Source organism: Aptenodytes patagonicus, chromosome 3 (assembly GCF_965638725.1).
Source record: "Aptenodytes patagonicus chromosome 3, bAptPat1.pri.cur, whole genome shotgun sequence".
In the NCBI taxonomy this organism is placed as follows: domain Eukaryota; kingdom Metazoa; phylum Chordata; class Aves; order Sphenisciformes; family Spheniscidae; genus Aptenodytes; species Aptenodytes patagonicus.
The window spans coordinates 105,663,853-105,785,748 of record NC_134951.1 but is presented as its reverse complement, the minus strand read 5'-3'; the positions used below and the strand labels follow the sequence as shown (position 1 = coordinate 105,785,748).

Sequence of the window (121,896 nt, the reverse complement as noted above, 5' to 3'; positions counted from 1 at the left end):
CGATAGTAAAAAGCTGATTTTTCTTTTTGTCAGTGCTGAACCAGTGACCCAGTAGAGCAGTCAAGGAGATACTGCAGCTCTTCTATTGTGTAGAAATAAAACTTAGGCCATAGCCACATCACAGTCTTAAAAATCATCTTTTTTTAATGCATAGGGAGTCTTACATTCACATTCCCTCAGATTTGAGTTTGGGGTTTTCGAGAGTCTTTTAAAACTGATTAATAACAGCAATTGTCTGGAGATTTTTATGGGTATCAGTGGTGACTACAAAGCTCTAAAGAAGATAAAATAAAGACTTGTGTGGGTTGGCTGATTTAAAATACCTTTGCTCAACAGTTTAAGTATGTGACTTGCTGGCAGTCCGTCATATAGATCCCTTCCCTGCTTACTAGAAGTACTAAATTTAGGAATGCAGTTAATTTGAAATTAATAGCTGTCCATGCTTTTAACACACACCTTCTAACTACAGGGCAAAAACAATGAGTAGCAGTTGAATTAGAAGAGACTGTGGTAAATATAAATTGAATGGTACGTGGATGGGTGGACTCTGCCAAAGATGATGGGTAGTTTCATGCTTCACTTAACACAGTCTAGGTGTGTGGAGTTGTTGAAAGGGGCTTTCTGCTGCTTATTGCTGCCTCCTTCTTTGCTCTTTGCATTAGATCATGAGTTTATCCAGTTAAAACAGTTTCATTCTGCTAGGGTGTTTTTTCAGCTGAATCAGCAGGTTTGTCTTGGCTGACTGTGCAGCAACTTGATCAACAGAGCCAGTACAAGGAAGGTGCTGGGGGAGACGTATGGTGTATCCTAGAAGTAATAATCAACTGTTGACTGACCGACCGTGCATCTGTGGTATATTTCTGTATTTAACACAAGTCTGGAGGGAACAGTCTGTTCACATACATCTGAACTGTGGCATTTCTGCATGGCCAGTTTGAGAGGGCAGAGATGACTGCAGTAGCTACCAACCAGCTGTCTGGCCTTCCCATCTGCTGTGAGTCAGCACCCACAAGCGAGGCAGCGGAAGGGAAGAAATGCCCTTGTGGAGCAGTGGATGAGGCCAAGCCTGCAGCGCGTCGTCAGTCTTTGCTCTGGAGCGGGTGAGGTGTACTTGAATATGTCCTGATCTGCCAGCAATGCATATGGGTAGTAGCTAACAGTTGTGGGCAATGACAACTGTCTGACTTGCCTTGTTTAACAAAATCCTAAAGTGTGCGGATGTCAAGGTTCTGATTTCACATTATTTTTTAGTTATACTGGTGTTATTCCTACATGAACACTTTGAAATTTTGGCTAAAGCCAGGCTTTTATCACTTAATCATAAATCCACTGGCACTAGTTTCATGAGTACGTATTTGCAGGAATTGGTCTGTGCAAATGACAACGTTCGAACTAATCATTGTCCACTGAGTAAAGTGGAAAAGCAACATGGATGGAGACCTCTCGGAGCTAGTCACCCACCTCAGACAGATAGGAAATTCCAGGAGTTGTAATAATTAACAAAAAATGTTGTCTGACCTCTTCAGAAGGTCTGTTTCCCTCACTTAATGAGGAACAAAAGCTATTGTAATTAATTATGCTAATTGTAACTCATTTAGTGAAGCTGTCACTCTGACTCGTTTTTTCCTAAGCAGTGCGAATTGATGCTGTCTGCAATGTACAAACACTGATAGTTTGTTTCCTTTGTGTCTCTCTATGTCACCAGTAAAGAATTGATGTGCATTTTCATCCTTGCAGAGGAAAAGATTTACCTGACAGTCTTTGCGTCCTGTGAGAGAGGCAGAACCTTTCCTTGTTTCGCCTGTTGTAAGCATTTGTGTGTTAGTGTGGACAAACTCTTTGTGAGTTGGGTAGTAATTTCTGAGTGCACTTAATTCTGAGTGCATCTGGGTAGTACAGCCCACACGATGGATCCCCTAGATTTGTATTTCTGTTAGCATGTATATGCTAGGTTAAGAACAAAAATATACTTTTTATTATTATTATTTTTTGGGGGAGTGGGGCAATACAGGTGAAACACAAAGATAGCTTGAAGGCTGTAGGTTTAGTTGTCTTCCTGATATTTCGGCCTGACCCTAAGAAAAGCACCTAGTTATTGTGCGTTGGCTTTCCCATTTAAACAAAAAACAAAACCCTAATTCCTTATGCTTTGCTGTTCAGAGTTTTAGAAATTCATTAGTGCTATGGAAGTACAAAATACTGTGCTGTTGTTTTGTGAAGGGATATCTTTTCTTTTTGTACAGGAAAGAGGAGGTCCCAACCCTTGACTATTAAGTGTGTTGCAATACTTATAGTAGTTCAACTTGGCAAGATAACAAAACCAGTGCAGAACTTGCATGGCAACAATGCTTTTGAGAAAAACTATTTTAAAATGCCATGCTGATGAATCAATCTTTCTCCCTCTTTTTTTTTAATGAAAACTTTTCTCAACAAAAAACAGTGGTGCAGACCAGGTACTCATGTCCAGGTCTGTCCTTTAATGATATGAGCGTACTAAATGGCAGATAGGAATGTTGATGGTTCACTGCATATATTTATGTATATATGTAAACACTACCTCACCAGCAAACAGCTTAGCAAGAGGGATATGGTAACTTAAAATTTGTTTCAGTGAAGGCCATTCTGTAGTATAAACATACTGAGCTCTTGCTGTCACAAGACAGATGGGAGAGCCCTCTGCGACACCTGCCTAATCACCTGAAATGTGCCTTTCTGCTTCTCTTGGGCTTTGCTTTCTGGGCGCTGTCCTTATCATGGCTAATAACAGCATTTACAGGCTAATAATCTACTGCCAAGTCATCCACTGATTACCTGTGGTGTAATGTAGTTTTTCTGATTCATGATTTCTTACCTATGTCTGACCACTTATCTTCTGCTGGCAGAGATGTGAATATTCTTTGATATGAAAAGCTGCTGGGAGCTTGACACCCTCTTCCTGCTGTAAATCTTAGACTGCTTCCAGCGGCTCCAAGGCAGCCCAGGGAGAAGTTGGCATTGGCCACCTCAAATATTCTGCTATGCAATCTGAATAAATTTTAAAAAACACCACTTTTAATCGCTTGAGCTTTTACTTTCAGCTGCATCTCCACAATCACGATAGCCATAAATCATGTTTTGCATAATCTCATTCCTCATTTTTATTTTTAGTACTTGATTCTAGGAAGTGTGGCTTTAAAAAAAAAAAAACCAAACCCAAGAACTAAATGTTCAGTAAAATCTGTCCTTCTGACAATATTGTTAGACAATTCAATTATCTTTGATTTGGCCTTCAAATGCCCAGTCTTACTCGGCTGTGCCTGACACATTTGGCCATTCAAGGAGTAAAGGAAGAGCAGAACAGGAAATTAACAGAAGTTTTACAAGCCAAGTGTCTTCCACTTGAACCTGTAGAAAAGGAAGTGCAGGTGGGAGGTGGGGAGCACTTGTGTGAGCGAGACTTGCAAGTTGATGAAAGTTGATTGCAAGTTAGCAATTTAAAAATGTGTCACTGTAATTATCACCTGTTTTATTTCCTCATCTCTACTTTTTGGAGGAGAAAAAACTCAACACCCTCTGATTGCGCTCATAGAAATTATAACAACTAATAAAGTTACATATTCAGTAAACTAGAGTTTTGAAATATTGAGATCACTGGGTATAAAAACATAACTCACTTTGTTGTTTACCTTCAAGGAAAGACTGACCAATTTTCTAAAGAAGCTATGGAGCCTGGGTTAGTCATAGCAGTTTAGCTGTTTGAGCACTGATTCATTTGTACCTGTTCTTAATACTAGTTGTGGTGCTGGTAATGAAAAATTGATGGCTAAAATTACAGGACAGAGATGGAAAGGGCTTTGTCCAGCAAGAGAGCAGCAATCTACAGTTGTGCTGCCTGAGACATAACTTGCTTGCCAGTGATTTGGTTACTCAACAGTCTAGATGGACTCACAAGCCATTCACAGGAATCAAATTTCTAAATAGAATGTAGACAGAAGTTTCCTTCAACGTAGGACAAATCCTGTTAACACTGTAGAAGGGTTGACACGTGGCACAGGATCCTCTGCTACAGTTCTATATTGGACTTCTGTTAAAACGAGGTACATAATTCATGCTCAGCAGAGGCAGTCGAGACCATGACTCATTTGTGCCACTCTAAAATATTAAAACTTTCAGGCCACTTCAATTACAAGCCTGGCAGGACATACAACCTGATAGAGTGAAATATTTACCTGTGTTATCAAGGCAATGGCAAAGAATCCAGTTATGGCAAAGAATGCGACTTGTGATTAATTATGTCATTAATTAAATTGTTTCTTTAATTATTTTGACTGCCTAGGAGTAGAAGGAGCTACAGTTGAGTGGGCATTCCACTTACTAAAGTATGTTGGAGATGCATGAAAGCTTTGTACCTTTTCTTCAAGAATTTAAGTCTTTAAAGTATTTGTGCATGTGTAAGCAACTGCTACTCTGAAGGGAGGTGGAAGATAAGAGAAACTGGACAAACTTACACTTCTGTAATAGCAAAGATTAAAGATGAATTAAGAGAGAATTTTAAAAGGATCTTGAGGTATTTGAGTTTTGGGGGGGAGATGTTAACAGTGCATTTAATAAATACATTCAAATAGCATATGTTAAGTAATGCAACTCTACTGATTAAAGACTAAGCATACTTGATCAAGTCTAATATAACTACTTCTGAATTGCTAAAACTAGACTCTTGTTCATAAGCATCCTTCTTAATCTAGCTGGTAGCAATAGCTGGAATTTACATGCTCCTGTGCTTGTTTGTGTGTTGTGTTTTTTTTTTTTTAATGGCCAATCCAATAGCATTATCACAAACTCAAAATTTGATTTTTTGCATTTATGTAGGCAGCTCTGTTGAACTCTGTTTGCAGACAACAGATGTACTTGAGAGTGGACTTGGCCTGGAACTGAATGGCTCTATATGTGAAACTGTAGATTGGACTGAAAAATCTGAGTATTCTCCTCATGTTTCCCGGCATAATGAAGTCACTGACTAGTACGATCAGATTACATAAAAGTTGTCTTTGGTGTATATATAATATCTAGGTTCGCATGAACTGTTTTTAATCCGTAATTCATATTGTTTATCTTGCATGATGAAAGGATATAAATGAACGTACATTTGTGTACATTGTGATGACCTTTGTAGAAACCCTGCAGGATTTTTATAACAGTTCAACTGAAATTCAGTGTGAACCACATCAGCTGTTACAGGCTTGATAGGATCCCAGCAACATAGCTCACAGGATGAAGAGCTCTGTGAACAAGGGCACAGAGACGTAGAAAGAAATGGTTAATTAAGTAGAGATTCTACTGAAAAGCAGTGGTAATATTTGAAAAGTACAGGCTTTCAACTAAAACAACAAATATATAGGTTTTTCTGTGGCGCTCAACACTTTCCTATTGGAACAGACTTATTAATCCATTGTATTTTGTAAGGATATTTCATTTGTCATCTGTTTTTAAAGATAGTGACCAGAGACAGTGTGAGGTTTTGGCAGCTGCTGATCTCCGGACTACAGGATTGCAAGACTCAAGTTGCAAGTCAATGTTTTTATCTTTTTGTTTTGATCATGGAGTCATGTAGTGGTGTTTTCTAAGGCCTCTGGTAAATACTGGTGAAGAATGACTGCTTCTGGGTGTGTTGGTTAAGGTAGTGATTTGCAAATCTTCCTGACTTCCTACAATGGTTTAGGCTTTTCCAGAGTGTATTATGTAGTATATTTGAGCAATTTTATGTGAACACTTGATTAACTTTTTTCCCTACAATCTATTGCCTTCATTCTTCAAATTCACAAGTGGATTTCTACTCAATTGTGTCTTTATCCAGCTGCTACCTTGCACCTTTTCATCCATCTCCTCAAGACATAATCCATAGCTTCTAACAGGTCATCCTGTACAGCAGTGTTTGCACCCAGTCCTTCCAAATATACCTAGTGATTCTTTTTGTCATTCCCTTAAGTTATCTTTGCAAAAGTTGTGATACTCGGGAATTTATGTCAGAGAAGGAAGAGCAGAGGGAGCTAGGAAATAATGTGCATGTGTGTGGTGGGGTCACCCTTGCTGCTTTACAGTGAGCAACAGCCTCTGCCTGACCAGGCTGTGTTAGGGCTGCTCTCTTCCATGTTCACACTTCATTAGGAAAAGTTAACGGCTAGGAGCAAGTGTTAAGGTGGTTGGCAGTATAACAAATAGCAGAGATGCAAGTGCATTTCCTCACCTGGAATGTGAGCCTTTCTGCTATTGATTGGAACACGAATATCTTATGCTTGCTGGCAGTCCTAGCTTCTGCCTCTGCCATCTATCGGAGTGGAGCCCAGGGAATGTTTTTGTGGCCTCATCTAATGACTGGTGGTGTTTTGGGTTTTTGGGGTTGTTTTTTGTTTTTGTTTTTTTAATGTCTACCCCATCCTTAGGGGAGAGATGATCAATATCTAAGGAATGTAAACTCCTATACTACCTCCACTCGGAGACAGAAGTTACCACAATAAGAGTGTGTGTTGTAGTGAATGGAATGTGCAATACAATTCGCAATACTCCAAATTACCGGCCTCCACCCCAGCTTGAGACAGCAGTAGCTGATGTGGCACTAGAAGGTGTCAAGCCTCTGCTTCCACTCCTCCCTGCCTTCAGGAAAAGAAACAGCTGGGCATGGTAGATTCTCATGCAGATTCCCCTGTCCAAGACATTGCTCTAGCTAGGGTTGCTCCCTAGTAGGCTGTCAGCTGGTGATCTCAGGCACCAAGATAGCCTGGAATTAAAGTACCACCCCATAGTATGTCCTGTTTCTTCACCACTCAAGCTTGAGAATCCTTACTAACAAGCTGTGATAAATCCCAATACAATTTGTTCTTCAACTGCTGGATTTTATTTCTGTGTTTATCTTTACCAGCTTTGCTTTAATAAGGGTCTAACTCCAGTTATCACTGAGTATTAACAATGGAAAAAAGGATGCTAGGCTGGTTTCGGGAGGCAAGAATTCCCTGGAACGCACAAGTACAGAGAGAAGAACATTGAACAGTAGGTTAAATACCTAAGCCTACACTTTTGCTCTATCTAGCTATTTCTCCAGCATATTACTGGTTTGATCCTTACTTACAGTTTGCCAATCAAGACCCATTTTATGACAAGATAACTTTTTTACTTTTTTCATATTTTTGCTCTGACTGGAACTTTCAGCTTCTCTGTAAATTTTTGGCCTAAAAGGTTTGAATTAATGTCTTCTCTTTAGACAGATGCTGCCATTTAGAAATGTTATCTAAAACACATGCAATTAAATCTTGACCTCAATTAAGTCAGTACAAAGTTCTCACAGCTTAGTGTGATAAGCAGTTATGGTTCTATGATACTGAATTTGCTGTGATGTATCATTTTACCACTCAGCATTAACACAAGTCGCATCTTGTTTGATAATTTTTCAGAAACTCAGCACATCAGCCTGTTTCCTCTTCTCCTCCCCCCCAAAATCTAATTATAGTGGCTTTCACTACTGTCTGTCAGTCTTGACAATTATTAGTGGAAGCAAGCAGAAAGGCCTGAGTTATACCAATAACCAGACTTCATTTATCAATCTCAACTTAATTTAACTACCATTTTTTAACTCTCAAAGCCGGGGATGCATCCCCATCTGAACAATGTGGTGAGTGTCCAGGTGTAAGTATGCTGCAGGTATTATGTCCTATGCAATATGCCATCAGACAGGCCGTGTTCTGCTTCCTCCTGCTCTGGGCTCTTTTGGCCCCAGCTTCCATTCAAACCCTTGGGGCTATAGAGCGCTAAGAGGTGAAAGCTGGGACCTTAGTGAAAGTGTTGCATTTGAGGTAGTGTGAGGCACTAGGCATAATACACTGGTAGGTTGGATCAGCCACAGCCTGGGCCAAGTGGGATTGACAAGGGTGTATGTGTGTCCAAAGGAGCTCAGTGAAACTGGGACTATTGAGGGCAGAGTATTCGTATACGGGGGAAAAGGGATAATAGTTTAGCAGAAGTTTGAAAAGGTTTTTTCTTTTCCCCTTGCATCGCTTCTGTGTAGTAAAGGGAGTTCCTGTTGTGTTTTTATGTTCTTTAATCATTTTTTCCTAAAGACATGGTAGATTAATAAATCTAAGCAAAAGTAGTATTACAGTTATGTCTTGATCATTTTGAAACCTTAGTTTTGTTTCCTTCTGCCTTTTTGTTATGAGACTTAGGCTGAGCAAATCAAGCCATGTAATCCCTCGTGGTCTGGCTGGATTCATCCATGCCATTAGGATTGCTTTTCTTAGCCACAGTTAACAATGGTGTAATGGCTTTTATAACATTTTATTAAGTTGAAATGCATCAATAGCACTAATGATAAACAATTGTGGTATTTTAGGAAGAACAATGTCCAGCACTTACTGCACATGCCAACCTTCGGAGCTTTTGGGCAGCACTTGACTCTGTGGCATGAAAACATGGAGTGTGAGTCCCTTACAAACATGTTTGTGCTGTGGCACAGACTTAAGGAAACTGGTCTTGGATGTCTGTGGTAAGAAGCATATAAAAGCATTACTTTCATCTCTCTAGATTAAAATTCCTCTTTGACTGATGATGACTGTTGCTTAAGTCTTTGCTGCTGGCTAGTATAAATCAGGATAAAGTGGCCTAGCTTGGATTTGCTGTGGGGAGGACGGGAAGGGGCCGCCTTGTTGATGCCAATCATATGACATGGTGGTTGTAATGCAGCCTCCTCCCTTCCTCTCCCTCCGATGCATGTTGGGACTTTCCCTGGCTTAGGATGATAAACAATGTGAAACTACAACTAAGATGTATAAGGAATTCAACCTCCTCCTACACCTTTAACTCTGGACAGAAAAAAAAAAAAAGGCTACCTTTTAATGCCTAATAGTGTTATCTAACTTAATTGATGATTACCTATTAACCAATGCCAACAGTAGCTTTAACTGAACTTTTCCCAAGGAAATGATTAATTGCTGTTAACAACGGACAACAGTATTCTACTACATTCAGCAGAGAGACAGCAGTATTGATTTGCAGCCATGAAACAAGCAGGTAGTGAGTCTGTAGAGGATGTGGGTGAATGTAGCTTAAATGCAAATTACGATGTGACTTCTTTTGGATTTCCCAGTGCTGCACTATTTATTCAGTCCACTTCAGGTTGTGCAAAAACTGCCTAACTAGCTTGCAGCATGGACATATTCATCATTACCTTCTTTCAGTAACCAAGTTAAACATAGTCTTGAGGAAGCTAAGCAAAAGAGTTGCAAAGCTGCATGTGGCATCATAAGGCAAGGAGAGGTTGCATGCTGTGCTAAATTGAGGGAAGGAAGATGAAGCGTAGTTTTTTTGTTTTGGTTTTTTTTAATAGACCTTGGTCCTGATCAATTTCAGTGATGGTATTTATTTTACAATACCTACTTCCTAGAAATTCTCACTGGACCTTGGATCGGACCTGATAGCTTGTCCCCAGTTCTTCAGTCAGCTCAAATGGGATGGATCTTTGCACTTTGCACAGTGCTGTTTGAAGTTGCTGGAATTCAGCACATGGACAAATAGACTCCCCCACAAAGGTGGCTGTTGTTACGTTGGACTCTCTACTTTCTTTTTCAACTAGAAAAAACACCACTTTTCTGAAACATCAATATTAATTTTAGCTTGTAATGATATAGAATCCAACAAACATAAGAAGGATAAAGTAGTCTGAATACCTCTTTAATTTTGTAACAAGCTATTCACTAGAGATTTAAGTGTGAGAATCATCTTACTAACAGCAATAAGTATTTATTTAGTTCTCTTGTGTTTGTGGCTTGATCCACAGACACTGACTGGATGTTGATAAGAGTTCACCAAAACCCAAGTCAGTCAGTCTGGTAAACGTTGACTTGAAATGAACTTGAACGAGTTTGAAGACAATAGGAGCTTCATCTGATGACTGACCTCACAGCATGTGATCTTTATGATCAGGACCATAAATTTGCCAGTACAGATGGAGAAAAATATTAGAGATTAATTCAGTGCAGTCAAGTCCCTGTTTTTACTACATTTGTGTTTTTGAAATGGCTAATAGCAAAACAGTGTGATAGCTAGAAAATGTTAGGAGGCCCATCTGCCTAAAGACAGGCTGGCTTCATCTTTGTGTTTGTACCATGCTTCCATATGCAAACTTTATGGGCTTATAAAAAAATCTTGCAAAGTGCAAGCTTATATATAATCAGCATATCATCATTGCCTGAAGTGATACGATTCTGTAGATACGATTGAACTAAATCAGTGTGTCATGGATAAAAGATTTCATAACCAAACTAACACAGAGATTAAAGATTCAATAACTAGTTGTAACTCTAGAGCTCCTTTCTTTAAAAAAAAAAAACCACACAACAAAACAACAACAACAAAAAAAACGCAATAAAAACCAAAACCCCCAGACAAACCAAAAGCAAACCTGCAGCTCAAACTTACCTTGGTGACAGTAGTGTCAATGGGTGAAAAACACCTGTGTGACTGAGATGAGAACCCAGCTTTGTTGTGCTCTACTTAAGCTGCCCATTGATTGACAGACACAGTATGGCAGAAACACATTACATACAGTAACAAATAAAAGTGTTGCTCGCTGACCATCTGGTTGCATTGCGGTGTATCTGTTACCCATCTTTAATAAGTGGTCTCTGTCAAAGTCTTCAGCTTAGTTTTAATGAGAAATTAAACACCTCAAAACATCTGAATTATTCAGCTCACAGTTACAGGCGTTGGTATGGGAAAATTTAGTACGGTATGAAATGGCATTGTAATAGCAGGAACAACAGGGTCTTTTTTTTTCCTGTTGGGAGATGTATATATTAGATTACTGCAATGTTGAGAGTCACATCAAAATGTGTATTTTGTTGAAACAAACAAAGTCACAAATCTGAGACTCAAGGCATTGTCCCTCTATGGTTGGTACTAAGTTCCTGCTTATCTTACACCCTTATGAAAATTGTAGCCAGAAAAGGGAACTTCAAGTTAACTTCTGCGTCTTTAAGGAGATTGAAATATCTTTTGAGGGGTTTAGCTGTTTAAAACCTAACTTTTTTTTGAGCTCACCTCTCCATGTTTGAAGGTGATACTGATTTAGACAACTGTGAAATACATTACAAGTAATCTTACCGGATCTGCATGAGAGTTACAGAACATGTAGCTGCAACAAGAGGGCTTATATTCCTGATATGCTAGACCAAAAGCAACCAAAAAATTTATAAAGATGATGTATACATTTTATGTAAAACAGATTAAGATGGAAAATCCAAGAGTGGCACTGTTGTAAAGGCTAACAAGCTCTGCCTAAGTGGAAAATTATGAAATTTGCATATAGCTGGTAGAAGAAAGGGAGAGATGGTTACATCTACCTCACCTTCTGCTAGACTTGATTAACTGGCAGATTGTTCAAATGGGATGCATTCTGTTTTTTCACCTTTCTTACAAATGGTGAAGGTCATGAACAAAAGATGAGTGTGCTGTTCTCATCCAGCTCCAAACTTCCTTGATTTGGTCTTGCTATGCTGTAGAAAGAGTAAGTACATTCAGACATAAATCTACCCAAATTATTTTGAGAGACCAGGATAGCCTTGACTGAAGCATCATATGGCTTGGTCCCCCTCTGTAGCTTATACTTAGAGTCTCTTTAGATTCTTTGTGGTGAAAGTAGCACATACTGGTTATCACACTGCTTTTGTGCTACAAAGGAAATAAACGTGTCCAAAAATAGTTAGAAACAAACCCTTGACAAAGCATAAAAGAGTACTTCTAAATTTTAGAACATAATCTCCACCTGAAAAAGTTTGAACTATCACTTGATTTGCTGGGTATGGACACAAACGTATTTTGACACTGCCTTCGCCTCAGGAAACCATTGTAAAACACGTGGTAAATAAGAATTAGCTATCAAATGGGACAAAAATACATTCCCCTAGAGAGTGCCCAACTATGTTGGCCAGTTAAATGGGGCAGCGGTAATCCAACAGATGAGCTCAATCTGAAGTGCAGACCAGGGAGAGTGCAGTACACGTGTTCTTGAGATTTCTCACTGTATAGGGATCCGTTTTGCTGCAGGATTTACTAGACAGTGATGGGAGCATAGCCAGACCCAGCATTAGATGGGAGTCGTCTTCTCTCTTCCCCGGTAGCACACTTGATAATGTGTACTTGTACTGATTTAGCGTAGCTGTGTCTTCCATGTCGTACGGCCTCCTTGGCTATGGCTCGGCTTGCTCTCCCCAGAAGCTGTGTGTCGAATTTTAATTTTTACTTTGTTGGACGGAATTTGAAGCATTGCACTGGAGTGGAATGTGAGGGGATGTTTCCTCACTGGAGTTAAAGTTTGTTCTTCTGTCCATGTCTAACTGTATAAAATTCCCTAGAGCAAAATTACAAATGCAGTAATACCTGGTTATAAAATCTTTACTTGGTCTCATTTAGGCTTACAAAAATTTTGGAATGAAATATTAACTTGAAGAACTATGTCACAATCTAACTTGCGTAATATTTTGATTCCTAATTAAAAAAATACAAAACAAATTTGGGGTCCAACAACATGACACAGCTACTTCAATGCTATTTTCATTTACTCAGGAGAAATACCTTCTGTTTGTTTAGTCCCTCTTACCCTAGCAATTACTTTTTGGTTTCTTTGGTTGTGTGTTTATATAGGTAGCTTGTTTAAAACCAGGAAATCCTCTTTGCCACCTTCACCCAGGAAAAAAATGGCCCTAAAACAGATCAAGACCTTAACTTGGCATCCTGCAGTCTTGTTAGAACCAACGCTGTCTGCGGTCTGATGTCAACTCAAGCTGGTAGGGGAGGGGGGGCGAAGCGTGCATTTATCATGAGCCTGAAATTTTTGGTCACACTTGTGACATATTTTCTCCGAGGCCTATAATTTTTTTTAATGTGAAAAAACTTATGCTCTCATCCAAGAGCTTAAAATATTAGAGAAAATGAACAAAAATGACAACTGTATGCTAGAACCGTAGGAACTGGCAAGGCTGACTTGTCTGCAGCTGGCTGATCTTGGTTGAGGGATACTGCATGTGGGATCTGGAGGGGGGGCAAGGGAAGGGAGCTTGTGAGGGGGCTGACCCCTGTGTCAGGTCAGTTAAAGCCTTTTTACATAAATACAGGAATGTAACAAGTGTTAAAGTCAATGCCACAATTTACTTCCATTTTAACGGCTCCTTCATGTTACCTTGAAGTGTCCTTAAAAGAATTAAGATGCAAATAAAAGCATCTTTGACCGAAAGGTCAAATAGTTTGATAACATTTACTTCCCAGAGAAAAATCAGAAAGGGAAAATGGCCTGGGTTTTGCATTTTGTGTGTGATAAATGGATGTGAGTCTTCAAAAGGAACTCACGTATCTAAAAGATTACTGAAAGTAGAGTTTTTTTAAAAGCCTGGTCTATTGTTGGATGAGTAAGAGAGAGGATGTAAGAACAGCTTGCCACTGAAGATCAAGGGACTTTAACAAGCATGTTTCCTCCGTTCCTCCTGAGGTACAGCTGGTAGAGATGGAGTGACTGATACCGTCCTTTAAACTTAAGAATTTACTTGGAGAATGGAGGTGACTTTGCCTCTCATACAGAGGACATAATGGAAACTACTGTTACAGAATATTTTGGAAGATTTAACTGTTATTGTAAAAATGAATGAAATGCTTAATGTTCTGAAGACAGCAATGCAAAAATCCTCCACACCAGGGTATTTTACACTCTGTAAAGCAGCTCAGAATTGGAGGTTAAAATTTAATTATATCTTTCCCTTTTTTTGAAGGGCCCACAACTTCCTCCCCTCCTTTTTTTTTTTTTCCTGACCGGTTCTTTTCCCTTCTTTCTTTATTGCAGCCTATAGAAAATGTAGTTAAGTTCTTCTTGGTGCTTCTTTAAACTGTTATTTTTCTAAATCCATGCTAACTACTTAATTCACTTGAGATGCTTTCTGGATTTATGCTCCCTTGAGTACACGCCCTATTTCATGTTATGCATCTTCCAGCAGTCTGTGCTCTGCACATGCTCCCATCTTTGTAGTTCCTCACGGCAGTTTTGTCTACTTTCATCTTTTCTGTCATAGTATTGTTTTTTATAAAATTTTAGAGCAACTTGCTACTTGGGAAATTGTATTTCTGAGAGGTTGGAGATGGTAGTTGTTTTCTGCTCTGTAGAATTTCTGCGGTTTCCCAGGCTATTTTCTTGTCTTCGCTCTCTGTATGACAGGCCTTTATGATTTTTAAAGGCAATTTTGGTTTTAGTGTCATCAGCACACGAGTGCATCCTCCTAACCCTTTTTTTTTTTTCCTCTGACCATGTGGCCTCTGTGACTTCAGTTTGCTACAAGGAAAGCAAGCAGGGAGAACTGACTGAATCTGGTTGGGACAAACGAGCAGCTTTTTTTATTTCCCAATCTTTGACCCAGACAGAGGTTCAAAAGCATTCCAAAACTTGCTGTTTCTGAACTCCAGAAACAAATCTTTTAGTTGGTTTGGTGTTTACAGCTTTGAACCTGGATTTCATTATGGTTACCCATGCCTCTCTGACTCATGGACTACTTGAATGTCTGCGATGCATTCTCTCCTCACAGCCTTGCTTGCAAGCAGCTCTAACGCTACGGCAAAGTTGGAATGCAAATACGTGCCATTGAACGGCAGCATGAGAGAATGACAGTGGCTAATCACATCTTGAAGTGTACTCAGAGACAAAAAATGTTATCTTCTTCAAAATCTTCTCAAGGAGTTTATGACTAAAACCTGGCTTGAACCTTGCAGCCAGATACAGTGATCAAATCCAACCTGTGTGAATTAAGAATCTTCCAGACTGTGCAGATCCCTTGCAATAACCTATATGTTGTTTAGGATAACTTTTTAAAGTAACTGAATGTAACAGATGTTTTTGTTTATTACTGTGTAGCATCGCCACCTCAGTAATAACATGTTTTTACTTCTTATAGGCAAGAATAAGTCTAACCTTCTTTTTCTCTGTTTTTTGGTCTGTAGGTTTTTTTGGAGGTGAGTGGGAGCCAACTCCAATATTTAATTATCTGCTCCAGCAGTCCTTGACATCAGTTAATCACCTAATATTACCAATGTTAGTATCTGTATCTACCAGTTAATAAGCACACTAAAATGTATTTTTACAGTGATCAGTAGTGACATCCCTGTCAGTATTTCTGCGAGGCTGAAAAGACATAGTTACAGGGGGGGTATTCAGTCAAAAAACACGTAAACTTTAGAGAAATGGTTAAAAAGGCCACAAATTGAGAGTTGCTTATATTAATCTTTTGCCTTTTTTGCATTTATAATAGAAAAATGACAAAATATATAATGAAAGCTCATGAAGCTCAGAGATCATGAGGAATTGCTTCCAGAAATCAGATGGAAAAAAAAAAATCAAAACCAAAAACCAGTTGTGAAACTTCTGAGCTCCAGCGTTAACAGTTATTGACCAAATGAAAAAAAATTTCTGCTGCTTAGTTGTTTCCTTCTTTTTGTTTGCAGTAATGGCACATATATACACGTACGTGTTACTTTATACTAGAAAGGATTCTTCAGAGGCTCAGACTGGATGACAGGCAGCAGGCTTCTCAAGATCCGTAAGGGGTATTTCATTGTGCACGCTTCCTAGGGCTTGGGTTGTCCATGTGAAGGCCAGGAAATGAGGAGTAGGGGTGGGTCTTTGCTACTAGCTCATTCAGCAAAATGCTAAACCACAGCTTCCTAAGCGTTAAGGCAGTCACTCTGACAAAGAATGCTTTGTATGCTTGCTTCCCCATGTGCAATTTCTTTCTGCAATATAAATCGTCTAATTCATTAGTTGTCTAACATAATTTCTGCGGTCCCTCATTTTGATGCATCAGATTTGAGAATATTGTTCCAAATTGTACAGTGTGAATAAAATTATTAAGAAATACCAAATTTTATAAAAATTAATTATAACTCACGTTTTTCATCTTGGAATAATATATAAACAAGGCTTCATTTTGCTGTTGGGATGTAAAAATTAAAATGTAACTTTAATTATGGCCTAAAAATTGTCTTGCTGAAGCTGGTAACACTTCAGAACAGCTCAAGCTGACTCCATAATGATTACTGATGCAACTGTCAGATTTAACCTAGTAATAAAAATAACATAGATAGGAAAAAAAAAAAAAAAAAAAACCCAGACTTGGTAACACTTATGCAAGATGTGTCCTTTTTGTCAAGAAGGTCAGCAGTTTTGTTTTGTTTTGCTCAAATAGAACATGATGGCATTATTTGGTTGTTTGCATTTTTAAATTCTCAAATGAAATTTATCTGCAATAACAACTTTGTTTTCTTCCTGGAATGGAGGGTGGGATTTAATTTTGTTGATGGTACAGTCATCTCTGAAGACTCATTGTCTAGGAAACAGTGGACTAGCTTTACGCATGGCATAGTTTGTATGTGAAAGCTATGTTTTTCAGTTTAAGTATCACAATTTTAAAGTGTTTGGGTTTTTTCCAGCACAAAAGATCTTCTAGCATGTCTCCTTCTTAAGGTGTAGTTGTTTTTTTCATCTGCTTCTATTCCTTAAGAATCCAAACAGAGTTAAAATCACTTGCACAAGCCCTTCTGCTCCGTGTGGGTATTATAATAGTTGAACTAAGCTGAGGAAACCAGGCCTGGTCAGTCTGGAGAGGGCTGAAGGAGGTCTGACAGTACTCCTCCACAGCCTGTACAGGGGTTACAGAGAAGACAGGAGCAGACTTGTGTCCGACAGGCACAGTGAACAGACGAGAGGCAACAGTCCTGTGTCGCTACAAGGGATGATGCAGTTGCACAGAAGGCAAAAATTCCTTACCCTGGAGCGGTTTTGTGGAGGGGGCTGTACAGTCTCCCCCCTCAGCTGCTTCTGGGCTGGGATCAACTGTCAGCGTAGATCACAGACCTCTGCAGGGGTTTTCTAAAAGCAGAAGATGGTGTTTGTGGCTGCAGGGGAGGGATAAGAGAGAAGGAAAAAGCTGCAAAAGTTCATCTATAAGAAGCATGTTAAAGGGACTTAGAAGTACAGCAATGAAACAAAATGTGTTGTTGCTGTCTGGGCCAGAGGAGTCTTTCTGGTGGTGCTGAGGGGACCTGTGACAGTGTCCCCTCTTCCACTTTTCTCGTTTACCCAACTTTAACGAAAACAGCTGCGAAGGGGGATTAAAGCAGTAGGTCGCCGAGGGGGGCCGGGCTGTGCTGCTCCTCGGCCGTCCTGGTCTCGCCCCGCCGGGCTCCGGGACGGGAGCAGAAGCCCTGGTGGGCCGCCGCAGGAGCAGCCCCTGCTTCTGCCCCCTCCGCGGAGCGGGGGTACCCCGCGAGCCGGTTCGAGAGGCGCTCCCGGGGGCTGGGGGAGCCGCCAGCTGAGCGGCGGGGCCCGCTCTACTCCGTGCCGCCGAGCGTGTGTGTGTGAAGGGGCGGGGGGTGCAGCCGCCCGCGCTCTTCGGCGGGGGGCGGCGCTCGCTGCAGCGCCAGCCCCGCTTCTCGGCAGCGAGCGAGCGAGCGGGCGGTCACGGCGGACACGCAGCCGGCGGGGGCGGGGAGCGCGGCCCCAGCGGCCGGCATGAACCCCCGGCGGCCCGCGCCGGGGACGGAGGCGGCGGTGCCGAGGTACGGACCCTGCGTGGGCCGGGCCGGGCCCCCGCCCCCAACAGGTGCAGGGTCCTCCCCCCGCCCGCGGCACCCGCCTGTCCTTGCGGGGCCGGGGCTCGGCTTGGTCTCGCCCGCGGCGCGCCGTGCTGAGCCGAGCAGGCAGGGAGGGGAAGGGTAAGGGAAGGGAGGGGAAGGGGTGCCAGGCCCGCCCTGGCCCGGCCGCCGGCGCGGGAGAACCGAGGTGAACCCGCGGTCTGCGCCTGCCCGCCCGGCCCGGCGCCCCCGCCTCCCCGCCCGCCGGCCCCCGCGCTCACGCCGCCCGCCCCCCTCTCTCCGCAGGGAGCCGCAGGGCGAGTAGCGCTGCCGCGGCCGGGCCAGCCACCTCCGGGTCCATGAGCCGCCGCCAGCCGGGACTGCCGCCACCACCGCCGGGCCCAGCTCCCCCAGCCGCTTCCGCCGCCGCTCCGCCGCCCTGCCGGAGGTGAGTCCCGCGGCCGGGCCCGCCGCCGCCCGCTCCCCTCGGCGCCGCCCGCGGGCCCCGGCTCCTGTCAGCCGCTCCGGGGCGGGGGCAGAGGCCGGCGGCAGCCGCCTTAGCGCCCGCGACCTTTTTTGGGGGGGAAGATGGAGGCCGGCTGGGACCGCGCGTGTGTCCCCCCCTCAGGGGAGCTGCGGGCTACGGTCCCTCGGAGCCCGCTGAGGAGAGGTGAGGCGGCCCCCGCTGCGGCGCCGGCTGGAGGGTCGTGCCGCTTCCTGCGTGCCCCCCTGGAGCGGGGGTACCTTTCTTCCCCGGTGACTAACGGCGGCGGCAGGCGCGGGCAGCTGGTGGGAGCGGGCTGGGTCTGGGGCCGGCGGGCAGGCACCCTCGCCTCGCCCCGCTCGGTAAGCGCTACCTGTGCCTTGTTTTTCCTCTCCCCGTAGGACGGTCCCGCGCCCTCCGCTGTGAAGAGAATGGCCGTGACTCTAGAGCAGGCCCAGCGGGTGGGCTATACCTGTCTGAAAGCACTCCTCAGGTTCGCTTTTATGGTCGCCAATAACCTGGTTGCTATTCCGTCCTACGTCTTGTATTTAATTATGCTGCAGCCTCTCCGAGTGTTGGATAGCAAAAGCTTCTGGTATATCGAAGGAGTATTATTTAAGTGGCTTTTAGCTATGGTGGCTTCCTGGGGCTGGTGGGCAGGATATACAGGTAAGAATGTCTTCTTAATTTAAAATGTACAAATATAAAGATGTAACTAAGTGTTAAAACATAGATGTTTTCATATGGGGACGTGTAGGGGAATATCTAAATACAGTGGATGTGTGGATGTTTTTCTTTCAGGTTTCTTACACAGATGCATTGTATTTCTGGATTGAGATGCTGAGTGTACTGAAACGTTTTTTTAATTCGTAGGTACAAACTTATTATGTGCTAAGTAAGAGTTTCTCAATCAATATTTTGTCTTGGTATAATCAGAAATACGATTTTTCCTAAGTATCTTGATCACTTTATTTTAGCATTACACGAAAAAGGTACATCTCTTCAAAAGAGAGTTGATTCGTACTGTGCATGTAGCTGATAGAGCCAAACTTTTCTTTATTAAGTCTGTGCATCTCTAAATCATCTCCACTTAAAACTATCAGGACATAAGGCTGAGAAGTTTGACACGAAGCTCGTGTCAGAAGAGTAGGTCTTCTATTCCTTGCAACAGTGACTGTCTTTTCTGCTGCTTCAGAATGGAAGGAAACAGAGGGAAGCTCTTTCATACAAATAGTGATACGCAATGTTTCTCGACTGTATGGCTCTTCGTTTACTGTTAGCAGAGCTAATTACAGAATCTGTAGGTTTTTTTCCCCTCTGCATGCTTGCTTTGCAGTTATTATTGAACTTATTTTTGCTTGTTAGCATTCATAGGCTCATCAAGGTGATGGACTGAACTGAAATATTAAGGAAGGCTCTAGTCTTGTCCTTGAATGCACTGATTTTCATCCTGGCTACTGCACTTTGTGCAAGAAAACAGCCATCAATTCTTTGTATGTGCTTAGACCTTGGAAAGGGGAGGAAATTGATCTACTGAGTGCAAAATATGAACAGTCCTCCTAAAATTCTTTCCCTCTCTTCTGCCCAGGCTGCATCCACAGGTCTTGTCCATGTAAACAAGGAAAAAAAGGAATGGCAGCACACAGCTCTGGAGTCTGGTCAGACTCCTGATTAGTCAGAAAGTCAGTGTTGACCCAGATGGAGTGCTTTTTTTGTTAGGCTACAAGAGCTGAAGCCTCTGTGATAATGTGCCTTTTTGGTACCCTGTCGTGTGCCTTTCCGAGATGCACAAAGTTTCTGTGGATACTCTAGGTGAGCTTCCAGTTCTTCTTAAGGAGATGGTGGCAGCAGCAAGCTAGATTCTGGTCTATGGGGCTAGAACTGTCGCAATGTTGCACTGCTTCAAAATTGCCTTGCCTGGTACAGCTCAAGCTTTTCCAGATGCGCTGTTTTAAAAATCTTTTTATATGTTTGTATTTGCTCATTAAAAGAAGTCCACATAGTATTTGCAGTGGCAGGTATGTTTTTAAAAGTCTACTTTATGCCTTAAAGCACAAAGGCCTTCCAGAAGGAAGGATTGACTTTCAAGGCGTAATGTGTATTATTAATTGGAAATGGGAAAGTTTATGGGCATAATGGTAATGTTAAAGTCATACAGCATATGACCCCGGGGATTCGCTGTGTATATTGAACGTGCTAGTTAAAATTCAAGCCATTGTCCCATGACAATATGGTTGTCAATTTTTGAAAGCAGTTTCCTTGGGATAGTTTTACTGCTGACTGCAGAACTGTGTGGTTTCTTTTGCCTATTGCTTGGAAAGTGGTCTTAGCATGATCTGCATATCCTAGAGTCTTCCTGAAGCATCTGTTGATTGGTGTTGCTGATGTATCTTGACAATTTGAAATCCTTTGTTTTACAGTCTTGAAATGTCTTAGTATGTTTGTTTGAAGTATCATTTACAAACAGCTACACAGAAGTGTTTTCTGGGATGATGTATGGGTAAGGAGGCCCTTCTTTTTGCTTTTCACTATAGAGCATGGCTTTTGTTTTGGGGAGGATTTTAAGCGAACGCTTGTACGAAGTCTCACTTTAAATATATTTTATTTGATACAAAGTCGTTAACATGTTTTATACTGAAAGCTACAAAATAGCAAGAATAGCTTATTTCTTTGTTCATTCTTTCTTTACCCTCATCAGTGCTCACCACCACATGCAGAATAAACCTGGAAAGCGTATCTTTCTGGCTTCAACATACATAGACAGAGTAATTTATGTGTCTGTTTCCAGCTTGATAGATTTATAAAAGATTGTCGCTAGGTCCCCTCTTTTTATAGAGTACGACATAACTAATTCAGAACTGAAATACTGCTTTATTAGAGTTGGTGTCTAAGACTTGCAGTGGTGCATCTGAAAGAGACATTGCTCCAGAATTCTTCTGTTTTCAGTTCCAAAAACTGAGTCAAAGATAGGCTTCAGTATGTTCCATCTTTGCAAAAGTAAATACAAGATATTAGGTATGTGTGAGTTCATTGAAAAGATTAAGGATTTTTCTTTTTGAGTAGCAGAGCAGTTGGTGAGTTGGTTTTTTTTTTTGCTTTTCTTCTTGATTGAGAGGGTAACCAGCTAAATAAGTTTACTTGTCTTTTAATTGGAGGTAGTGTTCTGCTTCAGTTGTGTTGAAGGTGTGTTTCAGTTTTTTAATTTATTTACTTCTTCCCCTTCCAAGCTTGGGTCATCTGTTGGGTGAGAAGTGACATAAACCGTTTGTAATTAGGGACTTAAACTCAGCCTGCAAAGTAGATTCAGGGTGGACTTTTTTTTCCCCTGTAAGTTTGTATGTAATGTGTAGAAGAGAGCTCAACACCGAATGAAGAAAATATGGTGAGTGCTAGGTTTTCCTTCTGGGCTTTGCTGCTGTTGTGTAATTGTTGATATATTTTTATTGAATAAAGCTGGAAGAGCTGAGGAAAACTCACAAACTAGGTCTGCCCTTCTCCTCCCCACCCCCACATAAACCTGTGTTTTTGTGTTAGGATCCTAGAGGATTTGTTACAGAAATTGCATGATCTGTGTCTAAATCAGCAGCTCTAATCTGTGCTTTTTGATAAACGTAGGTGCTTCTGTTTGCAGATGCACTTGATGCTATGTAAAGAGATAGTGTATAACTTGACAAGCAAAATAAAGAAAGGAATGGGAGGAGAAATTGTAAAGGTCACTTCCTTTCCCTAATCTTTTTCTTCTTAAGATGCGAGTATGAGAGAGAACTTGGGTATAATTGGTTGCCTTTGATTTTTAAAGGGCAGAGTATGATAAATATCTTGTTCTATATAATATCTAAATACTATGTTGTTCTTTTGAACTCTATAGTGTTTCTTATGAAAAGGAAAACTGAGTGTCTTTTTATGAAAAATGTTCAGATAGTCTGGCAGTGTTATTTAATTTTTATATGCTTTCAGAAAGGCCTACAACGTATTGCTCTCGTTGTAGGAGCTGTTCAGTTAGGACACTCGGAATCTGCATATTAGTGTGATTTGAAAGGCACCTTTGAGTAACACTTCTAAATATTTTCCTGCATTTGTTGGAAGATGCATTCTAAAAAAAGCAAACTCGAGAGTGCTTGATCCTTTGTTGGCAAGTACCTTTTTTTCCCCTATACTATTATTTGTCATTTAATATACAAGTAAACCAGAAACATCTACTGCACTATTTAGTGGTAATGGGAGGGAGATGGAGCATATCTGTGGTGGTGATTTTCTGATGACCTCTTGCTCGCCTATGAAACTAGTTTTAAAGCAACCATCTTCTGGTTTTGAACTTCTTTGGGCAAGTAACTATTGCAGACTAAAGTTTAATATCCCTATATCTAATCAAATCGCTAAAAATAGGACTGCTAGAGAAAAGCTTGCTTTGCTTAAATACGCTTAAACAAACTGTTTTGTTGTCTTCTCCTGCTGTCTAAATGCAGAAGTTAGCATTAGCCTGTGATAGTGTTGTCGTGGTATTGCAATTGGAAGTCTCTAGGACAGCAGAGTAATCGGTTAGCAATGCAGTCCTGATACTCATGATGCTAATCTTGTGCTTCACTCTGCTCCGCACAGCTCGGTCCCACTGTAGGGAGCAGTGGTGTGTGCCCAGCCTGTACCTCTGGCTGGGGACAGGGAGGAGCTGGTGGAGGGTGAGTGTCTTCTGTCTGCAGCAACCGTCAGTGCTCTTTTGCCTGTCAGAGCACCAGGGGAGAGGTGTTCCATGTGGTCAGCAGGGTTGTGTGCATCTTGGGAAGGGGTTTCCTTGAGAGTTGTGCTTGTTGGAGTATTTCATATTCCAGCAGTGAAGAGGGCAACTCGTCAAAACCTTCTGTTTCAGCCTCTTGCCAACACACACAGTCTTGCAATAATGTTGGACAGGTTGGTGGGCTGCGGGCTGATGAAAGGAAGAGCAATACATCTCTGTTACCACGCACAAAAAAGTCTGAGTGGTGTGAGTATGCTTACTGGCATAATCTGGCATAATGATGCAGTGCTTAATAAAAAGTGAACTAATCCTAAGGTATTGCCTGTTAACTGTTCTGTGTCAGCCAGCGAGGTGACATTTAAAGAGTGTCTGAGAATTGTCAAGTTTTGTCAAGCGAGGAGAATTTCCCTTTCCTCCTTCTTTGTTATTCAGCCAAGTAGAGTAAAATTGAGATTTGGATTTTTAGTTGTGTCCCCCCTCCTCTTCCCTCAAGTGATTTAACATTTATTGGCTGATTTGTACGTGTGATTAAGTAGTGGCTACTCTGTAATTTTTTTCATCAGTCATACTTCTTTTTTCTCTAATTCAAAATCTTCTTTGTTTCCATTTCATCAGTCAACAGCCTCAACTCCTCTAATCTTCTAAGAATGTGAATATTTTTGTCTTCCAGAACTGTAAAGGATACAGGTGGAGTTGCTGTGACAACACTTCCTCGGTGCAGACAGCATGTGCTGTCTGTGCTGCTTCTCATGACAAGTCGGCCCCTCTCCTCGGGCAGGAAGTGCAGCAGAAGCTGGAGAACAGCAGATGAGATAAAGTAAATGTTTTTGCCCCAAATAAGGCAGGAGGTGTTATTTCAGGAGACTTATCTGTGCCTCTAACCCTGCCGTTGTTTTCTACCCTCCTCTGTTCCTACAGTGTGATTTTTAACTGGCAATATTTTGTTTTCGGGACTGGTTACTACTCTGAGGACTGGGCAGGGAGGGGCGTGGGGGAAACAACTCATGTTTTTGAGGTCAGGCAGTGTGTGAAACGGAGAAACAAAATTGTTCCTGTTTTGTGTGTTCTCTGAGTGTGCAAAAATACCTGATGTGACTCAGTGGATTTGGATAGCAACATACCACACAGAAATTTTTGGTTTATGCTATGGCTATGTGTTGAGTTTCTAGGTAATCCCTGGCTTAAATGCAGCTTTTTCTGATGTGTATGATTTATGTGTAGGTGATGCTGAGATCAAGCAGGGATCTTTGAATTTATTTTGCTGTTTGTAAGAGGAAGTTTGTGTGTAATTTGTGAGCTGTCTTGATAAGAAAAGGTCAGAGTTGAATGAGTTGGACGTTGGAGCTGTTTCTACTGTGGCCTCAGAGCAAAGGCTCATTGTGCCTTTGCGTAAGAGGAGGTAAGGAGTACAGTGAACTTACTGTCAACTTCTTTGTGTAAGCGATGTGTCTGTTTGTAAAGAGTGCTATACAGTAACCCTTGTCCTATTTTAATAATATGTAAAATCACACCAGGAAATTCCTATATCTGCTTTTTGGAACATGTGTTACAGGCTTTACCGTACTTCTTTGTAGTTCATCTAGTGTCAGCAACATGTCAAAAGTAGTGAAGCTTATCTTTCATTTTCCTGTTGTATCATTTAACTATAAAGGATTGTTCCAAAAGATTAGGTATTGAAATGCACTCTGAATTTTATTTTTAGAAAGCTACTACCTTCTGGCACAAAACTTAGAGTAAAAGCACACATTGTTGGTTTTTTGCTAGTGATATTTTTGTTGTTTGTTGCTATTTACATCCTTTTTTTTTTTTTTTTTTTTTTTTTTTACAGTGGATTAGTCTCTGCTCCTGTTTCACATACTCTGGATAATACAAAAACTATTGCAAGCATACCAAATCTGTCACATCTGCCTAAGGATAGTAAAGATGAAATTATTGAGGAACACCTATACAGAAAGGTGTCATTATTTACTTTTAAGTCCAGGAATGGCTGTGGGAAGCTTCTGAATTAGCTTATGTGCTAACAGCCAAAGGAAGACAAAAGTTTTGGGAATTCTGGGTTCTATGCCTGCTTGTGGCTGAGTTTGCTATTTTTAGGATGTGTTTTCATCCCTCCTAGTTCTTCTAGACCTTTGGTTTTAGTGTATCTATTCATGCTAGTCATCCTACTTTTTCCTTCGTTGCTGGTTGAGTGCCTGAAAGGATATGACTAAGAATACCTGAGAGATGTGTCTCTGTTCTCTGTACCTTTTCTTGTTCTTTTTCTTGGTGGCAGGCTTTTAGGAACCATGTGAAATAATTACAGGAAAACTTTTGTCCAGCTCTGATTTGGAGAAGCAAAATCTTAGGGAGTTAAATTCTTTGTCCACAAATTCTTTGCAGAGTGTATGAAGGAGGAATTTTTTTCCACTTAAATAGTGTGATCGCGTCTGTATTGGAACATGTCAGAGATCATGCCTCTATGTCAGAGATGCAATTTCTCATTCTCATTTAATGTAACTGTTCTAAAGCATAGAAATTTTAGAGCTTTTCAAGAAAACTGGAGAAAAAATTGCATGTTTAATGTGGATAAAACCTATTTTCTCTGTCATTTTGTTCTGGGAAATTACTTCTTTAGAATGAAACTCAAACAGATGGACAGAATGTATCACTTTCCCTTTCTCTGTTGGGTGTGTGTGAGGGACAGAGAAGTCTTGCCAAAGGTTAGTTTGGCAAGGTTTTAAGACGCTGAAAACAGGAACTTAAAAATGGAAGAGTTGTGCAACCTTAATTAGACAGGGTAGTTAGTAAATCCTTTACGGAATATAAGCTTAGTGGTATAACTTTCCAGTGTGAACCGAGCCAAAATAGAGCTCCAAGATATGTAATCTGCTTGCGTTTATTACAGTGGAATATAAACTCTAATGCTTAAGATGACATGTCAAATGCGGGATTGCATAGGCATGTAATTGCACTGCTGTTGCAGTCACCACAGTTGAGATAATAGTCCAGCCATTTGTATATACAGTTGCTGAAATAAATAAGGCTAATATGTTTGCATTCCTAAAAATGTTCCGTGACAGCAGTGAGGGACTCTGCATATGAGGCTTTTTTTTTTTTTTCTTTTTTCCTCTCCCCCGACAAGCATTTCAAGCAGGGAGTGCCACTGAAGAAAGCCAGTCCCAGCCTTTCAGACTTATCCTACCACTGCTGCTTCAGTTTTATTAGCCAAATATTTTAATGATTGTGTGGTGATCTGGATCACGGCCCTGATCCACACTAAAACTACCCACCCCCTTTTTTTGCTGGGTGACTTACAAAACAGTCCCTAACCCAGTTCATTTTGTGGGTGTGATGAAAGAAGGTGGTGGGTACAAATAGCAAAGGGAAGGAGGAATGAACTACATCTTTTGGTGACAGTACCAGCTTTAGTGTATTTGTTGAACTACTGCTTATGGCCCCAATTCAAGAGAGCAGTCCTGTGCAGGATAGGGCCTCTAGTATGTGAATAAAATGTCACTGAAGTAACTACTTCACCTTTTCTTACTATTTTGTTAACTGGTTAGTGTTGTTTAGACTGGAAAAGTACCTTCTGCAAAGTTCCTTTAGAGAAGAAAACTAAGCGTATGGTGAGAACAATGGGTTATCATAAACTGAAAACTGGTTGATAAAGGAATAAAAAGACCAGTGTTCATTTTGATGAAAGCTTAGCAGTGGGGTTCCTCTGAAGTTTTGTATGCGTACTGTTTGAGTTTGTCAGCTACAGAGACAATTGTAAAGAACTTCAGAAGTACTTAAGCTGTGTGAATAGCCAACAAAATGCAGAAGTTGTTCAGAGTTGAACAGTCCAAAGTAGTAAACATTTAAGTAAAGTAGCAGTTTAGGAAAGAGAATAGTATCATGGTGGAGAACTTACGGAAAGTTTTGGCTCAGTGCACAGCTATACATTCTGTTATAAAGTATGTAAAGAACAAGATGGAGAATAATATTAAAAATATCAGTGGTTCAACTTTGCACTTTGCTGTTTTTGTCTCAGTTGTTTTAAAGCTATTGAAAAGTTAAGAAGGGGCTCTAAGAGGGTCAACAGCTTCATTAGTGCAAGCTGACATCAAATCAGAACAATTTTATTCACAGCCGAACTTGAATTGGAACTGAATTGGACAACTCTGATTCTGTTTCCTGGGCAGAATAGAGTAGAAAAGGTGCAATCTCCCTGCCTCTGTCTAAAGAAGAAGGGGACTTTTAGTGTCATTGGAAGGTAGAAAATTAAAGTCTTTAAAATTTAATAAGACAGCAGTGCCTGGGGTGTGTGTGTTTTTGGTTTTTCGTAAACACTTTCATTATGTCTTTTCACAAATACTGACTTTGCAGGATAGTGTCAATGGTTTTACTTCTTTTGAGTCATACAACATAATCTGAGAACTTCTTGCTTAAACTTTATAGTTCTAAAAGGCAAGGAATTGTCCCTATTTAAGGAGTCTGATAGTTTAAACTAGCTTAGAGATTCACCTCAGTTTTGTAATTTAAGTAAAGGGGGAGAGGAAAGATTAATAGCTTTGTTACTGCTTCTCACTTATGTAGCACTAAAAATAGAAATGGTGTTTTAAGAGCAAGGGCCAGCATTGCTGCTGTTTGGGAGGACGCGGGTTCTGGAAAGTGGATTCATTAGGACAATGGCATGAGTGCTTGTGGGTGTGGTTTTTTGGTGGCAAAAAGGAGGATTTTGTCTGAGTTTTTTTTAATTTAGTTTCATTTGTTTTCTAGCATCCTGAAGTTACAAGCATGTGCAGTTTCTGTGAAAGTCTGTAGTGTCTGTGTTTGCTTGCCAGAACTGGGGAAGAAAAACCATTAATATTAAGAATATGTGGTTTTGGTTAATTAAGCATCAGTTATGTTTGAGTGTGGTGTTTAGGGTGGGCCATTGAACACTATTTTAATGTAATTTGGTGACTTGGGTATTTTATTATCTATGTAGATAAGCATAGTTTCCTGATGGGATTAAGCTACTCGTTTAACAGCTATTCTTTCTCTCAGCCCTCCCACACTTCTGATTTGCCTCCTTGCAAATCTGTCTGCGATTGACCAGATGGTTCAGATTTCAGACATAATGGTATTCTCGTGAGTTTTGTGAAAATTGGCAGCTGAGCGGAGGAGAGAGAGACCCAAGTTAGTGCCTCAGCTGAGGGTAGCGCGGGCAGATTTGGCCATCGTATGTCTTGTTTGACATCTGCTGCATATCCAACCAGTGCTTCAATGGTTTTGGGTTTGCCATGGTGCCAGCATATCTTGTCCAGCCTGTTGAGGAGAAGGAGGTTAGACAAGTTTTTGGGAAACCAGGCTTTGTTACTTCTGCTGCTTCTGGAGCAACATGTTAATCTGGCAGTAGCAGATAGATGATGTTTAGTCCACCTTGCTTATCATGGCCTTTTAGATCCAAAAGGCATATGCAGATAACTGCTTAGTCTTAATATTAGGAAGAAGGATAAGGTGGTAAAAGAACTTAAAGTATTGTTTTTAAGACTTTCTACTCTGTATATAAAACAGGAGTTGCCGTAGCCTCCTAAAAGGAGGACTGGAAGGGCATCAACCTGACTGAAACTCTCAAGAAAGAGCAGTGATGCTCAGATTACTGTAGGCAGGGCAGAGCCAGAGAAAAAGTCAATTATGAACCTGACCCAGGGACATGTAGAATCATGAGGCTTGAGGTGTATTTGGGGAGACCTGGGAGAGAGCAACAGTGTGGGTGGTAAGCAGCATGAGAGTTTGTCAAGAAGGGTTCTGTACCACCATGTAGCACGTGTGAAGGCATTACATTAGAAATGTGGCCTCTTGAGTTTTGTACCTGAACCTGCTCTATCTGTTTTGATATGCATAAATATGTATAGGTGGCCTGGTAAAACTCCAACTCTGGTAACTGCCAGTTTCCTTTCCAAATGCATTCTTCTTTCATAGCCATTTTTATTTCCTGTGCTTGTCTCTGGTATAAAATTCAGTTGTTGTTCCTCCTAGCAACAGCTTTACTTGGAAATAAATATAACTGTAGCCTGTGTATACACTAATATAACATGAAGGACCTATGAAGTTCAGTTTACATTTGTAAAAATGCTTTCAGATGCAGGTACGGTTAATATAAATGTCTGTTAAGCCTCTTGCATGTAGTAGCTTACATGAAAACAAACATGAATATTTTTTTGTATTTGAAACTCTCTTTGTATCATCAAACCTAATACTTTGGTCTTTTAACCTAGTAACGCAGGAAGGGAATATGACAACAGCAAGGCCTTTGCCCAGGTAATTCTATTGTCTTGGATGTGTTTAAAGATCATCTGAATGCCTACCTTGAGCTTCTGGAGTTTGACAAGATTTTTACAGGCTGGAGAAGCAGTGTTGTCCCTCATCTATTTCAGAGGGAGAAAATACTGAAACATGCCTTTCCCCCCCACCCCTTCTTTAATGCTTACATTCTTTGCGAATGTTTTAACAGCCTATTAAACTTTAAAAGCTAAAATGCAGAGCTGAGTTCATGTAACCACCAGTGGCCTCAGTGTAGGAAGGCTAAGGGTTATTTGGGTGGCTGCTGTTGTGAAGAAAGAACTGTAGCAGATGGCCTGCTCCTTCCTTTTCCATTCCCATTACCACCCTTTCCTGATACTTTGCAAAAACAATGTGTTAAATCTGAGTGTCTGGTCACTCACTGGGTTTGCTTTGAGGCAGGGTTTCTTTGAGCAAAGGGCAGAGGATTTAGTTGGATAGGTAGAATCTGATGTTTAAAGTGTATCGACCAAAGCTCTTACTCTGTGGGAGTGCTAGACTTTTGTAGCCTGAATAAATTTATTTTTGTCTAGTTTTCTTTTTGTCTGAGGGAAGAGTAATTTGTAACACTTTCAGCAAGTGCTTCATGAGTAAGCCAAGGCACTTCTAGCCACAGATCATGACAAGTTGCATGTAAAGTGCTTACAGTGCCTATTGCTACCCACAGACTTAGGAGTATTCACATTAATCATTTAATTGTAAAGTGGAATTTTGAGATTCGTAATACCTTCTTGCATTTGTGGCAGACTTGCTGTAGTTGAAATGGAGAAGGGCATTTCCACAGTCTCTTTCACAGCTCTGTTGCTCAACCCCTTTACAGGTGCCCTCCAGAGAAACTGCTCTGCAGTGAAGTACTGTTTTTAATTGAACTACTCTGAAGTCTGTTCTTTTTCTTTTTTTTGTTCCCCCAGCATGTCTGCTGTTGTTTTTACCAGTTGTTCCCAATGTATAGAGAAACTTTTTGATCTGAGATGTGGATTTTTTTTTTTTAATTGGAGGAGGGAGAAGAAAGGGAGGAGGAGAACCCTCAATTACTGTCATTGCAGCAGCATATTTCAAAACTGGGACCTGGGTATTTCATTGAAAGGTGCATTGAATATTAGTCTGTGCACTGAGGGTGGAGGGTAGGTATTGGAGCCAACCATTCAGAATGTTTGAATAAATTTGTTTGTATAGAGTCCGACTATTTTATGGCAGTAAAAAGTACTACTGAAACTCACAGTAAGACTGTCAGCCACAAATACAAGGTATTTTTTGCAGTTGTCAGCAGGTGTAAGAGGATTTTTTTTTGTTTTTTTCAATAGTAACAGATGCCAGAGAGCTAAACTTTTTTTAAAATTAGGAACAGTAAACTTTCTGCTGCTGCTTTGAGGTACATCAGCTAGAACAATCTAAGGAGAGAGGCTGTTTTTTCCTGCTAATTACTTCATTTGTGATAGCCTAAGAGTGCCATTAAAGGCGTTGCTTCTGATTTTGTGATGATGGACTTCTGCTTACTGGCAACCTGAAACATGGCCACACACTTAATTCTTAAGAGTCGCTGAACTGGTATAGGATAACCTGTGGTAAATTTAAATACAGTAAGATGCTTTGTTGGCTTGAATCATTTGCTGTGTCATACCAGCAAAAGTACTAGCTTAAGTTCCAGGCTAGAATTATTGTCATACACTTTCCAGGGTGCTTTTCAAGCTTACTGTGGCCTCTTGTTTTAATAATGGGACTTGCATAAACAGAAACATAAAACTGAATATAGGAATTTGCTGTTATGTTAATCTGCATCATTAGCTTCTTATTGTTTTATGATTAAATTATTTTGATTAAATTTGTGGTAACTGAACATTGTTTTCCTCCTGGCCTTTATAAAATCCATTATATGGAAAAAAAAAAATGAACATAGCATCTAAAAAGTCCAAGGGGAAATGTTTTTACGGTTCTTGTTCATGTTATAACTTCTTTGTCGTAAAGACTTGTTTGTAGCATGGGTGAGAAGTTTAATAAAGTCCTTGAAACCTAATGGTGCAAACATTTAAGGCTTCTTTTAAAAGGTTTGTCCTTCTGCTTCCTTGCATCTGTATCCAGTTATTTTTTGATTCTTTGCATGCCTTTCATTATTAAGTTTTTCCCTCCACACTGCAACTTGAAAACGTCCAATGACTCGGTTCTCTTTTGTGGTATATGGCAACGCTAACCCACTGGAACTGGAGGATGGTGCAGAGCTGTATTGGGGGAGGAGAGAATAATGCTGCAGCTGTTTTATTAGTAGCCAGTTTTATTGCTTGAGGATATTGATTTTCAGATTATGCTACTTCTGCAATCTCAAAATACACTGTTTGAATATGTATTTCTGTTCTTATGATCATTCAGGTGCTCAGTAGCTCTGTTTTTTCTGTCCAGAGTTGACTGAGTTGAAGAGGTTTATATAGTCAGTGTCCTGCAAGTGGAGACAAGCTCTTCAGTTCTGAGGTCACTGTAGGGAGATGGTAAATAAATGCACAGAATGGCCTTTTGCCTTTCCCATGTAGGCCATTTAACAGAGGTAATCTGAAAGTAAAGGGTTTTCCAAATACATCCGGCACTACTTCTATGTGGTGATGATTTGTACTGTATCATGAGCTGGGCTGAAAAACATCAGCTGTATAACGAGACAGCATCACCAGCATTTTGTAGTAACTTAGGCAAGACCTGAAGAATATGAAGAGGTGACTGTGAGGTAACTGAGCTTGATTTAGATAAGCAGAAGGTAATGACCAGAGCTGGGATATAGGGGTGGTCTTACCACATTCAGCATCTTGATTTGCAGTAATAGTATTGTTGGTTTTCTTGACTTGAACCTTCAGCCAGTGATAAAAGTCATGCAGTTTGCTTCCATTAGGAGGAAAAATTGATGAAGATCTGGTATTTTTTTGAATTAATATGACTTATTTAAAGGATATATGCAAAATCATGTTTTTCTGAGCCCAGTTGGATCTGAACACTGGGAAAATGGTTTCCTTGCTCAGTAGTGTAATTATGGGGTTTTTTAACCTAGCACATCTTCTGAAAAGCGTAGTCTTAGTTCTTACCTGTAGTCAGCCTGGCAGCTTTTCTTGATATGTACCCTTTTGGCTGTAACCCTTGCCTGCGCCCAGTCCTGGTGGTACAGTTAGAGCTAAGCAGTTGAATGCTCGGGGGCTGATCAAGCTTTTTCACCATGCTATTTAATTAGGGTTGGTATGTAGGGAGACATGAATGCAAACTCTCAATTGGGGTTTTAGGCAAGTTCCACAACTTGTTTAAAGAAAAAGTAATGTTTGCTGACTTCCAGCCTTATTACAGTTTTCTGGTTCCTGTATTTGATAAAGCTCAAGGCACTTCAGAGAATTTCATGGGTACCAGAAAACCCTTGGTTAGTTACCTCTCTAGCTATGATATAAAAGCACTAGAATAATGTGCTTTATCAGCTTCCTATGAGAAATTGCTCTCCCTCTTTGTGCAATCCAGTGCCAATTTTCTGTGTTCTGCATGTCTTTTATGTGAAAGTGTCTCTTGTATAGCGCTCTGAAAAGTTTATGGTCCCAAAATATACAGTAACTTAAAACTTGTTAAAAATGGAAATGAAACTTCCAACTCATGTCTTTTCATTGATAGCTAGCCTCTCTGGTCCCTTATGCAGTAGGTAATAACTAAATTCTGTTGAGTTCTTCTGCTGTCCCCAGAAAGACTTGATATTCCATGGCCTTGGGATATTTGTTGTAAGACTGCTGAATATGTCATGTTATTTCTGCAGATGTGTTTTTTGGGAAAAACATCTGAAAAGCTTCTAGAGGCTCTGGTTTCCTTGAAATGATGTAGGAAGCTTGCAATCTGCAAATCTTAATAGGAGAGGAAATGGCCCTCTCTTCCTGGGCAGGTTCATTGCTATATGCCACCACCAGTTACTTGCTCTTTAAAGCCATACTTTCAACTGGCCTGACTTGGAAATCTAGATTAAGTAGGACCAGAATCTTCTGTATGGCTAGAACTGTGGCTTTCCAAATACTCACTTTTCTTTTGTTTTGTGGCGTGTTTTTGTTTTGTTTTCTTTTTTTTTTTTTTTTTTTTTTTTTACAAAGAGCCAAACAGCAATTTTTCCAGAACTTTGTTGTAATAGAGCTTGCTCCCTCTTAAATAACAGTGAAAATTTTGTGCAGTCTTTTTCAGGAGTTCATTTTGGGCAGTTCAACAGTTATGACAGAATATACTTAAACTTCTTGTAACAAGTTCTTTCATGTCTTATGTATCGCTGTCCAGAAGCAGTAAGGACTAGAATCTGCCCACTTCAAAAGCAAAACAAAAAATCTAGTGTGGGTTACATCCACCTATTTACCTATTTATAATAATAGATGATTCTTATCTTTATTTCTTTATAGCCATCAGACTCTGCTTGTGTCTGATTTTCTTCTGGAAACAGAATTACAGATTTTCCCCAATTATTTATGTGAAGGCCTGCTTCTGTCTTGTGGGTGCATTTCTTTTTTTCAGTGGAGTCTTTGTCCAGTTTCCCCAGTATTCATATTATTCTGGACTACACAGTGCAGACTCTATTTCTGTTGTATAAAGAAGAAAGTTTGACTCTTAATAGAAAGTCCTGTGGTGTTGCAGTGTGCAGCTCTGCATAAGCAGCCGAACAGTTGAATGGAAACTGTGGGAGTGCTGTGGTCCTGTACGGTGGCTTATTGATTATTAGTTTGTTTTAGCCAGCTTGCACTAGGCCAATTAGTTTGCATCAAGATTCTCAGAGTTAACAGCTGAGGCTGCAAAGCAGGTTTCAACCATTCCCCCTGCTTTGAAAAGAGGTAGTCCTCTCTCTGGAGGAAACAGGACTGCTATTTCACAAGTAATTTGCTTTGCATAGACCATTACCCTAATGGGATTTTTCACACAGTTGGTTTGGATATACCAGGTTTTTGGTGTTGATTACACAATCTGAAAAGTATCCCTTTACTTAGGGCTGTGAACCTGGGTGTATTCTCTGGGCATTGTCTCCCCTGGAACCTGGCTGGGAAGATCTGCTTTTGTCCTGTATCTATTAGCTTTTAAAGGCTGTATGATGTGGTAGCTGTACTTTTTGAGCCCCCTTAACAGTTGAGAGAAGTGAAGTACCTTATGAATGACTCTTTGGCATCACAGGGAATTTCACATCTGGAAAGACAAGCAACAGGATCAAATTAGTAATGCGTACCATTGCCAGTGACTCAAAAGGAAACTGTAGTAATGGTGTTGTAGTTTGTGATACTGCCCCTGGGTAGATTCTGCTGCCTAGACAGTTGACTCTGCAAAGGCAGCTCAGGTTATTGTTACGATGCAGTACTTCAACTGTGACAGAGGGTGTGCTTTCAGAGTGCTCTCTTAGGGAGAAAATATTTTCTTTAGTTTGCTTTCCCCAAACAAATCCAAAGCCCTCTAAAAGTCAAACAGCTGTCACCCTGTCCCTGGCTAAGTAGCGGTTCTGTAGTGTCTGTGGGACATGGCTACAAAATTTTTATAACAAGGACGTATATCTTTCTCTTTTGTACTTAAGCTTACAGAGAAAAGGAGAAGGGGGTTGCACATTTTTAACATGTTCTAACGTTCTTTAAAAGAACAAAATTCTATGCTTGCTATGCTCTAAAGACCACAACATGCCTAACAAGTTTGTTTGTTTGTTTTAAAAAGAAATTAATAGCAATTTCGAAGGTAGCTTAGGTGACTCGTGCTGGTTATGCTTTGCACATTGGGCCAACCGGACTTGCCCAGCAGGTCTTCCAGCATAGTAGACCACAGTTCCATAAGGATTCATTCTGGTCCAACTGGTGCTTGCTTGCCCCATCATCCCATCTTCTGATAGCTCTGATTGTGCTGGCTTGCCCCCTTTTTTTTTTTTCACCAGCACAGATGCTGACATGATGTTGCAGTGGCTCTCTCTTGCTTCTCAAGTATTAGAGCAACTTGCTCAAAATAGGAAAAATAAGAAATATCTTAGATAAAGATAGTAGGGGAAATAATTGAAGCCTTCCCACTTTACACGTTGGGGTTTTTTTGTTTACTTGTTACTACTCTAAGCTTTAAGTTTTATGTTTAAGTAGGTGTCAGTAGCTATATCTGAGTGTTAAGTAGTAATTTGAATGTCTCAGTGTTTGAGTAACTAGAAGTTGCTCAATTTCAATGTAGCTGCTTGCATGCTTCGTGTTTGACATGCAGACAAAACAGTCTCAATAGAGTAGTTTAATTTGCCATAATATTTCGTAACCTAGCTAAACATACAGATAAAGATCTAAATGAAGATCTCTATCTTCAGATGAAGATCTCGACTTCATAGCAGTGAACACAATGGCTTATTCTGGCTAAAATGCATTGTTGCCTTAAGTTTGTGGTGTTGGTTACTGGTCCCACGTTTTTGCCTGAGTCTGATGATCCCAGGTGAATCATATTCTGCTTCTTCAATATTAAGGTTTGAACTGTCCTTCAAATTTATCTTTGCTGCAGTTCTGCAGCAGTAAGACAGAAAAACCTTGCCAGTTTGTATTTGCAACATGTGCTTTGTGACTGTAGAGGCTGCTCCTTTTCATGCCGCAGGATGAAATTGTAGGTTTTGTTGTAGTTGAAGGTATCCACTAAGAAAGAATTCTGTTAACACTACGTTTTTCCTTGTGGTGTCAGGCTGTAGATCACAGAATTGTTTAGGTTGGAAGGGACCTCTGAGGATCACATAGTTGAACCCCCTGCTCAAAGCAAGGTCAGTTAGAGCAGGTTGCCCAGGTCCACGTCTAGTCAGGTTTTGAATAGCTCCAAGGATGGACGGTTCACAACTTCTTCACTGTGCAGCCTGTGGCAGTGTTTGACCACTCTTAGGGTAAAAATGTTCTTTTTTCTTTTCTTTTTTTTCCTTGTGTTGAAGTGGGGTATCCTGTATTTCAATTTGTGCCTGTTGTCTCTCAGCCTGTCACTGGATACTGCAGGAAAAGAGTCTGGCTAAGTCTTCTTTACTCCTCTTCCTGCACCCCCATCAGGTACTTACACATGGGTAAGATTTCCCCCTTGGAGCCTTTTCTTCTCCAGGCTGAACAGTCCCAGCTCCCTCAGCTTCTCCTCAAGTATGAAAGATGCTCCGGTCCCTTAGACATCTTAGTGGCCCTTTGTTGGACTCACTCCAGTAAGTCTGCGTCTTACATTGTACTGGGGAGCCGAGAACTGGACCCAGTGCTCCAGATGTGGCCTCCCCAGTGCTTAGCAGAGGGGAAGGACCACCTCCCTCCACCTGCTGCCAATGCTTTTCCTAATGCAGCCCAGGATACTGTTTACTCTGCCGTGAGGATGCATTTCTGGCTCGTGGTCAGCTTGTCCATCAGGACTCCAGGGCCTTTTCTGCAAGCTGCTCCCCAGGTGTGGGACTTAGCACTTCCCCTTGTTGAACTCCCTGAGGTTCCTGTTGACTCATTTCTCCAGCCTGTCCGCATCCCTCTGAATGGCAGCACGACCAGATGGCGTATCAGCCGCTCCTCCCGCTTGTGCGTTGTCTGCAGACTTGCTGCAAACTTGCAGAGGGTGCACTCTGTCGTATCATTCAGGACAGCTGCTAATGAGGATGTTAAACAGTACTGGTCCCAGTATCGACGCTGGGGTACACCCCTAGTAAGTGGCCTCCAGCTGGACTTTATGCTGCTGGAGGTGATGATTTTCTCTCTTACAGCTTTCCTTCTTAAAGCTCAAGTCCCAGTGTTGACATACTGAATTTCAGACTACCTTATCCCTTTTTTGCCCTCTAAATGACTTTTCCCCTTTCCTCCAATTTTATTTCTCATTCTTTCCAGATATATGTAGAGGGGAGGCCTGCCTCTAACTCTTTCTGACTTGAACCCAGGAACGAACCACTTCTCCAGCTCCAGATGGGAATTTTCGTGAAGATACCTGTAATTTTTAAAGGCGGGGGGGGGGGGGAGAAGCCATGGCACTTTTATTGAGTTGTTCCTGTCTGTCAGCGTTTGATGTGTCAGACCCTGTTTGTCAGCTCTGTTCCTGCTTGGTTAGTTGCTCAGCAGTAGTGATGGGGCAGATGAGTATGGGTAAAGTACTGTAGTAACCTGCTGAGTTCAAGTTATGAAAAATACAGAGCTGCAGCCAACTGTTCTTCACTTGAAAGAGTGATAAGGTTAACAATAATAGCAATCTCTGTATCTGTAGCGTTTTTCAGTTACCCAGCTGCACTGGTATGTTTTTTGATCAGAGCAAAGAAACACTCTTTCCTCTTCTCACTGCTCTTCTATGGTACTTAACTGTTTACAAAGAGAAACGTGCTTGAATTGTTGTAATGGTGGTGTATTCTGAAATTCCCCTGTTTTCAAAGTAACTTTTCTTTTTAATTCTAGAAAAGCCAATCTGTTTTTAATAAAACTATCTTACAGACAGAACTTTCTTTGAGCTTAAGATGTATTTTGCATTGTAGCTATACTTAAAATACTGTAGCTTCAATATACAGTACACTGAATAGGACTTTTAAGACTGTAGTATCAACTTATGCAAATTTGATTTTGGACTACCTTCTTGTTAAGAGTAAACATCAGTGTTACGGGTGAAACTGCAAGAGTTTGACTCTTGCATTAAAAAAAAAAAATGGAAAAGTGTTCTGTGGATTTAGTATATAAAGTAATTTGCTTGAGTGATGAGAATCCTTTCTCACTTGTAAAAATTATCCTTGTAGATAAAGAGACTGAAATGTAGGACCCACAGCCTTGTCTGACAAAAAAGGTCTATTTAGGCAAGTTCTGGACCTCTTTGCATTGAGGGATTGACTCTGGTGTTTCCGTCGTTGTCTCTGACCTTGGGGTTGAATGACAGAAAGTGCAAACTGGTTAAAAAAATTTGTATGTCTTGGTTCTTCTCCTTAAAATTTTCAAATCTGTAGTATCTTGTCTAGGGAGCAATAAAACATCTGTGGACCAGAATTTCTTGGGATGTTTTTTCATACAAGCGGTCTTGTGGCCCTATGATTGTCAAAGGAGGTTTCTCGCCACGTAAAATTGCGCAGTCTTAGTAAGCTGCAAATCTTGTCTTTGCTCTGTGTAACAACTTAGCTGAGATCCTTCTATTCAGAGTCTCTTCGATGCTTGTTTTACAGAAATATGTTTCTTTGCTTTCTGTCACTTATGGTGTTACAGCTTTTTGGTCATCCCCCAGAGTTTTTAACTTCCAAGCCTGACTATTTGATTTTCAGTATCCCTTAATAACTTTTACTTGTTATTCTGATGTTTTACTTCCTAAGTGTGTTAAAAATGTAAAAAATTATTCTTTTACGGTGAGAAAAAATTGCAAGACTGCCTCATTGTTTTGCTGCTTCTTCTAGGCTTCAAACTGATTATTTTTTTTCTGGCCATTATAACATCTGCAGTATGTAAGGTATTAGAGCATTAGGATATTAGTTCATGAATGCATTGATGTTCCTCTGGGTAGTTAATACTTAATGTGTTTTATCTGTCACTGGGGAGGAATATGCTGTACAGCTTGCTCCTTCTGTGAGTGGTCTGACTCATGAGCTCGAGGTACTTCAAAAGGATTTCAGCACTCCATCCCATTCTTCAGTCTTGCAGTTGCTTTTCTAATAATAGAAGCAGCAAAACAGACAGTGGAGTTGCTTCTCGGCTGCTACGCTTTATTACCAGTATAGTCATGAAAGCTGACATCAGTCGCAATCTTTGCGTTTCACAGTCCACATCTGCCTGTGTGGCTATGAACAGCATCTCTTCTGCCACTCCTTGGAAGCAGTAACCACCATATACAACTGGGGTTCCAGTTTGAATGATCAGCTATGAGCTGTGGGACTTCGGTGCCTCTACAGTTCAAGCAGTGTTGTGGGAGCAGCATAAAATAGCTGTTGGAGACCTCCAGCAAAATGCGGAGGGTATGTCCAGTGAAAGATGTGTTCTGTAAGACTTGAGATATATTGGAACTATTCCTTAAATATCTGTAGTGAGCATAGCTTGTGTATCCTGACAGAATTTGTTAACTTTAAAAGTTTTCTTATCATATAAACTGCTTGCCTAGCATAATTGCGAAGAGGTGAAGCTCTTGAAATGATATTGCCTGTACTGAAGTCAGTGGAACAAGTTCGCTTCACTGAAGGTGAGCTAAGGTTTCGCTTTTATTGATTCTCAGTCACATATGGGTAAAAGGAGCCCTCTCTTCAGCCACAAGCATCATCTCTTGTGCCAGTGAATTATAGAACTCAAGCAAACTGTACCCAGGAGATCTTGAACATGCACTCCAGGAATATTAAGTCAGTCTTCAAAAGTAGTCATTGCTAGGGCCTATTTCCAAAAGGAACTGTTGTGCTTTAGAAAAAATGTGGTTCTCGGGTTGGTTAGAAAGATGAACGAGCCAGGGCATCTCTGTTGTAATTGTCTCCTGTTTTTAACACCTCTTACTTTCAGTTAATTGAAGTAAGAGTGTGGGTTGACTTAGGGCATAAATATTGTGACTGCTAAAGTCCTCTTCTCCACAAAGCAGACCTGTCTGTAAACTTAGCTTCCACCCTCTCTCTCTGCAGAAGAGTGGAACTGAAAGCAAAAGGAAATGTGCATTGTTTCCTGCAATGAAGTGTAGAGGTGTGCAAAATGGTTTGTCACAGAAAAATGAAGATGGTAACTGAGACATCTTAAACCCAGCCTTGGTTTATTAACATGTACTGTAGGAACAATCTCCCTTTATTTGCAGGCTTCTCTTCCCCAGCTGCTGCTGCTTCTGAGTTCTCTATGATAAGCATTTTTCTTGATGGAGATAGGAAAAATTTGTCAGTGCAGGTCAGTTTATCATCGTTATAAAAGTCTGAATCAAGTTAGCTGTAAAAGACGCTTTTTTTGGTATCAAATCTTGTTTGAAACTGTATTTTTACAACCTTAAGATGTGTATATTGTAATAGCATTGAAATTGACAATACTTTTGTTAGTAAGGCTAACAGGAAAAGAAAGGTAACATGTTAAGTGAAGCTGTGTTTAATGAGATATGATGTTGTGTGCATGTTCTTTCCCTCCCTCCTGCTCTGGATTGTACTTCTGTTGATCACCTGTATGTCTTGTGTGTATTTAGAGACAATATATGAAGGTTTCCCTGTCAGTATGAATTTTGGAAGGAATGGGTGGGATAGGAAGAGCTATTTTTCTCTTTCCAATAGTATGTGTCTGATTTCTATATAGGTGTTTTTAAATACCTTCTAACCCTAAAATACGTGCTTAATAAGTGTAAAAAAACTAACTGTATGCCGAGTTGCTTAGTCCATTGTTTGTTTTCCTTTTTTTCACTGCAGGCAACCAATTCACAGAGACAAATGCCTTTAACCTTTTCGTTAAGGGGAAAAAACACCTTTAGGACATCTTTACCCATTTTTTTTTTTAATGCGGTCTAGGCACGCTAAGTAATATTTAACCTCTGGCATTACTTCTGGGATTTCTTAATGCCAGCTATCAAAGAATCCCATCTATAAAGGAGAGACAAATGAGTTTAACAACTGTACATAGCTACTCTAGTTGAAACATGCTTTGACGAGCCATTTGTGAATAACAGTAAAGCAGGATTGCAGCTTGCCAGACACAAATGCTTTAGTATGAGGAGGAATGTTTAAAACAGAAACCTGGTTGTCATGAGTTACAGTCACTATTGAATACCTAATAACAATGTTCCTTCTTTTAGAAAGCAGGGTGGCTTTTGAGGAAGCAAAGGGGGCTGTCCATTAATAATGCCGTTTATTTGTTGCTGAAGGTTTCCAAGTGATTGACAAAAGGCGGTACTGTTCAGTTCTAAGTGTTGCAAACCTGCAACTTCTCGGAACAGGTTTTCTTGAAGTCTTGTGTCATGGATGCAAGTGATTACAAGTGATCAGAAGGAAAATAAACTAAAGGGTGGGAAGTTCTGGAGTAAAAGTTCTTAACTTCTCCAATTTCTAGAGAAAGTTGTGAATATCGTGTGTAGATGCAAATCTAAATGGCAAATAAAGTGGATATCCAAATCAATTATACATTTACATATATCATAACTTGCAGGTGATTTATCTAGCTGTTTTATGGGTTTGAAGTTTTTAATAATTGTGATTAGAACACCTAAAGAGTTTCCCTGACCTTGCCATAAAGTATCATTTTTTTCATGTTTTTTAATTATGGGATTAATATGTTAGCTTTTAGATTTGGATGACGCTAGTATGAGAATTGCATCTGGTTCCTTCACTGCCCATTTCCTGATGGCTGTTGAAAATTTCTGACAGGAGGCTTTTTTTTTTTTTTCCCCCCTTCCCAATTCAGTGGAGAAATAAGAAGTTAAAACTCAATACATGTTGAAATAATAACCTCAGGTATTCATTAGAACTTAAGTTGTTAAGATGCCAATAAAATTTACACTGATTCTTATGGCACACACTGTAGTGAAACTATTAACTATAACGAAGAAGAGATGGTCAAAAATTTCAGAACATTTTTGAAGTTTTAAAATGCAGTATGCAAAATGAAGTAGCTCATATGAGTTGCTAGGCAATTGCGCAGAATACTGGACTGCCATTCTTGCCAGGTATATTCAAAAGCATAAAATAAATCTACTGAATTGTTAGTTAGCTGAGTAGTCATTTGCCCAGCCTAATGACATACTGCAATTAAAGTGCTTGAATATTTATTCATAGCATCGCTTACATGCACACAGTTATGTTAAGGACATGATTACAAAGCAGCCAAGTGTTCTGAGAACTCTCAATAGCTACATTTATATGTGTAATAGTTCAGTAAAAACGTGGAAAAAAACTCTTGCTTTTATTTTATTCTTTAAGCTCTGCAAGGATTAGCTCGTAAAAAGCTCAGTTTGTAGCTCGTTATATGAAAAATTTTCTTGATGTTTTAGAGACTTGTGTACATCTTGGACTTCTTGTTGTAAGAGAAGGATAAATCTTTCTGTCTAACGGCACATGCAATTGCAAGTAAACTTGTCTTTATCCTTTCCTTGAGAAGCCTTTTGCTTACAACACTAAGTCACAAATGAAGTATCTCTTACAGCTAAGCCAATTCTGTCTCAATCTTGTGGGTAAAAGATGTCATTACTAATCAGGGTTTTCTTGGTACCGAGTTTACTGTGATTTCGAATTCCCATGTTAAACTGATTTCCTGCTCTTTCTTTCCCTTATTTTATTTCACTATGTTAAACTGCATTTGCAGAAATCTAACTATTGCGAGGCTGTAGACACAGAACCAGTATCCTTATAAAATGTGCCCTGGCAATAAAAGGAAACCATGAGGGAGTGTTTGCTGGTTTTCAGGCCCCTGAGTGACAAATGAACTGTTTTTTGTCTTGTTACAGTGGAGCAAAGCAGTGTTCCTGGTTCTGCTGCCATGCAGCTGAGGTTTTGATTTGAATGTTTCCAACTGCAGTGGAGGAATGTAATAGCACAAGTATTTCTTAAAGTAAAAGGTGCTCCTTTTGAAAATTTCAGTGTGGTGAGAAAATTGAAGACAAGCATTTATTCCCCTCACTGAGTTTAAAGGGATACTGTGAACTTAAAATTCTAGATATTTGGAGGGGTTTTTTCTTCTTTAAAAAATTGTGGAAATGGCAGTGGTTTTTCTGCACCCTTTTGTGGTTTCTGTTTCCGATCCAGAAATGCTCTGTGAAGGACTTACACGAACTGATTCTTTTCTCCTTGATAACCGGGTCAATCAATTGACCATAAAGTGCTATTAAGCACAAGAGACAGCCTGATTGCCTGAGGAGAAAGAAACTAGAGGATGTCCAGCTGAATCACTGTGATTTAATAACTTACTACCTGTCAGCTGAGCTGCAGAAGTTGAGCTATTAGCCTGGCCAGTTGATAGATAAAATGAATTGAGTAAATCAATTAAAGAATTAAATCAAACTTTTTTTTTACCTTGCATTTGGAGTGGTATAACAGTCCACCTTTTTACTACTTCTCAGCTGAAACTTGTTAGTGCATTGTAAGCTGGTTGTGTGTTTTTACCCTCTATTGTGTTTAACAAGAGTAGGTAAAATACTCTAGGTAACAGCAGAAGCTTTTTTTCCTGTTTTTCTTTGAAACTTTCAGATAGGCCCCAGTCAAAGTCAGACATTAGTCTTCACCTAGTATGCTAAAAATGTGCTTTTTTCTAGCAAATTAAGCTTCATAAGTTCTCCTCTTCAGTTGTTTTCAATTGCATGCTACTTCTCATGGCTTACATTTTTCAGTCATGAACTTTATTTTAATCCTTCAGGAGGTTAGATCTGTGAAACATTTTTGAAGATAAAAAATTGTTTCTTTTTAAACTGCTCTACAGTAGAAATGATTAGTAGTATAAATTGATATGTTCCAGGGAAGTATCTAGAGTAAAGTAATCCCTTTTTTCTCTCTGAGTGATCTAGAAATAAAATAATTTTATTTGGAAATAATTAGCTACTTGTGAGAAACCTTATTTTGCAGATGCTTAATGTATTTACTATTTAGTTTTTATTACTTTTGGAAAGTCACAGTTCAGTAAGATTATTGTGTATTGGCTGCTTAATAAAGGCATTGAAGTAATGATTTCAAAATCAGTATGCAGTTGATTCGTTTCGCTTTAAAACAATTCTCATTTCATCTTAGTTTCTTGCCTTGTGGGGTACTGCCATAGGTAGATATGTGAAATACTTGATAAGGAAGGTGCACGGTCAACTATGACTGCCACGTCCAGGCATTTTCCAACTTCCATGGAGTTAGAGAGGACATTGGAGGGAATTTGCATGTAATTGAGGAGGAGGATCTTCCAAGTTCATGCTGAGAAAAATGAGAAAGGATCTGTGTTTAGCTTGCCCAGGGAAAGGAAAGGAGGTTGAACATTATGGAATGAATAGTCCTCCCCACCTTCTTTTCTCTAGTCTGATTCTATCTACTTGTGACCAAATACAGCGTTTTATTTTTTTACTTTGTGTTCAAGTCTCAATCCAGTACTAATCTGGGAGCTGTTAGAACGTGATAGAAGTGGCAATTTTCAAAGGTGTGATGCTAATTGGATCTCTGCAAGGACAGGGAAGCTATGCATGGATTATTGCTTCTTGTCCTCAGTGTGTAGCCTATTGCTTTTGCATCAGTTAAACCACTGCTTAAAAGACAGACAGTAGTAAAGTAATTAATTGTCCTGTGATGAGAGTTGTTCATTGCCTGGAGACCCGTTAATAACAGTACTAAAGATTCAGTAGTGGAGGTGAAATATTTCCTTTGATGTCAGAAATGAAAATAATAGCCAGTAAGAACCACTTAAGATACTGAACAAACACAGAAAAATAATCGTATCCTACATGCATGGGCAATGCATCTTACTTTTCCTGTTGAACTTGAGAGCTACTCTGCCTGCCCATCCTTTCCCTTTACCCTGCATTGCAGTAACCATCCCTTTTGTTGAAGAGGGCCAGACTCAACTCACTTGTCTCTTTGCCCCAATAACAGCATTAGATGTATTCTGGTCTTTAATTTACGACAGACTTTTTCTAGTTTTCCATCCTGTATTCTTCTTCGGGAGGCAGTCTTCTCTTTCTCTATTTAGTTACTTGTGATGATGGAACTAGCAATTTTAACTCCTTTTCCTTACCTCAGCATATTTTTGCTAGTCAGTGTAAATGTTGGATGATCAACAGCTGTAGCTTCCTCCTGACATCATTCTTGCCACTGGAGTATCTGGTCTCTGGTCTACAAAATAGTGACTAATAGTTTCTGTCATCTGAGCAGCATTTTCTGAACCCACTTTCTTGCCTATAGCTAACTTGTTTAGGTCTGAATTACTGCGTTTGTTTAATATGTAGCATTTTAAACCTAATGATCCAACTACAGATTTTTTTGTTCTGCTTTTACTGGAGTAGTTTAATAATAGTAAGTGCAGAAATGAAACAAACTTCCTAAGTTTAAAAAACCACCAAAGAAACATTTGTGACAACATGATTTTTCTTTAATTCAATGAGGTGAGACAGTTGAATTTGAAAGCTGGGTCAAAAGCTTATGTAATTTTGAGACCCTAAATATAGAGTGGTGTAATGACACAAAAAGATCAATCTCTGTGCATATGTTCTGGTAGAGTATTTTTGTTTTGTTCTTATTCTGTGCATGCAATTTAAAACTAAGCTGGATACCCTCTGCTTGGAAAAATGGTCTTGCTAATATTCCTATCTTATGCTATGTGACGATTTAAATTGACATGTAGCATGTAGATTTCTTTATTATAATTGTCTGGGTGTGGGGTCTTTGGGGTTTTTGTTTTGTTGATAGTAAAATTTCCATGTGGTCATTGTAAAATTTACCTTTTTTTTTTTTTTAATAGTAGTGGAATGGGGTGATGATGTTAAAGCAGTATCAGAAGATGAAGCCATGGTGCTGGTGAACCATCAAGCAACGGGTGATGTCTGCACTCTGATGATGTGCCTTCAGGATAAAGGCACGGTAGGCTACAACCGGGGAGTGGGATAGCTTCTGTGTATACTATCTGTTACCTTGGGTGTACTTGCATCTGTGTGCGGTACTGATTGACTTTTGTGTGTTAATCCACCAAATAATCTCAAGGCCCTGAATAGGAAACTTTTTGTTTAGATTTGGTTTAATGCGACAGCCGGTAGCTTGGAGCAGGTTTTAGACCATAAACACTGCCTTTGAAGAAGGTCAAATACGAGCTGAGTCAGTGTCCATCCAGTCTAGGTTAACACAGAGTGAAGCAGATCTTCTTGCAGTTAATCATGTACTTGACTTTTTCCTCTCACCTCATGCCCTTGTGCAACTCATGCCGACTTTGCTCAAACCAACACAGGTCTAGCTTCTTGGTTATGACTTTATTCCAGTGTGGAATTTTTCTCAAAGTTCGAAGCAAGTTGTGTATGGGATTTTGGTAGGAGTTCAGAAACTGAAAGTGACTTCCCTATGAGGACATGTCCAAGCTAAGCTAGCTAACTAAGGTTAAAATTGCTTGAGCTCTTATTTCACAAACTCTTAAGCGTTTCTTGGTGAGAAGTGCAACTAATATAAATTGTTTCATGCATTGCTGTTCAGAAAATTCATGTCTAGGGAGTGTAGTGCTGGAAACTAGAGTATGGGATCTAAACAGGAAATTAAATTTATGTGCAAATCAGGAGGAAGGGGTATATATGATTAGGCTACAAAGCGTGGGCGACATACCTGGCAAGCTGAAAAAATGCATCAGCTGTGTCTCTCCTAGCGTTGTCATCTTTCTTGCGACCATATGGTGAAGAAACAATGAAAACAACAACTGCTTTTTGTTGCGTCTGCATGACTTGTAACTGGCACTGTTTTTCTTAGTGTATATTAATATAGATTGTGTATACACTGTATCTCTACCAGTGATTTAATATTTTTTAGAAATTTTCCCAGATCTTACTTATGACAGCAGAGCTGATTAAAAAAAAAACCCCAAACCTCAAACAAACTAAACTCCAAAAAGAAAGTATGAAAATGCCACTCAAGATTGAGCAGAGACTAATTTATTTCTTTCTACTGTAGCCAAGAGAAGACTGTTTTAAAAGTACTTTTAATTGCTTTAATTTCCTTTGGCATTGAGGAAGTTAGGTACATATGGTATTCTGTACTATACCCCAATGAGTGGAGTGACAGAATAAACACGCTTTAATTCCCTTCATCAAAATTATGCATAGGACAATCTTGTGATAAAGATATGACTCTGAGGGTATAGTCCTGTGGATATATATTGCATATAATCTTGACTATTGATGTCCCGGGTGTTTTAAATATCATAAAGCTTCATTGACTCATGTATGTATACTAGTGTATATATAAATCTAAGCCATGTTTATCCTCTTTGACTCTATAGCTAAAAAGTTTCAGTCAGGACGGAGTAAGTTTCAGTGAATGTAGAAGGTGTTAAAAATGGAGGGAAGGCATTGAGATGGCAAATAATCTTCACCATGGAAACTGTTAGGTTTGCACGTTTTCAGAAGAACAAAACATCCTTAAAATCAGTATTTTTTCCCTTAAGTAATTGCAGTCATTGCTCTTGGAATATACGTGTCCAGAGCCTAGTATGGCTTTAATGTTTTTAGCTAATAAAGAAATAAAAAAAGTATGAGCTTCAACACATGCTTAAAATATAGCATAAGTAGTACAAGTGGCTAAAAATAATGAGAGAGATCAGGATAGTTTATCCTTTATAGAACTTGCTGATTCAGGTGTTTTAAATAGCATGCTTCATATTTCTGAACAGAAAAATTGTGTTTACTTTGAGTGACTGTGAAACCCTGGAGGAAAAAAAAAACAAACCAACCTACCTGTCCGAAAGACATTATTATACAATAGGCAACTATTTAAATTAGGCAGTTTTCTTTAAATACAGTTTAAATTTGAGTCCTTCACAACCTTAATATTCATCTGTTAGTAACAAGATAATAATTTCCTAGCATTGTTTTTATTTTGTTTAGGACGGTTAAGCTGCGCTAATTCCTAAACACTTTACCACTCAGACAACACTTTTTAGCTCTCAAAGTATTTTGTGACGGTGAAAGGCTCACTTCCATTTCACACAGAAGGTCATACAAAGAAGTAGAACAGCTTACCAAAGGTGGCCTCTCGGCGGTGATGGTGCAGTGGCAGAACTAGGAAGACCTTCCTCCTGTAGCAGTCCAAAATTTCTTTTGCTTGCTTTTGCCAGCCAATACAGACAGAAACTGGATGTAATTTGCAAGCACTTACTGTTTAATGCTGCTTTTTAAAAAATGTTAATTTAAGACATCAGAAGTGTTCTATTTAAAGTTCTATGTTTTTCTGTGTAGTGAGGTAGAATACTGAAATGTTCTTGCAACTTGACAATGTTTCCTAAGGGCCATGTCAGGAACTGTGATGGTATTTTTTCTAGTATTTTATAAATTCTTATATACAAATGATAGTATAGCGTATCTGTTTTAGGCAAATTTAATCTCACTAAGCAGTAAGCTAAAATACATGCGTTAAGATGTTTCTTTTCTTTCAGATTCACTTACGTGAATAAGGAAAACATGATCTCTTATTAGGGAAGTGGGACTTGGCTAAAAGTTACAATTCTAATGAAAGGACTGGACTGGTATTGTTTGACTAATACATGTTACCATAAGACAAGCCACACAGAGCAAGGTTTCAGCTGAATCAGAAGTGACCTAATTACACTTTTTATATAGTACAAGAAATTGTTCCAATTTGTTTGTGAAAGTAAATGTTAAAACAAACTTAGTAAGTTAGTGAGGTCTCGTTAACATTAAAGGTTATGTGTTTAACAAAGAGCAGTAGGTTAAAATGCTGCTATTACTGCTATCTGACTGGATTAGGACTGATAAATGTGGCTATTTTTTCTGGTTTAGAGCAGAAAGCAGTGCCAGGAAGGGTGCAGCGGAGAGAAAAAAGTAGAACTTGGAACTGTTTGAGTGCAAGTTTCAAGACACGTGTCCCCAGGTTTCATTGTTAAGTTAGAGGTGCTTGAAAGATGAAAGTCAAGTCTATTCAGGTTGCTTTGTTATGAAATCTATGTAGAGTGAAATGAAGGTGGGCCTGTGAATAGGAGGCACCTAGATTTTTTTATAAAATTGGTAAAAGGTTTTTCCACATCCTGAACTTACTTAAGCAGGAAGGATGAAGCAAAAGCAACCTGAAATGGCATCAAAAAATTCTTTCAATCCATAACCAGCTGTGAATCTGTGCTCAAAACGCTTCTGAATGTCTTTGCTTAAACCTCCTTGAAATGCAAGTGATAAGAGACTCATCTGATAGGCGTTGTTTCATTCCTGAGGATACTAAATGGAAGAGCCACCACCAGTATCTTGCAGTGTCCTCTGTTCTGCCCTTGGTAGCAGAACAGAATGAATATTCATTAATCTAATTTGCCTTTTGATTGCAAACAAAGTAACTGTGTCCTATTCTTTGAACTCCTCCTTTTTTATTTTATGTGTTAGAGTGTGTGTGTATATTTATTAATTCATACATAAAAATATTTCCTCTTTGTACTTCTTACCACTGCCTAGGCTTATAGGCAGATTTGTAATCACTGAGCTCCCTGGAGTTTGCCTCTTTGTAGCCCACTTGCAGCAAACTGCCTGTACGTTTTGTCTCAGTTAACTTGTATGTCACACTGAACTTTGACACAATCACATTGCTTCTCAAAAAGACTGAGGAAGTCCAGAGATGCTAGTTAGAAGCCCTGTGTCACTTAAAACGTGGTGAGATGGACTTCAGACTCTGAAAAGCAATGATCAACTTTCAGGATAAACCTACCGTCATCTAAATAAAAAGACAATAAAAAGTGGTATGGGAGCAGAGAAGCACTAGCATTGCTGGGCAAGAGTTCCTCCTCCAGGATTGCCATAGAACATCTAGGGACCAGTGTTGACTCCTCAAAAGATACAATCTGCTTCCCTGAAAAGAAAAAGTTTAAGCTTGCTTATCTCCTCCAGTAAAATAGATTTATGTTGGTTTAACTTCTGCTTGATATAATAGAACAATAATTGTCAAAATGCCAAAGTAGTAGATGAACACAGAGTCATACGGGTACTGCTGCAGGCTAAATCATCATCAGTGGAATTTTGGTGGTGTTTTCATCAAAGGATATGTTTCCCTACACCAGCCTGTCATTTTTGGGCTGGTGCGTGGGCACGAACTTACGATATTGTAGTGCCTCGAAGGGCAGTAACACCTCTCAGTGATGCTTTTTTTTTAACTCTTGTCCTTAGGGCACACCTTTTCTTTCTTCTTTTTCCCCTCCCTAAGGCTTTCTAATTTACTGAAATGGAAAGAATGTGAATCTCTGCAGAGAAGAATTTTTGCTTAAAGATCCTCTCTTTTATTTAACACAGGCCCAGGGATAGCTGTATGAGAAACCATTTCACCAATGGGGAAAGTGGGGAGTGATATCTAGCAACTAATTTTTCTTCAATCCCTTACAAATTCATAGTGTGTCTTTGTTCCCTTGGATGTGTAGCATCCAGTAAGAAATACCACTGGCAAACAGGAAAGGATACTAGCATGTCACAGAGAAGAAATGGATGCTTGTTTCCAAAGCAAACTTTCATATCTTTGAGAGCTGTCCTTTCCTCTCAGACCTGGTTTCCTTTTCCACTTCCAGTGATGCTAGAGGGTCCAAAAATGGGTGCTCTTGCATTATCTAAGATCTTCAAATAGAAAGTTTGCTAGTATTAAAAACCCACAAAAGTTGAGGTGTTCTTAATGTGCTCTTAGGCAAGGATAGCTAGCTTCTAAATGTGACATTCAGATTTCGCTGGGAGATCAGCTATATGTCTAAGGCAATAAAGTATCTTAAACGTTCTTTGGCAAGTATGTTCTTGCAAGGGTGTAAAAACTTCACTTTGCTGAGCATCCGGCCACAGTTGTTTAAGGATAAGTAAAAGAAACAGGGTATGTGACAGTTACCTGTCTCCAAATATATAACCCAAGATTCATTTATAGCTTCTGTGGTCAAAAGGGAGAATAGGTAATGAGAGCACTCCAAGATATAATTAGATTTCTTTGGAAGAAAGACTTACTGATACATGCAATTCTAGATACAAATTGCAAATTATCAAGCTGCTTTTACAAAACAGAATTCCTGCATGAAATATGATCTGCTTCTTTCTACAAATTCTACGTAGACATGTGAAGATGTGAAAACAGGTAAAAGCCACCATCTTTCACTGTATGAAACTATTTTGTTAAAGGTATTGTTGAAGGCATGGATGTGGATTCCGAGTATTTCAGTTACTGTGCAAGCCTCTGGTATTTGGAGAGAAGCGCAGAGTACACTTTTAGCAGTAGATGTAATCAACTAATATGAACAATACATTGTATTTTCTAGAGGAAATCTTTATTTCTTAGACTGCTTTTTTTCTGTCTTTGCCTCAAACTATGTATCTTGGACAACTGAAAGATGCCAAGCAGAAGGTGCCTGTTTAAGATTCAAATAATGATCTTCTGACTACCAGAGAAATGTCATGGTTCTCCGTATGCTTTTTTGATAGCGGTAAATGGAAGAGTATTATGTTATATGACTTTAAGTTTCACTGAACTTGAATCAGTCTTGGTGTGGCCTTATAACACAGGGAAGAGTAAAGGCAGCTAGCCTCGTGTATGATTGAGAGCATGTAAGAGACACTGGATTTTCCAGTTTTGGAGAGCCAATTCCTACCCCTCTCAAAATCTACATGTAGGAGCCATAGAGGGGAAAGACTTTGTGAGAGAAGAAGCTTTTCCCTTCTGTTATTTACCTCTTCTGGAGTAATTCTTCTATTTTAAGTCTCAAAGAACTGAACAGATACAGTATCTGCCTTCACTGTCCTGTAAGAAGCGATAGTCAAAGTGAATCTAATGGCTCAACCTCTATTTTTGCCTTCTTACTGTGCTTCTTGGCCAGGACAAGGAGCATGACTTAATGAAATTCTCAGGGATGCATGTGGCTGCTCTGCCACATGAGAGAAATCAGTAATGGCATGTGGGCTGTACGTAGGTCTCAGTGAATGCTGCTGTTCAAAGATAGAGTGAGCACGTACGGAGCATGTGCACATCAGAAGCACGAGAACAACATGATCTCATCCCCAAAATCACCCAGTACAAAAAAATATAAGGAAACATGTTTTTGTGGTAGACATAAAACAGTTGGAGATTTCAAATACAGATCTGTATTGTTTTGTGTACTTTAACAAACGCTGAAAATGGTTTTAGTTTGCAACTGGCTTAAAATTGTGATGGTATGTCAATAAGAAGAATTAGACTACCTGTGTGAAAAGGCGGAGTAGAACTACTCTAGCATATGGCTAATAGTGTAGAACTGTATATTATATTACAAAAAGGCAGCTATTTAATCCTGCTCTTGATGGAGAAGTGTAGCACTTGTGCTGCTTTATACTTTGGGGCATAAAGGACTTTATTCCATATATTTGCTAGTTTTATTGCTGTTGTGAGGGTGATGAGAATGTGACCAGTATATACATAATTCTCTGCACTTGATACTTACTAAACTTTTTTTTTTAACTTTTCAGGTTGTCCGTCAGATGATGTGGCTGATGGATCATATTTTTAAGTATACAAACTTTGGCATTGTATCTCTAATCCATGGAGACTTCTTTATAAGACAGGTAAATGGAAACACATAATAGTGTTTTGATTTACCCTTATATTTGCAACATTGTGGTGTTGTGGGACTTACTCATTACCTCCTGGATGGTTTGCAGGATGAAATAACTATGCTATAATGTGTGTATTTGGGTAGAGCTTTGTTCTGAAACTGCTTTTTTTCCAAGTTTATTTTATTATTTGCCTAGACACAAACATTTATGGAACCCAGTTATGATGGGAGCCTTTTATGAGAGAGGTGTACAAGAAAAGTACATGGGCAGTCCTTTTTCTCTCTCCGTTTCTGACTGCCCATTGTCGGTGCCTCTCTTCTTTCCTTAGTGACCTTGAAGCTGTGCAATGAGTCTGGTTAGGTCACTGTTCTGACTGTCAGAGTTTGAGATAAGGAAAGGCAGGACCATCCCTTTTGACGGTGACATGGTGGTAGACCAGTTTAACGTGGTGATGGACCTGCATAAATAGTAATTAATTGATTCTTGAAGGTTAATTATTATTTGAGCATCAGGAAGGAATGTGTGTTGAGCCCAGCATCTCAAATGTTAAGGAGTGAAAACCTCAGATTATTTCTTAAAATTTGGGGTTGTTTTTGTTGTTTGGTAGCTGTTGATCAAACTGCACTCTAAAAGTAGAAACTTAGAAGTACAATGATAAGCGTGAACCTGCTGCCAGTTATGTGAACTGCGACATCCAGCATACACGTTTCTTTCCTGTCCTTATTTTTATTTGTCTGGACTTAAAATGTATGGCCAGCTGGAGAGAATTAATGAATTTTCACTTTACAGAGAAGGAGAAGCTAATTTACTCAGAATGAAATAAAGAAATACTTAATCACAGCTATACACAGCTAAAGTGAGATTTCTCACTAAGACTAGAGGCATGGTTAGAAAACCTCAGGTAAAAATATGTAATAAAATAAAGGTCTCTAGAGATATACAACTGTGTACTGTGAGAGTATGGAAAGGAACAGGGCTTGACACTTTGTAAAATATAAATCTATTTCAGTAGTTAAAATTCACAAGATACACATTTTGAGGTCCACGTGGCTGTCAGCTTGTTAATTGTAACTTCTGAATGTGGTGTTGCAATTCCAGTTACAAAACCAAACCACTACTTGGCTGCAAAAACTGAGGCTTTTCCTCATTTTTGTAAAGTGGCTGAGATATGCAACATCACAAATAAAACGATGTCATCATGAGTCTAAATATAAACCAATTGAAAAGAAAATGTTTCTTGCCTGTTAATTAACCTTTGGGTGTAGCAAAAACACTTAAGGTGAGTGAGTAATGATCCTTTGCCTAACTATAGAAAGGCCCTAGTAATATTTGGATGAGCAAATACTTCTTTTTTTCTTTTTTCCCCCTGCAAAATAAGGTAACTTGATCATGGTACAATACATCCTATTTGTTAAAAATGTACATTAGCCTCATTTTCATGAGCAGCACCAATGGCACTTTTAGGAATGCTTCTGAGGTCTACTAGAAGTTGACTAGTGTTTTCTCTTCTTCCATTGAAAAGTTTACTGGAAACCGAGACTATCAGTAACTTGCCATACCGGTGATGCAAAGTGCATTGCATCCTAAAGAATTTGTCAGCAGTCTCCTGCTACCTGTTTTCTTTCCTCTAAAGGAAAGAAGGCTGAGCCTGTTCCCTGTGACGGTGATCAACTACCCATGGTCTTCAAGAATTGGTTGTACTAAGGAGCTGCTTCTGCTTCTGTATGACTTACTTTTCTCTTCTTTCTGGACAGTATGTTAATTGCATTTTATCTTCCAGTCCACTAGTGGACTCTTCAGTATTCCACTAGTCACGGCTGCTTTTAAACGCTCCTCTCTTTCCCATTATTCCAGTAGATTTTTCTGTATCGCAGCAGCATCTTAAACCTCACGGTATTTGCTAAACGGCAGTTTATCACCAGTTATATCCGTTAGGTTTCTTTAGGTTTTGGAGAGTTCTAATATCTAACATGTGAAAAGTTTATTGTTCACTGCTGTTTGTTTTTCAACTACTGTGCTATCCTGGAGTCCTGTGGTCTGGTGGGAAAGGACTGTTTTAACTAAGGAACTTTTATATTGCTCTTTAGTTGCATTAAAATGAGCAGGCAGAGCTTTTTCCTTCCTTTTCATGAGGTAAGTTGGAAGTAATTGCAATCATGAGATTTCAAAACCTAGGAGAAACACTTTCACAAAACCTGTCTTCAATAAAATACCGTTTCTTGTTGTCTTCCACTCAACCCCACTCTTTCCCTCTTCCCTGCCAAAAAAACCCAACCACCAAAGAGTGGAAGGTTTTGTTGACATTTCACAGAATTAAAATCACCTCTGCTGAGGGAAGCTTAAGTTTTGGACTCCTGTGTCTTTTGAGTGATACGACAAAGTCACTTTGGAGCACTCAAAAATTATAATTTATGTAAATTAATTCCTGTGAAAATTTGAGTAGCTTGCTCTTGCTGTGTGTGGAAGTGGGAAGAGAAGAGATTGTTGTTGAAGATATTGAAGATATTTCTGCAGTAATTAAGGACAAACCTTACTGTCTTAAGTGAAAAAGTTGTGCTAGTACATCAAAGAGGAGAAATGAATGAGAGTTGGTTTGTTTTTTTCCCCCCCCCCCTTGGTCCTTCAGGTTTAATTATCACCTGGTTATATCCTATATACAGCTAATTATCAAACTAGAAGATGGTGTCATACAATATCTTGTTGGCTAGGGCATCTCATTTTTATTGTTGTAGGCTTTCTTTAAGTTCACACAAATAAAATCACTTCCTACTCAAGTTTCTGCTAGAGGAAGAAAACCTGCAAACATCACAGCCCAGTACTACTTCCCCCCCCCCCGCCTCCGGCTCAAACAATAAGTGTTTCCATCAGTGTGCTGATTTCAGCTGAGACTAAGCATTCAAGCAGCGCAGGTTTGGGAGAAATCTGTGGTTCTGCTGTGGTAACTGAACTCAAGCCTGGTCTCAAGGTCCGGCTGTGTCTTCTGGTACCTCTGCTATTCTAATACAGGATGCGGGGAGAGGTGCGTAGAAGATATGTAAGCAAAGATACTGTTTGGCTTGCAGAAATTACTGATGATACATGGACCTCCAAATCATAGCTTGACCCCTAGATTGTCTTTGCAGAAATCAGTTTAGCAAATTCGACTTGGGACCCAGTAACAACTAGGGAATTCTGTAAATACATCCTTCTGTTATGTGGAGTTCCCGTTTATAGTCTGGATGTCGCTCTTGCAGAGAAGTCATCAAATTGGGAGCTTCATCCTCAATTTCAAAGGCTTTTTTTCAGCCTTTCTGTAAAGTGGCATTAACTCAGCCACCAGTGGGTACTCTGGGAACACTGTTTTGTGTTGTCATAGAGGCTTATTTGTATCTCTGAAAAGAGAGAGAAATCATAGAAATGTAATCATTATCTGTCTTAATGTTATCTCTTTTAAGAATTCATTTTATTTCGGTAATGCTTTATCTTTATAGGGAAAAGCACACCGTGACCAGCAGCTTGTGTTACTCAAGGAGCATCTAGAAAAATATTACAGGAGCCGTAATCGGAAATGGATTGTTTTATTTCCAGAGGGTGGCTTCCTTAGGAAAAGGAGAGAAACAAGCCAGGCATTTGCCAAGAAAAACAATTTGCCATTTCTTAAACATGTCACCCTGCCGAGACTTGGGGCAACACAAGTAATTCTGAAAACGCTTGTAGCACCGCAAGAAAATGGAACTCCAGCAGGTAGAGACACTGTGATAAAAGGTAAAGACCACTTTAGTCTTGTGGATAAAAAGCAAATTGAATGGCCAAGATTTGAGTTAAACAAAACGTTTTGTGTTGAATTGGTCTCTTTAAATGTCAAATACATCCATAATGCACCATCATATTTACATAAATGTTTTCATATTTGCTTTTAGTTCCACTAAGTTTATTTTCTATGTTGAGACACACAAAAAAAGAAAATTTTAGTTTTAATTTGATTTAGTCTATAGTGTGGCTGCATGAATGTTTGTCTTGGTACACGTGATGGGTAGAGCAGATAGTGGAACGAGCACCCGGTGTGGGCAAGAAGGTGGGCTGCTCCTTTCAGCATGATTGATGGTTTGCACTGGTTTATGGTAGTATGGAACTACAGTAGAAGTATTTCTGGAATATGCAAACTACGTTCAAATTTTTATTCCTGGCTTTGAAAGTTTCTTTCCACCCAGTACTGTATACTTCATTCCTCTTCTTGAACTGTTTTCTATTGAGTTCAAGTTCCTTTATCCTCTATAGATTTTTATGATGACTGTCCCCTTTGTTGCTGGAGTTAACTGTCACTGATGACTAGATTTGAAGGATTGTTTGGCTGTCTTATGTTGGAAGAGCTATGAGGGAATAAGAATATTCCTGCAGCATTATTGTTCTGGGATGCCTGGGCTGTAGGGGAGAGTATAGCTGGGATATAAATTATGCCTGTAGTTACAGGACTTGGTGCTTTTAGTCTCTCAATTTTTAAAATTAACTTCTTGGCATGTTCAGAGAGTGGGGTTAGATCTTACTTAGCCTAGTAAGTTAGTATTTCTGTTACTTATTATAGAAACAATGGATGGGGGGGTTGTGGTGGTTTCTTATTGATGGGTGGTGCTGGTATTTCCACAGCCAAATTATTATGATTGTTTAGCAGTTTGAACCAAAGATCCATCCTAATGAAGCCACATATGCAGATGACTTTGGGTTTTTTCTGTGCTGAAGTTCAAATTTCAGGGTTAGCAGGAAACCTCATACTGAAATTGCTTCCAGATTTTTAGTTTTGAAGTTAATCTTGTCAACATAGGAAATGAATGGAGATGATGTTTTTGCAGAAGTGGAGGGAAGATTTTAAATGAAATGAAAATCAAGCTATGGAATGCATCAGAATCTTTTCTGAATGTAGCCTGAAACAAAATAAAGTCTGAAGAAAGCCCTTGTTGTCTTAGAAGATTTTAGGTTTAAAAGAGAAACAGAATACCCTAGTCCCTGTTAAAAGTTATTTTTTTAAGGAGAAAAGTTTGGCCTGTTCCTGTTCTATTTATTCCCATATCAAAGGCAAAAAGATATGAAAAGTAAGAAGTTCCCCAAATGTGAATTACAGGCTTTCTAGTTCTGGAAGGGGACCAAAAGCGCTCGTCAAATACCAATTTTATATTTTCATACTCTTGGATTGCTATCAACTTAGCTGAACATCAAATCTGGCTTCTTTCTTCTTTGATCATGGCATGATTCAGACTCTGGAGAAATGAGCATTTGATAGTGGTTGACCTAGCTGAGTACTAAAATAAAGGAATTGTCTCAGAAATACAATGGAACCACTTCTGTCCATCCTACTCAAAAGACAGACGGAAAGACAAGTGGGCAAAAATAGGAAAGAAACGTGTGGGTTTAGCTATCATTCTTTCAGAGTAATGGACATGAAAACATAATAAAAGGGATGAAAAAGAGAAGTGAAAGTAAATTTTATATGCTAGGAAAGAGTAATATTTGATACATATGAAGCTGAGGTATTTTGAGTCCTCTCTTCTCTTAAGCTCACGAAAATGTTTCTAGCATGGTAAAACTTCCCTTTCAGAGATGTACGAAAGGTTAATTCTTGATCTATATCTTATATAAAAGACTCTTCCTAATCTTCTGCCTTCCAAATGCTTTTACTGTACTCTTGCTACTTCAGAAAATTTTTGAAGAATGTTTGTTCAGTTAAATGAAATATAATTGTGTAAATTGATAAGGTTATATTATAAAGTTAGAAGCCTAACAAATTAGTGATCTTTATTTTTTTATCTGTTTTATCTTTCCCTTTTTTTTAACCACATGAAAAAACCTGGCTCAGTGAAATCAAACTTGCCTGTATCCTCTTTGGGTTACCATTTTTGAGTTGTGGGTGCTAGAACTAGGTGTAGTATATACAGTAAAGGTTTTGCCAGTGTCTTGCATAGAGATTGCGTATACACTTTTTGTACATTATTACTGTACTCCTTGGCTTGGGAAGTGGCTTGTGTGTCAGTAGCATCGCACTTGAACTTCATGGTTCACTGAAAACATTTTTCCTCTGCACCACTTCTTCTTGTGCTCTCTACTGTCTTATTTAACAATGTTCCTGGTGTCCCGAGTTACCAAATTATTCATCTTACTATAATAAGCTTTCTTCTCCATTATTTATCGCCCTCTCAGTCTTTTTGTTACCGCCCATCTTTACTGATAATGATGGGGTTCACCTTCCTCCCCCACATGATTTTAGTTAAATTGGTTTATAGATTAAGAGGAACTTCTCCTCATCAAAAATTATGTCCCCTTCCTGTTGAGTTTCCTGGGTAGCTATGTTATGATAAGTCATGATACACAGTTGCGGCCTTCTTGAGTGTTGTCATTTTATTAGTACTTAATTAATTTAAAATTATCCTTGTAGCTTTTATACCATTGTAGATTTTATACCGTTCTACTTTCTCAACTGGAATGGTGTGTAATACTGGGTGAAAGAAGAAAAGATGAGACACAAGCAACTATAATAAAAGACGGTTCATTCTTAGTATACTGCTATGCTGCACCCTGATTTGGTACAAACCAAGTTTCATACAGTTGTTTCATCATGTCACCCGCCCCACTCCCCAGCCCACTAGCTTGCTTTTGTACATAAATGTGACTGGAGTTACAGCCTTCAAACAGTAGTTCAAGAATTGTGCAACAGGTAAATGCTACCTCATCTGTCCTTCTTCTGTAAGGTCTCTAGTCTGATTTCTGTCATCCCTTTGGTAGAGGCGGGTTTATGTTGTGAAGTGTGAGGTTCGGTAGCCTCCCCAAAATTTCATTAGCCTTAATTATGATATTAGTATTCTTAATATCCGATCCCCTTTCCAGTTTATTTTTGTACTAGTTATGAATTTCCCACAGCTTATTACCTGATTCTTCCTCTCTAAAGTGACAAGAAGAACAAATGGTCCTGAGCTAGACGATCAATACTATTTGATCATTCTTGTGCTTAAACTGATCAGTTCTTTATCGGTTGCTTTTCCAAGGCAAGCAGCCTCTATTTTCTTAATTTCCTCCTCCCAACAGTTTTCCAAGCCTTCTTTCATATTAAAGTCCCAAGTACTAGCCTTCATCGGAGTGAAATTTAACTTATTGCTGGTAAATACTAAATTAAATGACTAAAACAGTTGTTGCTTTTGCTGCCTTTTGAAACACTTGTTTAATTTTAACAAAATTGTACAATTTTATTCCTAAATAAATAGAAGGATGGAAAAACATATAGGAAAGGTAATACTATCACTTGATGGCTTGAGTGCTTTTGAAGCTAGAAAGTACAGACAATGTAGTTAATTGATGTCTCTCCGTGAAAATATGGTTAATCTGGTGTCTGATGAAAGCAAAGTTAATTCTGGTGTCTGATGAAAGCATCCCTCTGGGCAGATGTGCTGTGCCCCCCAAACAAAGCGCTGCTGCCAGTGCCTGTGTTCTGGGAGAAGGTTTTAGTGCAGAATAGGAATATGGGCAGCATAAAAATACTTGATTCATAGCCATCATCACCTTAACCCTGTAGGGACTGCTGGGGGGTGTGTGTGTGTGTATTGTTTTATGGTTTGGTTTTGTTTAATTTTTTAACAGAACGCTTAGTCTCTGACATAGTTGCAAGTACAATGTTTCTTCGGTTAATAAGAATTGATTTTCTTGTGAGTTTTAGAACTAGCAAAATGTTCTAAGTGCTAAACAGCTGGCAATTCAAAGGAGTTTGGAGCAATTGTTCACTGAAGGTATGTGTTCCAGAGCTTATTTTTGATCAACTTTGCTCTAGTATGTTTTTCTTAATTCTACTTTATTTTACCATGCAGCAATTTTTTTGTCTGATAAGAGGTTGCTTTGAGCTTGGTTAGAGTCATACTGAAATCTTATCTTACTGTTTTCAAATGCAGCACAGTACATTCAGTTCTGATGCTTTTTCTCAGAGAAATTAAATTTTCCCTTCTGCAGAGCTGGACACTGGACTTCGTAATTGATTTTTTTTTTATCAAACTTTTTGATTCACTGTTATATGAGGAATGTGACTTGAATAACATGTGGGAAGGCTTTTTTTTTATCCTGGGAAAGGGGCATCTTGTTTTGTTCCAGGTGATTTGTTACAGAGATATCTTGAGATAATGAGTAAGATGTTCAGTCTGAGAGCTAATCTTTGGGAAAAGAGTTAATTTTAAGGTCAGTGGTCCAGCTGATCACACGAGGACAAGTAGAGGACAAGTGGCAAGTTACAAGAATGCATTGCTGTGCAGGGGGAGGCAACAGCCTCTTTTGGCTGCGTTGAGAGTGATGTAAGTGTTCAGGAAACTACACCTGAATACTAGTGAATGCTAGTAAATATTTTCTTTTTCAAGTGGAAGCTGTGGTCCTCAGGTTCACGCCTGGCTGGTGCATTCTTTTCCACTCTGGATGCAGTCTGGCAGTATCGCACCATCCAGAGCTCGGCTGGAGGCAAGGTTTCCTGCTGAAACCTGTCTTTATAACTTGCTCTTTTTCTCAGTGGTAAACACGACAGTCTGCTGGTGGGTTTGAAGAGTCCTGCGCATAGTCAAATCTGGCTTTTAGCACTGGTTGAGAGTAACCCCAGGGAGGACATAGAGGGGATGAAGAGAAGCTCTGAACACCACTAAATTTGTAGATAATCAAGTATCTGCTGTGAGAGGACCATGGAGGATGATGGAGCACTGAATGTCTTGAAGACGCTGATGGTAAGTTGCTTCCTAACTAAATACGAAGCAACTTACTATCACTGAATCCACAGCTAGAACAAAAATAAGAAAAAAAAAAAAGTTACAAAGATTTGCCTCTACTGGTGATTTTTAAAAAAAAAAAACCCAAAACCAACAAGTTAGGAGGCTGTTTAAATTTTGTTTTGATTTTTTTTTTGTCTAGGCCAGAAAGCTACTGTTACATGTGATTGTTCAGTCTTGTGTTAGCACTCATAAGGCAAGTATGTACCATTCATACTAAGGTACATTATTACTACGTGGTTTGGATCCAACTGTGTAGGACAGGTGCCTGCAGGCCTGTTTTGAACATTTATGTACTACTTAAAAAGAATCAGACTGCTAACATTTTGAGGCGATTTGAGAAATTAAAATCCTCCACCTGTGCTGAAAGTGGCAAGCAGACTGACACCACAGAAGAAAAACTAGTCCTCGGAGAGATCAGCTTAAATTTGGCCTCTGCAGCAGTTCTTCTGCCGAAGTCTCTAGCAGCCAGGCTGCTCAGTCTTTCAGCAGGTACTAGAAATGAAGGATGAGGCTGTCTTTTAATGGTAGGTGGAAAGTTCAAAAGGGTTTGTCTGTCACAAACGTCTGTGGCTGTGTTGGCCAAGCCAAACTTGGCAAGAGGAGTTCTTGAACAGGTATACGCAACTCCCTTTTTTTCAGCTGCAAATGCCAGACCTGAGATTCACACCATATTATAACTAATGCAGCAGTCTTTCTGTTCTGACTTCCTGTTAGTGTGCTCCATTTGAAAAATAATAGGGTTTATTCTTGTTCAAAGGTCTGCTTAGGCTTGAAAGCAGCATTCTCAGGCATACTGAGGTCCTACCCCTGTGTGTTGTGTGCGGTTTTCTGTTTCTTTTTCAGTTTCAGGATCTGTTAGAGCTTCGTGACTTTAAAATAAATATGCTCATGAGCAGGGTGCAACACAGTATAACCCCCCCAAAAGGACAGCAAGATTTATTTCAAAATTAATTTTCTGAAATCCTTGGTGACTTAGGGTTTTTTGGCAGTATGAGATCTTGGATGATTATGTAAGGCTTATTTTAAACCAGAGCATGCAGAAATATGCCGGTGACGGTGATTTGATAGCACGTCTTGGTGATTGCATGTGGAGGTAGCTATGCTAAGACTTGCTTGCTTTAAAGGAGGGTCTATGAAGGCTGACATTACCTTCAGATTTTTTTTTTTTCTTTTTCTTTCTTTCCTAACCTGGGGTTCCTGGTGGGCTGTCAGAGGCAGGTTTTTCTGCCACCCTGCCCTGGAAGGGACTGGAGGTGAATTTGGAGCTGGTCTGAGGAATCCATGCGGCAGCTCTGCTCCACAAAAGCAGAAAGTAGGAAACAGCACAGAAGAGGACTGCAGGAGTCTTTCCATACTGAAGTTTGAACCATTATCCACTGAAAGAACAGTTTGAAATACTAGCTAAATATTTAATAAATGATTTTAAAACATTTTACTGTAAATAATAAGATAATGTGCCCGTATTCATCTGGCACTTTTTAATTGCAATTAATGATCTTTGTTGCTTACTCACTTAGACAATTTACTTGTATTTATCCATTCTTACTTTACATCTGGGAAAATAGTAAATTGAATGGCTTTGTTCCGAAATCCATTTCTAAATGAATACTTCTGTGGATTTACTATTAATTTCATATTGGCTTTTCTCTAATACATTGCTACTTTTAAAATGAAGGACTCTGTAGTTAGTGCTTTTCTTAAGAGAGACTTGATAAGCACTCTGTCATGATGCTGGCAAGCCTGGAGCCTCTAATGGGACCTCGTGTTCTCATTTCACGTGTCTGTCAGGGTTTTAAAATACTGTATTTCCAGAAGGTGACACTGGGTGTTTCAGCTTGACCTGCGTAGCTTGCACTTGGTCAAATTGTGGAATAGCACATTGCATACTACTAATAACTCATAGCCTAGATATTAGGAAATACTGTCTAGCCTTATTCAGGTAGTGTATTTGCATTTGTAACCAAGTAGTACAACTCCATTGTTGCGTAGACACTATGAAAACACTAGCTGCTTGTTAAAGTAATTGATAGATATATGTGATAGCATTGTTGTAACTGTCTTCTCACACTTAATTAAATTAAATGCAAATTAAGTTAAATGCAGGTAGAAACTTGCGAGTCAGTCCTTGCACGTATGTTCTAGTTGGTGTTAATAACTCTGTGGCTTTTGGAGTGCACCTCAGGCTGTGTGTTGCAGATTTCTTCATGTGTGTGGTAGCTCTTCTGTAAAATTTGAGTGGCGATTCTGGGCACCTGTCTAGCCCAACATCTTGTCCGTGACACCAAGTGGGTATCAGAGGAAGAGTATGAACACAGCAAACATGCATCATACTTCTCCCGCATACTCTCCTACCTTCTGACTGTTTCTAGTGTGGTAGGTTTCCCAAGCCAGATGGGGGTAAACCATCCAACGGATTTCTTCCATGTACTTGTCCAGTTTCCTCTTGAACCCAACTCTCAGCATCCTTGACATCCTTTGGCAAGGGGTTCCCTACAGTTTTATTCCCCTCTGCACGAAGAATCATTTCTGTTTGCTTTGAAAACTTTTCCTCTGGCTTCATTTTGAACACGTCTATTCTTGTATTGAGAATGATGGTGAACAGTCTATCCCTGTGCACGTTCTTCATGCCAAGTGTTTTTGTCAACCTCTATCAAATTTCTTTCATAGCTATCTCAGCTTCAGGCTTGAAGAGTCTTGTGCTTTGTGCTAAGACCTAACACCTCTTACATGCTTCTGCCAACAGGTGGCTGTTTTTAATAGTCAACTTTATAAATGCTTTAAGATATTGCTGGGTATGATGTAAGCATATTACTATACTAGTGTATTAAGCATTAAGTAAGCAAATTACTATACTAGCCCGAACATAACATGACCTCAGATACAAGGCAGCTCCAGTTCTCACAGAACAGATAGAAAATCGACAAGCTAAATTCAAAGTGCCATCTTGGCAACGTGCCCCTCCTTCCTGGTTTGCTTTCCAGATCTACTGCTCTGCCTCTTTGCTCTGCCTTTTTGCAAACCTGTGAATCGAAGACATGCCAGAGAGAGGTCATGGCTAGGTTGATACCTGACCTTGACTATTGCTGGTAGTAACCTATGTTCAGATTTAAATTTGACTCTCCTGAATAATCTTCATAGCAAATATTTTCACCTCCTTTGATCCTTTTTCAGTTTCTAAATATGCTGAGCAGCATATGAACATGTACTGGTATCAGCCTTTCTGTGACCTTGTGGATGCAATCTCTTCTCCATTGTGAAAAATGACCATTTTATATTCGTTGCTTTCTTGTCTTTAATGCACAAATTTCCTCTTTATCCCGTAACTCAGATTTTTTAAGAACCTTTGAGGGATTTTTTAAAAGATGTATTTGAAAAATCTAACTACGTCGTATGACATAAGTCACCTTTATCCATTTGCCCTAACCCAGTAGTGAGGCTAGTTGTCTGAAGGGATCTGCATGGCTGTTGCTTCATCAGTGATCTGCAACTGCAAGCTCTTACGAAGTTGTAAGTTGTGCTTAAAGTGCAGACCGAGAAAGTTGGATTTTTGTTTTTGAAGTTTTCCTTTTGGTGAATGGGGGGAAGCACCTAACATTTGGGCCAACACGTTATGTGACTATACTCATACCCAGTGAGTGAACTTACTCTGTGTACTACAATATGTAAGAACAACAGAAATAACTGTGATAGTAAAATTTTGGTCTAACTGAAGTTTGTAAGAGTATTTCTGTGCTTTGTAATGAAATCTGGATTTGATTTTTGGCTGTCTTATTTGTGCCTCATACCTCATGAAGTATCTGATACTAATATCACGTTTCTTTTGTTCCTAGAGAGCAAATCAAAAGGCCTCCAGTGGGTGATAGATACAACCATTGCGTATCCCAAAGGTGAACCTATAGATATCCAAACTTGGATTCTTGGCTACCGACAGCCAACGGTTACACACGTGCATTACAGGTAGGAAATAAACCTTCTACTCTTACATTGAACTAAAATATTAAAAAACAAGTATTCACAAGTTAGTAACATCATGTTTCAGGATATGGGAAATCAGTAGCAATGTCTTTTTTTATGTGCGTCTCACACAGATGGGCAACTCATATTATCTAAACACAACACAACTTTTTTTCTTTTGAAAAGTTCAGTGACCATTCCATATCTTAGCACATTAAGGTTTTGACTAACGTCCTGTGGCTGAATATCGTTATGGGGAATATATTTGATGGATAGGTCATCTTTTCCACTTTAATGTTAAGGTACTGGTAAACCCAAGTTAATTTTTTTTTTTTAATAATGACAACAAATTAAAAATCACTGTGTTATTAAATAACAGGTTTATTATAACAGAGATTATATATTGTATTTAACTTTCTGACAAAGAAATGTCAGCTTTTTCACTCAAAGCATGCTCTTAATAGTTGAGCAGAGCAACATTCTGGAAATAGTAGCAAATCTCATTGACATCTAGGATGGGATACTATTAAAACTTTTCTCCTCAGCAGTTCTTTGTCTTAAGACCTAAACCAATGGAGAGAAGTTGCATTTTGCTTTTGGTTTGCAGTTAATTGCAAGTCTGAAATCTCCAGAAATATTTTAACACTCTTCCTATGCCAAATAAGTAGATCACATTTTATTCCAAAATTGCATTATTTTGTCTTAATTCCCTTTTGCTGATTTGGGGAGCTTTTAGATTTTTACAATAAGCTTTCAGATATCCTTGTGCGGATCCCTTGGGTGACAGTTTAACTGGAATGACCTTCTCCAGCATCACTGCTGCCAGTGTTGTATGATGCAGAGTACAGGCTGCTCACTGGAGCTCCTTTCCACAGCCATGTTTAAATCTGTCCCTGCTTTTTATAGAAATATGCCTTCAAGTTTTTCCAAAGGTGAACATACTTACATCCTAATTTATGTAAGGTATCGTAATATTTATTGTGCTTTATTCAGGTCACCTTAGTACTCTCTCGGATATCTGGGATAATTGCAAGTTGAATGTATTTAGAATTTTACTAAAGAGTATTTCCAAAAATACTTCATTTAAAAAAGAGAGAAAGTTATCTTAAGTTGAATTAACTCCCTGCTTCTAAATGTGTATATTCAAAATGTATTTTTGAGCATGAGCATAAAAATGATGGAACCTTCCAACTTGAATGTTACAGTTCTTGTAGTACTAAAATTCTAAGAAAAAATATTGGAAATTTTTTATTGTTGGGTGTAGGTTTGTTATTTTCTTCCGGAGGGTCTAAATCACTGGTTTAGACAGGGGCAAGCCTCTCTGTTTTTGTTTGGGTTTGTTTGTTTTCTTTAATAACCTCTAGTTGTTATGGCTGACCCTGTAAAAATATTTGAAGTATGCCACAAATGGAAACTAATGCGGCGGCATGTCTCTGAAGGCTGAGAGCTGGATGTAATACCTCTGAAATGAGAACTGAGTGTCTTGGTTTTAACTGGAGCTTTGGCTAACTTTCCAGCCCTGGTAATTCTTAAATTGGCATGTCAAGTTTAGGCATGTGTCCTCTGGACTGTAAGGGCTTTAGTTGGATGCAGGGTAGCAATTCTTAAAGATGCATTTAACAAAGTACCCTGGCTCTGACAGCGGGCGGTAGCAGCAAAGACACAGGAAGGCAGCCCGTGTGCCATCTCTGCGCATAAACACACGGTGGCTGTAACATGTTCTGAGCAGGCATCGCATCTGGATTGCTCTTTTGGTAGGTGCTGATGGACCTGGTCTTTGTGAACCGTTTTTAACCTGCTTATACTTAGTCTTGTACAATTTCCCATGGCGCAACGTGTAACTGTTCTTGAGGGTGGTAGCCAGGACCACTTCCTTGTTGCTAGTGTTAAGTTCTCCACCTGATGCCTTCAGTGGGAGCACCCTGTTTCCCGTGTCCTGCCACAGTAGTGGATGAATCATTCCTCAGTGACGCTCTCCGTGGCCCGTGATTTTACAGAGCTTTCTCATATCCTGCCTTAGCTGTCCATGTCCCCCTCCTAGCCCAGCAAGTCTTCATCTATTTGGTGTCTCCTTACACAAAAGCCTTTCCCTGATTATCTTGTTATTTTTGTCTGCGCCTTTTCTGGTTCTGCTGTAACTAGTTTGTGAGTTGACTGGCATCCTGAATTCCCCACAGTGATTTCGGGGTCGCTTACCAGGGTAGTAACAGCTAATCTTAGAGGCTGTGGCAGTGTATGCGTAGCTGCTGGTGCTTTTTCCTTCCCCAGTGTTCATTGCCTTGCGTTTACTGGTATTTAATTTCACCTGCAACTATTGTCAGGTCCTTCTGCAACTCTTCTGACTATCCAGAATAATTCTATACCAAAGAAGTCATATCGCTTTTGTATCCTTTTTTCCAGATTTAGCATATCATCTAGCTATGATACGCTAAGACCTTTTAATGTGTCTGGAATTAGAGCTGTAGTTTGGAATGAATACGGTGAATTTTCACCTTCAATGTTTTTGACAATAAAATTTATTTTTAGATATTTTTGTGTGGCTTTAAAAATATTTTTGTTTTACGTAAATGATATATTTATCCATGGCAGGATTAGCAGAGAGTGACTGAACAGCGTGTGTACATGAATTTACTCATGTTGCATCATCCTTTTCTGTTGCTTATACAGAAATTTTCCTGTTGGATTCCTTTCAGGGCATTACAGCAACTGATTTTTATTATTATTATTATTATTATTATTATTATTATTATTATTATTATTATTATTATTATTATTTCCCAGATCACCTGACTTTACTCATTAGGGGTTATTTTTTTAGCAGAATGCTGTAATGTGATGGGCACCTTCAGGGTTTTGACAACTTTAAATCATGTATCGATGATTTGAACGGAGTTGTTGGTACCACTGAGAACCTGTGAAGATGGAGTATGTGCCTGGGAAACTGGGGGTGGCAGACAGGGAAGAGTAGGGAATAACCGTTCTCTCTGAAGGGGTTTCTGGCCTTAAAGAAAGAGAAAGCCTTACAGCTCTGCTATCACTTCATTGAACCTTCTCCAGGATTGAGAAGCCAGATAATTGAAGCCCAGTGGGGCTTCAATTGATGTCAAATGACATCAATTTCTTAGAGCTTATTTTTGAAATTATAGGTACGGTCAATGGAAAACTGTCTCTCAGGAGCTTTGTATGTGTGCCTCCTAGGCAGCGTCCCCACTTGTCCGAAAATACAGTGGTGTCTCGAGCCTGTTTCTGCGTCAGATCTTAATCAGGAGCAGTTCTGGAAAAACACCAAAGCCCTTTATGCTGGTTAAACAGTGCATGCTACAAACAGCTGTACTTGGTGCCCAGCTAGCTGATCCTTGCCAACATGTCAACCTCCTTCCTCTCATCCCTGGCACTTCTGTTTGGAAATGCAGAGCTGCCTTTTAATGTGCTGAAAGGTGTCCTGGGAGGTTTCTGTGCAGTGTTGCTCCCTGAGAGCTGGTCAAGCCGCGGGGCGGAGGGTGATACACCAGACCTGGGTAGCTGTACGGCTTGACCAGGAAACCTAAACTACTTCTTTAAGTTCATCTTCCATGTGGAGACCAAAACATTGCTGTAACAGAGCCATTAGAGTATCTGGGGTTGTCAGCTGAGAATGCCAGCGCTTGTTCTGCAGGTCACAAATTCAAGGTGGTTCCTCAGTAATTCTAATTGGGTATTAACTACTCTTTGTCCTTAACAGTGTAGGCAAGGATTAAATCAGTGACTGAGGTTTGAAAAGGCCTGTGCTGTGTTGAGCCCTGAGATGTCCCTTGTAAAGTTGGTGCATTTCTTTAACTCTTTGAACCAAACTCAGTTAGCAAAGGAAAACCCAAGGCAAAGTGGACTTCATCTTTAAAAAGATGGAAATGTCAGAAGTGTCTTCCAAAGATGGAAAATGTCAGAGGTGTTTCTATTTTTCTGCTTTTGACATAGATGTCCTCTGAGATTTTCATGAAATGTGTATCAAGTATGTCTGGATTGCTGTTATTCCCTCCTTTTCCTTCATTTAGTGCAATAAGATTTTACTCGTTGTTTGTAATTTGGAATGTCTTGGGAGATTACATTTGAAATAAATTTTAAGGGTAATTTTTAAATAACCGGGGAGGGAGAAAGTTCTGCATGAGTCTGTGCTCTAGCGCACTAGTTTCTTGTTTGTCATTTCTTTTAACTGAGTTACAGCAAAAAAAAAAAAAAAAAAAAAAAAAAGCCCCTTTGGAAAAAATAAAGAATAGTTTTGACCAGATGCCATCTCTACTCTATGAAAGGAGAGTCGGGATTTAAACATGCTTTTCCCCTTTTAGAGTAATCCAGAGTGAGGAATTGATGTATGACAGCAGTGGGGGAAAAAGCAACGTTTTCTGAGCTACTCGAACTGGAGCAGAGGAGACTGCAGAGCCTCTTTTGTTCTGGTTGCTCAGTCAGTCCTTTCTGCTGTTCCCCTTGGTCACAACCTGTCTCCTTCTGCCGTACGGTCTTTCAAAACTAGTGTTTTCCTTTTCTCATAGCCTGTCCTTTTACTGCAGGATTATTTCTTTTTCATCCTACTTAGGGAGCAACAGAGGAGTGTAGAGGACACAGCAAGCAGCCTTATGTTTTCATTTTTAGATGCTTTTCTAGCTGATGGAAATGGCAGAGAAGGTTCAGTTTAATCCAGTAATCTTTTTTTTGTTTGAAAGCTCAATTTTTATAATGAGTTGAAGCTTGCTTTTCAAACCTCAATTTTCTGTACAAATGACGTGTTTTTCAGAAGTTCATAATTAGGCTAAGCTGTGGCCTGATTTTCCTCAGGATGTCAAAAAGACACTTCCCTAGAAAAAAGGACAATTACCAAATTTCAGATTCTTCAAAACACAAAGGTGTGAGAACTTATCCTTTCAACTATCGAATAATTTTTTGACCCTGACAGGCTTGTCTCAAAACTCATTGGAAAGTGCTGAAAAACTGGGTTTGCTGTCTGAAACATAATACTCAAAGAAAATATCTAATAAACTTCTTCCAGGTCAAATGGCACTGGGATTTTTTGGGGAAATTTCAACCCATCTGTTAAAGCAGTAAGCACCAAAAAAAAAAGGGCTGGAAGGTACACGGCATCTCTAACTACAGGCATCACTATGAGACCTGCCTTTTAATGACTCTGTTGGAAAGGTTTGTTTTATCAGAATGGTTTAGCTTTACGCTTGGATCATTTTGTGATGTACATTGACCATAAATCCAGATTCACTGCAGTTACACTCAGCAGAAATAAGCTGAGTGGGTTTGGTGTCTGTGTAGCAAGACTGCATACTGGCTACTATTTTCAGCTCCCACCGTTTCCCCACAGTGAGTTGAGTTTTGGGATTATTTCTTTTCTTCATACACCAGTCACTTCTTTAGTCTAACTGACTTGGTGTTTCTCAGCTGGTGTCCAAGTTTCTCTAACAGTAAGATTTCCCATGTGCTGCAGTTCTGTTGTCAAAACCCAAGAGTTAAAAATTGAAAAACCCCTGGGTATGAAGTTTGTTTGATGCTTAGCTCCCTCTCAATCAAGAATGGCGTGGGGTTAGGTTTTTTTGCGTTGGCTTCCTGCTGGGTCATGCCCTTGCATTGACCATCTCCCGCATTTGCACTGCGTGATAGTGATTGTGGTGTAGAGGCCCTGAAGTCAGAGCCAGCTGTAGTCGCCTCCGCCGCAGAGGGTAGCTGCATTTATGCTGCATGAAAGTACCACACTATTTCCAGCTAACTCAGCTATCTTTGTGCCATAATGCGGATGAGTACTATGTCACCTTTCTTTCTCGTACCAGTTTTTGTACTGTGCTGCTGTTGAAACAAGCTTTCAGCTACTGAGGAAGTTCTTTTTTTGTGTCTACATTGATACAGATTTATTGAAGTAAACTAGACTCCTAGCTATAAATAAGATGGAATACATTGTGGTTGCTGAATGAGTTTTACAGAAATGTCTATGAAGGGCATCCAGTTCGGCAGTATATTTTAATATGCTTTTTTTTACGCAAGTAACTTATTTTTGGTCATGCCTGAGATGTACCAACAACCTCCATCATGCTGAGTTTATTTAAAGAGTCATTGAAACAGTAAATAATATTATGATTTAGAAGGCGTAGGGGTAATAAAGAACTTTTAATTCAGGGTAGAACAGATGATGAATGGCAATTGGTACTTAACAGTGGTATCTATGAACTTTAGAATTTTAATAAAGAATTAGAGGTTGTTTCTCCAGTAAGGACCATTTAAAAGAGATTAAATGTTTCTGAAAATGCTGCATTTCTGAAAATTATTTGGGATCGTTCGAGAAATGGCCTATCAGTAGGTAAGTCTCCACAATTTCTTATATATGCCAACATGTCTTTGGCAGTTACATCTCTTTTTTAAAATCCTTTCTTCTTTCCTGGACTGTCATTTGTGCTAATATATTCTGGTTTGGGACATAGAAACACATTTGTGTAGTGGTTTAAGAAACTTGCCGTCCCTCAGTCAGCTATGTGGAGTGTCCCACAGCCTTTGTCACCTCACAGCTGCAGATAGGTAACCTTCAGCTAGAAGATTGCTTTAATGAAGCTGAGACAGCTTTGCAGACTCCCGTCAGAGTATGTCTTTACTTCTACCACCACTTTTAACTTTTCAGGGTGCAGCCTATGGGTGGCACTGCTTTTATTGAAGTTTACCCCCTCCTCACCTCCCCGTGATGATAGCAAAGCAGCTGTTCCCTTGATGAGAAATGAAAGGAGGAGGCATTTCCATTCTGCTTGAATTTTCTGGTCAAGTTATCTTATCCAGTGCTATTAAATTCCTTGTTTGCTACACCAGGAACAAAGAACATTCTTATTTTCATGCAATGTGAGGTTAGTTTTGTCCAAAAACTAGGAAGATTCAAGTGCCCAAGAGAATCTAGAAGCTTCAGATATTACATGTTGACCTTGTTCCTTGTCAGGACAATTTTATGTGGTGATAACATTTTATTTTCCTGATGAGATCAGCAAACTGTTTGCTTTTAGTGGCATTCCTGATGCTGGATGCCCAAAGGTGGGGTAGAGCCAAGATGATGCTCATGCTGTGACCACATTGACAACTGTTTACATATCTCATTGAAAAGAAGAAACTTATTTCCTGCATCTTTTAACAGTAGACCTGGCAGACCTCGCAGCCGATGGTTGGGGATGACCCTGCTCCATTTAGAGCGATGGCTTTCCGCCCTTGTTTTGGATTGTCTGTGTAGAGAGCTTTGTAAGGTTAGACTCTCTCAGTTACCTTTCCTGAAACCAGTCTCCTTAAAGAGGGTGTTCTTCTAAAACACAGATGCAAAAGGAGCCCTCTGATGGGCAGAGAATGATGATAGTGGCAGAATGTTTAGTATAAATACGGGGGGGGGTGTTAGCTTCACCTTATCTAGTACAGGAAGGGCTTGTTCCAGAGTTTTAAGGATTTTTTTTTTTTTTTAACTTTCCATCTCTAATTTAGCTCAGTCATTAATAAGAATGTTCTGCTTGTAAAAATAACTCTGGATAATCTAAAAATATGTTTGAAAATGCTTCTAAATACATCAGCACTTACCATTGCTAAATGGTGACAGTCATTGTAGCATTATTGGAAAACCAGTTGTTTTCCACTCTGCATATTAATATTCATTCAAAATGGGTATAACGGTGACCGCTTCTTAAACCGCTAAGAAGCGGAGTTTATATCCAGAGACTCAAGTATTCTGGTACTGTATTGGTTCATACAAGAGCCTGGATGGATTCAAGCAGGAAAGTGGTGTGCTGCGTTCCATTGGTCTCTCACAATACTGGTATCGCTTATGCTGCTTTGCTACTCCATTAAAGTGCCAGCTCATAAATTGTTTCTAATGAGTATCTTGTAAGATCTTGTGATAAGTTTCAGACTAGTAGGTACATTCTTAGAAAACTACCAGGCTTAACTAGGTATCGAGCTGTAGAGTTGTTACCCATTAGGTAACTGAGAAGTGGAGATAAAGAATATCTGCAGCTTACAATGGAAACTGCGTATGAAGCCAGGTAATGCTAGACTTCTGTCCTGAGCCCACACACGCGTTCTGTTAGTTCTGAACCGTCTTCAAACTTGCGTAAGCAAGCATCTGTCCTTCAGAAATATACTGTGAAACACAATATTGCGTTGCTGAGTCCTTTTATCTCTTCACAGCAGATAGGCAGAAGGGAGTAAAAATAGTGCTTGGCAACTCGGTTGTGTTTGGGGACAGAGAGTAAGTCTCTCTTAGTGTTATACCCTAAACAAAAATGGTCCTTTCTCTGTGGGTGTGTGTTTTACTTGCCTCTACGTGGTTTAATTTTAATCTGCTGTACGACGTCTGGGCTTCGAGATAAAGTAGTTCTTTATTACCTGTCTTTGTCATTGTTCTTAATATGCACGCTGAGGACTTGAGCTATTTACTGGACCACCAACGATTTCATATTTGTCTTTGGCCAAAGACTTTTCTTCAAACTGTATTTTACCTGAGATAACAGTTGCTAATTTCTGGTTGCTGACACTGGCTTTACTAGAGCACAGAGAACTCCGCAGTGTGAGAAAGACGTAGGTAGAATTGCTACAAAGGCTACAGAAATATCTGAGTTCGTGTTGATGCCATAGTTGGAAAATAAAATTGTTAATCTCCTTTTATTGAAATTATCTCTGTATACTGAAGCACCATTATTTTTTTAATTCGCTCATTAGAGCAATGCTTCGCTGTTTTTCTCCTCCGCTTACAGCTTACTTTTCCATGCATCAAACTGAAAAGAGGAGGTACAAATGACTCGGCAACAAAGCAAGCAAAGATGTTGAAAACAGTAACAGCAACAAAAGCATTCTTCAGAAGTGTCTTATTTCTGTAGTGTGACATTCCCTTATCTGTTCAGACACTTCCCACATGATTGTGGTGTTACTTCAAATTCTTTTCAGTATAATCAATCAAGACTGCGTTTAAAAAGAAATGAAAAATCCGCTAATGAAAATAGAAGCATGGCATAGATGACAGGGTAAATGAGAGCTCACCTGAAAAGAGAAACCTACGTTTCAGAGTATGAATTTGAATTTTTCAGGCTAGCCTGATACACAAATCTCTTCTGCATTGGCCTCCCAGTGAAACACAGCAGATACATAAGTTCTTGTATATATCAAAAGCCACTTAGGGTCTACTGAGGAGGTTTCACAATTACTGTAAGACTTGAAATTCTATTTTGAAAAAAATCCAGTGAGGTATGGTGGGTTGTTTGGGGGTTTCTGTATGTATGTATCTCAGTGAATTCTGCCCTGGATATCCGACTTTCTAAGTAGACCTAGTATTCAGCGTAGAAGTACCAAAACATTGGTAATTCTTCCATTGGGGTTTTTAAAATAGAGCAGCAATATTTGAGTACACTTGCTTACATGGTCAGTTTTCAGTTTAAAACCTGCCTTGGAAATTTCAGACAAAGATGCTGGCATCCTTTGAAAAGCACAGAGGACTTGTTTTCTGGGATACAGAAGAGCTATTGGCACTTAGTGATGTCATTACATAGCTTCTGCCTGTTGAAGAACTGTTTCTTCAAACAGTGGATGAACCTTCTCAGTCTTTTATTTCTTTCTGTTTCAGTGCATGAACTTCATAGCTTCTTGGTTTGTACTTTTTTAAGGATAGTAAAATAGTGTGGTGGTATTCTCTTTAAAAAAAACAACCCAGCAACTTAGTAGCTTCTATCAAATGCTGTAACACAGTATTTGATAGAAGATAATAATGCCTATGTCTTCTGTGTGCGTCTGGCTGGTAACCTGGAATATTCCAGTTTTGTATCCTTAATACCTATGTGATCTGTGAATCAGAGAGAGGATGAACCGTGCAGTTAGACTATACCAAACTCTTGTTCTCTATGTTTTGGGGTGGGCTGGGGCAGAAGGGAGGAGTTTTGTTCTTCACGTACAGAATGCATTTCCTAGGTGTCGTGGTTTAACCCTAGCCGGCAACTGAGCACCGCACAGCTGCTCACTCACTCCCCCCTGGTGGGATGGGGGAGAGAATCAGAAGAGTAAAAGTGAGAAAATGCATGGGTTGAGATAAGAACAGTTTAATAATTGAAATAAAGTAAAATAGTAGTAATAATAATAAAAGAATATACAAAGCAAGTGATGCACAATGCAATTGCTCACCATGCGCCGACCGATGCCCAGCCAGCCCCCGAGCAGCGGCCCCCCCGGCCAGCTTTCCCCAGTTTATGTACTGAGCATGACGTCACATGGTATGGAATGTCCCTCTGGCCAGTTGGGGTCAGCTGTCCTGGCTGTGCCCCCTCCCAGCTTCTGGTGCACCTCCAGCCTTCTCAGTCAGTAGGGTATGGGAAGCTGGAAAGTCCTTGCCTAGTGTAAGCACTAACTAGCAACAACTAAAACATCGGTGTGTTATCAACATTATTCTCATTCTAAATCCAAAACACAGCACTATGCCAGCTACTAGGAGGAAAATTAACTCTATCCCAGCCGAAACCAGATCACTAGGTTTAATTATGTTTGTTTCTTTGGTAGGATTTTTCCAGTTAAAGATGTACCTGCAGAGCCTGAAGCTCTTACACACTGGTTATATCAACGATTCATTGAAAAGGAGGATCTCTTGACGCATTTCTACGAAACAGGTAGGATGCTACCGAGCAAAGAGAATTGTGCTTTGTTAATGTCTTTTCTTACAAGGATCTCAAAATGGTTTAAGAATGCATATACATTCTTCACACAAATACAATAGATATAATTATCAATACTTCCTATGTGGCAAAAAAAGTATGATAAGAAATTATCTAGGAAAGGTAAATTACCCAGGTAACATTAGAATATAGGGTAGTGTTTGGAAGCTGCCACATTCAAACGGATCTAAGGAAATCCTCTTTTTTTCTTCAATAACATAGTTTAGCCATGAAGCCTGCTGCCACAGGATTTCGTTGAGTTGGAATAATTCAGCAAGATTCAAAGAGGTAGTGAACATTTACATGCATAGTAAAAGTATTCAGAGATATGTTAAGTTTGGAGGGGATATAAAACCTTCAGGGTTTAAAATGAGCAAGTTCTTGACTAAAAGGGATTAAGTAAGACTCTTATGGGAGGCAGGTTACTTTATCTGCTTAGTGCGGCTATTTAGCGTGTTCCTCTGGCACTTGTACTGTTAGAGAAAACTGATCTAAATAGTCTGCAGGTCTAATCCAAAACCATAGTCCTCATCTGTTTCCTGTTAAGCTAAACAGAAAGATGCTATGGTTGGAAGGATCTGGAAGAATTACATAGCATAAAGTCTCTGGAGTCTTGATCTGCAGCTCTGTGCTGTGAGTACTGGCCTCCTTGCTGTGAGGTACCGAGGATCACTTTTATAATACACTTTCAATGTTAATGGATCAGAGGAATCTAAATAAATTTAGGGCATTAATAACATTACGGAAGGGATACTGCCAAACGTGATATAAAGTATCAGGTAAATACTTTGAAACTATAGCTGGAGAAGTGTTTCCTCGAGGCTCTTTTTTTTCCATCCAATTGATACTGAAGTATGTCATCTGCCCTCCGGCAGGTAGGGGTGTGTGTGTTCAGAATACAAAACAGAGGAATTCATCAAAATAAAAAAAAGAAAACCCAGAGAGGAAAATACAGAGGGGTTTTTTTAGACATAAAGGAAAGGAAGTTTATCAAACATAGACTGAGTAGGAAGACTCCAGATGAAATAATGCAGCTTGTCTCTGAAGAAAAATAATCTCTTCATTAGCAAGTAGCACAGTTGTTGAGGGGGGGAAATATTGTCTCTTGAATCAACCAAGTTTAATATTCCAGAGTGACTATATTAAACAAAGACGCTACTTCTATTAGATGATTTATTGGTTTAATTTGGTTTTGAGTGCTTAATTTATCAATGGTAGCGCTTAAAAAGATTAATGGAATTCTTTAACAACCCAGAGTTGTATTTTGCTTTATGAAATACTGCTGTCACTCATCCATCATTGATGGCAAAAGTCAGACCCTGCTATATAAATTGCATCCAAATGCATATATTGGACTTTATTAGACAAATAAGTTTGTGAATCTGTTTAAAACTACAAGTGTAGTCAATAGGGGGTAAGGAATCCTTGTTATTGAGACATTATTTCACAAATACCATTAAAATAAATCATACCCAAAAAATCTAACTAGACCAGAATTTCAGAGAGTATAATGAATATAATCAGATTTATTCGTTGAAATGCGCTTCCAAAATAGGATAATGGGTTATAATTTGCCAATGTAATCAGTATGAATTAATAAGACATGTTTTAAATGTAAATGCTATGACATAGACCTTATTAGACATAAATTAGCATAATTTAAAGTTACTACCATTTGTGCCAGTTGAGAACTAGCTTGCATTGCTTTTGTTGGCTTACTGCAAAAGTGCTGTTACAGTTTTTGGAAACCCCCTGGAAAAGTCCTGAGGCCTAATGTGAGGGGAATCCCTGAAGCTGCTCAAGAGCTAGCTTTGTGTTGACGTGTTACGTTGTCTCAAGTTGGTGTGGTTTTAAGACTTAGGGTTGTTTCAGCATTTTGATTATTTTTTTTTTTACTTTTTTTTAAATACACACTGCTTAGGAACTTCTCTCAGTTCATAAAGCTTACTTCAGAAAGCTGGAGTAACATTTAGTGCTACGTGAAACTTTAAAAGTTTGTATTGACAATGTCACTGGTAGGAATACATTCTTTTGGCATATTTTTATTTGGGAAGAGGAAAAAACAAAGCCTAAAACACCTTTTTCCTTTTTGCTATATTCCTAAGTGTTAAGAACTTTAATGGATCTGGGGAAAACCTGTAATATTAGACCTCTTAAAATTAAACGAAAGACAGTATCTGCCTAAAATTTGAGCATGAAACTGTCCCATCCTTTCTTACAGGTGCATTTTACACATTTCATCTATAAAGTTAAAACTGTTTACAGTTAATATCTGTAGGTATGAGCAACACAAAGACTCCTATTTTAGCAGCTAGTGGAAAGCTTGTATTAGCAAGTTCATGATTTCTCTGAAGTCTTCAGCAGGATAACCTTGAGCACTGCAGTAACACAAATGAGATGACATTTAGCAGGACAAAAAAGCTTGGAGACTAATTAAAAAACTCCCTGTAAACTAGGAGCTTATCGGTTGGAAATGAGTAACTGTATACCGAAGTCATCATGCTCCTCATTCACTCTGATCATAGCCAGCTGGTGTGATGTAGCTAAAAATGTAAGCAATGTCATCCTACCGGGCAACAGGAGAGGGTTGTCACCAGTGCTACAGAAATACTCTTCATTGCACCAAATCTGAAACCTCATCTGGAAATCCTGCATACAGGTCCGTCATCCCCGTTCAAGAAATATGAATTGAACCGGGAAGAGGGACAGACAATAGGTGCTAAGGTGATTAAGGGGAAGGAGGAGTCGTTTCTGTGAAGGACAACTAAAAGTGCATGGCTTGTCTCAGCTAGGAAAGTGAAGGATCATTTTCTCTGTAAGATACAAGTTGGCTTGGGAGAGGAGGAGGGGGAAGAGACAGTTGCTATCAGTACCAAGGAAAAAGAGAATTTATTTAAACCAAAGGTCAGTGTTGGTGCAGGAAAACAAATGAGCCATGGAAGAACAAATGTAGAGTGAACAAATAGAAGCTTAGCAATGAGAATTACTGGGGAATAAATGGTGTGGCAAATCTGCCCGGGTGTGAAAGTACGTATCAGTGAGAGGAGGATGGGACTCATCAAGGGGTTTTTTAGGGTGGTTTTTTTAGGGTGGTTCTTAGTTGTTTTTTGTTGGGTTTTGTTGTTGGTTTTTGGTTGGTTTTTTTTTTTTAATTTAAGAGCATTCATAGAGGAAGAAGAGCGTTGTCTTAAATGCTTGATTGCAATTCCTCCAGTGATTGCAAATGTGAAGCATAGAGATAAGTTGCTGATGGTATCTAATTGCCCAAATTGTGTGGTTTCTGAGATTCAGAATTGACGCTGCTGTATCTTTACTCTTTGAATCATTCATCTCCTGTTCTTCTATGAGTAGTTGTGACTCCATAATGCTGCAGCAAGTACATCATCTTCTCTGGTATATTTAGAGTTTTTATATCCACTGTTCAGGACTAACAACAACAAAGTGGTCTTTGTGCATCTCAGTAAAATGTAACGCAAATTATTTAATATGCTGATGTAAATACATGCCAACAATTTGCTTATGATCATAAAGCTCTGATGTATTCAGACACATGTAATTTAGTGTTTTAAGTCAGAAAAGGTCAAAATAGGGAAAAATTACTTTTTTTAATTGTGTCAGCTGTATCTCCTGCGAGTCTTTCTCATCTGAACAGACGTTTCAAAAAAATATTTCTGAAAAACTGAATAGCAAATTGTAATGCTTCCTTAGTCTATAAGGCTGACTGGCCAATGAATGTTCAAACAACATATGGAAACTATTGTTTTTAAAAAAAAAAAAGGTGCATGTGTATATGTACCTATATATTCAAGGGGAACCTTGAGTGTGTGTGTATTGCTTCTTCACAGTATACAAAATCATTACCAAACAGCTGTAAAGTTTAATGTGGAGTCCATTCAATTTGATCATACGGACATTAACATAACTTCAAAAATAACACAGAAAACTTAGTTGACAGTCGGATCTCCCTGCAAAGTTGAGGATGGCTGCTTTTAAGGAATGCTTTGAAGTTTATGCTTAAAGTTTAAGTATATCCAAATGAAATGAAAATTGTTCTTAATAATAAAGAAAAGGGTGTGTTTTTTTAAATTTTCTTGAAGATAACTGATAATGGCGGAGAGTCTTTTGAAAGTTTAACAGCATAATACAGAAGTAACCGATTAATTGTTTGTGGGCACTGTTGCTGGGACAAACAGTGACAGTAAAGAATCGTGCATTAAGGCTATCGTTCCTGCTGCAGAAGCATTAAATGTGTTTTCTTTTCTCTTTTAGGAGCTTTTCCTCCACTACAGGGTCAAACAAAAGCTATTTCTCGGGAGATGACCCTCAGTAACCTGTGGCTAGTCGGCATACAATCACTTGCGTTTTTGTCAGGCGGTATGTGGTACTGCATCTTTCAGTATTTTTATCATTGCCTGTTTTAAAAGTGGAATGGGACCTGAGGACACAATGGGAATCCAGGCTCTTGCAAATGAATATCATGTTGTATGTGCAAATGCGAATATTCAAGAGTAAAGGAAAATACTGGACGGACTCTTACCTCTCTTTGGGGAAATTTTAAAACTCCACTAAAAGTGAAGATCAGTAACATAGTGACCTGATGATGTATTATTTTAAGAATTGTCTGTATTTTTAAAAATGTATACTCTCACCCACACTTAAGCAAATTCAGCATTTGGACAAAAGGTGCAATCGTACAACCACCGTAGAAGAATGTCTGTGACAAGAAAGCTCTGTCACCACAAGTATTTCTTGGCATTGTAGTTAGAGCTCAGAAAATTCAGCAACTTGTCTCTTCAGTAGTCTGTACAGCATTGGTGTGGTAGAGATTCCTCATTTGCACAAACTTGTGCTTTATTGCAACTCATTGTGCTGGAGTCAAAGATACTCGGCAGAGCTGGTGGCGGTATCTTTGCAGCTACGCAGTCAGCAGTTGTTGTATTAGACACATTGATCTAAAACCAAGACCCAAATAAGATCCAGCGTCAGGTGTGTTTTGTGAGGAATCAGTCCTCAAAAAAGCATTGCAGCATCATCGTGTGATTAAAAACTATCCACATTTGATGAATCAGCCCATCCCTGCTGTGGTCTTACCATCAGCTCTCCGAATTCCGTGTGCTACCAGTATCTCATCTTATGAGGAAACTTGGAAAATATAAAGTCCCTTGGTTTATTTTTCCCTTTTTGTTCAGAATGCATCTCAACGATCACTATCAGTTTTCACAATGCACTTTTGAAGGTGAAAATACAGTGAAGGAAAGACATAAAACTTAGGGAATAGGGGAAAGCTTTATTTGTCACGCATTGGAAGCCAGAGCAATTCTAGCTGTTTCTGAAGGTCTGCTGGTGCTGCTGGTGATTTTTAGCCACCTTTGTATTTTGTATACTGCAGTCCAACCAAGGTGACCTTTGAGTGGTTTATAGAGGCCTTTTTCTCCCCGCTAGTTGCAACAGCGCTAAATATACTTGTGGGAGAGTTTAAATAATTCAATGCCAACCATCTTAATGTTTTGCTAAGGAGTAATAGAAGAAAAACTAGTTTCTTAAATAGAAAAAATAGGTATAATTGCTATCATAAATCTATAGGAAGATACTACTGTGGAAAAAAAAAAGTATGGTAAATACTCTGAATAACTACATGGAGGGCAGTATTAATTAGCGTACCACTGTGCTAAAATCTTACTGGAAGAGGGATGAGTTGAATTTAAAGGCAGACGGGAACAGAAGACACGTTCGGATGTGTAACATAGGATACTTTTGAAAGGATGTCTATGATGTACTGTCTTACTTCTGGCAGGTCTAGTTGGCATCGTGTTTATGTGATTATACACAGATTTGAGAGCTGTTCCTAAAATAAAACTAATCTCTCTAAATACAAGCAGGATAGCCAGAACTTCAGATGTTGGCACACTGCCTTTTACAGAGTAATTTTACTGAGAACAAAGTAAGCCCTCAGTAGTTTTGGCTCCGAGTTAGCAATATTGATCCCCCTTCTCTCTCCCTTTCCTGTTACATGAATCACGGTGGGTGGTGTGCAGAATACAAAACCTAGCCAGTGTTCCCTTTGCGGGGGGGGGAGCTAAGAGCATACCAAAATACGAGGCAATGCCAATTTCCCTGACTTAATGGAAAAATACCTAGTCAAATATGCCACCCCTGTCCCCCCAAAAGCAGTAGTTTTATCCCGAGGTAGCTCAGTGGGATGGCTGCAAAATGATACACCATAGTAAGTTCCCTGAACTATAAGTCCTCTCATGGACGTGAAAGAACCACTGCAGCTGGGAGGCAAAGGACGGGGTTGCCTACAGTGTAATGTTTTAGGTAAGATACTGTTTCTAAATCCCTTCTCTTTACACCCAGTCACACACCTGAATTCTGGTGTAACGTAAAATCCGTTTAAAAAGAGGTATGCCCTGAAAGGGAGGCAGTCTTGGGAGTATGTTTTTCTTCCTGTTGCTCTTGTACATTGGCTAAAGTACAGCTGATGGAATGAATGTATTTAATCTGCCATTTTACAGGAGGGTGTTCGGGGCAGCCCGGTGCCGTTACCGTGTAAGTGGTTACGTCTGCTGCACGTGGGCGTAAATGGACTCTCAAAACTGCAAAATGCAGATGCAGGCTACTCATTTCTGTCCTCTGCCAGGTGGCTTGATCAGAACCACAGAGATGCCCATAGTACAGCTGGTTTTATTTTGAGCTGGGACAGTCTGGAGTGATATAAAAAGGGAAGTTTATATAAGCAGATTGCACAGCAGTAACTCACATCAGGAGGTTGTTCTTTGTAGACCCTGTGAATTCCATGTCAGAGCATACTGTTTTTTCAAATGCAGTACATTTTTTTTTACACACACACACACACACCCCCCAGTGGATTGCAGTCAATAGTGAGTGTTCACATGCTGCCTAAAGAAATTAGTAATGCGCAATAATGTTTCAGATAATCATTTGATTTATCTGGTCCTGTTCATTTTCAGTTTGTTCCTCCATAGTTCTTACTATTGCGAGACATTTGTTTTCACGCACTGATTGTTGTTTTGGTAGGGTGAGTAAATAGTATTAGGTCTTAGGGTTCTTTCCTGCCTGCACTGAAAAATGTGAAGAGAGCCTGACGTTGTGTCTCCTTACGGCTGAGTTGCTGTAGATGACAGTGGAATGAAACCGTTCTTAAGAAACTCGGAAGTACCTTCCCAGCACGAACTTGGATGCTGCTTCATGAAAGAGAATAAATTGGATAAAAGAAGTTTTTCTATTAGGGGAAAAACATAAGAAGTATACAATAGATAGGAAACGCTGTGCTAAAAATACCATGCTGGTCAAGACTGTTTGGAGCTTAGCAGGCTGGTTTGTAAAACGTAAATTCCTGTCGGTTGCAGTTCGGTTCTACCTTCTGGCAGTCGGCCAGCGTTACAGTTGTAGTGGGCGTTTTGCTGCGCCATCCGTGGGCTTCCTCTTCTGAAGAGTTCAAAATGCGTTTGCTAGAAAATGATGTTAGTGAACCATACAGTTGATCACAAAACGGTTAATTAACATAACTTTGAATTTATATTAGGAGAAATATAAGGGAGGACTGTATAAAGTGATACAGAATGAAAAAATTACAGAAAAAATGCTAACTGAAAGCTGTTGCACACGGAAGTGAGAACATAGCGATATAAGTGTATTGCGAATAAAGATGGTTCTCTGCCAGGGTTGCACACAAAACATCTGTACGTTTCTATGTTTAATTGTTCATAAACAAGTTGTTACAATTGAAACGATGCAGGTCCTAACGGTTTAGCATTACTGCTCTTCGAATCCCATTACGTGGAGTATCTGCCTATTCACAACGAGCAGCGTTTTCTTCAGTGCCCTTTGGTGAGCGCACCTTCCTTACAGGTTCTCTACTATTTTATGTACGGTTCTATCAAGCTTTTCAACAATGATGTCGCTTGCAGGAGGGATTTTTTTTTTTTTTTTAAGTTGCTCTTACCAGATTTTGAAAAGCAAGATTTCAATTTACCAGGCTCACTGGAAAATTAAAAGCTTCCTTCTCCCTCCTTCACCCCCAGCATCAAAAATAAGATGCATCTTATTGCAGTAAAAATGCAATGATCACTGTGGTACTGTTCATTAGTCACTTGTTTTGCAAATGATGTAACTGGTTTTTTTTCTGTCTGACACTGCCATAAAGTGCTGTTAACTTTTTTCACCTGTTTGTACAAGATAATACAGATACCGATCACTGTGTGTGACAGGATTCAACTGCTCCACTTTGCCTTGACATAAAATTTTGGGACCAAAGGTACTTAAAACTGGCATTTCCAAATCACAAGACTGGGGTCGGGTGCATTCTCTTGATAGTCAGCTGGAGATTTTGTGGTGATCTGATACAATCACACAAAATAATTACACATCTGGGGTACTGTATTGTTTGGAAATAATGGAGCCATATGAAATAAAGGATTATTTTGCAAAATTGCATATTTGATAGTTTTTACACTTTTTTTAAAAAAAAAGAACAATTGGAAGAGCAAAATTGAAACCATACTCTGGTTTAAAATGTCTGCATACGTTATGAACACTTCTGAGCAGCTTTATTTTTCCTGTAAAAACTGTAGACTACCTGGCTGTGATACAAAAGAAGTCTTTAAAAGGATTCTATGCATTTTAAAGTTAAACCTTTTATTTTATCATTGGATAATGAAGTAATTATACACCGAACAACTGTCCTATTAAAGTGAGTTAGTTCCTTAAAATTACTCTATAATGGTGTTCATTTTGTATGATGAAAATTCGCTTTCTTGATACCAGTTATTTTCACCTCCAATTTTCTCCTTCCCTCCTGTGTTACCTGCATCTTTGTTTTGTGTGACAAAACGGGTGCAGAAGCCTGTAGTGACTCTCAATGATTTTGCAAAGGGCTGGCCATGTTTGGAATTATTTTATGGAATTTATTTCATTGGATTTTTTTATCAAATCTTTCCAGCAGCCAAGATGTCTTTCAGAAATGTAGATGGGTACCAGAAGCGGCGTTTCTCTACAGAGATTTAGGTGTCTTTTCCCTTTTTTTTTTTGTTGTGTGTGGCAAAAATAAAGTTGATTTTTTTTTTTTCCAAGATTATTTCATGTGCTTCTAATCTTTAACAGATGAGATGACTTTCTTTGGTTGTATTTATTGTGCTTATATCCAATAGATACACAATCTCTATTGTGCTTACCATAAACACAACAAATAGCAAAATGACACTTTGGTTCGCTCTACAACTGCAGTGCTAATTTGTGATAGATAATGTTGCTTATTAGAGCTCTCATCAGGAAGGACACGGAGACAAATGTTCCTTTGCCAGAAGCGGTAAGGGGAGGAGTGGAGCAGTAAGGAGGAGGGGGGAAAGCAGCTTCTGCAGCCCTCGCTCACTCCAGCACCCGCTGGGAACTTTGCCGACGCTCAAGCTACAGAGTTTCTCCGCAGGTCCCTGCGTAGCAATGATTCCCCTTGAAGTCTCTGAGAGTTGAGGGCGCGCCAAGAGCAGAACCTGGGCCCCCATCGACCCTGGATTGCCACCATCCTAGAAAGACATGAATCCAACCTTTTTGCGAGCAAGGCTGTAATCATTTTGTAGATAGGTATATTTTTCTAACAGCGAGTGGTCTGTTTTTAAACAACTTCAGCTAGGCAAAGCAATATCGAGTGGAACAGCGCCGTTCATTCTGTGGCCCTGGCATCTCTCGCTACCGATAGCTCTTAGCTCTGCGTCACCTTCCGTGTTAACTGCCGGTGTGGAATACCGCAACATACAACAAAGGACAAAGGAACTCCTTGGAGCGTAGTAAGACATCTCGCACAATTTCCAAAACAGCGCCATGGTTGTAGTTACGTCTACCTCTTCGTTTCCCTTCTGGGTTTTGTCTTGTTTCTCTGTGAGGGGTGGGGGGAATCGGGGAGGGAGAAAGTGGGAGGGGAAACTTGAAATCTGAATATAAGATGCTGGTGGGGGATCCAGTGCTTACCAGCCGTGTTGTCATATTGGAAAAGCCATTGTTTTTAATTCCTGCCTAGTATGAAATGTTTGTTTTAAAGAAATCCTTCCTGCCAGAAAGAAAAATGTATTTTTGAAAAGAAAAAAAAAAAAAAATCCCTCTTTTGGCTATGAGAATGTCAGCTGTATGAGTTGTGGCCATATCATGACATGCTGATCAGACATAAATAAATTTTTATCTCTCAGGACTCTGTCTTGCATTTTTACTCTTCTGGTAACTGTCACAGCTTTTCTGAAAGGATGCTCTGCATTTTTAAGTATCACTAATTTCAGCTGAGCAACAAATAAAAAAGGTACGTGAATGTCGTGTGCATGCTCCGGTTTACAACTCATCTCTTGTTGAGTTAAAGAAGAAAAAAAAGCACCCTGTGAAATGTACTGAAAGGCCTGCTGCAGGTTAGCTCAGGGCACAGGGGATTGCTGCGGTTAGGTTCCAGTTCCAGGTGTTTCTCTCCCTCTGTCCCTCCCTGCCTCTCCGAGAGCTGCTGTGAGCTTCGAATATACTATAAAACAGCGTGCTTAGCCCATGGGGCACGCGGAGTGAGTACATGACTTTCTAGCTGATTGTAAATGGGCGGCTTCTCTTAAAAGAAATTGCGGAGTAATGGGCAGAGCTGTAAGAATGGGGCTCACAGTGGACCAGGAGTCTGAAGTGTGGGCAAAAACGGGCGCCTGAGATGGTCAGACATGTTACGCGCTGTACTTACCTTTACTTTTGAGATCACAGTGTCTCCCCCTGCAAAAAAGTCTGTCTTGTTGGTATCTTTATGTAGATAGAATCCATTAGGACTTAAATTTCCCATATGTCCTTAAGTTCTCTGTGGAATAAGGAAGAGCTCTCTCTGGTCAGTTGTCCTTTCTAGCGTCAGTCTGGTTTTGTACTGAGTTAGCCGGTTGGTTTGATTAAGACTTCTCCATGAGGTTGGAGAAGTGATGCATCAGGAACCTCAGAGCAGCTAGTGCTAGCATCTAGTGCAGCTGAATAAAGGTGCTTATATTTTTACTTTAAAAAAAACCCCAAACCTTGTAGAATTTGTTGTAAATGATACTAAAGCACAAGTACTAGAGGCTGACAAGAATGGATAGGTTGATCCATGCGTGTTAAAGATGGCAAGGAGCTCACTGGATTGTGATGTACAGATTTTTTTTGAAAATGGGGAAAGTGGACATTGTGACAGCGATAAATAAGATCAAACTCCAGGTCTGTACGATGAGTCAATAATAAGCTAACCTCAGTAAGGCCAGTCAGCGTGGCTTTGCTAAACAAAACTACAATACTAAACTTGATGAGATGGCAAATGTGGCCAATTGTGTGATAGAATATAGTTGAGGCTTTGTAACCTCACTTGAGAATCTGAAGGAGAAATTGCTTTTGAAGAGAAAATTTTCCATTTGCAGTTAACTAGTATAATTCTCTGCAGATCTGTTCAACGATACACAATATTTTCATAAATGGTATGAAATAAAATACATTTTTTTTATTCTACCAATTTGTTATTTATGAGGACAAGTCACTGACTAATCCAAATCGCTTAGTAAAGAGTGTGTGACAGTAAGCATCCTAACAGAGGCAAAAGGAAGGTCACCTAGCCACAAGGATTAGATGAAGAGTCTTATCAGGAAGAGAAATTGTCCCAGAAGACGGTGACAGTGAACTGTCAGTGAGAGACTCTGGCAACGGATGGCTGCATACGAGTTTCCATTGTAAATAAACACATATATATAAATCAAAGGGCAGATTTGACCCTTTGAGCAGATATGCCAGGTAGGAGCAGAGGGCAGTAGGATTTCTGTCTGCAGCATTAGTGAGACCATATATTGAATATTGACTCAAAACGGCTAGACAAGATGGGAGAAAAGAAATTTCTAAACCAGTCTCTCCCTCCCCACGGTGTCCTTGCTGCTAGGTTAGGCCTGGCTGGCTTTGAGTTGAAGTAAGTGCTGCCCAGTCCCTTAGTAAGGTTTTCTTCACCTCTGAGGGGTGGCTGGCTGCTCACGGCTCCTTCCAGCTGTCTTGCCTTTGGTGAAGCTGCACACTCCCAGCTCCGAGCTGTGGCTCTCTAACTCATCTGCTTGTTATACCTGGACCTTCTTTTTTTCTCCTTGCCCTGCAATCTTGGTTGTTTTTTTAGGGAAGATTCATTCCCCTTCATCCACTGGCTCTCCCCTCAGAAGCAGCAGACTCCATCACACAAGAGGTTAGAAGTTGAAACTTCAGGTTCAGATGCGACAATGTTAAAGAGTGCTGCTGATTAACTTCTGTCCCATCCTCCCCTACCTCCAGGAAGGCCAGTCAGCAAGCCTGCTCCCTTTTTCGTGCACCCGTTTCCTTTCCTGAGGAGGTGGTGGGTGCAGCAGCACTGTGGAACCCAGCCTGCCAGTGCTTTCCTCCAAGGTGAAGCTGCTGGGTTTTCTTCTCCCTCCATGCTTTTGAAAATACTGAAGATGCTTTTGTTGTTGTTCTTGTTGTTGTATTCCCTCATCTCTGTGTTTTTCTTAGGCTGACACGCTGGGTCTTCCTCATCAGCAAGTATGTGAAGAGGAGAAACCCAGACCTAGTAGATAGGAGCTGTCCCTCTGCACCCGTATCTTGAAGTGCATGAGACTGTTACGTGTCCTTCTGAAAAAAAAAAAGGGACCTCCGTCCACTGGACGAGGCAGTAGTTTTCCTGCAATGAAAATGGCAAACTTAAAATCTGTAGAACAGAACTGATAGCTTGGGTTGTTTTTTTTTTTTTTGCCGCTGCTTTGACTAAATACTCCCTTGCAGCTGGTAAAGGTAGTGGAACGTTTTACGTGCAGCGCTCTGCTCTGTTACGCCACAGCCAATGACTTACGGGGCCTACGCTTGACAAGCACAATTTTAAGATCCTTCAGAGCTGAACCTTTCGTGCTATAATTGGGGTGGGGTTGTTTTTCCAGGAAGTTTCTTAGCCAAAACTGATGACAAAAATAAGTATTCTTTTAATAGACCAGTAGTGTCTTAAAATTAAGTTCCGTTAATTGCCCACAAGCCTGCAGTAGTACTTGCTGAAACAATGTCGATGAACCAGTGCTGGATTACTTTCTGGCAAATAAATTTTCTACTTCTGTTTATTCCAATATTGAGTACTGATTCCTTTGTCACTTAAAGTTGTAGCCGATGGGTTTTGTTACTCCAGCCATCGCCCTACGGTAACACTAACAGGATACGGTATGTGGTTTATGTTTGCACTATAGCTGTTGTGTAACACTTACAACAGCAGTATGTTTTGCAGACAACTCAGTATTTGCTAAGCGGGCAGAAAAACGTGTATGGGAGGACAGTCCAAAGGTTGCCTGTGACACCTACTACCGCGTGCCTCTTACACAAGCGTCTCGGGTATGCCGAGAGAAGGATCTAGATCAGGATCGACTTTTAGCATTAGTCATCAAGTAAACCGCACACACACACAAAACGAAGCTATACCAACCCAACCCTTAAAAGACCCCAGAAAGAGCCAATTAAAGCTACAGAGGTAATCTGGAAAAACTTCTTTTAGTGGAAGAATAAAGTCTAGTCTGCTTAGTTTCTCCCAGGGTAAGTAAAATACAATTCTATTATGTACAAGACCTCGGCAGGTACTGCCGGTCGTGGACTCGAGTATGGAGGAAGAGATTTAAGATGCAGCAGTTCAGTGCAGAATGTAGCCAAGTTCAGAATGAGGAGGCGGGGGAAAGCCCCAACTTGGGTATGTGTTCGGTTCTCCGTCCCCCAAGTCTTGAAGTCAAGACTGTTGTCTTAAATATTTTACCACAGCCGAAATAGAAGTAGGTACTGTTTAGCCTAATTGCCGTGGGAGTTTGTGACCTACATTATGCAGGTAACTAGGCTAGATAATTGTCGTGATGGTTTGTGGCCTGAGAGACTATGAAACTTACAATTTTAGTAGTAGCTAGATGGCCAATTCTTTTTTTAGGCTTTTAACTTCTCAACAAAATGTTTCTGCTTTCTGCTGCAGGCTTACAAAGACCCTGATTCTGCAAGAAATAGCAACAAATACAATACTGATTTTTCAGACCACTCAATAATTTTTGTATTTGGAGTAGCTATTAAAATGCCTTCCTTTATTACGTAAACACAGATGATAGGAGCTGTATAGAGAATCAGGCCCCAGATATGTCTGAGCCATTATCCTCACACTTGGAGTAGCCAGGACAAGTGCCTCAGGGAAAGTCGTAAGGATCCCTGGAGTGGACAAGCATCGAATAACTTTGCTATATATAGGAATTTTCTTCCTAACCCTTCCATTAGAAGCTGGCTTACATCCTGGCCCACTGAAATTTATACTCCTATTTTGTTTTCCTTTTAGTTTGCCGCCTCAGTGTCGTTTTTGTTTTGTTGTCCTGATACGTTTTTGAGCTTGGGGAGGTTCATGAGTCCTGCAGGCCGCTTATAAGCCTTTTCAAAAGTCCACTTTGTTTCAGAAAAAGCTGCATTCGTTATAGATGTTCTGTCTTTGCCTTGGTTGCTCCTTCCCTCTTGTGTTATGAGAGTTTTAAACAAAAAAAATCCCTGAGGTAGTTTTTTTTCCTCTACCTTTCCTGGTTTTATATACCTTTGTCAGTCTACCATGATTGAGGATTTCTCTGAACTATTTAAATTTCTGTTCTCATTCTGGTAGATCCATCACCTGCATAGTTAAGTTCCTTTTGCTTTTTATTATAACATTCAGAGAATTGATCGTCCTATCAGTATAGTTTATTTAAATACTTACTTAAATACAGCTTGATGGTGAGAGGATTAGATTTATTGATGGATTTACCGTTAGTGATTTCCTGACTCCAGTGAAACAGACATAAATCAAACAGTAAATATGTTAGCAGCTACAGTAAAAAAAATCTACTGCCGATAGTTTTTAATTTCCTGCACAAAAAGGCACACAGTTAATTTTACTGCATCATGAAGAAGACTAAAAGATAAAGCTATTCCATAAGGTGAAGTGAGCAAACAGGGAATTTACTTCCTTCATCCTAGTCTGTCTGTCTTTGAAAAACAAACCAAAAAACACTCAAATGAGGTTAACTTTAATAAGCTGCTGCTGGTATCTCCCTGAAATCTTTGAGACACAAGCAGGTGCGTATAGAAACCAACATGCTGCTACCCTGAACCAGAGTGACTGGTCGAGAGCTCTCTGGGGAGATCTCTCTGGGCTCCCTAAAGGATCTATGAAAGGTTGGCCTCTGATTTTTATTTGTGGCCCTTTAATTTATTACGTGAAAATAAATCCAAAATATTCAGTTAAGCCAAAGGGTGAGGACATGGAAAAACTACGTATTACTATGCAAAAAGCTCCTGACCTTTATTTTCTGGTTTGCACGTCTCTCTCCAGCGCTTTGTTGTGTGAGGAGGTATTACATACGCTGTGTATGGTAATGCGGGCAGCACAGCCAACCAGTGTGTGTTAAGGGTAGGTATCACAAGGTCAGAAGTGCCGGTTGCACTAATTAGTGCAATCCTGACTAAGAACAGTTTCATGACTTTATTTTTAATGAGCACACGGATTATGGGAATGTAGATAGAACAATAATCTATTTTTATCTCTTATTTTGTAAGCTCAGAAGATGAGTCAGGAATAAGCTGCATAGTAAGAAAGGCCAGCGCCACGGCTAAATGAACAAAACTCCAGGAACAAAAAGTTCCTTGCTTCGCAGCACTGCGTGGAAGTCTCCAGGTTATGGCAATAACCCTTACTTGATACCGAAGCGTATGTTACGATGACAAGGTAATGTGCAAGTGTTTCTTAGGCACCCACCTAAGAAATTTAGTATGACGATATTTTTTTTAATACTTTGGTGTTTGCAAGTCAGGAGGGAAAGAAAATACATTTTGCTAACAGTTAATTACACTTATTTCTTCTAATTGCTGCATCATCTGCTATTGAAGGTTAAGAAAGCTAAAACTGTTAAAAGAAAAAAAAAAGCAACATCAAAAAAGGAGCTGTAGAAAACTGCAGCTTTTCAACTCATCAGCCTTCCTCTATGTCATAATCTGGCTTTATGTTTTAACTTCATCAGGGGTTCTTTAAAGACAGTTGATGGTTGCAGTCAATAAGAGATGCCCAACCTGTAAGTTGGTCAATTACATTGTCGTTACTGTATGTGGCACTCGATTAGAGAACGCTCCAAGGCGGCACCACACAGCAGTTTCATGGGCTACAGGCTGAAAGTGAACCAGAACAAACTCGAACAATCAGGCTCCTGTGCCCAAACCTGACGGCTGAACAGGTTGTGTTACAGCCGAGAATCCGCTTCTGGCTCCTTGTAATATGTTCTGTCATGCTTGAGGTTGCATTGATTTTTAATTATGGTTCTTATAAAATAATTAAAAATTAATTATTAAATAATTTTAAAGCATTGTGCTTTTGTGAAGGGACTAAATGTTGTTAATGCAAAATGCTTTCGTTAACAGCCATATCTTCCAGAATCAGGATGCAAAGTAGTACACAGGCTTTCTTCCTAGAAAGACCGTGGTATTTCAATTAAAAAAAAAGGAAAAAAAAAAAAAAAAGAAAAAAACCCCACCCCCCATTTCCTTGAAATGGGAGCCTGCGTTCTTAGATCACTGCTGTCAATATATGCCTCAAAGACAAAGCTGGGCGTCAGTCACTCCAGACCTGTTACTGTGATGCTAACTGTTACTTAGGACTAAATTAACGAGCAAGCAGTACGGCGCATGCAGGAGCCTTGGGTATGTGTTTCCATAAGGAGTGGGAGTTGACTTACATGTTGATGCAAAATGTATGTTCTGTGTTTGGAAAGGCTCCGCACTGAGATTCGCTTACTCTCTTTCCTGCCTTGTGCACTGACTGCTAGTAATAAAATCAAACATCGAAGATGGTATGTATCTCCTTTTTGCCAGGGAGACATTAGCATTCCTGAAAAGCTGGAGGCAGACAAAATCGAATCAGTGGGCAAGTCAAAACAACTTGCTACATCTCGAGAGACGGGGAAGGGGACTCGTAGCTTTTAAAGGTTCATTAAATCTCATTCAGAAAAGGATGGGGATAGAAAGCTAGCTTGCTTCTTCCACCTGGGGTCTCTCTGCAAATGCAGCCTAGCCTGGAAAAATACACGCTAGGTTAAGTGGGTAGGCCCAGCGTCTACAGCTTGTCAGCTTACTACCTGCCCTTGAATTGAATTCAGGATTGGGTTCAGAAAAGCAAAGCGTGAGTCTTTCTCCTGTCCTTATAAACCTTTATAAAACTTTTTACTTTTCACACTTAATTTGCTTTTTTCCCTACCTGACCAAAGTTACATGTGTTTTTAGGATGACTGGATCTCACGAGGGCACCATCTCCTTGGATACGCGATTCTAAAAACTGGAGCACTCTGGTAGGTCCCTGCTTCCAGTACATTTTTCCAGGGGGTTGTAAAGATAATGAAGTGCACCCCCATTACGCTACATGAGCTGGTTGAATCATCTGCAATACAAGCATTGGTGTGGACAAAATATTTTCTGGTGATTAATCTTAGTTGGGAAAGTAGGGTGAATCCCCGTATCCTATAGGGATTTATAACAACAGTTGATAATTCAGTCTTTTTTAGATATTACCTTTTCAGGTAAGACACAGGCCAGGATTTTTCCTATATCAGAATGTGGCATTAATGTCAGCAAAAGTTAAACTGGGTCTGATTTGAATTGTGCTGCTCTTTCCTCAGTCAAGCAAATCCCCATGGTACTAAAAACTGGGCGATTTACCATTTGGATTGCCGTTTCATGCCCAGGATCCTGTTTTAGGTTGAAAACAAGACGCTTAAGAGCACATGGAGAAACTAAAGTTTAGTGTGAAGGACAAAATGATGGTTTCAGCTGTGCAGAAGGCTCTGGGCTGCTTGCCGGCTATTGTTTGGTCTTTGTACTCCAAAGATTTGCCACAAGCATAATTGCACAGGCCAGCCTTTTTGGCAAAGTCCACTGTTCCTTTAGGATGGTAACTGTCTCTGCTAAACAGTTCCTAAATGTAAAATCCTTCCAGAAAGTAGCTGCCATTTCTAGAGAGAAACCTGCTATTTCTATCTAATTTTCATCTGAAGGTTGGGGAACACCTCTAAAAGAACAGCTCGTAGCTACCAGCTGCACCTGGATTGCTCGATACCTTACCATCTGAATAGTGCAGAATGACAGTATTGCCTCGCCCGCTGTGGTTCCGCAGAGGCTCTGCTACCTCAATCCTTCAGGACACCGAGTATCTTTCTTCCACCGTGCATCATCAGTGGAAGTTTCCAGTACTGAACTATTCGAGTCCTTCATCCCCTCCAAAAGCAGATGTATAAATACGAGGATTATTACAGCTGTGCTGAGATTTTTGGACTGGACACTTTTGTTATTTTAAAAGCTCTTTCAAACTATTTGTCATCATTATTTTTACCTGGTGATGGTAGCAGGTTACTAATTAGGTCACATTCACCTGATCTGTGGTAGGTATCAGGTATTTGCTAAACTGGCTATCAACTGGATTTACTATAAAGGCCTGGGCTTCCGTGGCATTGGCTTAGCATCTGTATGTGCGGTAGACCAAACGGGAGTTTCTCAGACCAATAGCTGTGGGATCTTGAGCTTGTGCTCAAGCAATGACTGAGAGATTTTACAATAAATGTTTCGGCTAAATAGCCAACGAGAAGCTGCTCTCTTATTAGCCTCACTTTCTCCCTGCCCGTGTGCCGCCCCAGAGCTGGGGAGGAACTCTGCTGATGGTCTTCTCTGGATTTTTAGTGAAGTAATGGCTTAAGTATCATGTGAGGAGAAGGCTCGCTTACTTATCTCAGGACTGCACCATTGTTGTGGTTTAACCCGGCAGGCAGCTGAGCACCCCACAGCCGTTCACTCACTCCCCGCCCAGCCCATGGGGTGGGGGAGAGAATCAGAAAAAAAAAAAGTAAAATTTCTGGGTTGAGATAAAGACAGTTTAATAGGACAGAAAAGGAAGGGAAAATAATAATGATGATAAAAGAATATACAAAATAAGTGATGCACAATGCAGTTGCTCACCATGCGCCGACCAACACCCAGCCAGTCCCCGAGCAGCGGTCACCACCCCCCAGCCAACTCCCCCCAGTTTATGTACTGAGCATGACGTCACATGGTATGGAATGTCCCTCTGGCCAGTTGGGGTCAGCTGTCCTGGCTGTGCCCCCTCCCAGCTTCTTGTGCACCTCCAGCCTTCTCAGTCGGCAGGGCATGGGAAGCTGAAAAGTCCTTGCCTAGTGTAAGCACTGCCTAGCAACAACTAAAACATCGGTGTGTTATCAACATTATTCTCATCCTAAATCCAAACCACAGCACTGTACCAGCTACTAGGAGGAAAATTAACTCTATCCCAGCCGAAACCAGGACAACCATATAACACAGAAAATAAAGAAGTGGGAAGGTACTTCTATTCAGTCATGTCACATACCGACAAGAAAGACTTAGAAGGATATTTAGAGATTTCAGTTTGCTTTAACATTTGCATAAAAGTGGAAAGAAAAGGCAGTAAGTACTTGTGTGGCAAACTTAAAAAGAAGAGTGGCATTGAGAGCTGCTTAGTTAAATGTGATGAGTAAACATGATGTGAGGGATGCATTACGTTTTTGCACTGTACTGGAAAGTCTTCTCTTCCAGCTTTATAAAACATTAATTTTTATGTTTTTATTTTAAGTCAGTAGGAATCTAGGACTAGCATTAGTTAGGTATAGAGCAAATGTTAGAGCTAGCAAATGTATTGAGGTTTAATTCCTGGTTCATATTGTGTAATGGCTTTTTCTCAACAGAAGACGTGTCAGGGAGGGAATGAATTTCAAAGTAAATGCCTAAGGCTAAAGTTGGGACACCTGGTTGCCTAACTTGGGTGAGATGCCCCATGGAAGAGTACTGCTCAAACACAACCGGTTTCAGTGCAAATCCAAACACAGTCTCTCAAACCAAGTCAAGTCTATGTCACTGGGTAGTGTTTAAAACCCAATCTACAATCAGTTCCTAGTGATGTGTGCAGCCAGTGAAAAGCAGCCTCCGAAGCTGCCTGTTCATAGCAGCGCCTCTCCTATCTGCAGTACTGACTTCCCCCAGGTTCCCCACTGGATGGGAGCACTGAGGTCTTAATTCCTGGTCCTTATCTGATTTACTTGTGGCAGGTGATGCGCTTACTACTGCACCTTCCAGTTTCTCTGCTGGTGGCGACCGCTGCCTTCAAAAGTTGTAGATGGAGGGTACGCCTTCAGATGCTACGTTCAGAGCGTGGCGTATTGACTCCAATGGGCCCTGATTTCAGTTTGTATTAACACACCAGGCCAAGAACTGGGGCAGCAGTTCCTTCTCACCGCGCTGGTCCGAGAGGTTACTGAGCTAAAGGACGGCAGCTTTCTCCACTGTCCCAATTAAATCCAGGTGGGCTCATGAAACAACATGTTGATGCAACGGTTTCACCGCTTTTTCACCTAACTCAGCTCAGGTCTTGGCAACGTGATGATAAAAGTGCCAATAGTCGTCTTTGTACCAGTGCTCCCATCGCCACTAACACCCGTGGAATTGTGCCAAAATTAGCAGAAGACAAGTTCAGGGAAGGAAAAACAAGCAGACTTTAGGACAAGGGTCTGGTGAGCACACTACTGAGGACTAATGAGGTTATGGGACAAGTGGTCAGTATTTGTCTTTATGGGGGTTGGTTGCCCATTCAGCAGCAAATTAAATGCTCTGCCCTGCCCTCTTTTGAACTGTTCCTTGCTAGGGAAGACATAGTGTTTGTGTTACAATGTGTCTCTTGCTGCCTTTTACTCTTTTCTGATATAAGCACCTTACTTCTGGCTTGTTTTTTCCAAAAATCTGAAGAAAAATTATTACTTGACTGAAGCAGTTAATTTGAATGTAAGAAATATGAAGCAGCTTTGTAGAAATAACTCTGTACAAGCTTACAGTGGTTTAGTTAAACTGGCTTAATCATGTGTAAGCACTCTTACTTTGCTCTGAGACATAGCTTCCACTGTTCCTCCTAAGTCTCCACATGCACTGGTTGTATTGCTGCAAGTAGTACGTCTTTACTTGAACTGGCGCTACTGCGCAGCTCTGCATGTAGACCAGTTTCTCCCTTTTCTCTCCTATTACTGCACCTATTACTGCAAAAATAACACCAGGAGTTTAAGAGTTATTATAATGGTAAAATAGCCTGTTCTGACAAATTATCTCAAGCTTTGAAAAGAGATTAGCGTAACCAAACAGAGATGATCTCATTCTTACTTCTAGGGAGAATGAGAACAATGTCTTAAGAAAACCAGGTCACCTGCTCCTTAGACCCATTTCCATGAGGGTGTCTGGTCATACCTCTGATGCAATGTGTTAACAGGAACACTGATCCCTATAAGCATATGCCTCTCATCCTTGTTGACTAATGCACACTAATAGATGCTGTGGGTGAAGCATCGTTATGTAATCGCGCTTGTGTCGCAGACGTTGAACCTCCCATGACATAACAGATCCTGTATTAAAAACAGAAGCAGCTTTATCCTAAGTATTACTGCTAATGTGAACAGACCTAAACATGAGCAGATGCGCTGCTGATACATGCAATGCCATGCCGCTATGCCATTAATAATTTTCAGTTAAAAAAACCCATATATTGTTTAAGTTGTATACAGAGAAAAAACAGATCCTTGGGTTCTGAAGTTTTTGTAGTTTAACATCTGTGATGTTATAAAATTAGTATTAGATAATTGTAAGATGTACATTAAGCAACATATTTTGACCTTGACTACTCAGACCTCAATTATTCAACCCTTCCGCTTATTATAAAAGGGGTCAGGTCCTCTGATGTCTACTAATTAAAATTAAAAATGAAAATGTTCCAAATTTATCTGAAACCTCAAAACATATTTAGTATACCAGCAGAGAGAAAGAGATTAAAAATGTGGAAGGGGGGAAGGGAGAAGAAAATGAAGGGCCCGATTCGTCTGAATACTACTGATTTTGACACTGAAATCGTGGAGGCCATTTCAATATTTTAAACAACACATGAAGCCTCGTGGTCAGTCCACTGGACTTGCATCGGAAGAGACTTGGAAGCCATGCCCCTCTGGCCTACCAAGTGACTTTGCCTCCCTGTGCTTTTGCGTTCTGCACTGAATAACACCGACAAAAACCTTATGCCCACCCAAACCCACACTAGCTATTTTCTGCCAGCACAAGATACTGAATTAGCTTGTGGAGGGATCAAACAAGTACCAGATTCTGTGATTCTGTCTAAAATGAAACGACAGAGGCTGGGTAACAGGTCGGTGTTTCCCATTGGATGTGACCAATAAGACTGTCGTCCCAGAAACGCAAGACTAACAACTCCATTTCAAGTGAGGTTTAAACTGGAGTCCTGCAGCTTGTGGTATGTCTTCTAGGCTTCCTCTTTCCTTGTTGCACGTCCCATGCAACCACAAACTGTGTCCTCCGATCTTCTAGGCACTGATACCTTATTTTCACTCAAAATTACAAGTTATTTTACTTTGATTATCACTCCGGTACACCAGTGCTATTCAATCAATGAATATTAGAGGACACTGCTATTTTTTACAAGTAGTTGAAGCACAGACAGCTAAAGCTGCAACCTTCATCTGAATTTTTCTTTTAAAAAAATGAAACCTTTCATGGAGCTGACTAAGCTGCCTGTGTGAGCCAACAGGCAACAGGATTGATTGATTTCACAGGGACTGTGCAGAATTCAGCAATCTGTACCGCTGAGAAGCACAGAGCAAATGGTCACGCTGTTACTGAAGTTACTGAATTAAAGCTGTCGGTTTAGTGCAGTGCAGGCCAGCACATCGTAAGCAGAAGAATTCAGAGCCAATTCTCGTTAATTACGAGTCACATAACAACTATATGGTATGTTCTTCCATTAAAGACGTTAGGAAAGGCCCATTGGGAAAAGAAATGTATTTTACTAGACTGAAGAATAAAAGATACTGTCTCTTCCTACAGTCTTGCTTGAGTCATATCCGTGTAGTTGCAATGATCTATAGAAAGTTAAGAATCCATTTTTAGATTCTTTGACACAATATATAGCAGCAAAGCAAGCAAGAAGCTTCCGGGAAGTGTGCTGCAGGGTATGTCTAAGCTGAACGTGTAAGGAAGTGATTGAAAGGCAATTTCTAATAGACATATTAATGTAAGAGAAATAAGAAATTACAGTGGGTTGTACCCCAAAAGTTCACGACAGAAGTCTAACATCCATTTAAATTGTACCCTTGCTCCTGTGTTTCTGAGGTGAGTCATTGGTCACATCCAACTGGACACACTAACCTGTCACTTAACCTCCATAAACAACATTTGTACGCTGACTGACGTTAATTGAGATAACTAACATCTCTACTGCTACGGCACTTTCACAGTAACACTTCTCCCTTTTGGTCTACAGACAGCCGCAGGCCTTCCTGGGTCTCCCTGTTAGCTTAGGTAAAAACACACTCACAAAAAGACCTGAACTTACCTATGACCTTCCTGTCAATGCTAACATTGTAAGCACAAATGCACTACTACACTATAATTCTCCTAAACAGTATGATGCATTAAAATAACTATTTGGACCGTCTGCAGTTAGCTAGGCCAAAGAACAGGCTGCTGCTTGTACTTTTACCTACAATTTCTTTGTCAGCCCGTGGCTTAATGGAAAACTGATTTTAAGACCGAAAAGCTAGATTCAATTGTAACAAAGGACAGCTCTAAAATTAAGCTCAATACTTTATATTTTCAAGGCATTAGAAATGTAGTTTATCCATATATGACATTTTGCATTATGAAATTTGTAGACAAAATTATGTTCTCCATCTGCTCCATCATATCAGCAATTTGCAGTAAAATATGCTATAGGAATGTTGGATTATCCCAAAACGTGTTAAAATCTAGAATTATTATATTAAACTATGAGATTATTAAACGCTTATCTAGGACATGAAAAAGGATTCAGCCCTGTCATGACAACACAGGGAAATTATCTTTAAAACATGAAAATGCCGTTAGAGTATTGTATTACATTTTATTGCCATAAAGCAGAATGTTGTCTGGGGGGTCTTCGTGTTGCATTTCCATCCCACACTTTAGGAATGGGAGAAACATCCCCAGTTTCCTAAGGAGAGATGATTTTTGAGGTTGATCCATCTGTTGTTACCTGCCCCATAGCTTTCAGGCCTATTGGCCATACTTAGCTGCATTTAAGTCATGTGGAAGTCTCAAATACAATCCTAAGAGGCTGTTTTTACTGAAAAATTGATAGCTGCGTGGAAGGAAGAACTCCCCAGCTTAATGACCCCCCTGAGAAAAAAGTAGGCAGAATACAGGCATTTTATATAACCTGGTCAGCTGGCCAGTCTGTGGATGGCTGCGCAGTAACTGCAGCATGTGCTGTCTGTGCCCAGTGGGCATTTCAGGGGAACGTGCAGCAGAACTACTATTATGGGGTGGGCAGCAGAGTTTAGGAGACAAAGAACTCGAATCTGTAGGAACCCAGCATTTGCCGGCCCTCTTGCTCATGAAACAGCTTGAGAGAGTTTATCTTCTACATTTCTTTGAGGAATAATCCTTGGCTTGTGCAATAAATTACTACAGGATAAATGTATGAGAATATTCATGATGAAAGCATCTGGCTCTTCTATGCTGCAACCATCAAAAGATCAAAATCTTGATCGCTACCTGTCTCCTGTGAAGTTGGTAGCAGTGCTCATTTCATTCTAAAGAAACAGAAGTGACACACAGCCACTGTGCCTGACTTGCCCGTGGCCGCACAGGAAAACCAACGGGGAGGGTTTCAGTAAAAACAATCCTCACCATTTTTAACAGCAGCATGTGGATAACTGACGTTCCTGTTGTCCTTGTTTAAAGGAAAGGAAAGACTTATTCAAAACTAGAGCTAGATGACTGTATTCTGGTTGTAGTCTACTAAAATAATTGCTATCTGGAAGTAGCAAATATGTTGCTTGTTAGACTAAGCACGCAATTCTGTTATTCTTGTACAAGTTACGTTTATAGAAGCCTCCTGAAATCATCTTGTTTCCTGAAGCTTTTCAAGTATCATACTTAAACTGATTTTTATAGATGATGTCTTTTTAATATAGTCACTGTGATACAGGGCTAGTTACTAAAATAAGCCTACACTAGCTATTCAGAATGAAGTCAGAGATGAGGCACCTGTTGACTTGAATAGAGCTGAAGCTTTGTGTTAATACCTTAGTACAGCATTAAGTTCTGATTTTACAAATTCAGCTGTTAAGATATTAAAAGTTAAGGAAATTTCTTTCATCAGCTGGACAGGAACCTGTCCACGTTGTTTGTAAAAATATTAATAGCCCTAAAATGTTTTCTGAGCTGACAGGAGGCTACGGGGGCAATGAGTTAGGAGCAGGCTGGGCTGAGCCCTATTCTCCCCAACCCTCTTGCCTGCCTCCCCCTTGTTTGTAATGCCTGTCCTCACACATCTTGGCATTCTTGCTATGTTTGGGTTTCTTCAGTGGCCAGCTCCAGCACCAGTCTTTAGCTTGGATCTCCATAGGAAGGTTGGGATCAAAGTAATTACGTACGGCAGGTTGGGATCAAGGAGAGGCCGTGTCTGAGAAACCGGCAGTGAGCCTAGAGCGGCTCCGTGCTATGCTTTCTGTGGGTGTCTGTAGAAGAGTGGGTGGAGTACATCTCCCTGCTGGGTAGGGGTATCTGGCATGGCAGAAGCCAAGCTCACACAAGGTAGGGTGAACCCTTCCCTTCCCTTCCCTTCCCTTCCCTTCCCTTCCCTTCCCTTCCCTTCCCTTCCCTTCCCTTCCCTTCCCTTCCCTTCCCTTCCCTTCCCTTCCCTTCCCTTCCCTTCCCTTCCCTTCCCTTCCCTTCCCTTCCCTTCCCTTCCCTTCCCTTCCCTTCCCTTCCCTTCCCTTCCCTTCCCTTCCCTTCCCTTCCCTTCCCTTCCCTTCCCTTCCCTTCCCTTCCCTTCCCTTCCCTTCCCTTCCCTTCCCTTCCCTTCCCTTCCCTTCCCTTCCCTTCCCTTCCCTTCCCTTCCCTTCCCTTCTTTCCTTTTCCAGGGGGAAGAGAAGACAAAGGAAAGTTTGAGAGGGTTTGCAGATCAGTTTTCTTCACCCTAGGCCATTCATTATTTCAGGACTTTGCCCTCATTCTCAGGGTTGCAAGACCTAAATTACCGTGTCTACATTAATAAATCAAATCATTGTAGATGGGGAGAGGATCCACTGATAATGTGCAGGGATTGTAGCCAGTGATGTCTGGTTTTATAACTTTATTGGCTTCAATGCTATTCATTCTGCATTGACACCAGTGTTAGAAAGAAAGGAATTGTCCATATTTTAAATTTAACCTGTACTGTTTTTCCTAGCTATGTACACAGAATGCATCCTTTCATCGCCAGTTTGTTTTGGGTATTGTTAGTGAAAAATTAGCCAGAAAGAAAATAAAAAGTTTTCCTGTTTCCTGATGGAAACAGCCTTAGATGTCCCATGATTTGAGCAAGGTGTTGGACCACATGATCTCCGAAAATCCCTTCCAACCAAAATTAGTCTATGACCCTATGCTGGTCTCCTGTTTAGAATGAATTGCCACTTCCCATGGACCTGTGTGCGCTATGCACTTTGTAGCCCCATGCTGATTGTTTTCTATCTCCAAGCTAGAGCTGCAGTTTTGTGGCACTTTGGGGCTCTTCTACCCACAGAGGCTGTCAAGTCCAAAGTTGCTGCTCTGCCCAGACGGCAATGTATACGAGTATACATTGTATATGGCGTTGTCTACTGTTCAGAGATTCCTTGTCACACCAAAACTTGTGGGTGGGGGGGTGAAATGAGGACAGGATGACAATGTTCATAGCAGAAATACCTCACAATAATAGTTGTCATCTCCATTACTGTCAAATTAATTCTGAATTGTCGCCCATCATACACTGTTTAGCTTGAGGGAAGTGAAATAGTAGCTTTGCTTCCGTGGCAGAAATGAGAGTAGTGCAGCCCTCTGAGGAGCCTTGCAGAGTGGCAAAGGAAATGTCAAATATCATTTGGTCAAAGAGTGTTTTTAAAGTCCTCTGAGGAATAGTCCTTGCTCTATACACTTTATCTCCACTATATATATAGAACAGAGAAACAGAGGGAGATTTTTATTTAGGAAGTATCAGCTTTCAGACAAACCTGGGGACATTTGGAGTTGAGGCTACGTTTGGACTGAGACATAAGTTTTACAGACCAAATCTGCATCTTCAAGCAGCTATACTTCAATTTGAGAGCAGCAAAGAACAGTAGATGAGACAACAGACTGAAATTCAGCATTAGCAAGCTCAATTTCTGGATCAACAATTAACTTCTCATGTGACACCAGGCAGGTCCATGGCGCTATCACCACTCCTTCTTGTCCTGGTTTCAGCTGGGATAGAGTTGATTTTCCTCCTAGTAGCTGGTACAGTGCTGTGTTTGGGATTTAGCATGAGAATAATGTGATAACACACCGCTGTTTTAGTTGTTGCTAAGCAGTGCTTACACTAGGCAAGGACTTTTCAGCTTCCCATACTCTGCCAGCGAGGAGGTGCACAAGAAGGTGGGAGGGGGCACGGCCAGGACAGCTGATCCGAACTGGCCGAAGGGATATTCCATACCATGTGATGTCATGCTCAGTATATAAACTGGGGGGAGTTGGCCGGGGGGCAGCGATCACTGCTTGGGGACTGGCTGGGCATCGGTTGGAGGGTGGTGAGAGGTTGCATAACTTTTTTTTTTTCTTTCCCTGGGTTTTTGTTTCTCTCTCTCTCTCTCATTTTACTTTCCATTACAATTTTTTATTATTATTATTAATTTTTCAAGTATTAAACTGTTCTTATCTCAACCCACGAGTTTTCTTACTTTTGCTCTTCTGATTCTCTTCCCCATCCCACCGGGTGGGGGAGCATGAGCGAGCGGCTGCGTGGTGCTTAGTTGCCAACTGGGATTAAACCACAACACTTCTCTGATCCAGCACAGTGAGAATCAGTGCAGCAGCAGACCTTCTAGTCCAAACTGTCTCAATATTTAAACTCATAGATAAAATCTAGGCATGTGTTTAGGCACTCTGATAAATTAACTGCATGACAATGAGCGTTAAGTATCTCAAATGAAAGAATATCTATTTAGATGCCTAGCTAGAATTAAAATCCCCAAGGAGGTTTGTTTCTACCTTTGTAGAGTATGTATTATGTCTAGAGAAAGGAAAAGATGATCATATGCTGAAGAGAAAACAAGGGAAATGGATCCCTCGGTGGACCTTAATCAGTTTTTCCCTGCATGCCTCTCTATCAAGTTTCTGGTTCGTTTAAGTTTTTTCTTCCCTCACTTGAAGGTCTACATGAGCTCTTCTCGGATCCTCCAGCTGACCAAATTGAAATTTGGTGAAAACATACTGAAGGAGAAAATGGGAAAGTGCAGCGCAAGTTCTGTCTCTAAGAGCCAGTTAGAGGTCTTGAGAAAGAAGCTACTGGTGTTGAGTTTAATGTGATGGTCTTGACTAAAAAGCACTATGAAGCTGCGTGCTACCAGACCTGTACATTAATACCAGAACTACCTTAGATGTATGGAGTGTGTGATAATGATTAGGCCTTGTGGTCTATGATGCTACAGGCGTACTGCACTGAGAGAATTAAATGTTTAAGAGTCATACACCGGAGATGATTACACAAAAGCTGGATTATTCTCTGGGATCAAGCAACTGCTATTGTTGCTTAAGGCTTCACAGATTAATGGTCGTCCTCCATCTTGCAAAGTGACCTTAAAATTGCAGTCAAAAAGGAACTTAGAAATTATGATGACAGTCTGCACTAATTACTCCATGTACAAGTAGGTACAAGTAGTTTGCTACATATGCATTCTGTATGCCTGGCTAAAAACAGTGCAAGACTCTCAGCAGGAGCTGGTGAGAAAACAGCTAACAGGAGCCCAGGTGCAACCAGTAGGGTCACCTCAAGGACAGAGCAACCCCTGTGGTTCCTGGCACAGAGTTTAGTGACTCTACAGCTTTTGCCCTCTCCCTTGCTTTCTTCCCTGGGCTCATAATGGTGGCTGTGTGGCTCCCTGCGGCCAGAGGGAGAATCACTTTTTCTGTGGTGAGCAACTCCAGCGAAGATTTTATTGGTGGGGTCACTTTGACATAATTCTAGGAGGTGGCATTGTAACGTTTGGCTGTTAAATGCTTCAGTCTATTCCATATAAAGCTTTGGAGCATGACTAATTAATATAATAATCACCTCTAGCAGAGAACACATTAACTGCCTGAACTCTCAGGACTTAGAAGATCAGAGAGAACAAGTTGGAAGACGCTGAGAAATTGAATTAGCAGATTCTCAGAATGGCAGTCAGTAAGGGACTTCATTCACTCACACGTGGTAAGGGATGAGCTCCGGGGACCCAGGCAAAGCTGCTGTCTTCTCTGGGATTACACCATGTGGGTACTTCCCTGAGGACAAAAGGGAACGAGGTCTGGAGCGCTCCAAAGCCCTGTATTTATTCAAACTAATATTCTGTGAATCAAATGATCTACTTAACTAAACATGCATTTGATCACAAAAATGTTATTTTTAGCTAACATTGCAAACCTGCATCAGGGTGGTTTCTTTTTCTCACTGAAACTCTGCATCTGTTTTCCACAAAATTCCCCTATTTTTCTGATTTAAATCATCAGTAACCTGTGTGGCTGCTCTTGAATTTTGAACCTCAGAGCCTGTTATGTCTCTTCACCCTTTTTAATGATGAGATAAGCTTCTAACAGAAAGATAGACAGAAGTAATCAGGTTCTTTGAAACAAGCTGTAACCAACAATACAGGTACAAGTAAAGTTTTCTTTCTGTTTTCAAGTAGAAAAAGAGAGGGCAATTACAGATCAATGTGATCCACAAAATTACATTCCAATTTGGATTGTTATTACAGATTTCCAGGCTTCAGGCTAAGCTTGAGATGACACTGAAACCACCAAAATGGAAACAAATAAAATAGTCTCAGATTCTGAGCTTCAGCCCCTCCATAACTGAATGAGCTATCACAGAAATGGGATTTCACATTCAGAGGGAGAAAGTCTCAATGGCCTTAAGTATTTGTTGCACACCAAAATAATTGTTATTATCTTAATTTTGCAGACTTGGGGACTGTGGACTGCCTGAGGTGTCAGCAGCTACTACTCTAAACTGTTTCTTTTATACTGTAGCCACTAACGATGTATCGCCCTACTGTGTAACATCACTGCAACACTTTGTCCCATTCGCAGTTTCCAGAAGGATGACAGCAATCTGGAAGAAAAAAACCATGATCAAAGGCTGCACAGTTGGTTCTGTAACAGCTGATAGGTAGCTGCAGTTGTTGATGAGTATTGTGGAGGTGACAGACAGCAAGGGCAAAGAAGAATTACTGCCGGCATTTAAAGGGACTCTGCCAGGCCACAAAATAATCCTGATGAAAGAAATGCTTCAGAAACTTTTCCAGCACTGAGATTTCCTAAATGGGAATAAATTCCCCAAAAGACAGGGGCATCTCTCTCTCCCCCCCCCCCCCCTATTTTTTTTAAAGACAATTTAAAACTGTGCTGTGCAGTAGCTTTCAGAAAACGTGACCCTGGAAATAGAAATCTCTTAAGTGTTTTGCACTAGCTATTTGCTGTGTGCTGCTGTGAACAATTACAGAATTACCTTCTGTTGTAACGTGGTACGTGTAGTGTCTTGTAGGAAAGAGCTCGGTTGTAACAAGTAATAACCACGGTTCCTATCGAGTTGACTTTTGACGGAGTACCAGTCATATATCACTGCAAAGTGCAGAAGAGGCTTACTATGGACGCTGTTTGACACAGCAGGTAGATCTTCAGGGTCCTTTAAGAAAAGCCTTGATAGGCACCATGAGGCCAAATCCATCAGCTAGTGACGCTGTCCGTACCCAGGAGTGCTCCTGGGTCCAGGCCCAGTCAGTCAGTCAGTCTGGGACCGCAAGACGTAAGCGTGCCCAGCGGCTGAGAATGGTGCCCAAGGCATCGTGACATGCGTGGCAGAGGCTCAGGAGCCTGCGGCTACCCGGAGTCCTCCGGGAAGAGCGTTACAGGTCTGAGCCTGCAGGTTGCACTTCTTTGCTACGCTACCACATATAAAAGCTCAGCCATGCAACCCTCCCATTTACTGCTGCAATGCGTGTCGACAGCAGGAGGAAGCAGGCTGAGTACCACCTGGATGTGCTAACCAGCCAGACTATCCCAAATTATTGGATGTATGATTAGACAGTTGTCATGAAAGATGAGCATGGTTTCAGCCTTGGGTATGTGTGAAAAGAATGAAGTTCGTACAACTTCAACTTGAGAACCCAGGGCCTGATTAGCAGCAGTTGGGGAGACATTCTCTTGGACCCTGACACATCCAAGTCTATGGCCTTCCCCATAACCCCAGCAGCAGGCTGACAAGGTGACTGTCAGATTCAAAGGACAAGAGGTTTCTGAACACAAAGGCGTCCTTAAAGAATGAAAGGGTCTACCAGCAGAGGTTTTTAAGGCAATTAGGCCTTTCAGCAGCCTGGGGCCTGCCACCCACTAGAAGATACCAGGGCAGCCAGCACCTTTTACACAGATGTTTCACCAGCTTGGAGGTTTTCATGATGGCTCTTGGGGTCTTTCAAGTAGGCAAGTCATTTCATCAACTTTCATTTGTCTTGGGAGGAGATGGAGGAGTTCCTCCCCAGAAACAATCTCTGAATCCCAAGACAGCCTTAAGGCCTTTACCGAGTGATGGGCTCAGGAGTGGGAGCGGAGCACTAGCAAGCTACTTTTCATGTTTCCCAGTCATCCTTAGCAGTGGGATATGACAACCAGATTCTGAGATAATGCTCTTAAACATTAAGCAATGAATGACAAGGACTGAAGTTGGTTTAGGATGCTGTCTTAGGAGCTGGTCCTAGTTCCAAACTTCACACAGTCATTCCTGACGCATTTAGCCTCTTTAGACAGTTCTGCTCTTTTCAAAGGTGCCCTATGGCTATATAGAAACTGCAAAAGTTCTCCCATCTATGATCATAGGTGTCCTTAGCTCGCTCACTGAAGAATGACAGCATTCTGAGCCTGATTTCCCAGTCCTAGCCTCACACCTCCTCTCTGCAGTAAGCTTAACATATGTCTAGGCAACACATCAGTGTGGGCTCTGAGAGGATAAATCAGGCTGTTTCTACAGGATGGCATTTAGGTCATGGGTGAAGTACAGAAAAGTCAACTACACTGGAGAATCAATTACACTATTGGAGAATCCTACATTAAGGGGCCGTGCTGGTTTTAAGAAACAGCCCGACTGACTCCCACCGAAGGCAACCAAATTTTTGGTTGCACAAGAAATTTATACACTTTTATTTTGAAGTGCTCCTTCTCAAGGTATTTTGATATGAACAAAACCTGAAGAACAGGACAAGATTTCATAACCATATTGGCTGTATCAGTCCTGCAATAGCTGGCTTCCTGTTTTCTCCAATTAATCTGAATGTATTATGTCTGTCTTTTCCATAATGAGTCCCACTCAGAACTTAGTGCTCCCTAGGCAAGAGGTCATAGTAATGTCATTAAGTCTCTTCCTGGAAGCCTCCTACAGTAATAAGGCTTAAAAATTGTGAGGAAAAAAGTAAGGTGGCCACCTCGCTCTTTAAAGACTTATGTCTAACCACTATATTTCTGATTGTTTCAAATGAGGACAGCTGAAAATATTTAAACATATTTGAGCATGAAAGCAAAATTTGTTGAACTGTATCTGTCAGGTGCCAAATGTTCTACAGGCATCTAAAATAGATGGGCCCTGCCTTACCTGAAGGATATGCTGAGGCAGTGAGTTCTTTAAAGCGTTATGGTCAGACACGTTGTTTCCCTTCTGTTATTTCCACTGATGACAGTGGGCCTCCTCTACAAGCCTCACTGCCCACCTCTTGCTTGCTCATAAAGTTTAAGCCAGAAAGAAATATGCTCTCATCTGGTCTTAACTTCCTGACTAGAAGATTTCACCCTGCTATTATGGATAGAACTTAATACTCTGTATATGGTTAAAGTTTATCTTTCAAAAAGAAACACTGTCCTGATTTGTAAACACAACAAATCACAGAATCTCCACTCACTTTAGTTGTCTGCTCCTAAGGTTACTTGCTCTTTCAGCTAAAAATCTGTGCCTTTCCTCTAATTTGTCTGACTTCATCTTCCGAAAATCAGTTCATGTTATGCCTTTCTCCATTAGTCTAAAGAGCTTGTAAATACCAGGTGTTTTCTCCACATGAAAGTGCTTATTCACTATCATCACCTTACTGTAATACAAGTAGGACTGGATTTCAGTTTGGTTTCAGAATAATACATGACAGATTAAAAAAACATGTAGTTCAGTAAGCGGCGGAGCTAATGAAGTTTGTTTTCCTGTGGACTTGTATCTCATAGTTAGATTCTCTGGTGCCTCAAGAGAACACATTAGTCAAAGGTTTTCCGAGCAGTGAACCCATTCTTCTTTTTCTTCTTCTTCTTCTTCTTCTTCTTCTTCTTCTTCTTCTTCTTCTTCTTCTTCTTCTTCTTCTTCTTCTTCTTCTTCTTCTTCATCATCATCATCATCATCATCATCATCATCATCATCATCATCATCATCCATGTGGATTCTCTGGTCTAATAATATAGTTGAGCACTTTAGGATGTTTCTTCCCTCTCTGCTGTTCTTGGAACTTGTAGGAGGGGAAGGGATATAGAGACTGATAGAAATATATAGGTGATATGACCAGTGAAGTTCCATTTCCATAGGGAACCAGACAAAAAATCAGTTCTATGCAAAGTAAACACTGGCTTTTAAACCATTGCAGGGGAAAATGCCACTCCAGATGGTTGCATTTGAACTGTCTTGTTCTTAAAATCTTTTTTTGGTATTGTCATTGGGAAACCCACATACCAGGATCCCCACTAAGGCAACAGGTGTTACAGTTGCTCCAAAATTCAGATCTTTCCTGTTGAAAATCAGGCAGCTAGTTTCTTGTAATTTGAGCTTAGGGACATCGGGGAGTTCTGTACCATATGGTACCAGAATATTTTTCTTCTGCCCAAAATTTCTGTCTCCCCATCCTCTGCTCCAACCACATGGCCTTTTTTCCTTAACAGTCAATTACATCAGACATAACTGATATTTTTGGCACAGGAATTTATTCATCTCCTCAAAGCAAAGGATTGTTATGAGGTTTCTGCGAGTTTCTACATGGGGCTACAGTATGTCACGTACTTGTACTGTCAAGAGTCCCAACAGTGACAGGTGCCACCTGTTAAAACACTACTACAACGGTTTATGGATCTTGCTTCATGGAAAATACTGTCTCTAACCCATCTATTTAATGCACTTGTAACCTTTAACATTACAAAATCTGAATGCGTATTATGGACAGTGCCCAAATAAGACTAGGGATTGTAATTTGAGATCAGTATGGTATGCAAACTGATTCCTTCAGTATCTGCTACAAAAAAATACCGGAAGCAGGTATTCTACTCGTAATAGATAACTGAAGTTTTCTCTTCTCCATTTGCTACTAAATTAGCAAAATGTAGGACTGATGAGGACTAAACTCTGCCTTTGTCTAAATAGAATAGGAACAGGGGTGGCACTGTGTCTCTGCTGGCAGTCGGTTTTAAAAATTCAGTCAGCGAGGGCATGCTTCAGCCAAAGGAAGCGCGGTGTGAATGAAGCTGGCGAGGGCTTGGCTGTCCTCCAAGCTTAAAAGCTGCGTTACCAGGACTTTGCAGAAGCTGTTGTGTCATTAAAGAGTGCCCCGAAGTATATTGAAGGCTTCTATTTGAAGGCTCTGCTGCCTGTCTTTCCAGGCACGGTGGCTTGTAAGGCAGGAGATATTTGGCAGCAACTGCACGCTATCTTACTGCCTGACTACCTTCCGAGCGTACAGAAAGGTACTGGATTCAGAGTAAGCCTGAACTGCATGACATTTTGCAGGTGCGATGATCTGGGAAAGAACGCGGAAGAGATTTTGCAATCATTATTAGTGATTTCACTTTAATGTGATTTGTGCCTTTGTCTCCTACAGGAGAAACAAGGCAGAGGAAAATCTATTATTCTTATGAACAGCATGGGTCTACAGACATGGGGGGGTTAGAGAAATAATGACTGGCCTGGTAATGAAAATACCTGTGACAAAAATGGTGCATGTAGATCTGGTGATGGCTGTACTTCAAAACACTTCTCCCAATATATCTGAAGGGACTGTAAGTACAAATAAATTAATGGAAAAACATTTGAGACTGACTGTTCCACAATAAGAAACCCTAAAATTGTTGCTTTTTAAAAAATTAGGCAGCTCAAGTCAGCAAAATATTTACTTATTGTATCACTTAAATCATTTTTTGTCAAATATTTTGAAAGGTACTACCTATAAACTGTCATCTGGAAGGTAAGTATATTACTTCCTTTTCAAAAGAGGAGAAATTGAGGCATAGATCCTAAACTTGTCTACTTTCCTAGGAATGAGCTAGTAAGCGAGGCCAGAACAGAAAGCAGATTGTCATACTAGAGTTCTTGCTTAGAGACAATTCCAATTCTTCAGATTTTGATGAATTTAGGATTTAAGGTGACTCAGGAATTTCACTTTTGAAGCTCTACGCACCTCAAAAATTGGTCTCTTAATCAGTTTAAGTAGTGGTCTTAAAGATCAGTTCAAGCACTTTCTGTTCTTACAGAAGGTAAGCGCTTTCTGTTCTTACTTCAAGGTAAATTAATACTATTTTGAAAATTAGCATATATATGAAAACGTATGTAATAGATAGGGCTGTTAGTTTCATTTCAAGAAACAGAGCTAAGTAATTCTATACTTCCAAAGTGTCCAGCCATGTATTGTATTTAAATATTCCTTTACAGAATACAAGGAATGGATAAAGCAAATCTGGAGTCGGTAGAATTCATACGCTCCCCTCTCTGAATGCAAAAACGTGTCTTTTCTACTCTCCTCAGTCTCCTCCTCACTAATTCCCATGCTGTTAGCTTTTTGTTTTTTTCAGTGCTTCAGGTAGAAATTTAACCTGCTGCTGAATTTATTTCACGTGGGTTTATGTTTTCCTCATTTTAATGGTTTGTAATGCAAAACCATAAAGGTACAGCTGCTGCAACAAACTCCCCTATTGAAGCGTGCCTGCTGCACGCGTTGCTTTCGGAGTCTAACTTGGCTTTGAATCCTAACATTACAAAAAATGAAAAGTAGCATGGTCTTAAGCACTATAATTAATGCTTCTAAATTTTGTTCCTTTGCTGTCCTGTCCACAGCTGTGTTGTGCAGAATTTCTTCAATGAACGTTCTTTGTTTCCCTCCCAAACCAGTAGAGGAAAAATACTAGGAAATTTTACCCTCTGGTACTTTTTAGACAGTGCTTCTGCCTAATATCCCAGCATTTTGTATGTTTTTATTAATCCTAGGTATGAATTGTGTCATTAAAGTCAGCAACTAGAAAATTAGAAAAAAAATAGTGTCACCTGTGTACAGTAATCCTGAGTAAATGTAAAATTTCTGTGCATGGACCAAGTGAGAGAAGGTGAGAAAAAAAAACATTATGTGTAAAGACATGTAAGGACAAATGCAACTGAATATTAAAAAACCCAAACGACTTATGTGGCGAAAAGGATCTAAAATAAAACACTCATGTCTCAGTCACTCCAATATTTATAACTCCTCTTGTTGTCATTTAAAAGCATGCTTAAGATCTCTTACCTTGCTAATATTAGATACTCAATTCCTCCTTTTTTGCTGGAAGACTTTGGCACATTTCTGAGATCCTAGAATACAATTTTGCATGTCTTTCACCTCTTTGAAGAGGAAAGATAAGGTTTTTCTCAGATATTTTTCTAATTATTTTTATAAAGTGCATTTATTTTCCATTAGTCATCCTCTTTCTGTGTTTATTTTCAGTACTTTTCCTATTGAGCTTCTTTTCTGTTTCTGAACCTGTACTTCCATGCAATTTTCTCTGATTGGCTAACAAAAAAAGTTGCCAGAAACATAATTTAATTTGCTACAGTACTTTACAATACTTTTTTGCTATTAATCTGTATAATTATACTGGGTTGGACTCCCACAGCAAAGTGTTAGCCATTTATTTTTACTTATTTCCATGCGCAAAAAAGAAAATATCTAAGAGAAATATCAAATTACCTACCATATAATTTATCTTCAGCATTTAATATTTTGCCAGATAACTAGGCCCTGGAATAAGGGAAAAGGTAATTCTTACAGCACAAATGACAGATGTCACAAAAATTGACAAACTTTGGCGGAGAACTACAGAATAATTCTCTGTGTGTGTGTGTATGTGTGTTAAGTTTTGGGAAATGATTAGTGAAATTTGATGTAAAAAAAGCAGAATAAAATATTAGAAGCAATATTATAAACAGATTATTGAAAACTGTTTGGTAGCTTTCAAAGACCTGAAGTCAGCACATGTATTTTCAAGACTAGAAATCGAAGAGTTGCTCCTGAACTAGAGATCAGAGTTGAAAATACAACACCTGACAAAAGGGGCCCCCGTTTCAAACTTGATATATATTTTTGGAATCATTGGACTCTGGGTTCTCTTATGTGGCCAGCGTGAAAATCAGAAAGAAAGAAAATGGAGTGCCTACTGAAAATCGTAATGACCGCTTTTAGAAATGCATTTTTCTCAAAATTACCCAGCTCTTAAAAAATAAGTATAATCAGAAGTAAAATGACCGTGCTACTGGTTTTTGGAGCATGACATTTTGACATTTCTCTGATTCAAACCAGTATTTCTACAGAAACTTTCAAGACAGCCCCTAGACAAAACACAGTATTGAAAACCTACTCTATTTCTTTTGAAATATAAATGGAAAGGCTCCCATTGATAACAGTGGGAATGCGTGATGACCTTTTGCTAATTTGAAAGCACAGAAGTTTGAAATGGAGATATTTGAAACCAGAAATGAAGCTTACAGCCTGAATAATACGTACTGTACTTTTTGTCATTTTTATTGCATAATGCCATAAATTATTTACCATGCTAATGGCGTACGTGAAGATTTTCTTTTAAGGTAATTAAAATCAGTGATAAAAATGAACCATTTAAAACACCGTTACTCATTAACAAAACTATAATGTCTTTACACTGTATAGTTCATTTGCTCATTTTTTCCTGTAATGAATAGACATTACCTACAGATAGAAAGCTATAGGATTTTTATAATGGCTAACAGGAGCTTTTGTGCCTCCCGATGATGAAAGTAAAGGCTTAGGTTTTTCTAAAGACTAATATAAGAGTATTTCATAAATATTCAGTAATAGCATGGCACCTATCCCCCTCAAACCTTTTTCAAAGCCTGAAACAAAATGGGGAAATGATTAATGAGACCGTGTGGAGATGCAATATGAGAAACTACTCTGTCCTATTGCTGAATTTCTAGGTCAACAAATACAACTGTTGCCTTTTGCACCTGATTCAGGCATTATACAAGCGTGTTACAATTCTTTGCTGAAGAACTAGGAGTTCTTCTTTCAGTCATAGCCACTTCCACACGGAGAGAGAGATTAAATTGAATCCACAATTGCATTCTGGTATCACTCCAGAACGTTCCTAAATGATGATAGAAAAACCACTACATGCTTCTTACAATTTCATGTAATGTTATTTAGTACATTGTGGTGTTACTTAGTGTCATTTAATGTAACCATAATAATTACTGGTTCAACTTTTGGGTATGGGCCCATACAGTCCTGTTTTCAAATTTACATTTTAAGCCATTACACTATTTGGTTTATTTTCAATAGGTGTTTGTGTACGGTGTAACACAGGTGTTCGTATATGGTGTAACAGTAAAGCTGCCACGACTTTCGGAGTTTTTAATGGCTAGTTTCTTGAAGAATCAAAAGGAATTTTCCTCATTGGCTTTAAAGGACAATTTTCCAGAACAAATTTCTACTATTTTAAGTAGCTTGAGTTTTTTTAAACACTTCTCACTATTAAAAAACTCTGTTAAGAGCTTTCAATTTTCTACCGGTACCTGTTCAATAGACGTAAGTATTTCAGGAAAGGGGATAATTTATTGTTATTCTTACTGGAAAAAAAAAAAGTCTCTTCCCGACGTTCCTTATTCGTACCCACACGCATGGTGGTTTATCCAACCCGCCACGTGCCGGCCCCCCTCCCCCCCCCCCCCTTTTTGAGCGGCCTCCCGCGCTGGCACGGGGTCGGCCAGGGAGGGGGACAGGGACAGGCCTAATGCAAACGCGGGTCCGGGTCTGCTGCTGGGAGGCTCGGGGCGGTGACCGCCCCCCGGGGTAGCTAGGAGGGGAACGCCAAGGGTTCGCCTGCCGGCAATTTCAGAGCTCGCTCTCCTCAGAATACCCGAGCGAACGGAAACCAAAAGCCGCCGAGGCGGCGGAACCCCGAGAGGCCGCCAAGCGCCTCACCCGGTCCGCGGGGAAGGACGGACACCCGCTGCCCGCCTCGCTCTGGGAAATGGCCCAGGAAAGGGGCTGCCCGCCTCCGGGGTGGCCCCCGCCGCGGCGCCCTGCCCGCCGGGGAGGCGGCCCCGCGGGTCACCGCCAGCCCCGCCCGCAGGGTGTCCCCCGGCCGGCGACCGGCAGCGAGCGGCGCGCGGCGAGGCGGGAGGCAGCGCGCCCCGGCTCTCGCGAGAGCTCCCCGCCGCCCCCCCCCCCCCAGCGCTTGTAACGGCCGTAACCCGGCGGTCGCTGTTTACGGCGGCGTAGCCAATGGGAAGGCGGGGCGCGTGGGCGGGGCTGCGAAGCCCGGCCAATGGGAGGGAGGGGCGGTGCGTTTAAACAGCGCGGGTGCCGAGCCAGCTCCCCCAGGAGTTCGCGGCGGTGGCGTCGCCATGCCCGGCCGCCCCGACGACTACGAGGTGCTGCTCACCATCGGCGCCGGTTCCTACGGCAAGTGCCGCAAGGTGCGCCGCAAGGCCGACGGCAAGGTGAGGCAGCTGCGGTGGGGGCGGCTGCGGTGGGGGCTGAGGCACCGCTCTGTTAGTCGTGCCTCCTCGTGGCGTGCCGTTGCTGTCGGTTTCAGCTGGGTGCTGGCGGCACTCCGAGACCAGCGAGGGGCTTTGGAAGCCCCTCTTCCCCCCGGCAGAGCTCTGGCTTCTGTATAAGTCGCTCCCTAAGCTTTTTTCTTTTTTTCCTCCCTAGATCTTGGTATGGAAGGAGCTGGACTACGGCTCGATGACAGAGGGAGAGAAACAAATGCTTGTTTCGGAAGTGAATTTGCTTCGCGAGCTGAGACATCCGAACATTGTCCGGTATTACGATCGGATCATCGACAGAAGCAGCACAACCCTCTACATCGTGATGGAGTACTGTGACGGGGGTGACCTGGCTAGCTTAATTGCAAGGTGCACAAAAGAAAGGCACGTGACATCTGTTTGTGGCAATTTTGGAGTATCTGACGTAAAGTGTCTTAGGTGATCAAAAGAAAAAGCTCAAAGTGAAAAGTATCTCTTCTTAATAACTTCCAAACAGCTTCGGGTCTCATCCTTTGGACCCAACAACTTTTCTGAAATTGGAAAGGGTTGTACAAATTTACAACACTGGTGGGAATTGTGCTAATGAATGCACCGACTGATTGGATGTTTATGTCCAAATAGGAAAAAAAACACCCTGAGCTCTCTTATGAGGCGGAAGCTGTTGAAGGGTTTCTGGGTGCAACGCTATGCATGGTGTTGAAAACATAAAACAGCTCTTGCAGATAGGTAGCTTGATCTGTGGGTTCTTCTGGCTTGCCCGTCGGTAAAACCTCTTGTACCCTATTTTTTGTTAGAACACCAAAATACATGAAAGGGAAAAGTGATTTTAAACACGATGTTAAAAACTACTTTATGTGCCTGCATATAAAGCTTGTGGAGACACCAAGTTAGTAAGGCTTCACCTTGGCCTAATCTTAGACTTAGCAGCCTACTTAAGTATAATACCGGTTTTCACATTCTTAGGTTAAGTAAGTACATGACACCACACGTGTTGCTTTGTGAGAATAGTCTAAAATGGTACTGCAGCTGTCCCCAAACATATTAGGATTTTCATTTTAAGGAGGATTATATTAAAAAGCAGTCCTGTCTCAGCTCTATTGTTGTTGTATGTTGCTCACAACTGTTTTAGAAACAGCTGACAATATACTGTTATCATAAGTGATCAAAGGGGCAGATCTCATCACAAAAGTGTTAAATTAATGTTTGTGTTGTAAGTAATGGAAATGCTATGTATTTGTTAGACCCTTTGGGGGAGGAAGGGAATATTATGGGGATTCTGCAACAAAAGTCTAGATGTCTTCCAACATATTTGGAGTGATTTTTTTTAAACTTCCGTTTTTAAAATAGCATATGTAGATGCCTGTTGCTGTTAGTTTTCTATAAAGGTGCTGGGGTTGATTCAGTGATGTTTTATAGCAGTAGTACTAAAAAAGTTACAGAACTAAGACTGGCAGCAACTACTTAAACTGATGTATGCTCAGAGAATACCTTTGTTAAACAATGTGCTCATCTTTCAGGCATTACTTGGAAGAAAGCTTTGTTCTCCGAGTATTGACTCAATTGACATTGGCCTTGAAGGAGTGTCACAGACGGAGTGATGGTGGAGTCGCTGTGCATCGTGACCTAAAACCAGCAAATGTCTTTCTAGATGGCAAGCAGAATGTGAAACTTGGAGATTTTGGACTGGCTAGAATATTGCACCATGACACCAGCTTTGCCAAAACATTTGTTGGAACTCCATATTACATGTCTCCAGTAAGACTTCCCTTCTGTGCCTCATCTTTCCTCTTGTCCCTCCAAGACCTGTTTTCTGCAGTGTTGATCGCAGAGTCCATGAATGTTTGGGAGGTTTTAATGAAGAGTTGTTAGTCTTAAATGCAGGTGACTTTTTTCATAGAGTGTATATGTTCTGGAGACAAGGTTATTTTGCAGTTCTTTTCATCTCCTTTCTTCCTCACACCGTCACTACCTTCTAATTAAGGTTGTTCTTCACTGTGTAAGTTTTGATATGCTCTTGGAATATTAGAGATGTAAGGTAGTTATATTGGAGTACCTTGGTCCTGAAAAGGAACAGGGAAGCTAGAGCGCTTTTATGTTTCATAGTGTTAAGGTAAAGAGCTTATGAAATTACCTTTTGATGGTAGGATTTTAATTTGTAGTGGAAATAAGCAAGAATGAGTTATTTCCCTGATACGGTGCATTTTGTGTGGGGAAAGATTAATGTTGACTGAAATATGGAGTTGTATCAACGGAAGATTGGTGCAACACTTCAGTCTTCTACAGTGTAGTACTCCATAGCTTGTTGAAATCCTGCTAGTAAGAGTAGCTGTGGAGGTTAATTAAGATGGAATCTTAAAAGTAACCCCAGTAAGTAATGGTTTAATTCAGGTTTGAACAGTAGCTGATTATCCTGCAATAGTAGAACAATGTCTTAGTTAATAAACTTAAGATTGTTCTCTTTCTTTAGGAACAAATGAACCACATGTCATACAATGAAAAATCTGACATCTGGTCTCTAGGATGTCTCCTGTATGAATTATGTGCTCTCTCGTAAGTATAGTAGTGTGGTAATGAACGTGGAAACATAAATTTAATCATAAATGCATTAACAGCTTGTATAGATGAAAACTTAAAGGTTTCAGAGACTAGTCCTAGATTTTTGTTTCTGTATTGGTCTTGATGTTAGGTAGTCAAAACAAACCTTTGATTGCAGCTTTTTTCTTAGTCTGATACTTATTTTATGAAAATAAGTCCTGTAAAACTAGTGAAAGAATCCAAGAAAAATGTTGTTCTTCAGGCCTCCATTTAGAGCTTACAACCAAAAGGAGTTGGCAGAAAAGATAAGGGAAGGGAAGTTCAGACGAATACCATATCGTTACTCAGAGCAGTTGAATGAACTTCTCAAAGAGATGCTGAATGTAAAGGTAAGAATCAATTACTAATTTTTCCACCTATAATTTGAACTAGTACTGAAATACTAGTTTTCCTTCTCAATTATGAAACAAACTGATCTGAAGTAGTGGTTGCTATCACCTTGTCACTGGCAATATCACTTGTAGGGGAAGGGGGGAGGAATTGTGCTTTGAGTCCATTAAACAAAGGCAGCAGCTCAAGTGTTACGCCAGGTTCACAGGATGCAAAAAGACTGTCTCAATGTTGGCTTATACAGAATTTCCTAACAGCATGCTTAACAAGGTCTTATAACTTCAAGGTTAAAATGGTTCCGGTGTGTTTGGAAGTTGGAAGGGGTTGTTTTCTCTTCATTTCGGATTTTGCTTTATATGGCTAATGTATAGCTCGCCCCCCATGGCTGGCATGGGGGTGTTGAGAAGAATACTGCATGGGACAACAAAGCTGTAACAAGAATCCAAGTCTCCAACAAGTATGGATCCTTCAGGAATCAAGTCACAGGTAGAGATTCAGAGTGTTTGCTCCAGAACCTACTGACAGTTGCCTCTGTAGGCTCACCACCCAGTTCTGGCTCTGAAACGAGTGGATGCCTGCGCTAAGAGAGCCAGACTTGCAGCTTCTGGAGCTGAAGGCTGGTAACAGCCTCCTCCCTCAGCTTTTGTCATCTGGTTGTGCTACCCCTTCCTAACTCCATTTTTCTCCAACTTCTCCTTCACTGTATAGCACCTCAGCTGGTTTCCACCTGAGGTGGGTCTTGCTTGGGAATCCCTGGCCTTAATGTTTCTTGGTTACAGGTGGAACCTGTTGGTAATGTCTTTCCTTTAGGATTATTGCCGACCTTCTGTTGAAGATATTCTGCAGCACCCCTTGATAGCAGACTTGGTGACAGAAGAACAAAGACAAAATTCTGATAAAAGAGGCCGGAGATCATGGGAGCCAGAAAGGCTGCAGCATTCGGATGCTGTAGTGAATGAACTGAAACGGAAGGAACAACAATTACAGGAGCGAGAACAAGCCATTAAAGAGAGAGAGCAACGTTTGGAGCGTATGATATTCCACTTTGGGAAGGGGGTGGCAATGGGATTCTGATTCAAAAGAATAAGTGCGGAGGAAGGAAAGGTAGACGGTTCTCAAAACCCTCATTTTAATGCACTAGGATATCGTACTCCTCCGTTCACTACTAGAATTCTGTCTAAAGGCTAAAACAAGAATGCTTGGGCTTACTCATCTATACTAGTTCTTGTTTTAAGTTACTAAGATATAATTGGCAGGTTGGATGTAGAAGTCTGGTTTGGGAAGATTATTAAATACGAGTGGCAATTAGGAAAGTATACAGAAAAATAGGGTCTGAATATATTGTTCTGCACTGTGCAGCGTAGGTTGCTTTTCACCTACTCTGTGTAAGTTAACATTGGCTACGATAATGTGAAACCTAAGGTGAGCCTGATGTTGGAGCAAAATACACTTGAGTAAACTGTCAACTGCTTTTATAGAAGCTGCACCCTACAGGTAGCTTGCCTGTGAAACTGTATAGATGGCTGGCCCTCAGGTGTTGGGATTTCCTGCCCACATAAAATACCTCTTTGCATATGCAGTAGGCTCTGTAATACAGATTTTAACCATATATATTGTTTCCTGAGACTGAATAACAGCTGCTGCTGCTGTAAGCGTGGTGTTTAGTCATAGCTGAATTATAGTGTCTGGTATCAAAATATTTATTTAGATCTGGTGTCATGACTGCTATGAGTTAATGTGCAGAATAGAAAGCTGCTATAGCTTAATTGTTGCAGACAGGGCAGAGTTTAGAGGGGGAAAAAAAGCATGTCTGGCATTTGAGTACTCGTCCATTGCTTTATCAGTGCACTGATAAAGGTGTTTCTGCACAGCAGTTATCTTGCTTTGTTTAGAGCCATAGAAGCAGAAATATGGGTGCATCTGACAGACTATTACTGCTGTCTTTTTCTGCAAGAAAATCCATCATGCACTATCACTCTAACTTTAACATTTACATTTTAACACTGCATACTACCGTATTTCTACTTCCAGAGAGAGAACGGGAACTCTGTGTTCGAGAGAGACTGGCAGAGGACAAACTTGCTAGGTATCTTACTAACCTATAATTGCCTAGACTATAAACTCTACAATCTTACAACACAAAGCTTAAACTCTTCTTTTCAAAACAGAGCTGAAAACTTGATGAGGAACTACAATCTCTACAAACAGCAGAGGACATTAGCTTGTGCAGATGGTCCAGGTATGAAAATACGCAAGAAGCCACTTGCACTGATAAATGTAGGCTGGTATGACCAGAAGAATTCCCCTGATGCTCAGCATGCTGTACCTAGTCCCACTGTAACGATACAAACCCCAGTTATCTCTGCATGGTTGGGAAGAGACTCTTGATTTTCTACTTTGCCAAAAGTCTTAATGAATGATGCTCAGCCATGAGTATGAGTGACCACTGTCCACTGCAGTCTTGTGCTGTTTTGAAAATGAGCTTCTTGTGGGAAGCTAACAGAAGTGCTGATTTGTAACCCAAACTTTTTCAGAGCTGTATTTATTTTACTTATGGATGTCTTTTCATAGACCTTTGATTTAGTTAATTTTAATAAAATTGCACATGTCTAATCACTTCAACTGTAGTTCAACTTCCAAAAGCTTCAAGGTGGGAAATAATATTTGTTGCAAGTGACCCAGCTGTGATTGGTGCATCATATAAGCTCCTAAGAATACAAACTGCTATTATCATACTCCAGTTTAACTCACTAGAAAAAAAACCAGCTTTGAAAATGTGCTATCATGCTTCCTGACTACCTGTAGTCCAATCTGTTTTACAGTAGTTATTACCCCATAAGTATTTGACCCTCACTTTGGCATTGATCGTTCAGTCCTCAATAAGAGGTAGTATCATCTGTTCATTGCACCCATCTTTAATAGTAAAAATGATTCCAGTATCTAAATGCATTTTGAAATATTGGTGGGATATTAAATGGCTGGGTCCCTAGTAGTGCTCTAAACAAAGAAATGTGAACACCCTTTAACATGCAGCAACAATCTCTTAATTTAATTTTGCTCAGATAAAGCAAGATAAGCATGTCACTGCCTCTAATACAGATAAAACTGAAGTTGCATTTTTTTCCAAGAAGTGCCTATCACAGCAGGAAAGAACACAAGTAAAATGCCACCAGAAGTTAGTGGTACTTGAGCTATTGCTAATGTTCCTGTTAATTTTGAGAATTCCACCTGTCTCAATATCTTGTCTGACTTTGATACATTAAAGAATGTAAAATTAAGAATAAACTTGCCTTGGGCTTTCCGATGTTGCTTCTAGCACTGGATGACTGAAGGTAAATGAGCTTCAGCATTTGCTTCTGTTCTCTTCTGCATCTCCTACC

At 40.2% G+C, this 121,896-nt stretch overlaps 2 protein-coding genes across 3 annotated transcripts in view; both read left to right on the top strand.

Moving 5' to 3' along the window:
• The first annotated feature begins 976 nt into the window (after positions 1 to 976).
• On the top strand, positions 977 to 84,057 carry LPGAT1 (lysophosphatidylglycerol acyltransferase 1). Of its 2 annotated transcripts, none has more exons than XM_076334514.1 (9): positions 977 to 1,100; positions 17,935 to 18,076; positions 18,514 to 18,781; positions 45,431 to 45,549; positions 52,122 to 52,217; positions 55,679 to 55,952; positions 64,798 to 64,924; positions 75,449 to 75,555; positions 79,870 to 84,057. In XM_076334514.1, the coding sequence occupies exons 3-9, from the start codon at positions 18,544 to 18,546 to the stop codon at positions 80,019 to 80,021; spliced, it is 1,113 nt and encodes a 370-aa protein (XP_076190629.1). In that variant the 5' UTR covers positions 977 to 1,100; positions 17,935 to 18,076; positions 18,514 to 18,543; the 3' UTR covers positions 80,022 to 84,057. The 2 variants fall into 2 exon arrangements, with proteins under 2 accessions (XP_076190629.1, XP_076190628.1); XM_076334513.1 differs by lacking the exon at positions 977 to 1,100 and adding an exon at positions 17,555 to 17,613.
• Positions 84,058 to 115,447: 31,390 nt separating this feature from the next.
• NEK2 (NIMA related kinase 2) overlaps positions 115,448 to 121,896 on the top strand; it is an 8,116-nt gene continuing 1,667 nt past the window's right edge. The window contains exons 1-8 of the mRNA XM_076335564.1: positions 115,448 to 115,543; positions 115,758 to 115,960; positions 117,109 to 117,346; positions 118,059 to 118,141; positions 118,389 to 118,515; positions 119,327 to 119,546; positions 120,548 to 120,602; positions 120,685 to 120,755. Coding sequence (XP_076191679.1) covers positions 115,448 to 115,543; positions 115,758 to 115,960; positions 117,109 to 117,346; positions 118,059 to 118,141; positions 118,389 to 118,515; positions 119,327 to 119,546; positions 120,548 to 120,602; positions 120,685 to 120,755 — 1,093 coding nt within the window. The remainder of the gene's footprint in view (positions 115,544 to 115,757; positions 115,961 to 117,108; positions 117,347 to 118,058; positions 118,142 to 118,388; positions 118,516 to 119,326; positions 119,547 to 120,547; positions 120,603 to 120,684; positions 120,756 to 121,896) is intronic.

Coding starts and splice junctions, on each gene's coding strand:
- LPGAT1 (XM_076334514.1), top strand. CDS start 18,544: ATGGCCGTGACTCTAGAGCAGGCCCAGCGGGTGGGCTATACCTGTCTG. Junction 45,550..52,121: donor GCCTTCAGGATAAAGGCACG/GTAGGCTACAAC, acceptor TTAACTTTTCAG/GTTGTCCGTCAGATGATGTG. Junction 52,218..55,678: donor GAGACTTCTTTATAAGACAG/GTAAATGGAAAC, acceptor TTATCTTTATAG/GGAAAAGCACACCGTGACCA.